Source organism: Stomoxys calcitrans, chromosome 3 (genome assembly GCF_963082655.1).
Source record: "Stomoxys calcitrans chromosome 3, idStoCalc2.1, whole genome shotgun sequence".
Taxonomy (NCBI): Eukaryota; Metazoa; Arthropoda; class Insecta; order Diptera; family Muscidae; genus Stomoxys; species Stomoxys calcitrans.
Genome location: NC_081554.1, coordinates 100,072,258 through 100,216,436, shown reverse-complemented (window position 1 = coordinate 100,216,436; position 144,179 = coordinate 100,072,258). Strand labels below are relative to the sequence as shown.

Here is a 144,179-nt window from a genome sequence, read left to right as displayed (position 1 = left end):
ACGTCTGCTGTCCGTGTTACCGAAACTGGCAGTCAGAAGGATTTCCCCTTTAGGTTCTCATTTCTTTGAGAACTTGGGATGTGAACATTCACAAGTTGTTGGTCTTTTTTAAGCGATCTAGATGGTTCGACGGTAGGTAGTAGAAGGCATCTTCCTTCTTCAGTTTCTGTGGTATCACAATGAACGAAAATGTCTAGTGAGTCTGTTGGCAGGCTGCCATTTTAACCTTGCCTAACGTTCACTAATAGCAAGTATTTGTGCAAAATTTCAAGTGCCTATCTAAACTCCTCCGAAAGTTCGCGTACTTTCGGAAGACAGACGGACGGACATGGCTAAATCGACTTACAATGTCAAGACGATCAAACATATAAATACTTTGTTAGCTCTCAGATCAATATTTCGATGAGTTTCAAACGGATTGACGAAATTTATACGGGTATAACAATTTCGTCATTCCGTTTGTAACACCTCGAAATACGCGTCTAAGACAAAATAAAATATATATATATTCTTGGTCGTCATAATCTAGCCATGTCCGTCCGTCTGTCCCTCCGTTCGTCCGTAAGTCTGTCTGTTGAAAGCACCCTAACTTTCGAAGTAGTAAAGCTAGGCTTAAAATTTTACACAAATACATCTTTTTAGTGTAGGTCGGTTGGGATTGTTAGTGGGCCAAATCGGTCCATGTTTTGATGTAGCAGCCACGTAAACCGATCTTGGGTCTTGACTTCTTGAGCTTCAAGAGGGCGCAATTATTATCCGATTTGGTTGAAATTTTGCATATGTCCTTTTGGTATGACTTCCAACAGCCGTGCCAAGTATGTTAACTGTAGATCGGTTAATAATCTGATATAGCTGCCATATAAATCGATCTCCCAATTTGACACACTAAGCCCATGGAGGGCGCTATTTTTAGTAGATTTGCCTGAAATTTTGGAGATGGTATATATCTATGACTTCTAACAGCTATGAAAGGTATGGTACATATCGGTCAATAACTGTATGTAGCTCAAAGTTATTCAAAGACTTTAACAAATGCGATTCATGGTGAAGGGTATATAAGATTCGGCCCGGCCGAAAGTATTTCTGTTCTATTCTGACTAATAATTCCTTTACTTGCTTTTGAGGTCACCGTAGTGCAGAGATAAGCATGCCCGCCTATGACGCTGAACGCCTGGGTTTGAATCCTGGCAAGAACATCAGAAAAATGGTCAGCGGTGGTTATCCTCTCCTAATGCTGGCAACATTTGTGAGGTACTTTGCCATGTAAAACTTCTCTCCAAAGAGGTGTCGCACTGCGTCTTGCCGTTCGGACGCGGCTATAAAAAGGAGCACCTTATCGTTGAGCTTAATACCTTAATGGATTGTTAATGGGCAAATTTGCATTAGAAATTACGTTTGAGTTTTTTCATATCAATACAATGTTAAAGCTTTCAATGTTTCAATAATTAATGCATTTTTGTATGTCACAATCTCACATTTAATTCTTTATATACAATAGCATATGTTATAAAATTTATTAAACCATGCTGCCATTTATAAGACTACTGTCTCGAACAAAAAGCATATAAAACAAGTAAAAGCCGGCCGGGCCGAATCTTATATACCCTCCACCATGAATCGCATTTGTCGAGCTCTTGCCACGGTATCTCTTTTTAGGCAAACAAAAGATAAAAGAAAAGAACTGAACATTGGAGACTATAGCACAAGTCATTGTGTAAAATTCCAGGCAAATCTAGTAAGACTTGCGCACTTTAGGGGCTGAAGAAGTAAAATAGGGAGATAGGTTTATAGGTGAGCTGTATTAGGCTATAAACCGATTCATGCCAGGGGCCGTTGTACCAAATTTCAGCTAAATCGGATAACACTTGCGCCCTTTAGTGGCTCAAGAAGTCAAGACCCCAGATCGGTTTATATGACAGCTATATCAGGTTATGAACCAATTTGAACCATTCTTAATACAGTTGTTGGAAGTCATAACAAAACACCTCATGCAAAATTTCAGCCAAATCGGATAATTATTGCGTCCTTTAGTGGCTCAAGAAGTCAAGACCCCAGATCGGTTTATATGGCAGCTATATCAGTAATATCATAATAAAACATCTCATGCTAAATTTCAGCCAAATCGGATAAAAATTGTGCCCTCTGGCGGCTCAAGAAGTCAAGATCCCAGATCGGTTTATATGACAGTTATATCAAAATGTGGACCGATATAGCCCATTTGCAATCCCAACCGACCTACACTAATAAGAAGTATTTGTGCAAAATTTCAAGAGACTAGCTTTAATCCTTCGAAAGTTACCGTGCTTTCGACAGACAGACGGACGAACGGCTAGTTCGACTTAAAATATCATGACGATCAATAATATATATACTTTATGGGGTCTTAGACGAATATTTCGAGGAGTTACAAACAGAATGACGAAATTAGTATACCCCCATCCTATGGTGGAGAGTATAAAAATAACATTGTCATAATATTTACCGAAGCTGTGTGGCACGGGACATTTACAACACAAAGGTCTCCCGAGTCCAAATCTCGAACCAGCTCATGATCTTGAAATGCCTTATTACATTGAAATTTTATTGAAATCAGAAAAGCTAGCTTACAATTGGTCCGTTTTATTTACCAATCTGGAGGATGCGCTGTCTTATGAACAAATAAAGCGCTCTTCCCTCTCAATGCTTTGAATTTTAACGTTGATAAACACAATAGGTACGTTCAGGTTAGTCAAATATTTGGCCCAACTTGATTTATTATTTTAGCCCAAAATATGTCAAATTCGAACATTTTTGATTTAATATTCACATTGGAAACATTTATTTAACATATTTAGTTTGTTCAACACAAATCAAATAGCGTTAAGCATTAGAACAAAAAAAGGGTTTTTATTTGCCTTATATTCAATTGTATGTTAAGTTGCGTGTGATACCTGCGCGAAAAAGAAGATGATGTAGGTACTCTCCGACCAGGTTCGGTTCACAGCTATCACAGAAATTGTGATTTAATGAACTTGCGTTCCTTAAGGTTTGTGTTACGGCTCATGCCTAATACGTAGGCCATCGACTTCAGGTTAATCTTAAACTACTTTTAATATACAGCTCAATTCTGAAAACTCCCTGGGAATAAACTCCCAGGGAATTAATTACTCCCTCGAATATAATCCTCCTATTGAATGGGGAGAAGAAAAATTTGGGAGAGGAAATTTTGAATTTTCGAAAACAGCTATTTTGCTCCAGCTGATTTATTTTGGCTAAACATTTGACTATTATTTTTTGGAAAAAAGTACATAAAACAGAAAAATAAGCAAAAAGAAGATATAAAGGTTGTTAAAAAAGTTTACAAACATGTTAAGTGTTGCTTTAGTAATGTTTGTTTTACTTTTTGTATTTTAATAGTGCACAATTATGTTGTGGTAACAACTTTCCGTCTTCATCCAACAATCGTTGGCTAAAATGAGATGCTTCCAGTGGTCTGGTTTGGTTTGTCATTTTCCCTAACCAATAGGAGTTTAGGTGGCTGAATCTACCGTATCGTTCTTGAGCAGAACTGCTTTAGTGGTCATGAATGATGTGGTGGTCTGGCTGATACGCTGCTTTATCTAAAGACCTACATTTATGCAGCTAGAACTTGAATATCTTATCGACATTTCCGAGCGGCGGCCCTTTTCTTGTTGGTTGGGGCGGCTGTTGGACATAGTGCTGCCGAAAAGTGAATTATGGATTTATTTAATATTTAAGAATAGTAAAATATGAACTACCTCTTTAGCTACATATGTATATCCCGTGGCAGTCGGTTGTACACTCGGGATTGACCCGATGAAGTCTTTCATCGGCAAGGGCCACTGCCTCTGTGTACAACACACTGCTACAACAACTACAACATACCTATGTACATTCACATAACAATTCTATAATTCACATCTTTTATTGTCAATAAATCTGAAAAACTTATACAAATCTTCTGTGGTAGGTACATGACATATTTAAGCCGGGATAACCTAAAAAAATGTGTAATTGGTTTTGATGATAAATGGAAAAATATATTCCGTACATAACAAATTGTTCGTTAACACTAAGAAGTGGTATCATTTTTTATAAAAACAATTACATTCATAATTTTTATACCCTCCACTATAGGATGGCAGTATACTAATTTCGTCATTCTGTTTGTAGCACCTCGAAATATGTGTCTGAGACCCCATAAAGTATATATATATTCTAGATCGCCATGTTATTTTAAGTCGATCTAGCCATGTTTGTCCGTCTGTCTGTCGAAAGCACGCTGACTTTCGTGCACCGCAAAGCTAGCCGCTTGAAATTTCGCACAAATACTCTTTATTAGTGCAAGTCGGTTGGGATTTTAAATGGGCCTAATTGGTCCATGTTTTGATATAGCTGCCATCTAAACCGATCTTGGGGCTTGAATTCTTGAGACTCTAGAGGGCGCAATTCACGTTCGATTTGACTAAAATTTTGCATGAGGTGTTTTGTTATGACTTCCCATATTATACTTAGAATGGCGCAAATCGGTACATAACCTGATATAGCTGCCATATAAACCGATCTGGGATCTTGACTTCTTGAGCCTCTAGAGGGCGCAATTCTCATCCGATTTGGCAACGGATTCTCTCATGACCTTTAACCGCGTCTAATATTGTCTGAATCGATCAATTGCTTGATACAGCTCCCATTTAAACCTATCTCCCAATATTGCTTCTTGAGCCCCTACAAGGTGCAATTCTTATCCGAATGAACTGAAATATTACACAATGACTTCTAAAATGTTCAGCATTCATTTATGATCTGTATCGGACTATAACTTGATATAGATCCAATAGCATAACAGTTCTTATTCAATATTCTTTGTTTGCCTGAAAAGAGAAACCGCGATACAAATGCGATCCATAATGGAGGGTATATAAGATTTGGCCCGGCCGAACTTAGCACGCTCTTACTTGTTTATACTCACTCCTTTCCATTTGTTTAGGGGAATTTTTCCCAAACTTTGTAGTCTCATTCTCCCTTTTATTTCGATTCAGAATACCCACTTTTTTCCCTGGGAGACATTTCCCTCTTTCGAAGTTTGTTTAAAATAAGGGAAAATGGAGTAGGAAAAAAAAAAACTCCCAGGGAATTGTTATTCAGAATTGGGCTGATAGATTTTGATTATTTTGTAATATGTGAGTACTTCAGATATCCATGATCAGATATCGACTGAATTAAGTCAATGGGGTTTGCATCGTTGGCATGTTAAAAATTTATTGGTAACCAAAGACTCAAATTTCTCCATGTGGCATTCAAAGAGCACCAAAACATTTTTAATAAATCAATTTAAGCCAAGACTGCTATGCATTTTCTATTAGCATTGATGGGAATTTGACTATTCCCAAATAACGAAACCTTTTGCGGGTTTATGTTATTAACATAATTGGATATGTAGTCGTGTACACATTCAAATGTATTGTGCTTAATATATTTACACATGCATACATAAATATGTACATATGTACATAATTAATTCAAAACAAAATAAATCTCTTATCGATTCCAATAAAATATGCTGAGAAAATGATTGTTAAATTGCCAAGACAATATTTTTATATCATTTGTCATACACAAACCACCGCTGCCGCCACCGCCACCGCCACCGTCGCACTCACATGCTTACATTTTTGGTTGTGCTATGTGCTTTTGGCCAAAAGCTGGAAAATATAAGCGATAAGTTTCGGTTGTGAGCTTTCGATCGAAACTATTTTTAATTAAATACATTCTTAATTAGTTTTCGTTTCGACACGATTGTCGTCGCCATCGTCGACGAACATAAAACACACACTGAAAAACACGAATCCCGCCATGTTTCCAATCATCAAAAGGTAGCGAAAACATGAAATTATTAATTAAGAAATGTCACATCAACCAAATTTTGGGAGAAGAAATCAAATTTAAAGATTCGATTTCCAGGCACGATGACAGCACGCACCATCTACATCGAGAAATTTGTACGTTTCACTGATAAGGCTCTTCGTCACCCTCTACCGCCTGGAAAGGAAACATCATCTACCCCCAGATAGATTGAGAGATTCGTCAACGGCGGTCTTAAGATCTCCGTCAATCGATTCAATAGATATCGGCAGCAAATGTAACAATACATAATTGAATGTTTTTGTTAATTGTCAGATACACCATATGATACTCTTCTCTCTTTCTCCCTCTCTCTCTCTTTGCGCAGCCTTATCGAATGTTTGGAAAAAGTAAACATTTTCAATTCAATTCGACATTGCACGGTGTATCGCCAATTCCCGATAGTGATGACAACAATGAACAAAAAACCACTATCGCTGTGGAAAGAAGCAAACTTCGATTTCTTATCATTTTATGCTTGATTTTATCTGATGGCAGCATCTGCAGAAGTGTGACATTATTTATAAATAGAATTTTTTCCATTCTGAATTATCATGATGCTGTTATTTTTTTGTACAGCTTCTTCTTTAACATTATTGATTCTTAGGTCTGGTGCATATCCTGGACTCGGATGTACTAAAGAGATTTTATTGATGGATTTGGAGCATCCCCTCCTCTAAGTCATTTCTTCTATATATTTTTGGTCATTTTGGGCATAATTTTTGTGCTTAAAATAGAGATTTTCGTCTCTTCCCGAGAATTCGCGCATTTTCCGTCCAATTTTTAATCCCGCTATCCCGATTCCAATCCCTTGAATTGCCGGAAAAAAATTAACTCAAAATTAAATCATACACACATACCCTTTTCCAAATCTCATAAAAATTTAATTCTCTAGAATTTATGAACTGACTACGTTAGGTCAGGTTTAAATGTCAGTTTGCCATCAGACTCAATTAGACGTTTACGTCGATTGTGATACCACAGGAACAGGTGAAGAAAGATGCCTTCTAGTTCCTACCGTTGAACCGTTCAGATCCCTTTAACGCTTTAAAAACCCAAAAACTTACCAATGTTCACATCCGCTAAAATCAGACAAGTTCTCAAAGTAATAATAACCTAAAGTGAGCTCTTTCTGACTACCAGTGCGAAGCACACAAAGAAAATGTTCTATAGTCTCTTCTTCCTCGACGTCCTCACAGCGAAAGTCGTTACTGACAACCTTCAGTCTGTCAGCATGTTTTCCTTTCAGACACAAAAACTGCGATTCAAGTGTAAATCTACCATTCGTTGCCCTTCGGGCCTAACCCTGAGACTCATATTACATGTCGCTGGAGTCATACCCACAGATTTCAGTCCCGTAGAATGTGAAAGGTAGTTTCTAATCTCACATGCTCGTCCGCATTACAATTCCCTGAGATATCTTTGTGGCCCAGCACCCGGAACAGGTGAAGTTTGCTCTATTCAGACATCACGTTGAGAGATCTGCAGCAGTCGAGGGCGGTTTTTGTGTTCAGAAATACGTTCTCCTGGGATTTAATGGCTGCCTGGCTGTCTGAGAAGATATTTATGCCAATTGTTGTTATGACATTATATCTTGGCCATTCCACCGCTTCTTTGATTGAAAGGATCTCCGCTCGATACACACTGCAGTGGTCGGGTAACATTTTCGATATGACCAGTTTTAGATCTTTAGAGTACACCCCAAAGTCCACCTGGTCGTCTAGTTTAGAACCATCAGTGCAGAAGTCTATGTAACTTCTATTATCAGGGATATCGTATTTAGTTCTAATCGAACTAATTGATTAAAAGGATCTCCGCTCGATACACACTGCAGTGGTCGGGTAACATTTTCGATATGACCAGTTTTAGATCTTTAGAGTACACCCCAAAGCCCACCTGGTCGTCTAGTTTAGAACCATCAGTGCAGAAGTCTATGTAACTTCTATTATCAGGGATATCGTATTTAGTTCTAATCGATTCTATCAGGAATAGTAGTACAGTACTTTTTATCAAAAATCGGCTCAGGAAGGGTGAAATTCACACTACCTGGAACATCGGGTATTGTATCAAGGATAACAGTGTCCGCAGCCGCCACATAGCCAATGAGAAAGCTCCTTTAACCTCACGGCATTGGTCGCTACAACTTGGGTAGCCACAATGTCCGGAGGCATAAGATGCATCATTAAATTCAGTGCATCAGATGGTGTCGTCTTCAGTGTGGGTGTGATGCACAAACAAGCCATCCTTTGGATCCGGTTGAGTAATGAGCAGTAGGTGGACTTTTGAAGCGCCGTCTACCAGACCACAACACCATATAACATTATAGGTCTGACAACTGCAGTATATAACCAGTGCATGACAACCCTCCTCAACTCTTGCCAGTGGATCCCTTTCAGGTGTAAAGGGATAGAATTGCCTTTCTTGTCCTCTCCAAAATGTTGCATTTTAAGTTTAATTTCCTGTACAATAAACCACACAGGTATTTTGCATTATCAGTAGATGGAACATTCTTTCTTACTTAGGAGACAGGTGCCACTGGGAAACTTTCCCCTAACTGTAAAAGCCACGTCATCAGCATACGTGACAACTTTTACACCTTTTTTCTCCAGAGACAATAATGTGTTATAAAGGCCATATTACAAAGTAGAGGGGACAGTACACCTCCCTGAGGTGTTCCTTTGTTGATCCATCTTTTAAGATCCACAGATTCCAAACTTGCCTTAATGCATCTTTTAGTAAGTTAGTTATTAATCAACTTTTTTATAGTAGTGTCGATGCTCCTCCAACTCCTTCATGATTGACGTCGGTTTAACATTACCATTGTATATTCCTTGACAGCGAGAGTACCCTCTATGTAGGCGACTCGGTCGTGATGGACTGTTTCAGTGGACTTGCCCTCACTATATGCATGTTGTTGCTGAGACACGCAGCAACAACCCTTCGTGTGGTAAGGTTTTCCTACTTTCGGAATGAAAATGACGTTCGTGTTCCTCCATCCCACAGGTATATATAACATTCTGATACATGCAAAGTATATTTCCCTAAGCCAGGGAACCAGTCAATCAGACACAGCTTGTAATTCAACCGGTGAACCAGTCAATCAGACACAGCTTGTAATTCAACCGGTGATACATCATCAGGGCCTGGCGACTTAAAGGAATCGAAACTTCTTATCGCCCAAGGGATTTTCGGTTCAGACACAATTTCCCTAATAGTCTCCGACGAATGCGTACCAGCGACAACCTCTTCTGGCGCCACGTTATCCGTTGGAGAATTTCCGGGAAATGTGTATCAACGAGCAGCTCTTGTATTTCCTTACTAGACATTGTCGATACATTCTCTGACTTCTGAATATACCCCACCGTAGTAGGTCTCGAGGACAGAATCTTCCTTTGTCTGGACCCCTCAGATGTATCCTCCACGGACCTGAAGAATTTTACCCAGGTTTTTTTCTGAGCCTTTCTCAGCTCGCCCTTAATTTTTTTTTAGCTCAGCCTTATAAATGTCCCAATCGTGTGGTGCTCTTGTGGCTTTTGCTCTGTTGAACAGTTTTCTACAGCCCTTCCTTAGACCAACCAGCTATGGGATCCACCATGGCGTCGCTGTTTGCCCCTTGGCTTGGCACTAGGACATGCTGACACAAGCAAGTCATTCAGGGCCTTCGTGATTCTGCTTGACCACTATGTCTATATCCTCCGTAGTTTCCATTTCCTTTCTGCAGAATTTGTGCCGAAATTTATCCCAATCCGCCTTTCTTCTGTTTAGCCGAGGGACCACTTCTGCAGTATTTTCTCCAATGCTGAAACTAATATAATGATGTAGTCATCCAACAAATCCCAGTCGAATATTGTTCCACTCACATCTTCTGATACAAAGGTAATATCTAATACCTCCTGCCTGTTTCCGGTAATAAAGGTCGGTTTATCCCCTTTATTACAAATCGCCAGATTGCTACTTATAATATATTGGCTTTCAGTCTCCTGAAAATCATTCTGCAATCATTCGCACCAAGCATCTCAATTAACCTGAGAGCTATGCGTCTTCTATTATTCCAACCTCCTAAAGAGCGTGTTGGTTTGCCGGGGAAGTCCGATGACCTAGGCAAATTATGGGCATGCGAAGAAAGAATAGGTTCGGCCTTGTCCTTAAGACTCGAACCAGGTGTCTTCGTCAAAAGCCCTGCTGACTAGTCATCTGTGGGCTAGTGGAGCCTGGAGCAGCCGCTCCACCAGTCGAGGTTTCAGTAGCTGACAACATGCTAAGGCCTGATACCACCACCGCATTTGTTGGGTCTTTTGAATCCATTCTAAAACTACTCCCGGGCTCAAGATCTGCCGCTGCACTGGAAACAGACGCAGATCATCAACCGCCTAATGGATACATCTATCGCAGCTTTCCTTGAGTAACTTAAAGTTTTCTTCCAAAAATAATGACCTATTACGAGTTACAGGAAAATTCTTGCGGAGTGAACTAACAATACATTCAAAGTTTCCAAATTAAGATTTTTCTGAATTTAATCAAGTCATTTCGATTTAATACCCACCACCCTATGATGGGCGTATACCAACCTAGACCTAGTAGTTTGTAACACTCCGTCTGTCAAGATCACGATGGTGGTCAAACGAATGGATATATCCGTTTGATATTTTGCACCTATACTTTTTATTGGTCTTGGTCGTTGGGAATTGCAAATGGGCCGATTTTGACTTCTTGAGTCATTAGAATCCCAAATTTTCATCCGATTTGTCTGATTCAGTATATAATCTGCTCTCATAGAAAAAAGTAAGCTGAAAATAACAAACACTGTCTGCTGCTATTTTAGCAGTATTTCTGCAATTGCAAAGCAGCAGGCCTACTGCTGAAAAGTCTGTTGTTTGCTGAAAATGACTGCTGCTTAATTATGAAGGGGATGTTAGAAGACTGTTAGACTGGACATTTTAAGTCGATTATGCATGTCCGTCCATGGAAATCACGATAGTGGTCGAACGAATAAAGTTATCCGCTTGAAATTCCGCACAACTACTTATTTTTGTTGTAGGTCGTTATAAATTGCAAATGGCTAAAATCGATTTGTATTTGGATATAGTTCCTATATACAATGCCTCTTCGGTTTGGTTTTTGAGACCGCTAGAAGTCGCAATTGTTCTCAGATTAGGCTGAATTTTTGCACATTGTGTTCAATTTCGACTTCGAAGAACCGGTCCAAATCGGTGAGAGCCGCAATTATTGTCCGCCTTTGCTGGAAATTTGCATGTGGTATTTGATTATAAATTCCAACAGCCGTGCCAAGTACAATCAAAATCGGTCTACAATGCGATTTCCCATATATCCCGATCTTTCAATTTTTGTATCTATAACTCGCATAACATTTAACTGAAATATCGGACGTTGTGATATGATGCAGAAAAAATTATTATAAATTTTGTGAGCTATCTCAAGCAGTTTTAAGATTAAAAATCGGCTCACATGTCTTCTCAAATCACAAAGTACGAGGACAGCCCCGGTAAAAAATTAAAAAAAAAACTATTTTGTAAGTCGAACAATTAAAGATATTTGCACAGAAAATCAAGTTTTTTATAGAAAGATTGGGGCCCAGTCTCTGTAGGGCCCTGAAATTTTGCATATCTTCTAAAAAGCACATCCGCTCTATACATTTAAAAATTCATAAAGTGTATCCTTTCATTCAAATATCGTAGACTGTTTTTTTTTTGTCTTCCGAATGTGGGATTTGTTGAGAATTTATATGAAAATAGTTAAGGTGTCCAATTTTTTGCGCATATTTTAAAATGGCTCTGCTGAAATCAAAATATTAAATGTGCCCGGATTGTTTAGAAAAGCCTAAATGAACCCCAAATGTACACTTGTGTGAAATTCTAATCGAGATATCATAAAACTAAAACCAATAAAGAAACCGTACTAGTTTTAAAATAAGTATAGATTTTTAAGGTTTGAGCTTTGCGTTGAGAACTCGAAGTACTCCAGGTTTTCGTAAAAACATGAACATTTTGACTTCCTAATATCTCCTATAAGAGTCAACACAACAATAAACCGCATCTTCATTAAGCCCTCTCTACAGTATAATAAACCAATTGAAAGTTTTAGGTCAAATTATCTTTATTGAGACGAAACAATGAAATTGCCATTTATGACCAAAAAATTTTACATTTTTTTGCAATTCGCATACCTTCGCATTCGGAGGCCACCGTAGCGCAGAGGTTAGCATGTCCGCCTTTGACGCTGCACGTCTGAGTTCGAATCCTGGCGAGAAATTCAGAATTTTTTTTTCAGCGGTGGTTATCCCCTTCTAATCCTGGTAACATTTGTAAGGTACTTTGCCATGTAAAGACTTCTCCTCAAAGAGGTGTCGCTCTGCGGCGCGCCATTCGGACTCGGCAATAAAAAGGAGGCCCCTTATTATTAAGCTTAAAATTGAATCATTGATATGTGAGAAGATTGCCCCTGTTCCATATAGAATGTCCATGGGCAAAATTGCGTTGCAATTCGCATACCTTTTGACTCAAGAATGGGACCTTGGCGAATATTGCAGCACCAATATATAAATCAAGATTTGTCAACCATCCAAAACATTTAAAACAAGTAAGAGCGTGCTAAGTTCGGCCGGGCCGAATCTTATATACCCTCCATCATTGATCGCATTTGTCGAGTTCTATGCGCGGTATCTCTTTTTAGACAAATAATAATAATTGAGTAAGAACTGTTATCCTATTGGAGCTATATCAAGTTATAGTCCGATTTGGACCATAATTGAATGCTGATTGACATGGTAGAAGTCATTGTGTAATATTTCAGTTCATTCGGATAAAAATTGCGCCTTGTAAGGGCTCAAGAAGCAAAATCGGGAGATAGGTTTATATGTGAGCTGTATCAAGCTATTGATCGATTCAGACCATACTAGACACGTATATTGAAGGTCATGAGAGAAGGCCTTGTACAAAATTTCAGCCAAATCGGATGAGAATTGCGCCCTCTAGATCGGTTTATATGGCAGCTATATCAGGTTCTATATCGATTTAAGCCATACTTAGCACAGTTATTGGAAGTCATAACAAAACACCTCATGCAAAATTTAAGCCAAATCGGATGAGAATTGCGCCATCACTTGGCTCAAGAAGTCAAGATCCAAGATCGGTTCATATGACAGCTATACCAGATTATGAACCGATGTGAATCATACATAGCATAGTTGTTGAAAGTAATACCAAAACACTACGTGCAAAATTTTAGTTAAATCGGACGATAATTGCGCCCTCTAGAGGCTCAAGAAGTCAAGACCCAAGATCGGTTTATATGACAGCTATACCAGATTATGAACCGATTTGAACCATACATGACAAAATTGTTGGATATCATAACAAAATACGTCGTGCAAAATTTCATTCCAATCGGATAAGATTTGCGCCTTCTAGAGGTTCAAGAAGTCAAGACCCAAGATCGGTTTATATGGCAGCTATATCAGGTTATGAACCGATTTATACCATACTTTGCACAATTGTTGAATATCATACCAAAACACGTCGTGCAAAATTTCATTCAAATCGAATAAGAATTGCGCACTCTAGAGGCTTAAGAAGTCAAGACCCAAGATCGGTTTATATGGCAGCTATATCAGGTTATGGACCGATTTGAACCATACTTGGCACAATTGTTGAATATCATAACAAAATACGTCGTGCAAAATTTCATTCAAATCGGATAAGAATTGCGCACTCTAGAGGCTCAAGAAGTCAAGACCCAAGATCGGTTTATATGGCAGCTATATCAGGTTATGGACCGATTAGAACCATACTTGGCACAATTGTTGGATATCATAACAAAATACGTCGTGCAAAATTTCATTCAAATCGGATAAGAATTGCGCACTCTAGAGGCTCAAGAAGTCAAGACCCAAGATCAGTTTATATGGCAACTATATCAAAACATGGACCGATATGGCCCATTTACAATACCAACTGACCTACACTAATAAGAAGTATTTGCGCAAAATTTCAAGCGGCTAGCTCTACTCCTTCGGAAGTTAGCGTGCTTTCGACAGACAGACGGACGGACATGGCTGGATCGACATAAAATTTTGCGACGATCAAGAATATATATACTTTATGGGGTCTCAGACGAATATTTCGAGTAGTTACAAACAGAATGACGAAATTAGTATACCCCCCATCCTATGGTGGAGGGTATAAAAATAAAATCAGAATTAGAAATGCCTTCGGAGACAATAAAACACGGACAAGCCTTAACGAAAATTAAACTAGATCGACATAAAATGTCTCGACGATCAAGAATATATATACTTTATGGGGTCTCAGACGAATATTTCGAGTAGTTACAAACAGAATGACGAAATTAGTATTCCCCCCATCTTATGGTGGAGGGTATAAAAAAAATCGAATCGAAACAATGAAATTGCCATTTATGACCAAAAAATTTTACATTTTTTTGCAATTCGCATTCGGAGGCCACCGTAGCGCAGAGGGTAGCATGTCCGCCTATGACGCTGAAGACCTGGGTTCGAATCCAGGCGACACCATCAGAAAAAATTGTCAGCGGTGGTTTTCCCCTCCTAATGCTGGCAACATTTGTGAGGTACTATGCCATGTAAAACTTCTCTCTAAAGAGGTGTCGCCCTGCGGCACGCCGTTCGGACTCGGCTACAAAAAGGAGGCCACTTATCATTGAGCTTTAACTTGAATTGGACTGCACTCATTGATATGTGAGAAGTGTGCTCCTGTTCCTTAGTGGAATGTTCATGGGCAAAATTAGCATTAACACACGTATGCATGGTTATTGTAAGGTTTTTTGCTTTCACTTTCCAGGAAATATACAATTTTGAAAATCGGACCATAAATGCGCTTTTGGTAGCCCGAACAAATCGTAGTAGGGCCCAAGCTGAGCAACTTTGAAGACCCACCAATAAGCCTCCGGGCCTTCTTGGGCCCTGGACTTTAGCACATAATCGGGTTAACACCTCTGCTATAACAAAAGAAAATACAGTTCTTTGCAACATAGCAGTTGGAGACCGAGAGTGAGTAGAAATAGCTCTTTGAATGGTTGTAGCTGAGGTGTTAACGAGTTTATGCGCAAAACTTGAATACCTTAGTTGGTGCAGGCACCTCTTGGCTAGCCCCTTAATCAAGTTTTCATATGTGATCCGTTTTTCAAATTTTCAATTTTCTGAAAACGAAAATTTTGCAGATAAAACTTTTAAAGGCAGTTTAAAATAAAAACTACCCGAATTTTTTACCAAAAATTCCCAAATATCCATTTCGGGCAAACAAACGGGCTGTGGTGGAGGCTATATATACAGTCTGCAAACAATTTTTAGGAAGCCTGCCTGGCTGTGGAGGAGGCTATATATACTGTCTGCAAACAATTTTTAGGAAGCCTGCATCGGCTAAAAATTAAAAAAAGAAGAGGTATTGTAGATATCAAGCGGACATTTTTTCTGGGATTTTTGAACTCTTTCCAGCAAAACCCAGAGAATAAATTAAGATTTTCTAGTCTGATAAATTTTTCGAAATGCAAATTTTGCACATAGTCCCGTTAACTAACTACCCGTTCTCAAACGGCATATTTCGTGCCTAGTTTTTTTGATTCCAACCCACTGTAAAGCATCACAATACTTAGGCATCCTAACGTTTTGCAATTTACTGGATACAGCAAATTGCGGATGGCATTTCTGTTTTTTTAGATTCTTATTGTTGTAGATCCTACTTTAACTTTGGATATAATATATCACTTTGTTTCAATAGATAACCTTCATTTTTATACCCACCGTTGTAGGATAGGGGGTATATTCATTTAGTCATTCCGTTTTCAACACAACGAAATATCAATGTGTATATATTTCGGATCGTCGTAAAATTCTAAGACGATTTAAGGATGTCTGTGTGTCTGTCCGTCTATCCGTCGGTCCGTCCGTCTGTTGTAATCACTATACAGCCTTCAAAAATTTTAATATTGAGCTGAAATTTGCCACAGATACGTCTTTTTGATGCACGCTGGTTAAGTTCTTAAATGGGCCAAATCGGACAATATTTGGATATAGCTGCTATATAGACCGATCTGCCGATAAAGGGTCTAATGCCCATAAATGCTTTTTTTTAAAACAGTGCGTAGTTTAGGGCCTCCCGACATCTGACCCCAATATGGTTCAAATCGAACTATATTTAGATACAGCTGCCATATAGACCGATCTGTCGAAAAAGGGTCTGAAGCCCATAAAAGCCGATTTCGCTGAAATTTTAAACAGTGGATTATTTTAAGCCTCCCGACATCTGACCTAAATATAGTTCAGATCGAACTATATTTGGATATAGCTGCCATATAGCCCGTTCTCCTGATTAAGGGTCTGAGGCCCATAAAAGTTTAATTTTTTATCCGATTACGATGAAATTTAATACAGTGACTAGTTGAGGGCTTCCCGACATTTGACCCAAATATGGTTCAGATTGGACTATATATAGATATAGCGGTCATATATACCGATCTGCCGATGAAGGGTCTGAAGCCCATAAAAGCTAAATTTGAAACAGTGAGTTATTTTATGCCTCTCGACATTTGACATTAATATGATTCAGATCGATTGTTGTTACAAGCATTTGACTTATCCGTTGGATAAGTTGGATTCCAATATGGAAATTAAGATTTGATTTGTTTTCTATTGCACTGGTGAATCAAGTCAAAGAATCAAAGAGCCCTGTTCAGATTCAGATATGTGCTTTACAATCTACTCTAGTTGGGATGGTTGTAAAGCACCATGATCCATTTGACATCGTCCGCTGATGGTATTTCTTGGTCGAAATTGAATTCGAGATACGAATAGCCAGTCAAATGCTTATAGCAACAACACACTTTTGTTGACTTTTAAATGTTGTTTGTTATACTATTCTTTGAACAGAAAGCATTAAACAATGGCCTAAAGCCGGACAATAGATTTTAAGACTGAAGAAAGAAAACGCAAAAAGACATTTTAAACTTATATTATTATAAATACCACTATTTTGTTTGTTTTTGAACACGCAAAACAAACACAAAGCATTGCATTTTTATCGTCACTCCTATGGGTGACCACCTTAAATAACGTATTACGGATGCTGACTGGGGAGGGATTTTTGTCGTGTCTTACGCAGACGGTGTAATAATTTTTCTAAGGGTAAGGATCCGAATCAGCTATGTATAAGGGCCAAAAGGGTCTTGCAGATGGCATACGACTGGGCTAGACCAGAGAAGACCGAAATTTGCCTGTTCACCAGGTCATACCATCACGGTATAATCGAGGCCACGATAGGAAATCTGGCAGGAATGAAAGAAGTTTCTAAAAAAGGCCTGCGTATGACCATTCATTTTTGCTGTCAAGACACACTAACAATCATAGAGTATTTCAAGAACTAAACTCTTCGTTAAACAAAACCACATTGTATGAGACAATTGAAAACTGAGTAAAACAGATAACAAGACACCAAGACCGCGAGATGAGTGAATGCAAAAATAGAGCACTTCAGCATAAAGAAAGATTGATTCAGATTTCAGCGAGTGCACATGTATTTGGGTACATTTTGCTTCGAATAAAGTATTTTTCTTGTCGTCTAATTTCGTAGTACGATATTCGTACGAAGGCAACGTGGCTGAATTGGCAAAAGCATGGGTAAACACGCACACACAAATAAACATGCCTAGTTTTATTTATATGAGAAAACGGACAGTTTGCAAACGTTTGTGTGATCACTTTATCTTTAAAAATTGGCAGCGAGACACTTTCATATGAGTCATTGTACAGCGAGTAGTTTCTCATATCTCACTGTAGCGGCAATATATTCGAGATAAAAATTCTCCCAAGCACTGAAAGGTGGTTGATTTTCAAAATTATCTACTCAACAGCAACTTACTCGTTGTACTCTATCTTCAGTGTGTCGCTCTTCAGTAATCTTGAAACATAACATCATGTGGGTTGAGCATTTACGAGTTCAGCTAAAACAGTCACCAATTAATGGTTTTTTGCCGGCCTATGGTTTCCAATCGGATATTGAGGGCGAGTGCGAGGCAATGCTGCCAGCGGCACAGCCTTGGATTGACGGAACTTTGGTATTGCCATATGTAAGCTCATTCCACATGGATCAAAGCTAGAGGACAAAGTGAACATAAAGGTTTATATTAAGAATCCAGGGACCAGGGATCTGTTTTCAAATGCCTGACCATAATACGGTACTGCAGGCAGAGATCCGGGCGATCACGGAATGCCTGAGGTGGTGTTGTGTTCACGCGAGGACTTCGAGTTTGATCATCTTTACGGACAGTTACTGACCATCAGAACAATAACAACAAGGACGGTATATTCAAGAACAGTCTTGGAGACAAAGAAAGAGACAAACGCTTTCTAGGTGGATGGCACGATCCTCTTTTTTTTTTTTTGGTGCGTGCTTTTATTGGAATAAGGGGGAATGAAAGAGCAGACGATTGGGCAGTCTATACAATCTTGCTGATTATGATCCAGCTTGAACTTGTAGATGAAGCTGAAATTTGGCTTGAACCATGTTCGGATATAATTAACTTATAGGCCTATTTCGCGGGGTGACCAAAACTCCGATGGAAAGATCAAGTGGTGAAAGACATCTCGAAACTTGGAGTCAGAGATTGGAGAAGGATCGCAAAGGATGGAGGCGCATGGAAGGCTATTCAGAGATCCGCTAATGAGACAAATGTTCTATCTTAGCCAATTAAAGTAAAGTAAGGCCGATTTATCGATTAATGTTTTTGGCTGCATAAAACTCGTATTTGTTACACAATTGCGCTGAAGTTTTGTTACAGTGAGTTGTATAGAACACCTCAACAAACGTGCCGAATATCATCTAGATTGAACGAAATCTGGATATAGCTGTCATATAGAATGATCTCTCTATGAAAGATCTTGAGGTGATAAAAGACGTATTTATTACCCGATTCTGATGAAATTTGGACCAGCGAGACCTCTCAACATACTTGCCCTATATGGTGGTAATACCCTCCTAATGCTTGCGATATTTGTGAGGTTCTATCAATGTAAATGGGTAGCAGTCATGTAAAAACTTCTATCCAAAATGGTGTTGCCGTTTAGATTCGGTTAAAAAGAAGGAGGTCCCTTATCATTGAGCTTAAGCTTGTGTCTGACAGAGTTTATTGCTATGTGATTTTTTCTCTGTTCCATGATAAAATGATCATGGGCAAATTTTCATTTTGGGTGTTCAAAAATAAAAATACATACATATATTTTTAAGCAGAAATTAAAAATTTCAACTAAAAATAATTGGCTTAAGTGTATTTTAGAAACAACCATGCAATATTTTGGGCAGGTCCGAATCTTATATTTTATGCCCTCCATCGCATAGTGGGATAGAATAAAAAATCTGCATCTTGAGGACTAGGTGAGATGTTATGGAGATCATGTGCAACATTTGAAGGCCTTACATAGTCCAAGCGCCCTTTGGCGGAGCCTTTAAGTTAGCCTTCTCGGCATTTTGAAAAATCGCTCGGGCTGCCGAATCTTCATTTGTGGTCCGATTTCCAAATCCCTACAAAACAGCTCTTCTTTCCCAATATGCATCGTGGACTTAAACCAGAAGTTTTCATGTAAACTTTTATCGTATTCGGAAGAGAAGTGTGCCCATTAAAAGTCAAATCAAGAGATTGGTTTCTTTAAGAGCTATATTAGCTTGTGAACTGATGGTGGTAGTCATAAAAAAACAAATTTGTAAGAAAAGGATAAGAGATGCCCATTGAGGGTCTTAAGGTGTTGTTGTATTTAAATGTAGACCTATTTGGCCTATTTATAATCCCAAATGATCGAAATTGAAATGAAGCGAAATTATTGATTTGGAACTTGCTCATTCGGTTCATAACTTTGCCCAGAACGATTTGAACCATTCTGCTCCAATCGTGATTACATCACAATCGTCAAGTTATTCAACACAGTCAACGTGTGTACTAAGAAGTAACTACTACTACTACTACGTTTCGTTTATATTATACTGTGTAGTTGCACTTCATAATCGTCGTAACTATATAATTAAATAATTAAAATTATATTGAATTTGAATTGGTGTCATAAATCAATTATCAAATGTCAATGTGCTATGCTTGCAGGCCATATCGAGAAAAATGAATAAATTTTCCTTTAATTAAAATCGTTGTTTTGTGTGTGTCTCAATATTAAGGTAAATTTTTTCTTAGGCCCTCCATCTGTTGCCGGCTGGCTACCATGTGTGTCTGTCTGTCTGTCGTCGTCAGTTGGTTCGCCAGTCAACACAGTCAGTCTAGTAGAGGTTCTCTCTTTAATTAGACACTAATAGAACTTAAATGAATATTACCAAACAACAAATCAACCGGTCAATACTCATTAATCATGTCGGTTGTAGCATTGAAACAATAACAACAGCGTTGAACGGTGGAAGCCTGCAGTAGCACACAGAAATGCTGCGATGGAGGTTTATCGCCTCTTGTCAGGTGGTCGCTGCAGCGATTGCCAAGTGATCGAATCATCTAACATGGGAAGCTCATTAAGACAGACATACATTTTAATATTGAATTTAAATCGCACATCATGCCTCGGGATCAGGCAAAAGGTGTTTGGTGATCAATTGTCCAAACTGACATATCCATTTGGATGTTTCAAAACTAAAACAGATTTCCAAAATAAATTGAGTAGTTGATGTGAGGGTCAGATTAACTTATTTTTTGTACTTCACATTCGAGCATGTTTATGCAAATCGATGCGATTCAATTTAAATCGAGATCGTATATAACATAGGTGATACAGATCGAATATGATTTCAGTCCGACGATAGTTACTATGTGATATGATAGCTTTATCCAAATAAGCACCGGTTTTGAGCTATTTGGCATATGCAAGTAACGAACTTCCATGCAACTCACTGTTATTAATTTCCACCCCACATAAGCTCAATAAGTTAAATCGGGAGGGATTCAGATGTCAGCTCGCATTCCACTTTCAAAGACATTTCCTTGAGACGCCCGTTGTTTAGATCGTCCACCATGTCCATTAAATATAACTAACGAATAAGAACGGACTAAAGTGGGACTAAGCCGACCTTTTGACACAAAACTTACTTGGAACAAGAAGATAAAATGAAAATCGAGAGATACCTTAAAAATTGAAATAATATCTGAAGGTCGGTTAACGCCTGTAGTTCGAATTCTGGGGAAACCATCGAAAAAAATTTCACCCGTGGCGACATTTGTTAGGTACTATGCCATATAAAAACAACTCTCCAAAGAGGTGTTACACTACGGCACGCCGTTCGGGCTCGGCTATAAAAGCAGGCCCTTATCATTGAGCTTAATCTTGAATCGGATAACTCGCATTGATATGTGAGAAGTTTGCCCCTGTTTCTTAATGGAATGTTAATGGGAAAATTTTGTAATGTCGTGAGAATTGGTTTACAAATGACCACATAGTTGAAATATTATGCCAAATCAAACGAATATAAATACGGGAGCTATGCATATCGAAATCTGAACCAATTTACTTCTAATTTCATTAGGCTTCGTCTGTAGTTCAAAAAGATGCCTGTACCAAATTTGAAGAAGATCGGACGAAAATTGTGACCTGTGCTTCGTTCAGATAGGAGGACTACTTACTCTTAGGCGTCCCTTCGTTTTACATTTCAAATAGGTATCTACCAGGAAGTAAGTGTGTGTTCACGCGGTTTCCTGTGCCTTATATGCAAGCATGGACAAAAAAACTTTCAAACATTTCGTCGTTCTCATTTATTCTTTTGCTCTTTATGTTCTCTTGTATTACTGGTTATGCCGAAGGTATGGCGGTGAACAAGTCATTATTTTTCAGCCACAGCTATTGCTGAGAGTAATGATGTATCTATTAATGGTAAAATTACAAATACATTCCAATTCCTCTATAACATTGCAGTTGGGGACCGACGAAATTCTATGTTGTAGAGAAACTGACAAAAATCAGGTTTTATTTGACCTACGTAGGCATTCTAACCACTTGAAATTTACCGGATACAGTAACTGGGGGGTGGCGTGTCTGTTTTTTTTTATAGTTCAGAGTAGCCGATATTTCAAATTCTGTGGCCAAATTCTACTTACTTAGGAGCATTCATCTACTCTGGATATAAAACGCGCTTTTATTCAATAGAAAACCCTTTGATAGATTTTGCCTTTTGTTTGTGCGGCCGCTTCAAATTTTGCACAGAGACTTCTAATTAATGTAGACTCATAGAAGTTTGTTAGTAAAAACAGCAAAAATGTTTTTACGTGAAACAGCAGAAAGTCTGATGAAAATGGGACAGCAGCAATTTGTTGCTAAAACTGCAAACATTTTCTGCTGTTTTCAAACTTCGGAAAGGTAAAAAAAAATTTTATTCCACCTTATTTTTAAATTTTACAAGTATACAACTTAAATTTTTTTTTAAATATCCACAACTTACTAATTTTCGATCGGATTTAAATAACATCAGACTAAATACCTACCACATTTAAATATATGCTTTTTAACAAAAAATTGTCCTCCAAAATTGCAAATTTTTTTTATTAATATATGACAAATTCCTCAATTGTTATTTTGAAGTTCAAAAATTTTGAATAGATTTATTCAAAAGTTTACAAATTTTAATTTAATATCAGCAGACAGTGTTTGCTGCAATCAGCAGACAGTGTTTGCTGATATCAACAAACTAATTTTTATGGATGTTGGTCATTGGAGATTGCAAATGGGTCCTAAATAGATTTGGATATACCTTCTATGTAGGGTGGTCCTTCAATTTTACATCTTGAGCTCCAAATATCCGAACATTTTATGCTATATGCACGTTGTATTTTGTTACGAATTCCAACAACCGTGCTAAGTATTGTCCAAATCAGACTATAATCTGATATGACTCCCATATAAACCGATCACCCGATTAGTCTTCTGCGGCACCTAGAAGCTTTATTTTGTACACATATATATGACCTTAAACTAGGTTTATTTGTGTAAATTTTAACCAGAATCCATAGTGATAGGTTCCCGAAGGTGGCCCGGCCGAACTTAGCACGTTTTTATTTGTTTTAATTTTTCAGTCTTCTGGCCACACACAAAGTAAGAACTACGCCTTGTTTGGTGTATGCGAGTCATTAGAAGTTTAACGTATTTTACCGCAATTTTTATTTTGTGGCTGCCTGTAAATCAACAATGAATGAATTTTTATACCTGATTCCGTTGGCAGCACATCGAAGTATCAATTTCCGAACCTACAAAGTATATATATTTCGGAACGTCGTTAAATTCTAAGACGATTTAACGATGTCTGTGTGACTGTCCGTCTGGTTAAGTTTTTGAAAGGGCCAAATCGGACCACATTTGGATATAGCTGCTATATAGACCGATCTGACGATAAGGGGTCTAATGCCCTTAAATGCTTTATTTTTTATTCGATTTCGCTGAAATTTGGATCAGAGAGTTTGAAGCCTCCTGACATCTGACATAAATATGGTCCAGATCTGACTATATTTAGATATAGTTGCCATATAGACCGATCTGCGGATAAAGGGTCTGAAGCCCATAAAAGCATTATTTTTTAACTGATTTCGCTGAAATGCTAATCAGTGAGTAGTTTTAATCCTCCCAACATAGGCCCCAAATATGGTTCAGATCGGACTATATATAGATACAGCTGCCATATAGACCGATCTGTCGATAGAGGGTCTAAAGCCCATAAGAGCTTAATTTTTAACCGATTTCGCTGAAATTTGAAACAGTGAGTAGTTTTAGGCCTCCCGACATTTGACCAAAATATGGATTAAATCGAACTATATTTAGATATAGCTGCCATATAGACCGATCTGCCGTTAAAAGGTCTAAAGCCCATAAAAGCTTTATTTTTTATCCGATTTCGCTGAAATTTGAAAAAGGAAGTAGTTTTAGGCCACCCGCCATCCAACCCAAACATGGTAAAGATCGGACTGTATTTAAATATGTCTGTCGTATAGACCGATATGCCGATTAGGGGTCTGAAGCTCATAAAAGCTTTTTTTCTTATCCGATTTTGTTGATTTGAAATACAAAATTCAACTGTGACTTATATATATTAGACCATTTAATGTTCGTGCCGAATTTGGGTGCATAAGTTATCCAATTTTCACCGGAATGTAACGAAAGGGGGTTTACATATATACCCGAGGTGGTGGGTATCCAAAGTTCGGCTCGGCCAAACTTAATGCCTTTTTACTTGTTTTTTGTTTCTATTTTTTATTTGAACTTCAATAAAAAACATGTTCGTCAAAAATTCGTTATAGGGTGTATAGAGAAGTATTCGTTATAGAGAAGTACGTTATGGAGAGGTTAAAATTGGCGCAAATGGCTGAAAAAATTGTGTTTACAATTTTTATTCGTTATAGAGAGCAATGTGCGTACTAAGTTTTTGCTGGGTGTGATTATTAAATAACAAGTAAGAGCGTGCTAAGTTCGGCCGGGCCGAATCTTATATACCCTCTACCATGGATCGCATCTGTCGAGTTCTTTGCGCAGTATCTCTTTTTAGGCAAACAAAGAATAATGAATAAGGACGGAGGAGGAGGAGCTATATCAAATTATAGTCTTGAGCACCACTCAAGAAGCAAATCGGGAGATAGGTTTATATGGGAGCTGTATCAAGCTATAGATCGATTCAGACCATATTGCACACGTATGTTGAAGCCCATGGAAGAAGCCAATGTACAAAATTTGTGCTACTTCGGATGTGAATTGCGCTCTCTAGAGGCTCAAGAAATCAAGATCCCAGATCGGATTATATTGCAGCTATATCAGTTTATGGACCGATTTGGACCATACTTCGCACAAATGTTTGGAAGTGATTATGTGGCAGCTATATCAGGTTATGAACCAATTTAAACCATACTTAGCGCAGTTGTTGGAATTGACATCAAAACACTACGTGCAGTCAAATCAGACGGGAATTGCCCTCTCTAGAGGCTCAAGAAGTTAAAACCCAAGATCGGTTTATATGGCAGCTATATCGAAACATGGACCGATTTGGCCCATTTACAATCCCAACCGACCTATTGGGTTGCCCAAAAAGTAATTGGGCAACGTTAGTCGAAAACGATCATGGTCCAAGCATGGTGAACCAGCTCAAACCACTTCAAAGGCTGATATCCACCTAAAGAAGGTTATGATGTCGAATTATGTTTTTATACCCACCATAGGATTGGGGTATACTAATTTCGTCATTCTGTTTGTAACACCTCGAAATATGCGTCTAAGACCCCATAAAGTATATATATACTTGATCGTCATGACATTTGAAGGTCGATCTAGCAATGTCCGTCCGTCCATCCGCCGTCTGTCTGTCGAAAGCACGCTTACTTTTGAAGGAGTAAAGCTAGCCGCGTGAAATTTTGCACAAATACTTCTTATTAGTGTATTGGGTTGCCTACAAAGTAATTGCGGATTTTTTAAAAGAAAGTAAATGCATTTTTAATAAAACTTAGAATGAACTTTAATCAAATATATAATTGCTATTTTGTTCGATAACCTTTAGCCATCTTCCTGGCAAATTTAGTATTCCACGCTCATAGAACTTCTGGCCTTTATCTGCAAAAAACTGAACCAAGTGCGATTTTATAGCGTCATCATTGCCGAAAGTTTTACCATTTAAGGAGTTCTGCAAAGATCGAAATAAATGGTAGTCTGATGGTGCAAGGTCAGGGCTATATGGTGGATGCATCAAAAGTTCCCAGTCAAGCTTACTTAGTTTTTGGCGAGTGACCAAAGATGTGTGCGGTCTAGCGTTGTCCTGGTGGAATATGACACCTTTACGATTGACCAATTCTGGTCGCTTCTCCTTGATGGCTGTATTCAATTTGTCCAATTGTTGACAGTAAACATCCGAATTAATCGTTTGGTTCCTTGGAAGCAGCTCAAAATATACCACACCCTTCCAATCCCACCAAACTGACAGCATAACCTTCTTTTGGTGGATATCAGCCTTTGAAGTGGTTTGAGCTGGTTCACTATGCTTGGACCATGATCGTTTTCGACTAACGTTGTTGTAAACAATCCATTTTTCATCTCCAGTTATGATTCGTTTTAAAAACGGATCGAATTCATTGCGTTTAAGGTGCATATCACAAGCGTAGATTCGGTTTGTTAAATGAATTTCTTTCAATACAAGTGGCACTCATATTAAAATTGACGCCAAACAAACAAATGTAAACAAAATTTCGCGCACTTTTTTTCTAAAGCAAGCTAAAAGTAACAACTGATAACTGACAGAAGAAAGAATGCAATTACAGAGTCACAAGCCGTTGAAAAAAATTATCAACGCCGACTATATTACTACCATATTACCGACAATTACTTTTTGGGCAACCCAATAGTTCAAAAACATTTCCAAATCTTTTAATGAGACCATTATATTACAATTGTCATGATAAATTATGGATGAACCTACTTGAAGACTTTTACACATTTAATAAAATGTGAAAACCTATTCAACAGTTCCATTTAATGTTGCGAAATATCCAATTCCTTAAAGAACTGTATAAATTTTTGAATTTATACAGTTAGAACCTTCCAAATAAGCCTAAAACTTTTTAATAATTTATATATTAATCTTTATTAGTTGTAGCCAAGAATCGTTCTTATATTCCTTTTTTCTACAAACAAACTTTTAATGATAATTTCTCTTATTTATAAAAATGGTTTAGAAAGAACAATTTAAATTAGAACATCAAAGAAACGGATTGTTACAAGAACCTGATTTATTTTTTTTTTAATTTGAACAACGTCAATTAAGAAACCGGTTATTAATTCGTCCACTCGTTGGTAAAAGAGTTTTTGTTTAATTTTTTATATGTTTCAAACCCTACAGAATCCATAAAAAATTGTTTCAAAATATCTCTTACGGTATTTTTAACTGATTTGGTCGTTTTAGTTAACAATTAAGACGAACAAATTGAAAACCCCGTTTTTCAAAACAGAATAGTTTTTTGCCCCTCGCCCATGTCATTTGCAATATTTATACAAAAATAGAAATGTGTTAAATTAATAATCGAACCGTAATATGGTGCAAGTAAGATGCAAAGTTGCACTGGATATCCCTTGAAATCATACAATGTAAGCCGATATATCGCTCTTTGCACTGCAAGTTAAATGAAAGATCTCCAAATGTTATCAAGAAAAGTTTAACATATTTGCATTTTAGTAAAATGTCCACCAGCAATATTTTATTTTTTCTCAATGGATGCAATCCTGCTTCTGGACACTTTGTGAAAGTCGTTACTTTTAGTTATTCCAGTTGTGGGTCATATAAATTAAAATTTTTGAAAATGGTAATTCTTACATTATATATGAAATGTAAATTCGATGAAATGTAAATTCTTTAATTAAGATTGTGGATGGTTACTTACCACTTCAAGAAAAATCCAGAGTTGTTAGCCACTTGGTTGGGTATCCACTTTAGTTTTGAAATAATTTGTTTTGTTTTTATTTTCTTGTTTTTTTTTTTTAAGGCAATCCGCCGACGGGCCTGTAAAAATTAAACAACAGCTTGACTCTCTTGAGCTGGTCTTGTGTTTTTTTGTGTGTTAGATCCAATTAGTTTGAGTATATTTGTTTGCACTTCTTTCCATTCTCACACTTGTTAATTTGTATTTTTATGTACTTGCTCTTTACACATCATAAATTGATTGCGGTCAGTGGAAGGATGGAGAACACTTTGAGTTTCATTAACACTCAATTGTTTGCCACGAATTCACAACAACGGCCAATTACCATCCAAAATATCGACCCCCACACAAATTTTATTTTTTCTTCCGATGAGATATTGGCAATAAATACAGAGCTGTGATTTGCGTCAACACCCGACAGACACGTTTCTTTTTTGTTTGTTTTTGTTATCGTGAAGGCAAAGCAGACGACAAACCCTCAAAAACAATCCCGTAATGTTGCGCTTAGTGTAACGGAACGAATTCGTTGTACACAACCGTGCTGAATAAACGTCAACAGCAAACTAGTCGGCGTCTGGTTATGTGAGGTAGCCAACGGTGTGGGTCTACCGGCGAACGGAGCACATGCATATTTCGTTAAACTCACAGACCGGTTAGAGTCAGCTCTTAACATTGAGCAATGCCACACTTCTCGCTCCAATGGAAATTAAGTTGCGAGCCACCAGGTGAGAATGAAAAGGTGCTAAAACTTGTCATGAGTAAGAAGCAAACAAGACGAAGAATTTTCTCTCTCTCTGTCTCTACGAGAAACAAACGATCATTCGCTTTTCTATGCATTGATTTGGCCAACGAGTGCTCGATCAACCGAAAGGTGAGCACCCAAACAAGTGCTCAGTCACCCACCTATTTGTCATGGCATAGGCCAAGCACATGCACACACACACACGCAACTTTGTAACTCATACGCGACAATGTGTACCAGTGTCACTAGAAACGAGTTTCTTTGCTTGTTTCGCTTTGTGGGAAACCACGCCCATTTCGGTCGATGTTACCACCATCATTAGAGTGAGGAGGTTGGTTTAGCACCTGCTCTCAGGCAATATGGCAGACAACACCACCAATTGCAATCCCGATTTAAAGCAATAGCGTGCTCACTCTCTCCAGGCACTAGCATATAAATATGGCGTTCACCATACACACACTCACCCTCATTGGATGTTGCTCGGCGTACGCTCGCAATGGAGTAGACTGGGTAGATCGTTGTGCATTGCTTTGTCCGGCTCGTTTCTTTGATTAGCGCTGCGTCAAGTAGCGGAGCAAATGGGGTCTGTTAGCGTTGATTTATGTTACAAGTGGGTAATTGAATAATGTTTTGAGTGGGGGACAATAAATTTCATTAGTGGAAGTTCGCACGTAAATTTGCTGCTTGTTTAATAAACTAACCCAAACTGTACACTGGCCTTGCGGAGTATTGGGAGGGAGGTAATTGTTACGGATGAGTGTTTCGCTTTGGGCAATGCAATTGAGTGGCAAAGTGAGTGTGTGCTTGTGTTAAGGGGAAAATGACTGTTGCCTGACAGTTGTTGTTCCTTTATTCGAGAAGCATTCTTCGTTGCTTCGTTTTGTGCATTTTCATTTGGTTTTAGCAACTTTTCAATATTAGCAGAGACATTTTATACAGCATTTTTCGGAATTAATGACATCTCCACCCAGCGGCCTTACAGACCTTACTTAAACATTTCTTTTTTCATTCTATTTAATTTAAGTAATCGCTATTGCTCCTAAACTTTTTTATGACAGGCACCATCCCGTATGTTAGGCTGAGTAGCGCAGAACTGTATGTACTACTAGCAATGAAACTTACTTGTAACCAAGCGTCTTGGCAGTTGCGTCGATAGCGGGCTCAGTCTACTAGTATAAGATTAGTCGGCTTACCACCCACCAGAGGCTTTTGTTTATGACTACTACGGTATCACAATCGACAAAAATTGTGTGAGTCTGATTTCAGACCGACTAACCTAACCAACTTGTAACCACAAGTGCTAATGTCTCTGGATTTCCTTTGATACCCTCCACAATAGGATGGGAGCATACTAACTTTGCCATTCCGTTTGTAATAATTCAAATATTTTTGGTCGCCATAACATTTAAAGACGATATAGTCATGTCCGTGCGTTTGTCCGTCTGTGCAAAGAACTTTAACTTTGGACGGAGTAAAGCTAGGCGCTTGAAATTTTACACAAATACTTCCTATTAGTGCAGGTCAGTTGCGATTGTAAATGGGCCATATCAGTCGATGTTTTGATATAGCTCCCATAAAACCCGATGTTCGGATTATACTTCTTGAACCTCTAATGAGCGCAATTCTTATCCGATTAGACTAAACATTTTTACTGTCACGTTTTCTATGACATTCAACGAAAGTGCCAAGTATGGTTCGAATCGGTTTAAAAACCGATCTGGCAATTATACTTATTGAGCCTCTAGTAGGCGCAATTCTTCTCCGTTGTGACTGAAATTTCTTACAACGTCTTTTCCTATGACCTTCAACATACCCGATTTTACATATTGAGCCTCTATAGGGCCTCCATAACCTGATATATCTCCAATAGCATACCAATTCTCATCCATTATACTTTGTTTGCCTTTAAAGAAATACCAGGCAAATAACTTGACAAATGCAATCACCAGCACTCTTTAACTTTTTATGCCCTCCACCATAGGATGGTGGTATATTAATTTCGTCATTCCTTTTTAAACTCCTCGAAATATTCATCGAGACCCAACAAAGTATTTCTTGATAGTCTTGACATTCTAAGTTGACCAATCCATGTCCGTCAGTCTGTTTGCAAAATCACTCTAACTCCCGTTTTTTTTTTCTTCTTGAGCCTTTAGAGGATGCAATTCTTATCCGATTCGGCTGAAATTTTGAACTGGTCGTTCTATTATGACTTGCAACAACTTTGACCTAATTGGTTCAAAACCTGATGTAGCTCACATCCAAACCGATATCCATCAACTGTGCCAGAAATGGTAAATTGGTTCATACCCTGATATAGGTACCATATAAACCGAACTCCGGATTTAACTTCCTGAGCCTCTAGAAGGCGCAATTCTTATCCGACTTGGCTGAAATTTTACACTGTGACATCCAATATCCATGCAATGTGTGGTCAGAATCGATCTATTACCTGATACGCAAATGCAAATTTTGCCCATGAACATTCCTCTAAGGAACAGGGGCAAACTTACCTGATATAGCTCCTATATAAACCTATATCTCAATTTGGTGCCTTAAGGGCCCAAAGGGGGCAATTCTTATCCAACCATTTAAGAAAAACCACAAGTCTCTGTCTAAGGAAACCGACAAGGAACTTTATACATGTGACCCATAGTAGCGGGTATTTTAGATTCGGCCTTACCAAATTTTGTCTTGTTTAACCTAGCAGTCAAATCTTGTAACTATATAAAGTAAGACTAATTCGGATCAAAGGTTATAGTGGCAGTATCAGATTCCGTCCCTTGTAATAAAGATTCATATCATGATTGGCAAGAAAGTTGAAGGGCGTAACAGAATACCACATGCAAACCTAAAGCCGAATCGAAATATAATTACGTCCCCTAGAGCTCCAGAAAAGACATAAATTAGGTGATCGAATTATATGAGAGCTATATTACATTTCAGCTTTGAATTACAACTTTAGTTTAGTTTGAAATAGATATCTATAAAACTAGGCATGCTGCATGCATGACTACAATCAAATGAAATAATAATTGTGCTCTCTAGTGGCTTTAGAAGTGAAATCGGAAGATCGGTTTATATGAGCAAAATCAGATTGTGGAGTGGTTGTTTTTCTTGAAAGTTCCAACAGAAGTCATCATACAAAAGATTATCCAAATCAAGGGACTCGAGAATTCAGACTGGAAAACCAATTTGTAATTGAGCTGTATTAGTTTCATGGACTGATTACAAAAGGACTTCACATGGATGTTGGAGGTCTTGCAACATTTTGCAAAATCGGAAAATGATTGTCTTTAATCAATATCTTAACATGTGCCTCCATCATCTTATTGTTGTTGCTTTAGCCACATTCGCTGTAGCTCTGGTTTTTTTAAGTAGATCTCTCTTACCGTCTGCAATGGGTAATCGTCGTCCGCCAAGAACTATATTCGGCTGGTATGATGAAGACCCATTGGCTACAATATCTTGGTGAATATTCAGTGGATCGAGGATGTGTTGTAGGATTCCATCTTAACAAACCTAGATATTCTTCCTGACATGTCCCGGAGGGGTTCTAGCTCAGTGAAATGAAAATCCGGGTGGCCTGCAGATGGCAGCTTAGGAAATATCATTTAGGCTATGAGTTAGTCAGTCCCAATACTTACACAGAAAAAAAGTTGCTTATTTGTAGGATTTTAGCAATAAAAACGAGCCGAAGATCCAAAACTTTAAAACATAGACATTCAGGCCTGTTCCGTTAATTGAAATCGCAAGAATTTTGGGAATTCAAATTCAATTTATGTTCCGGTTATCAAAAATTGCAAACATTTTCCTGTTTCAAATCGGCCAGACTTGCCTCTGATAATTGGGAATAAATGCACTGATTTCATTCTAAAGGGTGTTTTTTTAGCTATTATCTTTTTGGCAACACTAGTTTAAACAGCTCGACCACGTTTCCTGGTTTGTTTGTAGTTGTCAAACTTCTTGAGTTTGGTCGATAATTTAACCATGCTATTATCAAAATAGGTGGGAGAAGCTCTCGCGAGCTTCTTCCATTTTATGGTTAGAGCTCATTTTTGGCTAAAGAGCTACCAATGCATCCAGAAAGAGTCACAGTTTGGTACGGTTTATGGGCTAATGGCATCATTGGACCGTACATATCATAACGTAATTGTAAATGGTGAGAGCTAAAGTGAGATGATATCCATTTTTTTTGCCCAAAATGCAGTAGCTTGACTTGCGTGACATATGGTTTCAACAAGACGGTGCCACATGCCACACATCACGCATAACAATGGACTTAGTGAGAAGCGAGTTCGGTGAACATTTTATATCACTTTCGGGACCGGTCAATTGGCCGACTAGATCGTGCGATTTAACGCCTTTAGATTATTCTTTGTCGTTTAAAGCTCATGTCTATACGGACAATGGACACATTGAAGCATTTATTCTAGAGATGCCGGCCGAAATGTTAGAAAGAGTAAGCGAAAATTGGACTAAGCGGATGGACCATTTGAAGCGCAGTCACTGTCAACGTTTGCATGAAATAATATTCAAACATTAAATTAACTAGACCCAACTATCGATTCAAATAAAGATCTCATGCGTTTTTTTTACCCTCCGCCATAGGATGGGGGTATACGAATTTCGTCATTCTGTTTGTAACTCCTCGTAATATTCGTCTAAGACCCCATAAAGTATATAAATTCTTGATCGTCATGACATTTTATATCGATCTAGCCATGTCCGTCCGTCCGTCCGTCTGTCTGTCGAAAGCACGCTAACTTTCGAGGGAGTAAAGCTAGCCGTTTGAAAATTTCCACAAATACTTTTTATTAGTCCATGTTTTGATATAGCTGCCATATAAACCGATCTTGGGTCTTGACTTCTTGAGCCTCTAGAAAGCGCGTTTCTCGTCCGATTTGACTGAAATTTTGGACGTAGTGTTTTGGTATCACTTTCAACAACTGTGCTAAGTATGACTCAAATCGGCTCATAATCTGGTATCTGACATCTTGGATCTTGACTTCTTGAGCCAACAGTGCGCGTAATTCTCATCCGATTTGGAAGAAATTTTGTACAACGGCTCTCTCATGACTTTCAATATATGTGTCTAATATGGTCTGAATCGATCAGTAGCTTGATACAGCTCCCATATAAACCTATGTCCCGATTTTGCTTCTCGAGCCCCTACAAGGCGCAATTCTTATCCGAATGAACTGACTTACGCAATGACTTTTACAATGTTCAGCATTCAATTCATTAATGGTCCGAATCGGACTATGACTTTATGTAGCTCCAGAGCATAACAGCTCTTATTAATCATTCTTTGTTTGCCTAAAAAGAGATACCGTGCAAAGAACTCGACAAATGCGATCCATCGTGGAGTGTATACAAGATTCGGCCCGACCGAACTTAGCACGCTCTTACTTGTTATCTTTAAGAAGATCGTGCTTATTGAAAAAGACGCCAAGTTCAATTTAATATTGTAACCTAATTCAAACTCATTCTTTCACCAATTATAAACAGATCTAAGATGGTAATTCAACTCTTTCAGAGTTTATTTGGATTTATTCCGATGTTATCATACCGAATTATATTAAAACCCTTCCATGTTCGCACAACTCCATTATGGTTTTGTCTTTCGATCTGTTTTAGAGGGCGCAATTAAACGCGTTTTAGATTGTTTAAAATTTTGTGCTATAACGTTTTCCATGAAATACAATAGATTTGCCAAGTATGGTCCAAATCAACCTGATATATAAACCAAAACCTGTTATATAAACCGGTCTCCCGATTATTCTTCTTGACACATTCCATCTCCCATATAAATCGATTTCTTGAGCCCTACAGGGCTTCAATTTCCCCTCCTCATTAACTGTACATACATCGCATAAAGATTTTCACGCGCGCTGGGTACTCGCAAAAAAACTAAAAAGTTTGGGCCTTTTTTAAGACAAACAAAATATGTTTTCCACGAAATTTTTCTTTTATTGTAACCGAGTAACGTTTCGCTTCAAAATATCAATCGTTAGCTATAAAAGTAGCATTATTGAACGTAGCTAGCTTTGATTATTGTATAGGGTATTACGAAAATTTGTTGGAGCTGCCAAATGCAATTCCAATTTTTTTACTGCATAGGTATCAAAAATCCCTACAAAAAATGTCGGCTTGACGCCTAAAATATCTCCATTGATTTTGGGGATATTCGATTGTTAATTTTTTTTCAATTTAGACCGAGACCTGCTTTGTATTTTGCTATTTACGAAGGCAGTTGCAGATCAATTTTAATTTTGTTGGCATAATCTGGCTTTCTAAAACATTTATTAAAAAATGCCGATTTTGGAACAATTTTTGCCGAAAGGGCTTTCTTGGGAATTTTTGTAAAAAAATTCGGGCAGAATTTATTTTTTGTTATACCCTCCACCGTAGGATGGGGGGTATACTAATTTCGTCGTTCTGTTTGTAACTACTCGAAATATTCGTCTGAGACCCTATAAAGTATATATATTCTTGATCGTCGTGACATTTTATGTCGATCTAGCTATGTCCGTCCGTCCGTCTGACTGTCGAAAGGACGCTAACTTCCGAAGGAGTAAAGCTAGCCGTTTGAAATTTTGCACAAATACTTCTTATAAGTGTAGGTCGGTTGGTATTATAAATGGGTCATATCGGTCCATGTTTTGATATAGCTGCCATATAAACTGATCTTGGATCTTGACTTCTTGAGCCTCTAGAGTGTGCTATTCTTATCCGATTGGAATGAAATTTTGCACGACGTGTTTTATTATGATATCCAAAAACTGTGCTAAGTATAGTTCAAATCGGTTCGTAACTTCATATAGCTGTCATAGAAACCGATCTTGGGTCTTGACTTCTTGAGCCTCTAGAGTGTGCAATTCTTATCCGATTGGAATGAAATTTTGCACGACGTGTTTTGCTATGATATCCAACAACTGTGTCAAGTATGGTTCAAATCGGTCCATAACCTGATAAAGCTGCCATATTTACCGATCTTGGGTCTTGACTTCTTGAGCCTCTAGAGTGCGCAATTCTTATTCGATTGGAATGAAATTTCACACGACGTGTTTTATTATGATATCCAACAACTGTGCTAAGTATGGTTCAAATCGGTTCATAACCTGATATAGCTGTCATAGAAACCGATCTTGGGTCTAGACTTCTTGAGCCTCTAGAGTGTGCAATTCTTTTCCGATTGGAATGAAATTTTGCCCGACGTGTTTTGTTATGATATCCAACAACTATGCCAAGTATGGTTCAAATCGGTTCATAACTTGATATAGCTGTCATATAAACCGATCTGGGATCTTGACTTCTTGAGCCTGTAGAGGTCGCAATTATTATCCGATTTGCCTGAAATTTTGTACGACGGATTCTCTCATGACCATCAACATACGTGTTTATTATGGTCTGAATCGGTCTATAGCCCGATACAGCTCCCATATAAATCGATCACTCTATTTTACTTCTTGAGCTCCCAAAGTGCGCAATTCTTATTCGAATTGGCTAACATTTTACACAGGTCTCCAACATATAATTTAATTGTGGTCCAAACCGGACCATATCTTGATATCGCTCTAATAGCAGAGCAAATCTTTTCTTATATCCTGTTTTGCTCTCATATAGTACCCTAAACATAAAAATTTGGTATCCAAATTTCGGATGGGGTACCTAGGGGGGCTGCCCCACCCTTAAACCTACCAAACATATATTTAGACCAATCACGAGAATATGGGACTCAAATGAAACGTATTTAGGATAAGAAAAAGTATCTGGTATCCAATTGTCGGACCAAGTGTTAGGGGGACCACCCCAAGCCCCAAAACACCCTAAATCGGACATATTTACCTACCATCGCAATATGGGACTCAAATAAAAGGTATTTGCGAGTAGAATACGAATCTGATATCCAAATGTGGGACCACGTTTCTGGGGGTCCACCCCTTTCCCAAAACACCCCCCAAACAGGGCTTATTTATTGATTATGGGAATATGGGGCCTAAATAAAAAGTATTTGTAGAATACGAATCTGATATCCAAATATGGGACCAAGTGTTTGGGGGGCCATAGCAATATGGGGCTCAAATGAAAGGTCTTCGGGAGTAAAGCACGAATTTGATATCAATATTCGGGAAAAGTGTCTATAGGGCCACCCCACCCCCACAACACCACCCAAATAGTAAATATTTGCCGACAACTGCAATATAAGGCACAAATAAGAGGGTTTTTAAAGTGGAACATGAATCCTATATATATTTTCAAGGCCAACTCACTGAGTGGCCGCCCATTCCACAAAACACCCCCAAGCCACGTATCTGATATCAACATTAGGGGGCCAACTGTCTAGCGGACGTACCATTACCATAACAACCCCCAAATAGGACATATTTGCTCACCAAGACAATTTGGGTCTTAAAGAGAGTGGGGCTGAATATTCATAGTTTTAAGGGCCAATACCCCAAACCGGACATATTTGCTGACTTTTGCAATTAGGAGTTTAAATGAGATTAGAAAACGAATTTGATATCCAATTTTGAGGCCAATGGCAATATGGGGTTCAAATAAATGATATATAGATATATGAGAATAGAGCACGTTGCTGATATATTTTCCGGGCTTAGTGTTTGGAGGACCACCCCAATCCCCAAAACACCCCTAATTCTGGCATATTTACCGACCATGTCAATGTGGAGCTTACATGAAAGGAATTGGGGGGTAGAGCAAGAATTGATACCCATTTTCGGGATCAATTTTCTGGGAGTCAACCCCTTTCCCAAAATACCCCACAAACAGCAATTTTTTACTGACCATCGCAATATAGGGCTCAAATAAAGGTATTTGGGAGTAGAATACCAAGATCGGTTTCTATGGCAGCTATATCAAAACATGGACCGAAATGGCCCATTATAATCCCAGCCGACCTACACTGATAAGAAGTATTTGTACAAAACTTGAAGCGACTAGCGTTACTCCTTCGAAAGTTAGCGTGCTTTCGACAGACGGTCGGACGGGCAGACAGACGGACGGACATGGTTAGATCGACTTAAAATGTCATGACGATCAAGAATATATATACTTAATGGGGTCTTAGACGAATATTTAGAGGTGTTACAAATTGAATGACGAAATTAGTAAACCCTCATCCTATGATGGAGGGTACAAAAATCACAAAATAGTGTAAACTTATTCATAGCCAATTCGAATGAGTTAGACCTAGGGGCTCAATGTGAACCCAGAAAAGACCGAAATCTGCCTGTTCACTAGGAAGGTGTGTCCATTTAACGCACCACGTTTCGTCAATAGAACTATTTCGATATCTGACATTTAAGTGCATGGGCGACGAATGCGTATGTACCACTGTGGAAAAGCGAAAGGGTTGGCAAGACGATGGAAATCTTATGGAGAGATCCGGATCGTAAGAAGACGAGGCTATTACTGAAAGGAAGCAAGCAGGAGAACAGTAAAGCTTTCGGTATCATAACAGGACTCATAGGACTACGAGCTCACTTATGCAAAATCGGTGCGGCAAGTGATAGCATGTGTAGGGCATGCGAGGAAGATGATAAGACGTTGGAGAATTTCCTGTGTCATTGCCCGGCTTTGTCGGCTAGCAGATTTATTTTATTTTCGACTTTATTTTTTGAGAAAATTAAACCTTTTTGTGTTTTTTCGCTTCTTTTTATTTCGGTCACAAAATTAGTTCCAACAATAAAATGAAAAATAAACCTCCTATATTTTCATTCGCATTGCCAATGTGCTATGTATATAACTTCTGTTGTTGATAACTTTGGCATGCTGTTTTCCAATATAAGCCATAAAGCCATGTATAAGGTATCCATTGAGACATGTGTTCCGTCAGTTTATTAGTTGGCAACATGCAACCGACAATGTTTTGCACTTTATGTTGATGGGTGTCACAGGTGTTTGTTTTTTGAAACTTTGACGTTTGGCTAAATTGAATTACGTTTGTTTGTTTTCAAATCTAATTAAATTTTGAACTTGGAAAGTTGCATGCAATGAACGTGAGTGATGTATGGCTTTATCTAAACAAAATATTTACCATCAAAAGTAAACACTTTTTTTTTTGCATTCCAGCGACTTGGTTTCGCTTATAATTATTTGTGTGTTGCTGATAAAATATATATTATTATTTTGTGCAATTGTTTTGCAGCGCTAAGAAGGAGAAGTATACCGATCGAGTTGGAATCACTTCCTGATTCATGCCATGTCTGTATGGTACCCATGTATTCTGATTAATTTTCCATACATTTTTAATCTCTCTTTGAATGAAAATTTATTTAACTGACGAAAATTTATTGTTTTTTAAAAGAAAACTTAACCAAGCGCTCAATCAGGAACAAGTAAAAGCGTGCTAAGTTCGGCCGGGCCAAATCTTGGAACCACGGATTCTGCTAAAATATGGTTAGAGACCAAGATGGACCGCACTTCGCACAGTTGTTGAGAGTCATAACAGAACAGTATATGCAAAATTTCAGCCAAATCGGAGAAAAATCACGGCTTGTAAGGGCTCAAGAAATCAAAACGGGAGCTATATCATGTTCTCGACCGATTTGGACCGTACTTAGCACAGATGTTGCAAGTCATAACAGAACACTATGTGCAAAATTTCAGCCAAATCGGACAAAAAATGCGGCTTCCAGGGGCTAGGGAAGTCAAATCGGGAGATCCGTTTATATGAGAGCTATATCAGGTTATGAACCGATGTGAACCGTACTTGCCACCGTAGTTGAATTGAGGCTTCCAGGGCTCACGAAGACAAATCGGGAGGTCCGTTTATATGGGAGCTATATCAGGTTATACACAGATTTGGAAAGTGCTTGGCACAGTTTTTGAAAGTCATAACAGAACACCACATGCAAAATTTCAGCCAAATCGGACAAAAATTCTGGCTTCCAGGGGCTCAAGACGTAAAATCGGGAGGTCGGTTTATATGGGAGCTAGATCTAAATTTGAAACAATATGGCCCATTTGCAATCCCCAACGACCTCCATCAATATAAAGTATTTGTGCAAAATTTCAAGCGGCGTTCGACCGCTATCATGATTTAGACAGACGGACGGGCGGACATGACTAGTTCGACTCAGAATATCAAGACATTCAAGAATATATATATACTTTATGGGGTCCTAAATCAATATTTCGAGGTGTTACAAACGGAATGAGTAGATTAGTATACCCCCATTCTATGGTGGTGGAATAATAATTGTAAAATGTAAATAAATCTGAGTGAATGAAATTGAAATTGAAATTGTGTTTCCGATTCCTTAAAATTTCCATTTCATTGCGGGTGTAATTCAAATAATTTGAGCTCGTCTCCAAAGAGAAACAAACATAGATTATAAGATAATTAATAATGAAAAAGTACTTATTATTCTTTGGAAAAGTTTTTCAGACTAACAAGCAAATATTTCATTTATAGACACTTTTAAATATTTTTTCTATTTCTGATTTAAATAATAAATTGAGAATTAACAGAAAATACATATAGAATCAAGTCTTAGATTTTTTTTAATGTGTTTCTTTAAAAATATTTATTGAAATTTTCTATAGAAAATTTTTTTGGAAAATGTTGTTGGGGCAGGTGACTTTAAAAATAAGTTGGCTTTAAAAAATAATCTCGAGCTAAGGTTATCTTCAGAGAGAAATTTAATTAAAATTTAGTTTTTACTAAAAATTTCAATACAATTTTGTCCTTAAGTAAAATAATTTTAAGGCGGTCCAGTGCTCAGAAAAATTTTGTTTGGTAGACTATTACTAATATTAAATGATGTCATTTTAAATAATGTTCCCGAAATTTTTTGTTTAAAATAAATTTAATTTAAAGCCGAGGGGCTCCCCCCTGGCTACCATATATATGTTTGTCAGATTTTGTGTAATTTCCAATAATGTTGTCATTTATCTACCGTAGTTATTACATGTTGAAATTACTTGCTAATGAAAAACTTTGTTTATTAAAATAATATTTCCTATATGTAGGCTTTGCATTCATTGTAGAAAAAAAATATGTATGTATATTGAATATAATACAGATTTTTTCATTCTCTTCGTAAAGCCTATTCAATAAAGACGTGTTCAAATATTTTTGTATATTCTGCGTTTTTTTATCGATTCTTGGATATCCTAGGCGTTGTCATCAATCCTGTTAAGTATGAAAAGGTCGCAATTGAATTTGGTTAAAAATTGTCCAACTTCGAGAGACGCATGGCTAACATTGGAAAAGAAATTTCAACCCAAAGGACCAGCTAGAATGATATATCTATTCCGCAAGTTATTAGCGACAAAGATGACCGAAAATCAAACTATGGCGGAACATCAATCCAATTTCAATAATGTAGTCGAAAAATTAGCTGAAATTGAGGTGAATATAAGCCAAGAACTCTTGTCGATTATCCTATTGGATAGTTTGTCCGAAGATTATGAAAACTTCGTAATCGCAATGGAATCCAGGGATTCTTTGCCAACATTGGAGGCCCTGAAAAACAAGTTAATGGAGGAATATGAAAGAAGGGCAAGTAAAGTCTACACAGAAGGCCACAAAGAACAAGCTTTTTTAACAAAAGGGAAAAAGAAGAATTCGGAAAAACGAAAACCAGATTTCAAGTGCTACAATTGCGGTAAAAAAGGGCACATGGCTCGCGATTGTAAATCTGGACGTACTACCTCGAATGCAATGCTTAATGGAGTAAATTGTAAAAACTACCCTCGAAGTTGCTGGGTATTTGATAGCGGTTGCACCAGTCACATGAGTTGTGACAAGAAAGTTTTTCATGAGCTGAAAAAGCATCGGGAGAGAATCGAGTTAGCAGCTAATTTCTATATTTACTCTGAAGGAATCGGGCAAGTATATTTGAAAACAAATGATCAAAACGTATGTTTGCGTAACGTACTGTATGTACCAAAACTAAAGTTCAATTTTTTATCGGTGGCAAAATTGACGGAAGCAAAACTGTCTGTGAACTTCGAAACAGACGTTGTGATTGTTCAAGATGGGGACACCGATTTGCTGATTGGAAGAAAGCAAGATCAACTTTACATCTACCAAACTACGGATGAGTCTCAAATGTGTGCCAAATTACTAAATAACGATACCTCGCTTTGGCATAAACGTTATGGGCACTTAAATATACAAAGTTTGAAGGAACTGGTAAAACAAAATATGGTCTATGGCTTAAATCTGAAACAAGTATCTCCAAAATTAGAATGCACAGTCTGCTGTAAGGGTAAAATTCATGCGGAACCGTTTCCAAAAAAGGTCGGAAGAGCATCAAAAGATGTCCTTGAATTAGTGCATACAGACATATGTGGACCAATGAGTGTTACATCTGTTGGTGGTTCCCGATATTTTGCGTTGTTCATAGACGACTACTCGAGGATGATGTTTGTCTATTTTTTGAAGCACAAAGGAGATATCTATAACGCCTTTGTAAGTTTTTTATCAATGGCAGAACGACAAACCGGAAAAAAGTTAAAAGTAATCCGCAGTGACAATGGTCGTGAGTATTTGAGTACCAAATATTCAACATGTCTCGAGAAACTTGGAGTTCAACGACAGTTGACGGTCGAATATACGCCTCAACAGAATGGAGTGGCAGAAAGAGCCAATAGAACTGTGGTTGAGATGGCGCGATGTCTTCTTATAGAATCTGGATTGGATGAGTCTTTGTGGGCCGAAGCGATTGCTACATCAGTTTATTTAAGAAATCGAAGTCCAACTGTAGCCGTGGAAGGAATAACGCCTATGGAACGCTGGAGTAGTAAGAAACCTACCGTTGCTCATATTAAAACTTTTGGCTGTAAGGCAATCAGGTTGAATAAGAGACCTGGAAACACTAAATTTCGAGCAAAAGGGCTCGAATGCATACTTGTAGGGTACTGTTCTGAATCGAAAGCGTATCGTTTATTTGACCCAAAAACGAAGAATATGTACAAAAGCCGTGATGTTAAATTCTTCGAAGAGTCCCAGAAAAGTACAAAAGAAAAATGTGATGTATTTGAAACCCTTAAAACAACTGAAGAAGAAAATCTGCCCGTACTTATTGTATCTAATTCAAGTCAGCAAATCCAGGATAATTCAATTGAGGAAGCAAATGAAAGTCCAGAAACTGACCAAGTGGAGAGTGTTATAATGCATGAATCTGCTGTTGAGCCTGAAGACCAACCAATTGAAGAAACAAGAACTTGTGAAGCAAATGTAAAAGTTTTACGATCTGGAAGACGGATTGAAAATAACTTCATAAGAAATGAAAATGTTGAAATTCCGAAATCAGTTAATGAACTCGAACACCGAAATGACCGCGATCTATGGCTTGAATCAATGAAGGCGGAATATGATTCCATGATCCAAAAAGGCACCTGGAAACTTGTCGACAGGCCTGAAAATGAACCTGTTATCAAATGTAAGTGGGTATTTGCGCTAAAACATGATAAGAACGGGAATATAGAAAGATATAAATCAAGATTGGTCGCTAAAGGATGTAGTCAAAGATATGGAATAAACTACACTGAAACTTTTTCTCCTGTAACACGATACTCGACAGTTCGTTTATTACTGGCTTTAGCAGCAGAATTCAAGATGTACGTACATCAACTAGATGTTACAACGGCGTATTTAAACGGAGAAATTGATGTTGACATATATATGAACCAACCTGAAATGTTTGAAAATAACGAAGCTCCACATAAGGTATGCAAATTACAGAAAGCTCTGTATGGGCTTAAACAATCTGGAAGGAAGTGGAACGAAAAGCTTAATGAAGTTCTAAAGAACGTTGAGTTCGAACAGTGCACACTAGATCCTTGTGTTTATACTTTGAACAAAGGACCAAATATCGTGATTCTCGTTGTGTACGTAGATGATATTTTGCTTGCAAGTTCAAAGGAGGAAGAATTAGAAAAAATTAAATCAAAGATTGGGCACTATTTGGATATTAAGGATAAAGGACCCATAGACTACTTTCTGGGGATGGAAGTTAAGAGAAAGACGCCAACGGGACCTTTGGAAGTTTCGCAAAGAAAGATGATTTTAGAATTGCTGCAAGAAGCACGCATGGAAAATGTGAGAAAAGTTAGCACTCCTCTAGATCCTGGCCAACAATTCAAGAAATGCACAGATGGTTGTGGTAATTGTAAGAAGGTTGATGCAAAAATGTTTCAATCTCTTATAGGTTCTTTGATGTATATTGGACTTTGTACTAGACCAGATATACTTCATGCCGTTACTAAATTATCACAGTTCAACAATGATCCACATATCGAGCATTTGAATGGATGTCACCATGTCATGAGGTATTTAAATGCAACTTCCAATTTGAGCCTGCAATACAAGTGTAGTGGTAAACCATTGCATGGATTCGCTGATGCTGACTGGGCAGGAGGATCAGATGACAGGAAGTCTTTCACAGGTTTCGTCTTTATATTGGCCGGAGATGCTGTAATGTACGAATCTAAGAAACAGCAAACCGTTGCTCTGAGTAGCACTGAGGCAGAATATATGGCATTATCCTCAGCTGCTAAGGAAATAATCTATATCCGAAATCTTTTGACCGAAATCGGATTTTCAAGACTAGTAAAAAATGCAATTACACTATATGGAGATAATATTGGGTCCCAACAGCTTGTCAGAAATCCAGTCTATCATTCAAGAAGTAAGCATATTGACATCAAAGTGCATCACATAAGGGATGTTTATAAAGAAGGAAAGCTTGACTTAAAATATGTTTCATCCAATGAAAACACTGCCGATATTTTGACAAAATCACTAACAAAGGTGAAGAATCAAAATTTAAGTGGGAAGTTGGGATTGCAGTAAAAACATAAATATTTTTTCATTAAGGGGAAGTGTTGAAATTACTTGCTAATGAAAAACTTTGTTTATTAAAATAATATTTCCTATATGTAGGCTTTGCATTCATTGTAGAAAAAAAATATGTATGTATATTGAATATAATACAGATTTTTTCATTCTCTTCGTAAAGCCTATTCAATAAAGACGTGTTCAAATATTTTTGTATATTCTGCGTTTTTTATCGATTCTTGGATATCCTTAACATTACAGTATAAACATATTTGCTGGAAATGTGATACGGATTGTTTAATAATCATCTGAAAACATCCGTTCAGAATAAGAAACAAGTAAAAGCGTGCAAAGTTTGTCCGGGCCGAATCTTATATACCCTCCACCATGGATCGCATTTGTCGAGTTATTTTCACGGCATCTCTTCTTAGGCAAAAAAGGATATCAGAAAAGATTTGCTCTGCTATTAGAGCGATATCAAGATATGGTCCGGCTTGGACCACAATTAAATTATATGTTGGAGACCTGTGTAAAATGCCAGCTAATTCGAATAAGAATTGCGCCCTTTAGGTTATAAACCGATTCAAACCATACTTGGCACAGTTGTTGGATATCATAATAAAATACTTCGTGCAAGAATTCATTCCAATCGGATAAGAATTGCGCACGCTAGAAGCTCAAGAAGTCAAGACCCAAGATCGGCTTATATGACAGCTATATCAGGTTATGAACCGATTTGAACCATACTTAGCACAGTTGTTGGATATTATAACAAAATACGTCGTGCAAAATTTCATTCCAATCGGATAAGAATTGCGCACTCTAGAGGCTCAAGAATTCAAGACCCAAGATCGGTTTATATGACAGCTATATCAGGTTATGGACCGATTTGAACCATACTCAGCACAGTGGTTGAATATCATAACAAAACACGTCGTGCAAAATTGCATTCTAATCGGATAAGAATTGCGCACTCAAGAGGCTCAAGAAGTCAAGACCCAAGATCGGTTTATATGGCAGCTATATCAGGTTATAGACCGATTTAACCCATACTCGACAAATTTGTTGGATATCATAACAAAACACGTCGTGCAAAATTTCATTCCAATCGGATAAGAATTGCGCACTTTAGAGGCTCAAAACATGGACCGATATAGCCCATTAACAATCCCAACCGCCCTACACTAATAAGAAGTATTTGTGCAAAATTTCAAGCGGCTAGCTTTACTCCTTCGGAAGTTAGCATGCTTTCGACAGACAGACGGACGGACGGAAGGACAGACGGACGGAAGGACAGACGGACGGAAGGACAGACGGACGGACATGGCTTGATCGACATAAAATGTCGCAACGATCAAGAATATATATATACTTTATGGGGTCTCAGACGAATATTTCGAGTAGTTACAAACAGAATGACGAAATTAGTATTCCCCCCATCCTATGGTGGAGGGTATAAAAACATGATTCCGAATAAGAGATAGCTCCCACTTTGTACTTATAGGGTAGTTGTAGGTTATTAGTCAGTCGGCACCTCCTGACTTTTGCCTTTCCTTACTGGTTTTATAGCCCTGCCTACATTTATAGTTCTTTACTGATACCTGCCTCTTTTTATACCCACCACTGAAGGATGGAGGCATTTTCATTTTGTCATTCCGTTTGCAACACATCGAAATATCCCTTTCCGACCCTATAAGGTATATATATTCTAGATCAGCGTAAAAATCTAAGACGATCTAGCCATGTCCGTCCGTCTGTCCGATTATCTGTTGAAATTACGCTACAGTCCTTTAAAATAGAGATATTGAGCTGAAACTTTGCACAGATTGTTTCTTTGTCCATAAGCAGGTTAAGTTCGAAAATGGGCTATAGACCGATCCGCCGATTTAGGGTCTTAGGGCTATAAAAGCCACATTTGTTATCCGATTTTGCTGAAATTTGGGACAGTGAGTTGTGTTAGGCCAGTCGACATCCTTCTTTAATTTGGCCCAGATTGGTCCCGATTTGGATATAGCTGCCATATAGATCTATCTCTCGATTTAAGGTCATGGGCCCATAAAAGGCGCATTTATTGTTTGATGTGGCCGAAATTTGGGACAGTGAGTTGTGTTAGGCCCTTTGACATCCATCTTCTGTTAGGTCTAGATCGGTTAAAATTTGGATCTCTCGTTCTAAGGTTTTGGGCCCATAGAAGGCGCATTCATTGTCCGATGTCGCCGAATTTTGGGACAGTAGGTTTAGTAAGACCCCTCGACATCTTTCTGCAATATGGCACAGATCGGTTCACATTTCGATATAGCTGCCATATAGACTGATGTCTCGATTTAAGGTCTAGGGCCCATAAAAGCCGCGTTTATTGTCCGATGTCGCCAAATTTTCGGACAGTGAGTTGTGTTAGGCTCTTCAACATTCGTCTTCAATTTGGCTCAGATCGATCTAGATCTGGATATAGCTGTCTAGGGCTCATAAAAGGCGCATTTATGGTCCGTTTTCGCCGAAATTTGGAACAGTGAGTTGTGTTAGGCCTTTCAACATTCGTCTTCAATATGTTGCAGATCGGTCTCGATTTGGATATAGCTGCTATATAGACTGATCTCTCGATTTAAGGTTTTGGCCCCATAAAAGACACATTTATAATACGATTTAGGTAAAATTTGACACATACGTGTCGTATATGATTCAGATCGGTCTATATTTGGATATGGCTACCAAAAAGAACAAAATTAAACAATAACTCGTACTTATTAGACCATTCGATGTCCGTGTCGAAATTGGGCCAAATCGGATCAGTTTTCGGTATGGCTGCTATGGGGGCATAAATTATTAATTTTTCACCGGATTATGACGAAAGGTGGTTTACATATATACCCGAGGTGGTGGGTATCCAAATTCGGCCTGGCCGAACGCCATGTTACCATGGACTATAGTCTTCAAAAATTAAAAAAAAAAATTGTGCTAAAACTTAGCACAGCTAGGCAGGCAGGTTAAGTTCAAATCTATATGGGATTACAAATATTAATTTTTCATGGCATGTGGTGGGTGAAGGTTGGTAACATTTGGCTTGAGAACTCCATAATCTCAACTTGGAGTTTCCCACACCAGTGTTAGCAGAGGTATCGCAATGGACTAATGCACATCTGCAATAATACATGAGCAGTAATTTTTTAGAACATTATTGCAGTTTGTAGCACAAGATGCACATTTTTGTTGGTGATCGTTTATTTCCTTTATTGATAATAAGGAGTAGAAGATAATTGTAGGCAACGGTAATAATGACTATTTGTAATTCCCTCAAGAATGTTGAAGACCGATACCTAGCCGCCAAAACCTTCAATTTACTAATTGAACAATTGCTACTGTAAGGCTTCGAACTATCCTTTTTAATGATCATAGCGGTGGATTTTTATTTAATTTCTTTCGATTTGAAACCAACGTGCAACGTTGCGTGCAGTAAGTTCTATGGTTGCCAAAGATCGTACCTAATCGTTAACATCTAGTGGATAAAAAAATGTATGCACATCGTCGCCCCAACCAGACATATGAAATGAAAAACTGGAGGTGTGGCCAAATTTAATTTAAACAAATGATAATTTTATACACTTAGAAATCTGAATTTACGCGAAACGTACGAGAAAAACCAGCACGACAAAAAAAAACGTTTTAATTAATGAAAAATGAATAAAACCTTCTATAGTAAAATAAGACCACCACTCCACTCTAGTCCACATTCACATTTACACTGCCAGGCGGTATTTGTATAATAAATTTATTTTTTAATTTGTATGCAGACATAAGAATGGGTGGACAGCTGGTACTACATACAAACCTAATTATGTAAATTAAAATGTCTAGAAACAATCGTACAACAGACGCGAATCCCACATTGATTAAATGGTTATCTTGGATTTCCCTAATCAGATTTATTTAATAACCACTTTTGATATAAACTCTTAGAGGCAAAAAGTTCGATAGAAATGACACAAAGTTTTTACTGTGATTTCATTGCTCGGATTTAATTTGTAAAGGATAACAATATCTCCAGTGGCTTTACTCATTAAGCTTTTGCAAAACATCCTAGCAAAAACTTGGTAAGTACATGTCATTATATTTGGCATGTAAAATAATGGATAATTCATTATTCTTAGATTTACTAGATATAACGTGTTATCCTCAGGAACACCATCTGTGTTACCGGTAGTATAAATGTCATTACATACAACATTCGATGAAGCTCAAAAATAAGTACTTAATTGTAGTAATAGAAAAAAAATCATTATTATAACCTTGATATTGGTAAAACTGCCATTAAGAAACTGCGGAATGCTAAGGGGCCTCTATTTTATTGGCGAGTACGAATGGCTTGCTGCAAGGTCACACAACTTAGCAGCACTAGGAGGGAAATACTGTGTCGTTATTAGTATAAACCAGTAAGGAAAGGCAAAAGTCGGGCGGTGCCGACTTTATAATACCCTACATTTACCCTATAAAAACAAAAGGGGGCTATATCTAATTCTGAACCAATTTTGATGGACCTCGGAGGATGTATCCAGATAGATTAATTAAATTCGAGAAGACCAAATATGTTCAAAATGTAATAACTACTGTTGACAAATGACAACAAATTACCCAAAATCTGAGGAACATATACAGGGGAGCTATATCAAAATCTGAACCGATTTCGACCAAACTTTACGCATAATGTGGAAGTCTTCGAGGAAACCGTTGAACAAAATTTTAGGAAGATTGGTCAATAAATGCGCTTGCTGTGGGTGTAGGAGTGAAAATCGGGCGATATATATATATATATATATATATATATATATATAGAGTAATATCATGAGTCGTAAGAAAAATCTTCATTCCAGATTTCCAGAAAATCGTTTAACAAATGACCATTTTATTGCTGCACTGTATATATGGGGGCTATATCCAAATCTGAACCGATTTTTTCCAATTTCATTAGGTTTCGTCTCTAGGCCGAAGAACATGCCCGTACCTGTACTTTGTACACAAATTAACATGAACAGACGGACAGGCAGACGGACATAGCTAAATCAAAGTAGAAAGTGATTCTGAGTCGATCGGTATACTTATCAATGGCTCTATCTCTCTTCCTTTCGGGTGTTTCAAACAAATGCACTAAGTTATAATACCCAGTACCACAGTAGTGGTGTAGGGTATAAAAATATTTTTGATTTTTCTACCTCCCCACAAATCCTTTGATTGTTCCGAATGCTGAGGGCGTAATCTTAAGAATCATTTGGCTTGGCCGAGATTCGAACTCGGGACCTTTGTATTGTAAATCTTCTGATGTAGACGCTGTGCCAAAAAACTACTAATATCACTCCCATGTATTAGAATGTAGTGTCTATAAATAGAATATGTCAAACAATCTTCGATGAAATAGAATTAAAGTTTGCTTTTGTGTTAGCTAATATTCAAAGTAGAAAATAGCGTCTTATAAATACAAACAATAGTTATGTGGATGAATGCGTAGAGCACCTGCTTTGAAAACGGAAGGTTCTTGGTTCAACTCTCGGGTGCGATAAAGGTAAAGTTTCAATTTCATTTATAATTTGAATTATTCATATAAAAATTGTCTTCTTTAAAGAAACTGAGCATTGAGAACGTGGTGATGGGGAAAGGCGCGAACAAGTTGAGTTGTTTTTTAGCAACGTTCAACCAAGGTAATATGGCATTATTTCTTGACAACTTGTATGCTTAGGCATAAGTACTTATTTTTGAATTATTGGTATGCTTGTGCTGCAGGACTTTCCGCCTAGGACATCACCATGTAAAAGTTATTAGAAACGATGCCTAAAAATAAGTAGTTATTAGTTTTTGAATGAGCTTACCTTTCTTGTTATTTGGTAATGAGAGTTTTTGCCGGAATGTTGTATTATGTTGTACACGGTCGATCCCAGTTTCCTGGATGTAATTCGAAGACGTAAAGTTTTTAATTAGAAATCATATTAATGGTTTCAATGTCTAACTTAAAGAAAAAAATCTAAGAGTGTTAATATCAACTTCTAGCCACTTGAAGCAAGCTTTAAAAAGGACAGATCGTGGTGTTGAATTATCTAGAATCTTGTTAAATCAAGGAAACAATGTGCGCCAAATTTTGATAGTCATAACTCATGACAAGTAGTTATGAATTACATTTCCAGTCAATTCAAATATGAATTAATTGACAATTTCGTTTAACGAAGTTTCTAAAATAATATAGAAACTTGCCGTAGATGACTAAGAACAAAAATCTCTGCCTAACACCAAAGAAATAATTCATTAGCTATAAACGAAATTTTCGACAAGTAAACTTCTTTTGTAAATAAGTAACAAGTAAAAACGTGCGATGTTTGGCCAGACCGAATCTTATTTACCCTCCACCATGGATTGCATTTGTCAGGTTCTTTTTCATGTATATTGGAGACCATAGTAGAAGTCATTGTGCAAAATTTCAGCCAAATCAGATACGAATTGCTCATATGGCCACCGCGGGCATATTTGAATCTGCCAATATGTTGCCCCACTATTTCCTGTTCAAAGTTGGCTCTAAGTTTTTCCAACATCATCGGCTTGTTGGCATAGACCAATGACTTGACGTAGCCCCAAATAAAATAGATAGGGGCGTCAAAGCGCACGAACGAGACGGTCAATCGATGGGGCCATTTCTAGAGATAACACGCTCATCAAAGATGCTCTTCAATAAATCGATTGTAATATGTGCTGTAGGGCTTATGGCACCATATCTTTCATTTTATGCCAAAAATAAACAGTGAGCATGATGCGGTTACGTTGTCCACCCATGGTAACGAGACGGCATCGTCGACGAAGAAGAATGGGCTAATGACGCCCGGCATGCAAACCGCACCAAATTGTGGAACAGCGAAACGGTTGGTAGGACGGCGAAAATCGGTGCGGCAAGTATTAGCATGTGCAGGGCATGCGGGGAAGATGATGAAACTTTGGAGCATATCCTTTGTCATTTCCCGGCTTTCGCATCCAACAGATACCGGTACTTAGGTGGAGACACAATATCAGACATGAACCAACTTAGGGGAGTGGCATTGAAAACAATTAACGATTTTGTAAGTAGCACGGAATTCCTAACTTAAAATTTTCTTTTTAGAGGTTACTGTATAGTTTTTAGAGCGCACAACAAACCGATTACTGGCTTAGGAGTATGTCCATAGTGGCATGGGATGGATTAATATCTGCACCCTCTTTTCAACCTAAACCAACCTAAGTCAAGAATGAGCTTCGCCCACTTCCTTAAATCGGACTGCGTCGACCGAGAGATCGGTTTACATGGCAGCTCTATCAGGATATGGACTGATTCAGACCATACTTGACACAGTTGTTGAAAGTCATACCAAAACGATATGTGCAGAATTTCAAATCGTATAAGAATTGCGCCCTCTAGAAGCTCAAGACCCAAGATCGGTTTATACGGCAGCTAAATCAAAACATGGACCGTTATGGTCCATTTATATGGTCCCCAACTGACCTACACTTATAAGAAGCATTTGTGAAAAATTTCCAACTCCTAGCTTTACTTCTTCGAAAGTTAGCTTGCTTTCGACAGACGGGCGGACATGGTTAGATCGACTTAAAATGTGACGACGATCCAACTCCTAGCTTTACTTCTTCGAAAGTTAGCTTGCTTTCGACAGACGGGCGGACATGGTTAGATCGATTTAAAATGTGACGACGATCAAGAATATATATACTGTGGGGTGTCAGACGAATATTTCGAGGTATTACAAACGGAATGACGAAATTAGTATACCTCCATCTTATAGTAGAGGGTATAAAAAAATTAATTATATTAAATTAGATATAAATGAGTAAGGACGGGCAAAAGTCGGGCGGTGCCGACCTTATAATACCCTACACATACCCTATAAGTAGAAAGTGGGAGCTATATGTAATTCTTAACCAAATGTGATGGACCTCGGCAGATTTTTTCAGTTGGGTTATTATATGGGAGCTATATCTAAATTCACCAGCAATATTAAGAGTCATAAGAAAATCCTTCCTGCCAAATGAGCACTTTATTACAATATTTCTCTAAATCGGAAGAACATGTATATCGAAGCTATATTTAAATCTGAACCGATTTCAATAGGCTTCGTCTCTTGGCCGAAAAACATGACTGTACAAAATTTGAAGACGATCGGATTAAAATTTGTACACAAATTAACATGGAGAGACGGGCATAGCTAAATCGAATCAGAGAGTGAGTCGATCAGTATACTTTTGTGTGTTACAAATAAATACACTAAGTTAAATACCCTGCACCACAGTAGTGGTTTAGGGTATAAAAAGATTGTTATGGTGTGGGTACGCGAAAATAAACTGAAGTTGCTGCGAGGCGTCGTTTCGATTTTGGAAGTCTCTCTCTACATCCGAACTATGCGAACAAGCTCCTAAGAGGGATGTAAAAAGAGAATATACTCTTTAGAAATCATCCTACAATCCGTCTGAGCGAAAAAGGCCAAGGGAAGTTATAGTGAAATTTTCGCGAATGGGAAGAATCCCCCTACGGTTCGAGCTAGAGAACAAGCTCCATGGCAAGATGTAGGAAAACTATAAGGGCTACTCTTTCTATGTCCAGCTGTGTGAACGAGCTCAAAGGACAGGCGTAGAGATATAACTAGCCAATCATTTGAACGTAAACAAGATAATCAACAAAAACATATATTGTTCAATGTTCTAAGAACAAGTTTTTAATTTAAAACACAAGTTAATAAAACATAATTGTGATACATAACAAATCTATACATTTAAATACAAATAATATAAGAAAAGAAAAACAAACGAAAATTATTTAAAAATTTAAGATTATATTGTATTACAAATACAAATTATTAAAAAAAGAAAATTAGATTATTACATCGAAAAATGAATAATTAGTTTTTTCTCAAAATTTAACGCATTTATGAAGAACTGTCGCTCAAAAACACAATACGTCTTTGAAATAGACTACAATATAACCAGAAAATGGTTTTGAGTCGACCATTATTCTTGTGAATGGGTCAATCTCTCTTCAAACAAATGTACTAAGTTATAATATCCTATACACCAGTTGTACCAATACTGACTGTCGAACTGACCGACCATTACTCAGTGAAAAAAACCCAAAAATGTTAAAGATAACCACTTTTCTAACTTTTTGGGGAAACATTTCCTTTGGTGAACGATTTTTTATTTGACAATAAAGTTTTTTATCTTAAATGGTAGTTTAATAGATCCTTACTTTTGCGCCTTGTTAGTAAAGACATAAACCTTTTAATGAAAATAAAAATGCCGTTAGGTTAGGAAAATTACATTGGGAAAAGGCAATATTGTTCCTTAGTTAAAGGCATGGAATAGTCCCACATATAGGAGCGGCTTCAAATGTTGATTATTTTTAAGCAAAGCTACTAAGGATACTAGAAAAGCTATTACCAATCAAAAACCACATTTTCTGCCTAACTATATAAAAAGGGTTTTTTTTTCTATTTATAATAAAAACAGATTAACCTATGGTCTGCAGCCAGACAATACCCGATTGTATCAAAGATAACTAATTTTAAAAAAGAATTTTTCAAAAAAATAATAATTGGACTGTAGTCTCTGAAGTAAAATAATAATCAATCCGAGATCGGAATTCGAAACGGATGGATACACGTATAAATTTTTGTTATCGAAGATCGGCTTAAACGGACTATATCTCGATATAGTCCCATATGGGCCGATAAGCCGCTTTATATTCCCGGGCCCATAAAATTCATATATTTGATCCGGTTTTGATAAAATTGGGAACAGTGATTTTTATTAGTACTTAACCAAAATGGCCCAGATCGGTCTATATTCAGATATGGCAGGCATATACATCGATCTCCAGATTTACGTCATTGGGAACACAATCGTAGACTATGGGCGTACCAGCCAGATTTAGCATTGTCAGATTATACACGTGATTCAATTCGCCAGTGCCACTCCTGAACTTTTGTGCCAAAAATTAACTTTTCTATTTGGGCTAGTTTAGAGAACAAGTATGGAATCAGTATAAAACCTTTGAAGAATGCAACTGTACGGGGATGGGTCAAAATACGGGCATATTACATACCTGTAGCTTGCAATTTGTTTTGGCAAACTCAGCGCAATATTCAAGGTAAAACGTGATCATATCAAGCAAAAGTGAATTTAGTTTGAGATTTCATTTACTTCCCCGAAATTTTGTTTTACTCGTTCGAAAGTAAACGCTCTTTAAACAGCCAGACGAGCGGACACGTCTTCGTCGATTTCGGGTTTTAAGATGATCTGGAATATATACATATACTTTGTAAGGTCTGAGATGAATATTTTAATAAGTTACAAACGGAGTGGCGAAATAAGTATACCCCTCATCCTCATAGATATACTCATCATCAGCGAGCAGTTTAGAAAACATATGTCCTCGATAACTACGACCAACTACCTTCACCTGTGTATGTACACGCAAAAAAATAAAGTTTTTCTTTTATTGTAACCGTGTAACGATTCCCTTTAAAATATAAAACGGTAATCATAAACGTAGCATTTTCGAAGGTATCTAACTTTGTTTATGGTAAACCCTGCAGCAGCTTCGCCTACGGTTAAAAGAATTTCTTCTGTTGTAAAACCAAAAAAAAAAACTTGTTGATTGCAAGAGTGTTTCGTTAGCCGCAAATGATTATTCGTCTGCCGGACCAATTTTTATTCTTTTGTGTCTATCCTACTAGAGAGAAATGTTGAGTTTTTGAGCGTATAGACTAGTGATGGGCACATTCCTGTGTACATACACAAGAAAATAATCCCAAGCAAGGCCCAGAGCTTGCACATAACAGCAATTGTGTTCTCGTCACTAGTATAGACATATTTTCACAAACAACATTTTTTCCTTTTTTGTTTCGACTGAGCAAGAGTCAGTATATCAAGCAGCTCAGTCGAGTGCTGATTGCAAGTTCGGAAAGTGACAATTTTTAAAGTTTCGCCTTAGGAACAAATATGCTGGTATGTACAATGACTCAAACCATTAGATCAACAGGCACATGGCTGCTGGTGCAAGACAACTCCCAAAAGTAATTTTCCTTTTCTTTATATCATAACGACTACAACAGATCATAATACAAAACCATAATGGAATTTTGTAACTCAAACGACAACACAAATTCCAAACGATGCACAAGACCATGTGTATATCCTGGAAGAAAAGTTGTAGATATGTATTTAGACAAGAAATCCACGCTGCAATAAACAAATACACATCCACTGGAAAAGTGACACAGCCAGTAGGACAAAGTGTCGGGATTGGTTAGTGTTGTACGCATTTCACCGAGGTTCTTTCGCAATTTCTGCGAGATTAATACAACCTACCAATGTATGACCTTTCAAGTTTTAGTTCTTTGATTGGTTTTCATTGCTCAAATCCTACAAATAAGGAAAAACCTTAAATATTGGGCCAAATTTTTTTTTTGGGTACGAGTAACACCATCCTTACCCATTTTTCCATCGGTATTATACGACTCGTTTCCATTCTGCCATTGACTCTAGGAGTAAGTCATCCTTCACTAGTAAGTGATTTTGGCTTTGGAAAATCTAAGCCATTTCTTTTTCTCATGGCGATGCAGTTGCTATTCATTATTCTTTGTTTGCCTAAAAGGAAATACCGCGCAAAGAACTCGACAAATGCGATCCATGGTGGAGGGTATATAAGAATCGGCCAGGCCGAGCTTAGCACGCTCTTACTTGTTTAAACTTAATATCTAAACCTAAACAAGTAAGAGCATGCTAAGTTCGGCCGAGACGAATCTTATATACCCTCCACCATGGATCGCATTTGTCGAGTTCTTTGCGCGGTATCTCTTTTTAGGCAAACAAAGAATAATGAATAGCAACTGTTATGCTATTTTAGCTATATCAAGTTATAGTCCGATGCGGACCATATTGAATACAAACTTCTCATATATCAATGAGTGCAGTCCGATTCAAGTTTAAGCTCAATGATAGGTGGCCTCCTTTTTATAGCCGAGTCCGAACAGCGTGCCGCAGTGCGACACCTCTTTGGGGAGAAATTTTAATATGGCATAGTACCTCACAAATGTCGCCAGCATTAGGAGAGGGCGTTCAGCGTGATGAGGCGCTATGGTGGCCTCCATTTTCATTATTAGGCCAGACTTTTATCTACCAGCCTTGTATATATAGCAAGGGTCTTAGATCAAAACATATTTCGAAATTGAGTAAGCGACATAATGTGATTACCCCCCCCCCCCCCCCATCTTATTATACCCAGTATGAAAATTATTTATGTATGGGATCAAACCTTTGAAAAATTTAAAGAGAATACAACTAAGAACCAACAAACAGAATTGGTTTATACTTTGTACACTCATTGTTATACGCATGAATTGGAACATTAAAATGGCAGCCTGCCAACAATTAAAAATTTCATTTATTTGATAGATGCGTAGATGAGTATCTGCCGTTTTGTAATTACGGACATTAGAATAATGGTTTCGCCCCCCGTTCGCCTTCATTCCATAATTCTTCATTAAAAATGATTTTATCGCAGGAATGAATAAACAAACTAAAAACGAGGACACAATTGAACAAAATTAATTTTAAACCAAAAACAATTAACCTTATTCAAGAAATTAGATTTTAAGATAACTCCAATGGAGCAACAAGTGTATGTTATATGGACACATGCCCAATGCACATACATATGTCCGTCAAACTGATTGAACCTTCAAATCATCATCATATAGCGATTATGGACATACGAGTATGTACATACATTGTTTACAGCACCACGTGGACATGGTCAAAAGTCAGCAGAAATCCACGCTCAGGAGATAGGTATACTTGTGGCCGTCAATGTTGTACATCCACACAAACATGCCTAAATAGGAACAAATTGATAAGCTTATAGATTTCAATTAAACATTTAATGAAAATCACTTGAGTTTGATTTAATAACAGCCCTTACTATCGTCATAGCTACCAAACAAGTATCGCTTATCTACGAGGCAAAATTAAATGACATATTTTAACTGGATTATTTCTAATGATAAAGTGAAACGGCGGTAAAGTTCCAACATACCCTTGTTTGTGTTTTTGCCATGTTATAGATTAGGATGATTGCAATTTATTGAAAATAACTTAAAGGCATAACAAATATATTACACAAATATTGAACAACTCCATTTTATTTTTTTTAATTAAAACCTCAAAAATGAACTTGAATAACCTCGTCATATACTCTTTCGTTTGCAGATGACAGTCTGAATGTATTCGTAATTGTTCGAAAAGAGAACACATTGAATATCTGGAATCAATCAAGAAATTTGTTTGAACAGCTATAGTAATGTAATTTGAACATTTCTGCTATGTATTTCTTTCCTAGGGTAGGGGTTTACTACTTCTTCAGATTTTATTTGGGTTACCAATTATTTGTATTTTCAGATTATTCCATTAAACGTTTTTTGAAATTCAATTTCAACGATAAAACTTTTCAAGTCCTTTTTTTGTGTTTGATTGTAAGAAGGTAAAATGAAAAGCTTGGCGTATGGCATAGAATTTGTCACTCCTGTATCGATAAAAGTGATTGAGGGCCACTTATCCCTTCTACAGGGGTTTGCAAATAATTTGACAGTAGACTTACCGGTAAATTAAATAGTATAATGTTCCCCCTGACTAAAGTCGGCAGCAAAATTGTTTAGATGGAAACAATTTAAAGCGTATTAAGTTCAACCCTGGCGAATCTTATATACCCTCCTCCATAGATAGCATTTGTCCGAAATTTCTTAAAAAGCATCCTTGTCTCCTTTCTTGTGTAAGATATATATATATAAAGGGTGATTTTTTTGAGGTTAGGATTTTCATGCATTAGTATTTGACAGATCACGTGGGATTTCAGACATGGTGTCAAAGAGAAAGATGCTCAGTATGCTTTGACATTTCATCATCAATAGACTTACTAACGAGCAACGCTTGCAAATCATTGAATTTTATTACCAAAATCAGTGTTCGGTTCGAAATGTGTTCAAATTTTGACAAATTTTGTTCAGCGATGAGGCTCATTTCTGGTTGAATGGCTACGTAAATAAGCAAAATTGCCGCATTTGGAGTGAAGAGCAACCAGAAGCCGTTCAAGAACTGCCCATGCATCCCGAAAAATGCACTGTTTGGTGTGGTTTGTACGCTGGTGGAATCATTGGACCGTATTTTTTCAAAGATGCTGTTGGACGCAACGTTACGGTGAATGAACACATTTCGAACCGAACACTGATTTTGGTAATAAAATTCAATGATTTGCAAGCGTTGCTCGTTAGTAAGTCTATTCATGATGAAATGTCAAAGCATACTGAGCATCTTTCTCTTTGACACCATGTCTGAAATCCCACGTGATCTGTCAAATACTAATGCATGAAAATCCTAACCTCAAAAAAATCACCCTTTATATATATATGCGTTCTTTGCATACGGCTTTTCACTTTGTCGCCTCCAGGCTTATATTGTCCAGATGGCAACCCATCGGTTCCTGATACCTTGTTGCTCATCAATCGGGTCACTGTTACTAGGAACTCATTCTGACTTTCTGTAGTATCCTCGTCACCGCCAATATCAAATACTAATATATTAGTTGTTGTTGTTGTAGTAGTTTATTGTGTTCTATCTATCGTCTGCCTGATTCTGTTGAGTGTCGAGACCCAGGAACTCTGCGACTAAGATGGGGTGCGTCCACAGGGATCTGGGTCTGGCAGTTAAACAGGTGTCGTGTATTGTGCTGTCCCTGGTTACAATCGGGACATACATCTTGCTCATCGGCATCAATCCTTGCTCTGTAGGAGTTAAGGCGGTTGCATCTGCCGGAACGTAATTGAGCCAGAACTACTCTGGTTTGCCGGGGGAGGTCAATTTCTTCAGGTGCAATGGAAGGCGGTCGTTCTCCAAGTAGCCATTTACCGCATTTGCTACCGTGTCTGCATGAATGTTGCCAAGACCTGCTTGATATGCCGTTTGATCTAGAGGTTCTCTCTTGTAGCGCTGAACCTCACGATCCATATCATGTAGATCTTCCTTAAGGCTTCTGGGCGGTGAATATATATCCACAAGATGATGATTTGGATGGTCTCTGCGATAAGAGCCCCAAAAGGTATTGCTTAGACAGCATGTAGTTATGTCTTCGCACTGGTAGGATCTTTATCTCCCGATGGAGGTGGTCCACATGAGAACTGAGGAGACAGCCCGTCGTAGTCCAGAGCGCGGCATTCTGAGTGATCTGAATATTATTCCACTGCGTGTCACTAGTTGACGAGACCACACTGGCGCTGCATAACTTACCACAGACCGGCCAATTGCTTTGAACGAGGTCAACAAGGTTTCTTTTTCTGCACCCCAAGTGCTGCCAGCGAGTGACTTGAGCATCTTGTTTCTACTTTAGACTTTATCGCAAATTGCGGTGGCATGTGGGGAGAATGTGTAGGAGCTGTCAAATATGACTCCAAGTATTTTGGGACACTTGATGGTCGAAATCATTTCTCCATCGACCATCAAAGTCAGACCAGTATTCACCTAACGCGTATTTGTAGTGAACAATGGGGCTGAAGATTTGGTGGCAGATATCTTCAGATTTCTTGCAGCGAAATATGAGGCAAGTTCTTTGAGGTAGATGTTCAACCTATTGCAGATGTCAACAAAGGGTGGGGGCCCGATGCCATGTCCTCATATGATACGATCTCGATGCCGTCTGGAGGGGGTGGAATGGAGGATAGGTAGAGGTTAAATAGGGCTGGAGATATCACCCCACCTTGGAGAACTCCCTGTTTCATCTACGGTGCTTCGACTTCTTATCCCTAAATTCCTCAAATGACTGGCGACCACACAGATAATTCGCGACCCATCGTTTCAGGCCTGGCTGGAGGGACGTGTTGCCGATGTCCTCAAATAATTTGGCATGGCTGACCGTGTCGAATGCCTTAGATAGATCCAGTGCCATGAGGACCGTCCTATCACATAGCCTGGGCTGATCCATGTTGATGCTCGGCGAATGGAAATTCTCCTAAGAGGCTCGGGAGGAGTAATACCTCAAGCGTCTTTGCAATATATTGTTGCGCCCTAAAAATGATTGGCGAGATCTGGCCAGGCGCGGTTCTTGATTTAAGCCTTCTCGACCAATGGCATTTCTTGGAGGATTCCATTAGATCCCGAGTCCATACTTGGGAGACTAAGGAACTGCAATCTAAATATCTTAACCACTGACTGGAAGATTGGTAGATGCTGATGCTGACCGGAGACATGCAGTATTCATACTAAATTCCGATTGTTTCGCAGACCTGTAAAAGCCTAAATCCTACGGATTTAATAAGTTGAAATTGAAGGTGGTATAGAAGCGGTGAAGTCGAGGAATTAGGAGACGACTCAGTAGTTGTTACTGGACACTTTTCTGAAGAACTACCACATCTCTTAAGTTTGGCGGATTGCAGAAGACTGAAAATTTCCCTGTCAATATCACAACAGGAGACGAAGGCGTCGAAACGGGACCCGGGTAGCAGCAGCGGCTAGTGAAGCACCTAAGGAGGAATCGTCTACTCCGCAAGAGTCCAGTGTCCTGAGGGAAATTCATCATGATAATATCGAACGAAACCTGTGAGGATGAACTACTGGCGGACTCAGAAGACGGGGCTAATGCAAGAGTGGTGGAAATTCCGAATCCTCACTATGGTCCGGATTCTGCAGATATATCTCTACCATTGTAAAACGATTTCGTCCGTAACCATGGGTATATGGAGGAATGGCTTGAGGACTAAGAATTCCTGGATTAAAACTACTCAAGGGTACGGGGAATGGGAGACACAATGCCTGTATTCTTGGAAAGTGTAGTCTTGTGTATATAGTACTCAATTTCATATTACGAAATTGAGTAAGCGACATAATGTGATTACCCACCCCCATCTTATTATCCCCAGTATGAAAATAATTTATGTATGGGATCAAAACTTTGATAAATTTAAAGAGAATACAACTAAGAACCGAATAAAAGAATTGGTTTATACTTTGTACACTTATTGTTATACGCATGAATTGGAACACTAAAATGGCAGCTTGCCAACAATTAAAAATTTCATTTATTTGATAGATGAGGAGATGAGTATAAATATTTTTCTTCTTCCGTCGCTAAGCGCTGATGATTCAGTAGAAGCCAGCCTTGAAATTAATAGATCTCTTTACTGGCTGGCTTCCTAATATATGGCACACGATTCAGAGATGCCACCTTCAAGGGGAAACAGCGACCACCGTGGTGGATCCCAGAACTGGTTTGTCTAAGGAAGAGCTGCACAAAACTCTAGGGCGAAGGCCATAAGGTCAACACACGATTGGGACGCCTTTAAGGCTGAGCTTAGAAAATATAAGGGTGAGCTGAGAAAGTCTTAGAACAAATCCTGGGCGGATTTCTGCAGCCCCAAGGAGGATACATCTGAGGCCTCAAGGCTAAGGAAGATTCTGTCCTCGAGGCCTATTACGGTGGGTTATATTCAAATGTCTGAAAATGTATGGACACTATCAGTTGAGGAAACACTAAAACCACTTGTTGATACACATTTCCCGGGAAACTCTCCAACGAAGAAAGAGGCACCAGAAGAGGCTCTATCTGGTATGCATTCGCTGGATTATAAGCCCTGTACTACAATCTGGCTCCTTATCTTTGGGAGATATATTCTGCTTGCATCAACATGCCGTATATACCTGTGGGAAACCCTTTTCACATGAAGGCGAAAGATTTTCGTACTGTCAAAGATTCCTGGAGATGGCCTGCCTCGACAACAGCATGCATATAGTAAGGACAAGTCCACTGCAACAGCCCTTCAGGACTTAGTAGCCTATATACCTACATAGAGAGTTCTCTCGATGTTGAGAAATATATAATGGTAGAATTTCTTGACATTTAAGGTGCTTTCAATAATGGAAAACCGACGTCAATCATGAAGGAGATAGAGTTTTTAGGCATCAAAACTACCTTAAGAAAATTAAATTTCTTACTAAAAGATGCATTAAGGCAGGCCTGGGCTCTGTGGATCAAAACAGAAGGCTCAGCAGAAGAACAACTCAAGGAGGTGTACTGTCTCATCTATTTTGGAATATAGCCATTAACAATATATTATTGTCTCTGGAAGAAAAAGGTGTAAAAGTGGTGGCGTATGGCGTGGTTAGGGGAAAGTTTCCAAGCAGTTTTAGAGATATACTTCAGGAAGATCTACGATTCTTTTTTAGCCTATTTATTGTTTGGTTTGAATTTATTTTTGTAGTGTTTGATTTTATTTAATGGTGTTGACAATGGCTTAGAACAACTATGACACCGTACTTGTTCTGTAAAGATTGAACTGAAAATAAACAAATAAAAAGGCGTTAAGTTCGGCCGGGCCGAACTTTGGATAGCCTTCACCATGGATCTCATTTGTCGAGTTCTTTTTCCGGCATATCTTCTTAGGCAAAACAATTATGTTGATGGTCATGAGAGAATCCGTCGTACAAAATTTCAGGCAAATCGGATAATAATTGCGACCTCTAGAGGCTTAAGAAGTCAAGATCCCAGATTAGTTTATATGGCAGCTATATCAGGTTATGAAACGATTTGAACCTTATTTACACAGTTGTTGAAAGTAAGAATAAAATACGTCTTGCAAAATTTCAGCCAAATCGGATAGAAATTGCGCCATCTAGAAGCTCAAGAAGTCAAGTCTCCATATCTGTTTATATGACAGCTATATCAGGTTATGAACCGATTCAAACCATACTTGGCACAGTTGTTGGATATCGTAACAAAATACTACATGCAAAATTTCATTCCAATCGGAAAAGAATTGAGCACTCTAGAGGCTCAAGAAGTTAAGACCCAAGATCGGTTTATATGACAGCTATATCAGGTTATGAAGCGATTTGAACCATACTTGACACAGTCGTTGAATATCATAACAAAATACTACGTGCAAAATTTCATTGCAATCGGACAAGAATTGCGCACTCTAGAGGCTCAAGAAGTCAAGACCCAAGTTCGGTTTATATGGCAGCTATATCAAAACATGGACCGATATGGCCCATTTACAATACTCCTTCGGAAGTTAGCGTGCTTTCGACAGACAGACGAACGGACGGTCTAGATCGACATAAAATGTCGCGACGATCAAGAATATATATACTTTGTGGGGTCTCAGACGAATATTTTGAGTAGTTACAAACAGAATGACGAAATTAGTATACCCTATGGTGGAGGGTATAAAATGGGTCATTAAAGTAAACATTTTTCTTGGGCTTTTGGCGGACGCCCAATGCAAAAAATGGCACAAAGCCCAAAAACAATTTTTTTTTGAAGAAAAATTTGCAGGTGCATGATTAAATTGGATTAGCTTTTGTACAAAGGGGTCATAATTCCAAAAGGGCGTTCTGACCGTTTTTACATATGTCACAACGCTTAAAAACGTGTTGGACGTTTCGACCGCCTGAAGGTAGGTCATAACGCCCAAATAACTTTTTGAGCGCTATGTCTCCTGGGCGTTATGACTGGTCACTGTAAGAAACTTGATTGTTTTTATAGACTCATTTTGTTAAAAAGTTGTTTTGTTTGATAGTTTGTGTAAATAGTGAACTTCACTTTTCGAAATCAAAGAAGGCGGACCCTCCCTTTTATCCTAATTTTCAAAAACATTTTATTCCATAAATGGGTAAATGATTACCCAAAACACGAAACTGGTTCAAAATTTTGGGATAGCTCCCCATCTCTAAAATTATCATGTAATGCGATTGGGAAAATATGGGTGTCAAATGAAAGGTATGTGTACGAGTCTAGTATTAAAAATTTAACAAAGTGTCTGCCCGCACCATCCTCCAACAATCCCTTAACAATACATGTTAACCGATTGGGGAAATAGGGGAATCGTATGAAAGTAGAGTACAAATCTGATATAAAAAATTTGGACTCAAGTGTCTGAGGGCCGTTTAACTCCAAAAACATACATATGTGTATCTATATCGAACGATATTCAAAGAGACTCAAATAAAAGTTCTTGAGAGTAAACTGCGAATGTAGTATAAATATTTATGGCAAAGTATGTGACATGGGCAGGACACGTTATCCTTCTGGGACAATACCAGAATAAATTGAAATGTGATTGATAGTAAATTATAAATCTGATATTAATACTAAGGCAAATTATCTCTTCAACGGGCACGAAGACCCATTGCGAGGATATGGGATGGCAGTTGAAAAAAATTTTTATACCCTCCAACATAGGATGGTGGTATACCAATTTCGTCATTCTGTTTGTAACACCTCGAAATATTCGTCTAAGAGCCCATAAAGTATATATATTCTTGATCGTCGTGACATTTTAAGTCGAACTGGCCATGTCCGTCTGTCTGTCCATCCGTCCGTCTGTCTGTCGAAAGCACGCTAACATTTGAAGGAGTAGCGCTAGTCGCTTGAAATTTTGCACAAATACTTTTTATTAGTGTAGGTCGGTTGGGATTTTAAATGGGCCAAATCGGACTATTACCTGATATAGCTGCCGACCTGGGATCTTGACTTTTTAAGTTTCTAGAGAGCGCAATTCTCATCCGATTTGGCACAAATTGTTTATAATGGCTCCTCAAATGGCCTTCAACATACGCAATGTGGTCAGAATCGATCTATAGCATGATAAACCGGTCTCCCGATTTTGCTTCTTGAGTCCCGAATCGGACTATAACTTGATATAGCTCCTCCTCCGTCCTCCATCATTATTCATTATTCTTTGTTTGCCTAAAAACATATACTGCGCAAAGAACTCGACAGATGCGACCATGGTGGAGGGTATATAAGATTCGATCCGGCCGAACTTAGCACGCTCTTACTTGTTGTTTGTTTGTTTGTTCCGATTGACAAGGAAAACAACTATACTGATTTTCTAGAAAATTTTGTAGCTGGTGCAGGTTGGAAGGAGTGATAGACTATTTAATTCTCTAATATCGGAATGGGACACAATATGGGGCTCAAGAAAACGATATTTGGGAGGAGAACTCAAAGTATGTATCAAAATATGGGAACATGGGGCCATCCCGCCTAAAAAACCATCCCCACCATTTCAACCTATTGAGGCAATGTAGAAAGGTAATTGGGAGCAGAATACGAATTTGAAATTAAAATTTGCCGCCAAGTCAGAGTGCGGCCTCCAAACCCTATAAACCATTTCAAAAATCCCTTAAAAGTACATTTAGACCGATCGGGCCAATACTGACTTAAAATTAAATGTAATTTAGATTAGAACACGTCTCAGAAATGCCACTCGAATCTCTGGAAATAATATGAATTTGATATAAAAGTTTTAAACTGAATAACAGTGTCCGTGTCTTACGCAAAGGAAAGCTCCCTTAGCCGCATAAGTGTGGACGCAGCAATTTGTATACCCACAATATCCACAGGTATTAGGTGAAGATTTAAATTCAGAGCAGAAGATGATGTCGTCCTCAGTGCGGCTGAGGACGGCCAATCCCTTAGATCCGGCTGAGTATTGAACAGCAGGTGGACTTTTGAAGTGTCGTCCACCAGACCACAACACCATAGAGCATTATAGATCAGACAACTGCAGTATATACCCAGTGCATGCCCCTCGTTTTTAACCCCCAACTTTTGTCAATAGCACTCTTGGAGGTATATAGAGGAAGATTTGCCTTTCTTTCCAGCATAACACCCAGGTATTTTGAGCTTTCAGTAAATGGAACATTCTCTCCTCCCAAGAAGTCAAATGACACTGTAGGTAACTAAAAAAAACCAAATAAAATAGGAACGGCTTTTGTTAAATCCTTTTAGTACACAAACTGTTTTCTTTCAGTTTTGAAGATGACATACATTATTTTTTAGTTGACGAAAATAAATCAAATAAAATTTAAAACGCAATCAAAATTTGCAACAAAGAGATAAACATTTACATCTACAATAGCTTAAAAATTTTCCGCATTTCTGATGTTTAGTTCTACAAACTTTTCTTATTTTATCACAATAAATTATGAAAACTTTATAACATAAAACTTTATATAAAAACTTGTAAAAACATGATGCAAATCACAAGCATATTCGGACACCTTTTGCATTAAAAACGCATTATCGATCAATTTTAATAAACTTCGAAGGAGAGTTTAGCTCAGAACTTAAGTAGCATATATAAAGTTCTTCGTAAAAATTGGTAAAAATTTATATTTTTAAAATACTTATCAACCATAGTTGGTTAATATTTTCAACTTGTCTAAGTTAAATGTTAAGGAAATGAGAGTCATCTAAAATCTACACAAACAGTATTAATACTTAATTTCCCAAGAACATTCCATTTACAAATAGGGGCTACTTCTCTCATATCAAAGAGTGCAGTCCGATTAAAGTTTAAGCTCAATGATAAGGGGCTTCCTTTTCTATGCCGAGTCTGAACGGAGTGCCGCACAGCGACACCACGTGCTATAGAAGTTTCAACCAAGTAGCGACCACAATTTTCAATAAAAAATTTGAGATATCTTTATCAATTTCCAATAACAGAAGATTTTTTCCCTATTTTTCCATGTAAAAAAATGTGGGGTGCCCCCACCCAAAGAAATGCTAAATCCTCAATTTTTATGTTTTTCCCCATGGAAATCCCCATACACAAAATATAAAAAATTTTCCCCAAATCACGACTTCTTCTAATCTGACAACATTGTCTCCAGCAAATATTTGTAATTTATTTAATTTATTTATTGCCATTCAGAAACAAGCCTCCGATAAATTTTGGAAATGATTTTTTTACCTCTAGTAGATCTGGCGAAATCAATAAATCCATACAGATATTGTGGTGCCTGCGTGTAGATCAGTTTATGCAGGAAAGTAAGCGATCTTAGGAACAACAATTGCTATAAGGAGACGCCATACATAGATAAACAGTATTCAGAGATGGAATCGCGCCGTCTCAAGCCAAATACATAACGAGTAACGCTATTAAAAAAGGTGTTTAGCTAACGTCTACTTACCGAGTCGCAATTACCAAACAACTCACAGCCGTAGAGAATGCCAGGAACAAGATAAGTCTTTGCCAAGAGAGACCTAACCCGCAGCGGAGTAACCGACTGAGTGGCCCAGAGAGCACGCAATTTAGAATATCCCTGACCAACGACAGAGTCGATATGATTACTCCAAGTCAGAGTGCTGTTAATAACAACGCCCAAGTTCTTTGCATGAGGAACGATTTCCAGTCTAGAGTCGTTAATGTATATACCGACATCACATGAAAAACGAGACAGCCTGTTTCTGATAACCACACACTCGCCCACGTGCTGACTCTTGACAGATCATGATTAAGCAGATGTATGTTTTCAGCAATCTCATCCCTCGGACTGCCGATATATATTTGTACATCGTCAGCGTACATATGTACCTCACAATAAGACAATTGACCCGCCAAGTCGTTACTGTACAATGAAAAGAGAAGAGGACCCAGAATTGATCCCTGAGGAACACCTTTTGAAACAAGCAGAGGTGCCGATAGAGAAGACTTATAACTGACGGACTGAGTGCGGTGTGACAGGTACGACAAAATAAGACGAATGGACGTAGAGGAAAAATTGTAAAGATGTCTCATCTTATCACATAACAAGGAATGATCCACAGTGTCAAATGCCTTAGAATGGTCAAGAAGAACAAGGAAATTTATCTTGTCATTCTCCAAATTGACCCTGATCCTCTCAGTGACCTCTGCCAAGGCAGTTACGCAGCTGTGGTAAGGTCGAAATCCGGACTGTCTCACATATAACAAAGAGTTCTCGTTGACAAAAGACGACATTTGCAAATACAACAATTTCTCAAAGACCTTTGACAAGTAACAAAGAATCGCAATTGGTCTATATTCCTTGGAATTTTTAGGCAGTGGGATGACTTTGGCATGTTTCCACGCTAATGGAAAGTAACTCGTGGTCAAAATCCTATTGAAAACATAGGTTAACATGAGGAATAATAAGGGGGAGCAAGAGTCTTACAAATCTAGGATCAATGCCATCAGATCCGACAGCGTTAGACTTTACAGTCGCGACGCACTCAAGGACATCGGTGGGACCAATACAGCTGAAACCAAAACCAGAGTCGTCATCGAGGGAGGGGGAGACATTGAAGCCATAGAAATTGGGATCAACTGGGATCTGTGGGACATTAACAAAAGCATCGTTAAGCCCATTGATGTCCAAGTTTGTTGAACATCTATTAGTATCTTTCCCAATTCCTATGTCTCGAATAACCTTCCACGTTCTCTTGGAGCCTATTGCAGAAGTAAAGCGTCTGTAATAGTAGTCTTTCTTGGCTATCTTGATCAACTTATTGACATGGTCTCTTGCTAAGCGAAAGGCATCATGTAACTCAAGCGTCCTGAAATATGTGCAACCTCTTAAATTTACAAAATTCTCCAAAAGTTTTTCGCTCTCACACTCTCTCTTACTGCAAAACGAACGACTTTCCGAAAAAGTCTTGAGAACGTGAACACTCTAATTGCTGATTGATGCGTAATGTTTACCCTCGATAATAAGCTCTAGTTTTCGAATTTTAAAATATCCAACCTTATCTCGCACCTTTGTACCAAGAGTGACCTTCATGCTAAATTTCAAGTTTGTGGGTTCAACCATTTCGTCCGGACATTCGTCAGTCAGTAACACTACTCTTTTATATATATAGACTATCGTATATAGATAATATAATAATTTTAATAGAAATTACCTTGGGATACATATTTGCTGCAAAAAGCCATGGTGCTTGCTTGTCGTTTTAATTATATAAAGCAGAATTTTGAATTGCCACATAGAATGTCACAATATGAAGGAATACAAAAGGTTTCCGAACGGATACCTGAGACGAAACTTGAGGTCGAGTGCGAAGTACTGTGGCCAGCAGCACAGTCTTGGATTGACGGAACTCTTGTATTGCCATCTGGAAGATCATGCTACTAAGATGAATGAAAGCTAGAGGATGGGTGGACCCGGTGGTCTACATTGAGAACTCATGCGCTTAGATCTGCCTGACTATAATACGATCCTGCAGGCGGAGATCCGGACGATCACGGAATGCGTGAGGTGGTGGAACAGCGAAACGGTCGTTAGGGCTGCGAAAATTCAATGGGGAGATCCGGATCGTGAAAAGACGAGGCTATTACTGTATGGAAGTAAGAAGGAGGTCATTATAGCTTTCGGTATCATAACAAGATGATTTGGACTGGTGCGGAAAGTGGTAGCATGGGTGGGGAAAGTGGTAGCATGCGGGGAAGATGATGAGACGTTGGAGCATTTTCTGTGTCATTGCCCGGCTTTCGCAGCTAACAGACAGCGGCACTTAGGTGGAAATACAATACTAGACATGAACCAACATAGGGGCGTAGTATACACTTAACCAAATTTTTTATTCAACACAGCAGACATTTTTGGAAAGATAGACGTTTTTGTCTGCTGAAAATAGGAAAACAGACATTACTGCTGTTTCAGCAAACACAGGGCTGTTGTATAAGCAAACATTTCGGTCAGCTTAATCAGCAAAAAAAATCTGCTGTTTTAAGTACAAAAATCCGCTGAAAAAACGTTGGCTATTTTTTATATTTGCCTGTACTTGTTTTGATTACTGTAGGCATTTTTTTTAGAAATTTTGTTGGAAGAGATGATTTCAATTTGTTGAATATTATTGTAAATTATTGTTGAAAAGCTACCTGATCCATCAATTGGTATACATTTTGATATGTGGCTGAGCCCGCTCGCATTTTCTGTTTAAGCTCTACATGACTGGCATGGCCTTTTGTATCTAAATTTAAAGAAAACAGGTTATGGAACATATACATTCAGTGGTGATTAATTTAAACATCCACTGAGACACACATTTATATTTATGTTCTATTTTTTCTTCTAACATCCCCTTCATAATTAAGCAGCAGTCATTTTCAGCAAACAACAGACTTTTCAGCAGTAAGCCTGCTGCTCTGAAATTACAGAGTAACTGCTGTAATAGCAGAACTACTGCTACAATGGCAGCACAATAACTACTAGAATTCGGCAGATAGTAATTGCAATTTTAAGCAAACTTTTTTCTTTGAGTGTGCCATAGATTATCTTTTTCGAGGATACTGTTTAGTATTTAGAGCGTCCAACAAACCGATTACTGTCTATAGTGGCATGGGCGGGTTTATATCCGCATCCTCGTTTCAACCTAAATTAATCTTATCCAAAATACAACATGTTATTAAAGTAACAATAAAAAAATAAAAATACTTTTAAAAGAAATTTCCTAAAATAACGCTCGTTCGTCACTGACCACCTTCAATCTGTAAGCAAGTTTTTTTGGAGACAGTGACCTGTCATGACGGTCACAATGACTGAGATGTCTGTTCTAGTCAGTGACAGCAAGCGGTAGACCTCTTCATGTCTAAATTACGCCACATAGTTTTGAAATGCTCACAGCCCCCTCTCTGTGACCATCTATCATGCGGTGTCCTTAGGCCCTGGTCCTGAAAATTTAGCTTACTTATCGCAAGCATACTCACAGATTCCAGTTTCTCTGGAATGTGTTAGGTAGTTCCTAGTCGCACAAGTTCATCGGTTTTACAATTCCCTGGGATACCTCTGTGGCCCGGCATCCATAACAAGTGAATTTTGAACCGTTCAGCCGTCACATTGAGAGATCAGCGACTGTCGAGGGCGGTTTTCGTGTTCAGAAATACGTTATCCTGGGATTTAATGGCTGCCTGAGAAGATATGACACTTTATCTTAGTCCTTAATTGCAAGAATCTCTGCTTGATACACACTGCAGTGATCGGGTAACCTTTTCGATATGAGCAGTTCTAGATCTTAGAGTACACCCCTAAGCCCACATGGTCGTCTAGTTTGGAGCCATCTGTTCTATGTCACTTCTACTACTAGGGATATCGTATAGAAGTGATCAGGAATAGTGGTACAGTACTTTTTATCAAAAAGCGGCTCAGGAAGGGTGTAATTCACACTGCCTGGAACATTGGGCATTGTATCAAGGAGAACACAGTGTCCGTAGCCGCCACATAACCAAAGAGAAACCTCCCTTAACCTCACGGCAGTGGTCGCAGCAATTTGTCCAGCCACAATGTATAGAAGAATTATATGTAGCATTAAATTCAATGGTGTCGTCCACAGTGCGCACAAACAAGCCATCCTTGGATCCGGTTGACCTTTGCAACAGTTGGTGGACTTTTAAAGCGCCGTCCACCAGACCACAACACCATATAGCATTAAAGGTCTGACAACTCCAGTATATACCCAGTGCATGACGCGGGGTCTAAACCCGCAACTTCTTGAAATGGCTTTCATGCAGGTGTGTAGGGCAAGAATTGTCTTTCTTGCCCTTTCCAAAATGTTAGATTTGAGTTCAAATTCCTATCCAGCTAATCACCCATGTATTTTGCGATTTCTGTAAATGGAACATTCTCTGCTCCCAAGGAGACAGGTGCCACTGCAGGTAACTGGTCTCTCCTGCTAAACAGAACTACTTCTGTCTTGCACGGATTTTCGCCTAGACCACTTTCGGTGGACCACTTTGATGTTGCACGTAGAGCTTTCTGAGGTATATCTCTAAGAGTGCTGGGATAATTTCACCTAACCGCGGTTGACAGCATACGCGGCCACTTTTACACCTTTTTCTTCCAGAGACAACAATATATTGTTAATGGCTATATTCCAAAGTAGGGGAGACAGTACACCTCCTTGTGGTGTTCCTCTCCTGACCCATCATTTTAGATCCACAGATCCCAAGCCTGCCGTAATGCATCTTTTAGTAAGTAAGTTATTAACAAGTAAAAGCGTACTAAGTTCGGCCGGGCCGAATCTTATATACCCTCCACCATGGATCGCATTTGTCGAGTTCTTTTCACGGCATCTCTTCTTAGGCAAAAAAGGATATAAGAAAAGATTTGCTCTGCTATTAGAGCGATATCAAGATATGGTCCGGTTTGGACCTCAATTAAATTATATGTTGGAGACCTGTGTAAAATGTCAGTCAATTCGAATAAGAATTGCGCCCTTTGGGGGCTCAAGAAGTAAAATAGAGAGATCGATTTATATGGGAGCTGTATCGGGCTATAGACCGATTCAGACCATAATAAACACGTATGTTGACGGTCATGAGAGAATCCGTCGTACAATATTTCAGGCAAATCGTATAATAATTGCGACCTCCACTGGCTCAAGAAGTCAAGATCCCAGATCTGTTTATATGACAGCTATATCAGGTTATGAACCGATTTGAACCATTCTTGGCACAGATGTTGGATATCATGACAAAACACGTCGTGCGAAATTTCATTCAAATCGTATAAGAATTGCGCACTCTAGAGGCTCAAGAAGTCAAGACCCAAGATCGGTTTATATGACAGCTATATCAGGTTATGAACCGATTTGAACCATATTTGGCACAGTTGTTGGATATCATGACAAAACACGTCGGGCCAAAATTCATTCAAATCGGATAAGAATTGCGCCCTCCAGAGGCTCAAGAAGTCAAGACCCAAGATCGGTTTATATGGCAGCTATATCAGGTTATGAACCGATTTGAACCATTCTTGGCACAGATGTTGGATATCATAACAAAACACGTCGTGCGAAATTTCATTCCAATCGGATAAGAATTGCGCACTCTAGAGGCTCAAGAAGTCAAGAAGTCAAGACCCAAGATCAGTTTATATGACAGCTAAATCAAAACATGGACCGATATGGCCCATTTACAATACCGACCTACACTAATAAGAAGTATTTGTGCAAAATTTCAAGCGGCTAGCTTTACTCCTACGGAAGTTAGCGTGCTTTCGACAGACAGACGGACGGACGGACATGGCTAGATCGACATAAAATGTCACGACGATCAAGAATATATATACTTCATGAGGTCTCAGACGAATATTTCGAGTAGTTACAAACAGAATGACGAAATTAGTATACCCCCTATCTTATGGTGGAGGGTATAATAAACTTTCTTGTAGTAGAGTTGATGCCTAGAAACTCCAACTCCTTCATGATTGACGTCGGTTTTACATTATTGAAATCACTTTCAATGTCAAGAAATGCTACCATTGCATATTCCTTGACAGCGAGAGAACCCTATATGTAGCCAACTATGTCGTGAAGGGCTGTTTCAGTTGATTTGCCTTTACTACATGCATGCTGCTGCCGCGACAGGCGATCTGGTAGTATGTGAACGTGAGTTTAGTTTTTTTTAAACCAGTTATAGGAGAATTCCATACCCACTTTAAGTATATGAACTAATTGCAATTTCTTTGGTAATGGGATATGTTTCCGTAATTTAACTAATTTTCATAACAGAAAAGTAAATTTTCATAAAGCCTAATAAAATAACTTTGGCTAAATTTTTACTGCATAAAGCTGCGTGTTAAGTTCAGATTTCACAGTGAAACTTCAATTAAAAAAATAATGAAAAAATCTATTAAAATATTTTTATTTGCTGTACTAAGTTCTCCCATTGCGGTACTAATTTTTTCTTTCTTTGGGCTCCAAGGTGTAGTGAAGCGTAATATATAGATACTCCTACATAAATACATAAGTGTGAACCTCGCCGACTGGTAATGGAACCCGTTTTACGCCGATGAGGCTCCGGCGTCCGACTATTGACAGTATAACCAAAAAAGCGGTTCTTATGAAGAAATGTTTAGGAACCTACACCATTGATGGCAGTTTCGGAGGTCTACAGATGTGAAATATATATAAATATATTTGGACAGAAATTAGAGCTTGTAGGAGCTCCAAAAGTAAAAATTGTTCCTTTGTGCCTCGAGGTTGTTGTTGTTGTAGCCATATATCTGTATGTGGAGGTGGTGATCCTCGTCAAGCTCCGTAGATGAGCAAGTTCGTTCCGGAATCGCCGCGGGAACAAGATGGCCTTTGGTTATTTAAAGGCGCCAAAAACTCGCCTTGTCATATCGAGCATCATTAGCAGTCAGTATTTATGCAAGAGGCGGTCCCGTCCGGTTTCTCACTGAGACTCTTCACTCGATACCGCTAAAAGTCCGTGACAGTAGTTGGAGTTGTGTAGTTGCTGTAGACACTACATAGCTTGGAGCTCAAAGTTCCAGCCAATATATTTCAACACATCGAAGTATCAATTCCTGACCCTATAAGGTATATATATTCTTGATCAGCGTAAAAATCTAAGAAGATCTAGACATGTACGTCCGTCTGTCTGTTGAAATCACGCTACAGTCTTTACAAATAGAGATATTGAGCTGAAATTTTGCACAGATCCTTTTTTTGTCCATAAGCAGGTCAAGTTCGAAGATGAGCTATATCGGACTATATCTTCATATAGCCCCCATATAGAGCGATCCGCCGATTAAGGGTCTTAGGCCCATAAAAGCCACATTTATTATTCGATTTTGCTGAAATTTGGGACAGTGAAGCCCTTCGACGTCCTTCTTCAATTTGGCACAGATCGGTCCATATTTGGATATAACTGCCACATAGACCGATTTCTCGATTTAAGGTCTTGCGCCCATAAAAGGCGTATTTATTGTCCTATGTCGCCGTAATTTGGGACAGTGGGTTAGGTTAAGCCCCTCGACATACTTCTGCAATATGGCACAGATCGGTCCAGATTTGGATATAGCTGCCATATTGACCGATCTCTCGATTTAAGGTTTTGGGCCCATTAAAGGCACATTTATTGTCCGATGTCACCGAAATTGTTAGGCCCTTTGACTTCGTTTTTCAATTTGGCCCAGATCGGTCCAGATTTGAATATAGCTGCCATATAGACCGATCCGCCGATGTAGGGTTATAAGCCCATAAAACTCACATTTATTACCCGATTTCGCTGAAATGTTGGATGGTGAGTTGTGTTTAGCCTTTCGATATATTTCTTCAATTTGGCCCAAAGCGGTCCAGATTTGGATATAGCTGCCATATAGACTGATCTCTCAATTTAAGGTTTTGGGGCCATAAAAGGCGCATTTATTGTCCGATTTTGCCGATTTGGTCCAAATCGGAACATATTTCGATATAGCTGCTATGTGGCATTAGATTTGCATTTTTCACCGGATTTTGATGAAAGGTGATTTACATTTATACCTAAGGTTTATGTTTATAATGTATTGACATTGTGTATGTGAGTAAAATAAAATCACAACATAGTTGCACAATCGTACATACAAATTGGTAGTAGATTAGAGTACGTAAAAAAAACGCCCACATGTAAGGGGTGTTGGTATCGGCCTAAGAAATACAGCTTTTAAAACACTCGTGGATTGGAAGGCGATATCAGAGAGAATTATTGTCGCAAACTTTAGAACTAAAGGTGGAGTTACATACCATGCGCGCACAGTAAAAACGCATTAAAAATGCAACTCTGCAAACAAATCCCAGAAAATTGACGAGCAAAAGTTTAAGGCCTTAAAGAATGAGCGTTGTGCTTTGTTTTTGAGCATTGTGTTGAAAAATGCAACTCTTTGAAAAAATACTAAAATAGCAACGCCCAAAAGTTAAAGAATTTTCAACTTTTACGACTGAAATCGAGCGTCATTCTATGTTGCCGCACGTAATGAGAGTTTTAAAGCATCAAAGGAAAAAATTGTTTTACTTTGACGCGTAGCTTTTGTGAGATTTGTTTGCAGAGTTGCATTTTCCAACGCGACACCCTTAAACAAGCACAATGCTCTCATTCTGTTGTGGGCTTAAGAATTTTCAAATTTGACGATCAAACTCGTGCGTCATTCTGTGTTGCCATACGTAAAATAGTGTTTTTAGGCGTCAAAGTTAAAAACTCTATAACTTTTGCACATCGCTTTTGTGGGATTTGTTTGCAGAGTTGCATTTTTAGCGCGCGCGCAATGTATGTAGCTCCCCCTTAAATACAATAAATTAATTACAATTCAATGCTACGCTCTCACAGAGGAAAGCGAATTGGCCAATAAAGAAGCATTTTACAGCTAGTTAAGCGGCACACTAACCAAAGTACCTAGGAAGAATATTGTTCTACTTCTTGAAGACTTCAATGCCCACGTGGGTTCAAATAAGATTCGGAAAATGCGATTGGATGGCGCAATGTCAACGGTGAATTGTTAATAAAATTCTACTAGAATTTCGATCTTAAAATTGGTGGCTCTTTTTCCAACATAAACGATGCCACAAAACTAAGTGCAAGTCATCCGGAGGAAAATTCGAGAACCAATAGACCATATCTGTGTCTCAAGAAAATGGACCAGCAGATTATGCGATGTTCGAAACAAGTGGAGTGCAAAAATTGGTAGTGACCATCATCTCATTATAGCAGAGACAAAACTAAAATTATTTGCCAAGATAAATTGCCGCACTTTACAACTAAAGAGCAGCGCAATTAAACATGCATACTCTTATGAAGTGAGTAATATAAACATCAAAACAGGTGAACCTCTAGAAGGCAAGTGGAGGCTATTTAAAAATAGTGTCACAAATATTTGCAAAACTGTCCTTGGTTTCAAAGGGAACCAACAGCGCTTGGCCATCCAACTAATCCTGGGACCTTATTGAAAAATTGAAAGGCATCAAGCAGAAAATGTTCAACGAACAGAATACATCGTGAATATAAGCGCATGAGTAAATAAATAAGAAAGCAAATAAAGAGCGACAAAAATTATACTTCGAGAAACTCGGCAATTAAAAATGGATCAAGCACCACCGCACCAGTAGAAGATGAATCAGGATGCTTTATAACAGCGAAAGACGACAAAATAATGGTTTGGAGAAATCATTTTGAGAAAACTATGCATGTTAGCCATAGTCTTCGAAACATAAACAAATATCAACGATGCATCCAACGAACAGAAAACCCATCCTACGAAGAAATCAAATCCGCAATTGATACCTTGAAGAACGATAGTACAGCCGGAAAAGACTTTACACTGGCAGAAGGAGTCAATTATTGTAAAACTTCCCAAAGAGGAAATATGGCAAAATGTGTAATTGGAGGGGGAAATTGCTACTAGCAACAGTTATACAAATATTCCACAAGGTTCTATTAAATAAAATTTGATATTCAAAACAGTAAAAATGTTTGCTAACAGCAGTTTTTGCCTGCAGAAAATGGGAAAGCAGATATTACTTCTGTTTCAGCATACATAGGGCTGCTGTATTAGCAAACATTTCAGTCAGCTGTTTTAAGTACAGAAATGTGTTGAAAAAAAAAAAAAATTTATTCTATTATTTATGTTTGATGGTTACTTGTTATACCCACCACAATAGGATGGAGGTATACTAATCTAATCATTCCGTTAGTTCACCTCGAAATATTCGTCTAAGCCCCCATAAAGTATATATTTTTGATCATCTCGACATTCTGAGTCGATCTAGCTCTGTCCGTCCGTCTGTCGAAATCACGATAGCGGTTGAACGCCTAAAGCTAGCCACTTGAAACTTTGCACAGATACTAACTATTGAAGTAGGTTGTCGGGGATTGCACATGGGCTATATCGATTCAGATTTAGGTATAGCTCCCATATACACTGATCTCCCCATTTGAAGTATTCAGGCCCTGGAAGCCGCAATTTTCACATATAGTGTTCTGTTATAATATCCAACTACTGTGCTAAGTACGGTCCACATCGATCTATAACCTTTTATAGCTCCCATATAAAAAAATCTCCCGATTTGACTTCTTGAGCACTTACAAAACAATTTGGCTGAAATTTTGCATGTTTTGTTCTGTTTTGACTTCCAACAACTGTGCCAAGTACGGTCCAAATCGGTCTATAACCTGATATAGCTCCCACATAAACAGATCTCCTGATTTGACTTCTTGAGTCCTTACAAGCCGCAATTATTGTCCGATTTGGCTGACATTTTTGCATGCGGTGTTCTGTTAAGATTCCAACAACTGTGCCAAGAACGGTCCAAATCAGTTTTTAACCTGATGTTGCTCCCATTTAAGACGGTCCCTCGATTATCTTTGTTCGGTTCTTTAATTTTTGCTGATTTCATAGAATTTTGGTATGTATGGTAAAGTTACGCCCTTGAAATTGAATACATTTTAAGCAGAAGTTATGGTGGTGGGTTCCCAAGATTCGGACCTGACGAACTTAGCACCCTTTTACTTGTTTTACCCACTGCCATTGGATAGGTGTTTATTCATTTAGTCATTCCATTTGCAACACATCGAAATATCCCTTTCCGACCCTGCAAAGTATATATATTTCTGATCGTCAAAAAATTCTAAGACGATGTCCGTGTGTCTGTCCGTCAGTTTTAATCACTCTGTAGTCTTTAAAAATTGAGTAATTGAGTTGAAATATTGCACAGACTCGTATTTATTCCAAACGCAGGTTAAGTTCTTAGGAATGGGGCACATCGGACTATATGTCGATATAGCTGCCATATAGACCGATTTGGCGATTACGGGTCTTAAGCGCATAAAAGCTGAATTTTTTGTCCGATTTCGCTGAAATTTAACAGAGGAAGTTGTACTTAGGACCCAATACTCAAAACAAATATGGCCCATATCGGACCATATTTACATAAAGCTGCCATATAGACCGATATGCCGGTTTTGGGGCTTAAGCTCGTAACAGGCGCATTTATTATCTGATTTCGATAAAAATGGAAAACAGTGAGTTGCTTTAAACCTCCCGACATCCGACTTAAATATTTAGATATAGCTGTCATATGGACCGATCTGCTGATTTAGGGACTTAAGCCCATAAAGCCGTAATTATTATCCGATTTCGCAAAAATTTTAATCAGTAAGTTGTTTTAAGCCTCCCGACATTCGACTCAAATATGGCTCAGATCGGTCTTTATTCAAATATTGCTACCATATACAGCGGTCTGCCGATTGGGGATCTTGAGACCATACAAGCTGCATGTATTGTATAACCCAATTTCGGTGAGCTATTTTAGGCCTTCCGTCGTCACACCTAAATATTAGATATAGCTTACATATAGACCGATCTGTCAATTTAGGGTCTTAATCCCATAAAAAGCGGTTTTGTTGCGCGACTTTGCTGAAACTGTGATAGGAGTTCTCGGAACCTAAATGAAATATGATCCATACCAGTCCCCCTTTTGCATATTATTATGGATACGGCAGTAGAGTTGTTATAAAAGAGGGTGGTTAATTTATCCATGGTTTGGCATTTTTTTAGAAATTTAGTTTGATAAGATGATTTAAATTTGTGGTTAATTACTGTAAATAAGCTACCTGATCCATCCACTGATATACATTTCGAAATGTGGCAGACCTCGCTCGTTTTTTATTATTGCTTTCCTCATATGTATAGACAGAATTGTCTATTTTAAAGTGAAGATCAGCCCAGAAAAAGTCACAGTTTGGTGCGGTTTACGGGTTGGTGTCATCATTGGACCGTACTTCTTCAAAGATGATGCGAATCGTAAGTAACTGTATATTGTGAGCGCTATCGTGAGATGATATCCATCTTTTTTTTTAACCAAAATGCAAGAGCTTAACTTGCATGACACGTGGTTTCAACAAGACGGTGCCACATGCCACATGCCACACAGCACACGTAACAATGGACTTATTGAGAGGCGAGTTTGGTGAACATTTTATTTCACGTTCGGGGTAGGTCAATAGGCCACCTAGATCGTGCGATTTAACGCCTTTAGACTATTTTTTGTGGGGCTATGTTTATGCTTGTATCTATACAGACAAGCCCGCTTCAATTGAGGCATTGGAAGACAGCATTGAAGCATTTATTCGTGAGATAATGGCCATAATGTTGGAAAGAGTTTACCAAAATTGAACTAAGCGAATAGACCGTTTGAGGCGCAGTCACGGTCAACATTTGCATGAAATCATCTTTAACAGCAAATGATATGGCCCGTACTATCTGTTTTTTTTTTTTTGAAAAACTTTCCTATATCTCTTAAAACTCCCCTTTTAGAATATCTAAACCACTAAAAAGAACTCTACGCAGGAACCAGGCCGGTTTCCAAACGGGTAGATCAGGTATAGATCATATATGTATAACCAGAATTATTATACAGCAATCGATCGAATATAATACTAGTCTCTGCCATAAATAGAACCTACATATTGGATGTACTTTTAGCGAAAGGAACTCCACAAATAATTGTGTCGATAAACAAGAAGGATCCATACTTTCCCCGTTACTATCTATTACGGCCCTTGATACCGTGTTCGAAAAGCTGTATTAAGCTAGAGAATGTTCAACAAACTCGGTGATATTGCTTACGCCGTCGATGCAGTTCTTTAAACATCAACTTATTTCGATATGCAGCCAAACTACATAAGCTATCCGCTGAATCCCTTAAAGTTGGTCTACAGATAAATAAGAATAAAGCGAAAATTATGAGGATTGATTTGCGTCAACGAGCAGCTATTTAAAATCTATAACGATGAGGTTGACAACGTAGATCGCTCCGAATACCTTGTCAGCATCCTGGCAACAACTGGTGATACGGCGGAGGATGTAGAAAACCGAATAAAGAAGGCACAAGGAGCATTTGCGTCTCATGGAAATATATAGGCATCTGAAATTACTGAGCTTAGCACAAAAATGCATGTGAAAAATCGATCTTACTACACGGATCTGAAACTTGGCATATCACCAACTCCATAATCAATAAACTAAATCTGTTATAAACCGATGCCTTCGAAGAATATTGAAAATATGGTGGCCTCAAACAAACAATTATGGCATATGACTGGCCAACAAACAGTACGAGGCCACATAACTAAACGAAAGTATGGATGGCTGGTTCATACACTAAGAAAAAGAGAGGACGAAATTTCAAATGTGTAAATTTTTAACAGAATCCATAGTGGTGGGTTCCCCATATTTGGCCCGGCTGAACTTAGCACTTTCTTATTTATTATTAGTTCTGTATGCCGCATTCTTGGCATCAATATCATATCAGCACTGTTGGTCGTGGCATGGGTTTCTTGTGTAGGCTTTTGGTATGGGGGCAGTGATTTGTCATTTCACTATTATATCATCAGAATAAGGAGTGCTTTCTTAAAGGTTTGGAGCCAGTCCCGTGGGATATGCCGTTGTTACCTATTGTATTTGCAGCCTTCCGACTTGCAGCATACGTACAGTATAATATTTGGAGTATTTGCTGCAAAAAGTTAATTATCGAAATCGATGTTCGCTCCTCTGATCGGTAGTACAATATATATAAATATAACATATCCCGCGATTAGCCATCTTGAGCCACAACGAATCAATTTTCATACGATTCGGCTTCACTCTGGTAAGTGAAATACACTTGTGGCCTCCAACAATCATACTAAAAGCCATCCAGAAAGATCAAAAAATTCTATAGCTCCCATGATCGCTCCCGGTATGACACCTTGATTCCCTTCGCGCCTACTGTAAATTTTTTGAAAAAATCTATGGTGGTGGGCTCCCAAGTTTTGGATTTGCTTTTGTTTAAGCTGTAAACCTTTCCAAATCGATAGCGATAATGTGATCGATATGTAAACACTTCTTAAGCGATATTACTGAAAAACGTTCCATATGCCAAGAAGGAGTGGGCGTTTATCCAACACATTCCACTTATACTCTTTATGGTACACAACTACATATATAAATGGTTTCTTGGCCAGCTTGGTCGAACTGTGTAATAAAATTAGTTTTATTTAATTGTACAATTAAATAGTTTGATATGCTCAGTGTGCAGGTAGCACCACATATTGTACATGTTCTCCTCTGACATCTGGCAGTTGTTGTGTTTTGTGGCAGCGGCGGTGTCATGGGTTGGATTCGGACAACCGGAAATTCAATTGTTACCAAAGTCATTACGGCTGCAAACTCACATACAAATGTATCCCGTTTTAGTGTCTCTTTTATCTGTGTATGGTTATATGTGTGTGAGAGATTATATGCGCCTGCGCAAATTGGCAAGTAGAGAGAAAGAAACTTTTTATGTTTACCCATGCGATATTAGTGCCAGGATAGCCATGGACTGGATAATAGCTAACATTCATCAAGCACGGACTGCAATAATGCGCTCCACTAGTTGCCATTTCGTTGCACACCTTGCAGTACTTGTTCGCTACAGCGCACATTGGGATATTTATCGCCAAGAATTGTTGTTTGAGTAAAAATACAAGTGTGTGTAAAAAAAATCAACGCAATTTAAATGGGTTATATAAACTGTACATATGGTAGCTTGTATGTTGGTTTGCAGTATGATTGAATTATAAATAAAACTAAAATGTAGTTGCGTCGAAAGTCCGGTTTATATGGGAACTAAATAAGCTTACGAACAGATTCGGACCATACCTGGCAAAGACATTGAAACTCACAAAATACCACATGAAAAATGTCTGCAAGATTAGTTAAAATTTTTGCCATTTAGATGCTCAACACCGAAAGAAAAATTAATGCCGTATGATATTGATAGTAAAACAACATCTTGAATTAATATCAAAGCAACAAATTATGGTTGCTATAATGCCTTACATTATCGTTATTATACGGTATTGTTTTGATATTACTTTAGTATCAATAACGTTGGTACCAATTTTTCGTTCGGTGCAAAAATCAATCGGGATTATATGGCGCATATTTTACATTACTCCTTTTTTTTGCATTGAGATTTTCTTTTAAGGGTATCGATTGTATCGCCTTAAAAAAAATTTCACTTAAATCGGGTTTATGGGTGGCCATTACAATTTGATATTGTTGTAAATAAAACACTTAAAATTTAACTATGCAAAACATACACCACGGACAGAAAAATTGAAAAAAATATAAATATAAAAATATGAAAAAATGCAAATACATATTTGTCGATTAACGTTCCATTAGGTACCAGGGGCAAACTTCTCACATATCAATGAGTGTATGCTCAATCATAAGGGGCCTCCTTTTTATAGTCGAGTCCGAACGGCGTGCTGCAGTGCGACACCTATTTGGAGAGGAGTCTCACATGGAAAAGTACCTCATCGGCCATAATCATGTAAAATTTTATGAAGATATCTCTATCCGTTCCAAAATGGTATACTTATTTCCACTTATTTTTTCCCATCCCACTGTGTGCAGTCGTATAGCTCATATACAATAGTTAGTGGTATATGCAACGCCGATATTCTAAATCAATGCAGACTGGTCCATACATTTAACGAAGAATCTTTCTCCCAAAAACTACAAGCAGTACATCTTCTGTTTTCGCATATAGTGAAACAATTCAAGAAATAATTCAATAATTCATACACTTAGACATAGCTTAATCCACCAAGATTGTCACGACGATCAACAATATATACCATAAACTTCAAATTTATAATGCTGCACACAAAATTTTTGTCAGCAGATTTTTGTACTTAAACAGCAAATTTTGTTTGCTAATTTAGCTTACCGAAATGTTTGCTAATACAACACCCTTTGTTTGCTAAAACAGCAGTAATATCTGCTTTCTCATTGTCAGCAGACAAAAACTGATGTTATTGCAAATATTTTTGTTGTTTTGAATAACAAATTGAGTGTATGGTGGATGGTAAAGGGTGATTTTTTTGAGGTTAGGATTTTCATGCATTAGTATTTGACAGATCACGTGGGATTTCAGACATGGCGTCAAAGAGAAAGATGCTCAGTATGCTTTGACATTTCATCATGAATAGACTTACTAACGAGCAACGCTTGCAAATCATTGAATTTTATTACCAAAATCAGTGTTCGGTTCGAAATGTGTTCATTCACCGTAACGTTGCGTCCAACAGCATCTTTGAAAAATACGGTCCAATGATTCCACCAGCGTACAAACCACACCAAACAGTGCATTTTTCGGGATGCATGGGCAGTTCTTGAACGGTTCTGGCTTCTCCCTTTATATAGGAGCGCACTTAATTTGAGGGTAAAACTGTACTGTAATACCATACACCTTTTATTGGAGTCCTTTTTTGTCCCCAAAGGAACACAATTCCGTCTGTTGAGTTTTTTATTTGTGCTGGTCGTTCTACATGCCCCTTTTTTTTTTTTTTTGGGGGGGGGGGGGGGGGGGGTGTGGTTGGCGACTTCCTGACACTTTCCTTTGAGTACGCTTTCCTGTCGGCCTATATGAGCGTTTGGTGTTATTTTTTATTGGGACCCAAATAATAATATTAAATTTGTTCTTTTGTATCCAAAATCTTTTGCTCAATCCCAATCGGTCACACTTATTCCGTAATATCCATATCATATTTGCACTCTACTCTCTATGTCCTTTCATTTGATGTCTATTCTGAGCCATTTAATACACATGCCCGTTTTTGGGGTGGAGCGCCCCTAGATACCTAGGTCTAATTTTTATATCAGATTCTGGCGACATGACAGTGGACACCAAACAAAAACGAACCAAATTAAAATAGAAACTAGACCGCTAATTTGGGGTGCTTTTGCATTATGAAAAAAGACCCCAAAACAAAGTTATATATAGTATGGAAATGCACCCCAAAACTAAATGCTATTTGTGGCCCAATTTTATATCGGGGCCACATTTCGTGTCAAAATTTGGGGTGTATTTTCATAGCACAAATTCACCCTAAACATCAACATGCATAAAGACCTCAAAAATAATTTGTAGTGAAAGTTAACTGAAGTTAGAAAAGAATAAGTTGAAGGAAAAAATAGTAGGAGAAGGCAACTTACTTTTTTCAATAGTTAACATTTAAACTAGCCTATTTTCAAGACAGCATTATTTTTATGATAGAAAGGGTGGGAGCTATGCCTAATTCTGGAACAATTTTGATGGACCTCGCCGGATGTTTTCAGATGGGATGTTAAACAGTCATCACATCACGAGCAAAAATGCTCAAACTGTAATAACTACGGTTCAAAAATGACAACATTATTGCAAATTAACCAGAATATGACGAACATATATATGAGAGCTATATCTAATTCAAAACCGATTTCGAGCAAACTTCACAGATAATATGGTACTCGTCGAGAAAAAAGTTGTGCAAAATTTTGGCAAGATTGGTCAAAAAATGCGATTGCAATGGCTCTAGAAGCGAAAAAAATCTTAACCCCTTTTTTTTGCAATTTTAATAGGCTTCGTCTTTATGCAGAAAATCATGTCCATACCAAATTTGAAGACGATCGGATGAAAATTGGGACCTGTAGTTTGTACACAAATTAACATGGACAGACGGACATAGCTAAATCGAATCAGAAAGTGATTCTGAGTCGATCGGTATGCTTATCAATTGTTCTATCTCTCTTCCTTTTGGGTGTTACAAACAAATTCACTAAGTTATAATACCCTGTAGTGGTATAAAAAATACGCCTGAGGCGAAAAATATTTTCAAAAATCGCGCGACTTTTTTTTGAAAATATTTTGTTTGTTATGATTAATTGCCAAATAATGGTTTGTATCATGTCAATACTTATGCGTGCGTTTAAAACTTAATTTTATAATGAAAGCAATTGCCCATGCCTAAGTTAATTTCAGAAAATGTGTGCCAATGTGCAGTTTTTGTTGTAAAATGTATATATTTGAACCCCAAAAAAGTGAAATAAGGTTCCACAGTAAAATGAACTATACCCTAATGGTGGTATGAAATAAGGCTCAATTGCAATAAATTCTTAATCGGAAAATTAAATAAAGACCCAAACATGGCACGTTATTTCATAATGCAATAAGACACCAAAAGTAACAAGTAAAAAGGCGTTAAGTTCGGCCGGGCCGAACTTTGGATACCCACCACCTCGGGTATATATGTAAACCAAATATGTTCCTATTTGGACCATATACTAAAAAGTACAAGTCACTGTTCAATTGTTTATAACAAAATATTGATATTTTTAATTAGCTATATCCAAAAATAAACCGATTTGAACCATATACGACACGGATGTCGAAAAGCGTAACAAAATCGGATTATAAACGCGCCTTTTATGGGGCCAAGACTTAAAATCGAGATATCGGTCTATATGGCAGCTATATCCAAATTTGGACCGACAAGTTGCAGAAAAATTTCGAAGAGCTTAACACAACTTACTGTCCCAAATTTCGGCGAATTCGGACAATAAATGCGCCTTTTATGGCCCCAAAACTTTAACCGAGAGACCGGTCTATATGACAGCTATATCCAAATCTGGACCGATCTGAGCCAAATTAAAGAAGAATGTCAAGGGCCTAACACAACCTACTGTCTCACGACTTGAGACAATAAATACGCTTTTTATGGCCACAAAACCTTAAATCGAAAGGTCGGTCTATATGGCAGCTGTATCCAAATCTGGACCGATCTTGGACAAATTCAAGAAGGATGACGAAGGGCCTAACACAACTTACAGTCCCAAATTTCGGCGACATCGGAAAATAAATGAGTCTTTTATGGGCCCGACCCTTAATCGGCAGATCGGTCTATATGACAGCTATATCCAAATCTGGACCGATTTGGGCCAAGTTGAAAAAGGATGTCGAAGGGCCTAAACAACTCACTTTTCCAAATTTCAGCAAAATCGGATAATAAATGTGGACTTTATGGGCCTAAGACCCAAAATCGTACAATCGGTCTGTAAGGGGGCTATATCAAGATATAGTCCGATATAGCCCATCTTCCAACTTAACCTGCTTATGGACAAAAAAAGAATCTGTGCAAAGTTTCAGCTCAATATCCCTATTTTTAGAGACTGTAGAGTGATTTCAACAAACAGACGGTCAGACGGACGGGCATGGATAGGCCGTCTTAGATTTTTATGACGATCACGAACATATATACTTTATAGGGTCGGAAATGGATTTTTCGATGTGTTGCAAACGTAATGACAAAATGAATATACCCCCATTCTTCGGTGATGGGTATAAAAATTGGACCCGTGAAAGAGCTACGATATCAGGAAAATTTTGAACCCCCCTTTAACACTTATCGATATGGGTATCATATGAAAAATATTAGGCAGTAGATTATGAAAACGCAAAAACAAAATATTGCACTCACCTACTGCGCTTTTTTCCAATTTATATTTTTATCAAAAATTAAGGATGAAGAGGAAAAGGATGGTACGTATGTATACATCACATAATGGGTGTAAAGGGAGCCCACATTAGATATACTCCAATTCAAATATGATTGCCACACCCACGCATTTATTGTCCGATGTCACCGAAATTTCGACGGTGAGTTGTGTTAGGCCCCTCGACATCTATATGCAATTTGGTCCAGATCGGCCCAGGTTTGGATATAGTTGCTATATAGACCGATCTCACCGGGCCCAAGACTTTAGGCCCATAAAAGATGCATTTATTGTCCGATTTCGCCGAAATTCGGAAGAGTGAGTTGAGACAGGTTCTTCGACATATAGCTGCCATACAGACCGATCTCGCTATTTAAGGTTTTGGGCCCATAAAAGGCACATTTTTTGTCCGATGATCCGCCGAAATTTGGGACAGTGAGTTGTCTTAAACCCTGCGACAACTTAATGCAACTTAGCCCAGATCGGTTCAGATTTGGATATTGCTGCTATAATCACGACGATCACGACGGTCTATAGGGCAGCAATATCTAAATATAGTCCGATCTGAACCACACTTCACAGAAATGGCGTCTTTCAGAACTCACAGTGCCAAATTTCATCGAAATCGGATGATAAATTACGTATTAAATTTTTATTTTTCTTTATATTTTTTTTAAAGCAAAAATATACACTTACTTAAGATACTATCAAAAATCGCTCGATATTTTGAAAATATTTTTTAATTTTTGAAGAAAATCGAAAAGCGATGCTGGCGAAAAATGTTTTCAAAAAACGCCCAATTTTTAGTATAATAAAATTTTCTATAAGGCAGACAAATATTTTCAAAAGATTTTTGTATATATCAAAAAATAGATATTTGAAAATACATTTCCCATTGGAAGTATATTATAAAACACGTAGGCATTTTATAAAAAATTATTTATTTGTCAGGTTTAATTTTTTTGTTGATACGTCTTATTAAACTTTGAGAAAATGTACCCCAATGTTGCTTTTGTAGTAAAAAAAATAAATTTGAGACCCAAATGATGAAATAAGCCCCGAAATAAAATGAGAGTGTGCTCCAATTTTATCAAGTTGAGATTGACATGTGGAAAATCCCCAAAAATGTTGTCGTTGTTATCAATATATCTGTTTGAACATATTTTCATTTTGGATTTGGGGTGTAATTGTCTGGGGCCAAACTTCATACCGCCAATCTTGCTACATGTCAGTTTTTATGGGTAGGTGCTCCTTCTGGTTATTCGACCCCAAAGAAATATAACATTTCTTAAAATTGGCAAAAGAGAAAGGGTACCGCCACTTCGGAGGACCATACTTTACAATATGCTTTGAAATTTTCATAATAAACGGTTCAGCTCTTTTGGAGTCTACACGGAGCAGAAAACCAATTACAAACAATGCGCAACACTTTGGCATTTCTATATAAGATATTTTTGCAACCCAATAGCCCAATGTGCTACAATGAGGGTGAATACCGTCTAGAGCAGTTTGTTTTGACATATTCATTCATATAGGCCAATTTAGTGTTGTTGTTCTTTGCAAGTGTTCTAAATCTATTTTTATTTTCATCGCAAACATTTGGGTCTGTTGACCTTTATGTGAACCACGGATGCACAGTGCGCTCAAATTCTTATTGCCCAACTATTGCCGAAGCAGTCAATGTTGGTGAAGAGAGTTTACAAGGTTTCTGTAATGTCTAAAGGTAAACGCCACGTTTTCGATGATGCGTGAAATTGGCTCGTTTTGTATTGTTATTTATTAGTTCACTGGTTACGGTGTGAAATGTTATGGTCCAAACAAAATAAGAAAATAAGTAAAAGCGTGCTAAGTTCGACCGTGCCGAATCTTATATACCTTTCACCATGGATCGTATTTGTCAAATTTTTTATAGGCAAACCAAGGATAATGGATAAGAATTACTATGTTGTTGAAGCTATATCAAATGGACCAGTTCGGATCATACTTAGCTTGAATGTTGCAGAAAAAATTTTGCAAAATTTTAGAAAAATTAGACAATAACTGCGCCCTTAGAGGCTTAAAAAGTCCCATCGGGAAATCGGGAGCTATAGCAATTTTTAGACCGATTCAAACCGTACTTGCCACGTATATTGGAGGTGATAAGGAAAGCCATTGTGCAAAATTTCAACCAAATTAGGCAATAATTACGTACTCTAGAGGCTCAAGAAGTATATTTTGGAGATCGGCTTATATGAGAGCTATATCAAAACATGGACCGATATGACCCAATTACAATCTCATCCGACCTATATGAATATATAGCATTTGTGCCAAATTTTAAGCGCCTAGTTTTACTCCTTCGAAAGTTAGCATGCTTTCCACAGACAGATAGACGACGGACTGATGGACATGGTTAGATCGACTTGAAATGCCATGGCAATCAAGACTTTATGTGGTCTTAGATAAATATTTCGATGTGTTACAAACTGAATGATGGAGGTAGTTTACCCCCATCCTATGGTGAAGGGTATAACAAAGCGACAACGGCACAATAAAATGCAGACCAAATTACAATTCAAATATAAGAGGGTAATTTTTTTGTTAAATAAGTTCAATTTCCTATTAACACTTCAGTAATAAAGGAAGGCGAGACTGTTAAAAAAAGTGTTTAATGCGAGGGGCAATTGCTTTTATTGTCAATCAGCAAAGTGACAATTCGAGTATTACATTGACCATACGTTATGTAGTTTTGCATTATGAGAACGACATTCAAGACTCCTACTTACCGTCATCTTCATCTGTACGAATTTTGAGGAGGTGGGTTAATAAAGTCGCAAACAGTTTAGAAGTGAAAATCCCATAATATGTACATTGCAATGTCCCATAAAACCAAATTTTACTTTTTTCAACGCATACCATTTACTTTTTTTCCTGAAATATTATGGCGATCGGTTAAATATTATGGCGATCGGGATGCAGTACTTTCTATGTTAGAATGAAGCGACGTCTTTGTATTCGTCCATCTGCCCATTTGTTAAATAAAATGAGACTCAAATGAAAAGTCTTTAATGGTAGAGTACGAATCTGATATTATAATTGGGGACAACTCTTCACCCAATATGTCTCCAAACAAAAGGTATTTTGGTGTGGACTACGTATCTGATCTAAAAATCTGGAGGAAAATTTCTGCAGGTTACCTACTCCCCAAGAAATCAAAACGGTTAAAAAGCCCTATCGGGCCTTCAAAATCATGCCGTAAAGGCAAGTCTGTCATCCTTCATATGAAGACTCTAGAGAGGTCGATAGAAACGTATCATAGGGCGAAGATACCTGGAGATCGCCAGTCTCGGCAACAGGCTCTTTCGCTATCAAGAAATATAAAATGGGATGTTATGAGTGCTTTCAATAATGTAAAACAGACTTCAGTGATGAAGGACTTAGAATTTCTAGGAATCAACACCACCGTAAAAAATTTTATTAAAAACTTAGTAACTAAAAGATGCAAAACGGCAGGCATGAGATATGTAGACCTTCAAAAATGGGTTAGCAGAGGGACATCTCAAGGAGGTGTACTCCCTCCTGAACATTGGAATATGGCCATTAATAATAATTTATTGTCTCTGGAACAAAAAAGTGTAAAAGTGGTCGCTTATGCAGATGACGTAGCTATTGCGGTTAAGGGAATGTTTCCCAACACTCTAAGAGATATACTTCAGGAAACTCTACGTGCTATAGCGAGGTGAGCCACTGAAAGTTGTCTAGGCGTAAACCCGTCTAAGACGAAAGTAGTTTTTTTAGGCAGGAGATACAAGTTACCCACAGTGGCACCTGTCTTCTTGGGTAGAGAGAATGTTCCGTTTACTGACAGCGCAAAAAACCTAGGTGTTTTACTGGACAGGAAATTAAGTTTCAATCTAAATATTTCGGAAAGGGCAAGAAATGAAATTTTCGCCCCATACAGCTGCAAGTAGGCTTGCCAGATTGTCGGGATTATCCCGACATCCTATGTCAATCCCAGGTATTGGGAAAAAATATTGCAAAATCTCGACTTTTGAATCGTACTCAGTAGGTTGAGGCGATTAGTATGGAAGGAAAAAAGCATTTGAACGCTCTCTCAGGTAGTTTTGACTTGTGAAAGTGTAAATTTTTCTAGAAACAATTGGTAAATTACCATTTTCAGTTTTTCATAGTAACTTATCGAAATTTTCACGAAAAATTTGAATTTTCGCAAGGCCAAAACTGCCTGAAAGAGCGTTCCAATGCGTTTTCTTCACTATTGCCGTGGCTAAAATTTTTGTCCCAGTATTGGATTGAAAATCTGAGTAGTTTGATTGTTAAGTCTGGGAGAAAAATGATATGTCTGAGAAAAAAGTCAAAATCTGGAGGACATATGGTTCAGTGGACTTTTTGCTCAGTACAATCCCTAGAATCAGAAACGCGAAGATCCCCTTAAGATGTTCAAATCGCCCACCCTAGTACTCAGTAATCGAATGCAATTTCAGTATTAATGAGATTGCATATCTTCAACTGTCATATCAATACACATAAAGCTGCGCATTTTCCTTCGTGCAGTCAAATGTTTATGAGAAAATAGTACGCGTTTACACCAGAACTTCCAAGAATCTTACAAACACGAAATATTACGCAAAGACCTGCCTAGTGACTAAATATGGTCGTATTTCTTCAAAGTGATCTCTTTTTTGATTTTTTGAACATACATCTGTTCAAAATCATTTAAATTCAAAGCTTTCTATTCAAAAACAAGTATGGACGGGCTAAAGTCGGGCGAAGTCGACCTTTTGCTAAGTCGTTGAATTTAAAATTTGCTTAAATTTGATATGTAGAATTTCAATCAAAATCCGTACATATTGTAGGAGCCATAGAGAGTAAATCGTTCTGCAAATTTTTGAGAAGATCGATTGATAAATGGGATAGCAAAGGCTTTAAAAGTGAAAATGGGGAGATGCATATATATGGTAGCTATATGTTAAACTTTGTGAAGATCGGTTAACAAATTTCAAAATTATTGAGTTTTACGTAGATGTAGATATATTACATCTGAACCGAGATCTTTGAAATTCATCAATAATGTCGAGACTTATAACAAAACCCCTCGTGCAAAATTTCGTGAGAATCGGTGTGCAAATGATAATAAAAATGCAATTGTAGTCCAAATCGGACGAACATACATATGGGAGCTTTATCCAAATCCGAGCAGATTTGATCAGTATACTTATCAATGTGTCTATCTCCCTCCTTCTGGGTGTTACACATAAATTCTAGTTATAATCCCTTATACCACAGTAGTGGTGTAGGGTATGAAAAGTTCACCAAAAAACTTATTAAGAGTTCACATCTAAAAATAACGGTGTTATCATTAATTTAAACTTTCTGTCTACTAACGGACACTACCACTCGTTTCAAATTTTGATCGCTGATTGGTTCTTATTTCACTTCATAGACAACTGTCCAAAAATTATTCTTTTATAATTGTTTTTTTTTTTTTTAACCTAGCATTTTAACCTAAAAAATCTAAACATTTAAAGACGCTCCTATTGGTAAGATTATTTTGAGTCTTTAAATAAGGTTAACTATTGTATTGTCCCAAAGTCAATTTCCTAAACTTCAATGATATTTTAACCTTCATTTTAGGATTTTGTTTTTAACAACAAGACACAAAGTTACGGATTTCCTAACCTACCGTTTAAAATAAAAATCCTTAATATCTTTCACCAAAGGTAATGTTTCCTTAAAAAGTTGGAAAAGTGATCATCTTTAAATTAAGCTTGCGACTCTTTGGCTCGAACCTTAAAAATTAGGACAAATTTTTTTTCAATGTGTATGCTAAAGAAGGACATGAAATCTGCTACAGGCTTAATTAATAATAATATGAAAAATGAAAAAAAATAAAAATTTTTAGAAAAAAAAAATTAATTGAAGGGCGGACCTTCTTGTTTAGGCATTCTAGACAAACATGTGCTTTATGTTACGGTGCAGCTTATAAAGTATTATTCCGATAATTCGTATGTATTCTCTTTGACTCCAGATTCGATGAAAACGATTGCAGAGAGGCCATCGGTGGTCACAGCTGCCCATGCATTACTTGAAATGGAAAGTTACTGGCCTTTTGCAGACTCAAATTCCTGTACGTGCGCTCGGATAAGTATGCCCGATCATTTTTGAAGTACCTGGTCTATTAGGAAATTTTTCTCGGTAGAGAACACGATGTTTAGGAAATCACCACATTCGGGCAACTTGAATGTTTTTTTTACCAATTCACAGAAATTGTACAGGAAAACAGTAGTCATATTGAGAATAAGTGAAAGGATTATGGAATTTAGATTTTATTGCAACACTTCTGTCTTTTGAATCAATAAAAAATATTTCCACACAAAAATGATATGGTCGTTTGAATTGTCAGCTACCCTGTCTTCTTGCATGCAATGGCAAGTGTCTCCTCTCCTGAGTTGCCAAAAATGTATAGAACTCAAGACAATGTTAATGAGTTGAGTTCTATACATTTTTGTCAAAAATGCCTAAAAAAATAAGGTTCCGCCATTCAATTAATTTTCATACCCTCCACCATAAGATGGGGGGTATACAAATTTCGTCATTCTGTTTGTAACTACTCAAAATATTCGTCTGAGACCCCATAAAGTATATATATTCTTGATCGTCGCGAAATTTTATGTCGATCCAGCCATCCACGCTAACTTCCGAAGGAGTAGAGCTAGCCGCTTGAAATTTTGCACAAATACTTCTTATTAGTGTAGGTTGGTTGGTATTGTAAATGGGCCATATCGGTCCATGTTTTGATTTAGCTGCCATATAAACTGATCTTGGGTCTTGACTTCTTGAGCCTCTAGAGTGCGCAATTCTTATCCGATTTGAATGAAATTGCGCACGACGTGTTTTGACGTGATATCCAACATCTGTGCCAAGAATGGTTCAAATCGGTTCACAACCTGATATAGCTGCCATATAAACCGATCTTGGGTCTAGACTTCTTGAGCCTCTAGAGGGCGCAATTCTTATCCGATTTGAATGAATTTTGGCCCGACGTGTTGTGTTATGATATCCAACAACTGTGCCAAGTATGGTTCAAATCGGTTCATAACCTGATATAGCTGTCATATAAACCGATCTGGGATCTTGACTTCTTGAGCCAGTGGAGGTCGCAATTATTATACGATTTGCCTGAAATATTGTACGACGGATTCTCTCATGACCGTCAACATACGTGTTTATTGTGGTCTGAATCGGTCTATAGCCCGATACAGCTCCCATATAAATCGATCTCTCTATTTTACTTCTTGAGCCCCCAAAGGGCGCAATTCTTATTCGAATTGACTGACATTTTACACAGGTCTCCAACATATAATTTAATTGTGGCCCAAACCGGACCATATCTTGATATCGCTCTAATAGCAGAGCAAATCTTTTCTTATATCCTTTTTTGCCTAAGAAGAGATGCCGTGAAAAGAACTCGACAAATGCGATCCATGGTGGAGGGTATATAAGATTCGGCCCGGCCGAACTTAGCACGCTTTTACTTGTTTTTTCTAAAAATTTTTATTTTTTTTTTTTCATTCTAATAAAAACTGAATTTCGACTAAAATTTTGTTTTTTCGGAGAATCCCAACTAACAGTTTTTGATTTCCCGACCAAACCCCACCTGTCATTGGCAAAATATTTCTCATGCTCTGAAGTATACATCGGTTGTGAGACCTATAATGGTGCTTCAAAAGTCCACCTACTAATGAAAACTCAGGATCCAAAGGATGGACTCAGACAGCCAGGCAGTCATTAAATCTATGCCTGTCGCATATCTCTCAACGATATGGCTGAACAGTTCAAAATTAACCTGTTCTGGGTGCTTGACCACAGAGATATCCCAGGGAATTGTAGAGCATACGAGCTTGCGAAACTAGGAGCTGCCTTACACATTCCAGACAATGAGTTTTAATAGACCCCTTCTGGTGTGGTACCAAAACGCACGTACGTTTTTATGGACTCCAATACTCGGGAGTTTGGTCTATATGGCAGCTATATCCAAATATCGTCCGATCTAGACCACACAATGGGTAGGGTCTACAAAAACTCACAGTACCAAAACTTCGGATGAAAAATTACCAATGTATTGCCCCAAAACTATAAGTCTGGAGATCGTTCTATATAGCGGCTATATACAACAAAATTGCGATTTTATGAATTAGAAGGTGAGGTTTATATACAAAGAATACGAAATCATCAAAAATTGTTTGGGAAATGTTTTTATACCCAAGATATATGCAAAACAATAGGTACCCAGCTTTTGGGTGAAAATGAGTAAACTCCCAGGTTTTACCCAACTTACCGGTTAAAACCCTTTTGGCTATTTACCCATCGCCCATCTTTAGAAATGTGGGACGTATGGGTCTTTGAAATCTCCTTCCCTTTCTACTGTAGTGGACAAAATAGCCTTTAATTTAATTTACTTAATAGGGTGCTTAAGTAAATTAAATTAAAGGCTATTTTGTTTTTTTAAGATTCGATTAATGATTGAATCAACTAATTTTGTAATTGAAAATTTTGTAATTTTCAATTACGATTGAAAAAATTTCAGATTCAATTAAAAAATTAATTAAATCAGTTAATTATTTATTGCAAAAGGCTTAAGTTTCAATCACGACTGTAGTTGAAAAAAATCTATTTAAAAAATTATTGAATTATTTTATTTGTTTAACTGAAAACGATTTACTTTTCAATTAAATTTTTAATTGAAAATTTTTTTGCGATATTTTTTCTGTGTACATATGTCAGTGCAGTTCAAATTTTAGTACAAACTTCAATTATTGATTGAAAACTAAGGTGATTCTTTAGTCGGATTTGAACTTAGTGGTTCGTGTTAACATATGCACCGTTGTGACCCCTGCCACAAGTCTTCTCAGTGCTATGCAATATCCGCCATTGGTAAGGTATCAGAGCAGAATCGAAATTTCGAGATGTAGGATTTTTATTGGAATATACATTTTCTTTTGATACAACATACACTGCCAATAGTCCGTGTTACTGGCGATACTTCGTATATACACACATATGTATGTACTTATAAAGGGTGATTTTTTTGAGGTTAGGATTTTCATGCATTAGTATTTGACAGATCACGTGGGTGTCAAATGACAGACATGGTGTCAAAGAGAAAGATGCTCAGTATGCTTTGACATTTCATCATGAATAGACTTACTAACGAGCAACGCTTGCAAATCATTGAATTTTATTACCAAAATCAGTGTTCGGTTCGAAATGTGTTCAAATTTTGACAAATTTTGTTCAGCGATGAGGCTCATTTCTGGTTGAATGACTACGTAAATAAGCAAAATTGCCGCATTTGGAGTGAAGAGCAACCAGAAGCCGTTCAAGAACTGCCCATGCATCCCGAAAAATGCACTGTTTGGTGTGGTTTGTACGCTGGTGGAATCATTGGACCGTATTTTTTCAAAGATGCTGTTGGACGCAACGTTACGGTGAATGAACACATTTCGAACCGAACACTGATTTTGGTAATAAAATTCAATGATTTGCAAGCGTTGCTCGTTAGTAAGTCTATTCATGATGAAATGTCAAAGCATACTGAGCATCTTTCTCTTTGACACCATGTCTGAAATCCCACGTGATCTGTCAAATACTAATGCATGAAAATCCTAACCTCAAAAAAATCACCCTTTATTACTTTGGACGCAGTGAGTTCTGTCAAGTAAATTCGGCATAATCTTCCAATTATAAAAACAACAAAGGCGCTATACAAACATAGGCGGACAGGTAGGTATACAGATGTGCAAGTCAATGCTTCATGCACATGGCATCGACTGCACAGATATTGAGATGGCACTTGCCATTAATTCGTTCTGGTCGATAATGATGGCTTGTTCTCAGGAATAAGTTGGATACCCAAAGACTTTCTGTTGAGTGTGCTGCGCACACAACAGCACCGTTTTGCTGTAGCCGAGCGAAGAAAGGTCCTGGACACTGGCAAAACTCAACGTTCGATACTCGTCGTTATACACGAACAAATGACTTTAGATGGTTTCATTTATAATTTATTAATTAGAGGCCGGTATTTGTTTGTTGTTGATTTTAATTGCCTTTCGGCATTTGTTATTATTAACCACATGGCAGCATGATCAATTCAACTTCTATCTCTCCCCTCTCTTACTGTGAAAAGGTAAATCGAGATTGTTGAGGGTCTGGGCCATCTAAGCGCATGTCTGTCCGTCCGTGGGGTGATCAATTGTAATCTTGTGAGAATGTGTTCGTGTTTCCTGTATTGGTTTGCATCGTCCTTTGTTGGTCTTCGCACACATAAGAGAGAGAACACCCATGTGCCCTTCAAATTAAACGTTTTGATTATAACAAATTAGGAATGGTAGTAGCTCTGCTGATGTTGTCGCCTGTCCAGCGTCCCTTGCTTTTGATAATTCTAGTTTTATTAGTCGCCGTTAATTGCTTTCAAATTGATGGGCTGTTAGCTGTTAACCGTGTTCAGCTAATAAAAATTTTTTTGTAGATTCAGTCATCATCCTCGTTGTAATGATGTCTTAAAGGTCTCCTAAATAATCAATCTATGTGTGCGTGTGTGTTGGGGTTACTCTAGCAACTTGTATATGGCAAAGATCGTAAAATGGCAATTTGTCATCAGTTTAGCTAGGAAACCGAAAATAAACTTTGAGCTGCTTATATTACATATGCATAAGAGACTAGCAAGGAAAAAGGATGATATACTATAGTTGAGAACTTTGGCGATTTTCCAATATAAATATTGGGTAACTCAATTTAAAAAATGTGTGTATGCAGCACTCTGCTATTATCGAGAAATAATTATAATTTTTCTTTGATTCTTTCTCAAAAATAAAGCCTCATGTGTAGAGATGGGCAATGGGTAAATACCCAAAAGGTATTTATTATATGTGAGGAATTACGTAAAAGTGGCGCCCAACATGTGAGAAATAACAGCAGAAGACATAACTTTAAAACAAATTCATACACGAAGAGAAAAGTTGATACCAAACGTGCTCATTTCAGTACCTTACGGTATTGAATGTAAATCAACACCGTACTAATCGTTTTTATTTTTCATCCATACCATCTGGTATTGTGTTTATACCATACACAATACCAGATGGTATGGATGAAAAATAAAAACGATTAGTACCGATTGGTACCAGCCGTATTACTGAACTGATATTGGTTCAAATACCAATCTGTTGTTGGTTTTAGCACCAGACCATTATTGGCTTTATTACCAAACAGTTATTGACTATTCTACAATTATGGGGTGAACCGTATGGTATAAAAACATCCATATATCCATACCATCTGGTATTGTGTTTATACCATACACAATACCAGATGGTATGGATGAAAAATAAAAACGATTAGTACCGATTGGTACCAGCCGTATTACTGAACTGATATTGGTTCAAATACCAATCTGTTGTTGGTTTTAGCACCAGACCATTATTGGCTTTATTACCAAACAGTTATTGACTATTCTACCATTATGGGGTGAACCGTATGGTATAAAAACAATACCAGATGGTATGGATGAAACATAAAATAATTACTACCGTTTGGTACTAGCCTTATTACGGAACGGGTATTGGTTTTAATACCAATCAGTTATTGGTTTTAGCACAAGACCGTTATTGGTTTAAATACCAGTCTGTTATTGGTTTTACCACCAGACCGTTATTGGTTTTAGTTCCAAACAGTTATTGATTATTCCACCATTAATGGTAAATTGGGTAAATACTCGTTTATTTACACTTTTATACCCAAAAGCTGGGTGTTTATAATTTGGCAGATATTGTGGGTATAAAAATATTTTGCCAACAATTTTTGATGATTTCGTAATCTTTGTATATAAAGCTGATCTTCTGATCACATAACATCGGATTTTAGTTATATGTATATAGCCGCTACATAAACCGAACTCCAGATTTTAAGTCTTGAGGCAATAAATTGGTAATTTTCATCCGAATTCGTTGAAATTTGGCACAGTGAGTTCTGGAAGACCCCTTCTCTTTTCTATGAAGTGTGGTTCAGATCGGACCATATTTGGATATAGCTGCCATACAGGCCGATCTCCCGATATAGTGTAATAAGCCAAAAAACGGAGCATTTTTCATCCTATTTCCACGAAATTTGACACAGCTAGTTCTGGTACCTCCCTAAACCATTTTATAGAATAACATACGGACCACATTTGGATATAGCTGCCATATACACCGATTTCCCCATATAGTGTAATGAGCCAATAAAAGGGGAAGTTTTCATCCTATTTCGATGAAATTTGGAACTACGTGTTCTGGTACCCCTCTAAACCCTTTTTGTTGCATATCGTACAGATCGGACCATATTTGGATATAGCTGCCATATAGACCATTATCCCGATATAGAGTATTGAACTCGAAACAGTGCGTTTTGGTACCCCTCTAAATCCTTTGTTGAATATCGCCCAGATTGGGTCATATAGGTAGTGTGGATTAGAATGGACTATTAGATACTCAGTACAAAAAAGTCGAATTTATCATCTGATTGCTACGAAATTTGCAGCAGTAAGATTTGGAAGACACCTACACATTACTGGCAAATGTGGTGCAGATATGAACATATTTCAATTTAGCCCCAGGTTCAGCCGTTAAAGGCAAATATCAATCAAACTAATTGCATATTTTATCCAATAATCAACCATTAACAACTATATCCACACAGTAAATATTTAGTAACCTCAAGAATTGCCATCGTAAAATCGACACGGTCCAAATCGGATGTGAAATGCTCCATTTATGGGCTCAATACTCTATATCGAGTGGTCCGATCTGGACGACATTCGACACAAAGGTGTAGAGGTCAATCGAAACGCACTGCTTCAAATTTCATCCAAATCGGATGAAAAATGCTCCTTTTATGGGCTCAATACTATACATCGAGAGTTCAGTCATTATGGCAGCTATATCCAAACATGGTCCGATCCGGACGATGTACGACACAAAGTGTTGAGGTCTATCAAAACGCACTGTTTCAAATTTCATTAAAATCGGATGAAAAATGCTGGGCCACATTTGACAGGAATGGATAGGGGTCTACCAGAAAAGACTGTGCTAAATTTCATCGACTTCGGGTAATAAATGGATCTGTATGGCCTCAATACCCCATATCGGGAGATCGGGCGATCTGAACCACACTCCACAGAAATGGGTTGGGGTCTACCAGAACTCACTGTGCCGAAATTGGATCGAAATTGGATGAAAAAGACCAATTTATTGACCCAAATCTTTAAGTCTGGAGATCGGTCTACAAAGCGGCTATATATGACTAAAATCCGATTTTATGAAGAAGGTCGGAATCATCAAAAATTGTTGGCAAAATGTTTTTATACCCAAGATATCTACAAAATTAATAATATCCAAATAAATTCCCAAAAAAGGTATTTTATATGTATTTACCCAATAAATACCCAAGCGTTGGGTATTAACCCGGTAGAAACCCATCTCTACTCATGTGTTGTTTAAGCTTACAGCTGGTAAGTTGGTAGTCAGCAGTGCACGTGTTCAGTTAACAGCTTTTATCGCGAGAGCGAAGTTGACAAATTCGTTTTCCAAAAACCGTTGTTTTATAAAAGTGTTAAAAAACATAGTATAATTAATTCATCCTAAAACCAAGTTCAATAACTTAATTAAGATAGGTAAATGAGCTGTTAAAAAAAGCCCGGCGTGAAAAAAAACTTTTAGTTCGCCTGTAATAATTTTGTAAATGTAGTGTTGCGTATATGCAACATTGGTCAATTGAGGTAATTTTCGAAAAATAAAAACTTACGAAAAATAAAATCTTTTTTATAGAGGGCTCATTTCTTATCCGATGTGGCTGACATTTTGCATGAGGTATTTAGTTTTGTTATCCAATAAAAAACAGTTCATAACCTGATATAGCTGCCATATAAACCGATATCGACGCGATTCTTATCCGACTTGCTCTTACTTCCACAGGCGTGCCAAGTATGGTCCAAATTGTTTTATAACATGGCACTTCTCCCATATAAACCGATCGCCTGATTTGACGCAATTATTTAGGTGAAATTCTAAATGTGGTATTTTTTTTTTTTTTTTTGACTTCTTATAATGTGACAAATACAGTCCATCTGAATATGTAGATGTATCTCAAAGAAAGTGTCAAATGCGATCCAAGGTGGAGGGTATATAAGATTCGGCCCGGCCGATCTTAACTCGCTTTTACTTGTTTTCTGATGTTCTTGCCAGGATTCGAACTTAGGTGTTCAGCGTAATAGGCGGACCTCTGCACTATGGTGCCCTCCACAGTGCCCATAGTGTGCCCATCCTGTAGCTCTTGAACTAGGATGGGCACAGTTAGTTCTTGCAGTTAGTATTAAGATTAATTTAATCTCATATGTTTTAATTCGGGCATGAGTGGGTAATCAGCGGTGGTTTTTCACTCCTAATGCTGGTAATATTTGTGAGGTACTATGTCATGTAAAACTTTTCTCCAAGGATGTGTCGCACTGCGGCACGCCGTTCGGACTCGGCTATAAAGAGGAGGCCCCATATCATTGACCTTATATTTGAATCGGACTGCACTCATTGACATGTGAGAAGTTTGGCCACGTTCCTTAGTGAAATGTTCATGGGCAAAAAAAAATTGCTTTTGATAGGAAACCTGGCTGGGAAGGAAGAGGTTTCCAATCGGATACATGTGACGACACTTGAGGTCTAGTGCGAGGCACTGCTGCCAGTGGCACAGTCTTGGATTGACGGAACCGTAGTATTGCCATCATGTAACACGGATGGATGAAAGCTAGAGGACAGAGTGGACCTGGAGGTCTACATTTAGAACCCAGGGACTGAGATCTGTTTTAGACTGCCTGACCATAAGGCGGTCCTACAGACGGAGATCTGGGCGATCATGGAATGCGTGAGGTGGTGTGGTGATAACGCGAGAACGTCGAGTGTGAACATCTTTACGGACAGTGAAATTGCCTTAATGGCAATAACAACCAGGACGGTAAGATCACGAACAATCTTGAAATGTAAGAAGGTGATAAGAGCCTTCTTTGTGGATGGCAAAATCCGCATCGTTTGGGTGCCGGGTCATAATGGAGTAAAGGGGAATAAAATGGCAGTCGATTTGGCGATGAAGGACAGAGGACTGCCTCCAATAAACTTGGTTAACCCGGAGTCTTTCGGGTCGACGCAGTCCGAGCTAAGGGCGTGGGCGACGAATGCGCATGCAACATTGTGGAACAGCGATATTGGTATCATATCGGGACACATAGGACTACGAGCTCACTTATGTAAAATCGGTGCGGCAAGTGATAGCATGTGTAGGGCATGCATGGAAGATGATGAGACGTTGGAGCATTTCCTTTGTCATTGCCCGGCTTTCGCGTCTAACAGATACCAGCACTTTGGTGGGGACACAATTTCTGACATGATCCAACTTAGGGGCATTGCATGGAAATCAATTAAGGATTTTGTAAGTAGCACTGAATTCTTAATTTAGATTTTCTTTTTCGGGGTTAATTTTTAGTTTTTACAGTGCACAACAAGCCGATTACTGGCTTTGGTGTATGTCTATAGTTGCATGGGGTAGAAGAATATCTGCACCCTCTTTTCAACCTAACCTTACCTTAGCTATCATTGAACGGTAGCGATTCCCAATAACAGTAACTTGACGGTCTTGATCATCACGAAAGAAGTACGGCCCAATGAAGCCGCCGGCCCATAAAAACCACCAAACCGCAAATGTTTCGGGATACAATGATGACTGATGACTCATGGACTACGTGTGGATTGCTGTCTGACCAATAATGCATATTTTTTTCTTATTGACGAAGCCATTGAGACAGAAATGAACCTCATCCATGAAGATGCATTTCAAATGAAAAAAACTCCGAATTGCGGTAGTAAATTTTAATAATTTCGATTCTTTGTTGGCTCGTATATCTTTCCGTCATGAAATGGCAAACCTTACTGAAGAGAAATGTCAAAAGAGTCCCTATCGGTCTACTTTTGTAGCGTCTCTGAAAAAAAGCCCGGAATATTATAATACTTAAAGTTTGCATTTACAAAGACATGTTTGCACCTTGACATATTTTGTAAAGAACACGTTTTGAATGGTCCTAGTTTAGGTAAGAGTGGCAGTCCTTTACAGACTAACTTAGACAATTTTTAGTCCATTTTGATTGAGTTTCTAAATATTGTATATTTTGTATGAAGACACACACGACATATGAGGATATTTCGGTCCATTCTTGGTATATAGATATGGACTTGGATATAGACCGATATTACAGCTTTTCTTCTAAGGTTTATTTTTATCCGAATCCGAAGATGTTTAGAACAGGAAGTTGTATTGGAGCTTCTAAATAAGCATTTGAATTGCCTGTTCGAGACAAAACCTGTAATTTTAAGGCTGAACAAATGAAAATATCGTTTCGGTCTAATACGCTTCTTCTCCGAATTGAAAAACCATGATTTAATTTATGTTGATCCAACATAAAAGTTTCAACCTTTGCAGCACTGTCACTGAGTACACCAGCTTCCATTTCATAAACTTTACTTTACTTTAGTTGGCAATGACAGAACATTTGTATCATAAGCCAAACGTAGAACAGAGTTCCAAGCGCCTCGATATTCTGCGCTCGTTCTAAAATCTCTGACACCAAGTTTCGAGGCGTATTCCACCACTTGATCTTTCCATCTGGCGTTTGGTCATCTCCGTTTGCGTGTACCACTGATAACGCCTTCAAAAACTTCTTTGCTAAAGCTTATTCATCCATTCTGACAATATGGCCTAGCCAACGCAATCGTTGTATTTCGATACGTGCAACTATGCTACCGTCGTCATAAAGCTCGTGATTCATACAACGGCTATATTCTCCATTAACGCAAACTGGTCCACATATATTTTCCGGAGAATCATATTACCATGCCGCAGAACCATATTACAACACGGGTAGTATGAGTGTCTTCCTTGTTTCTAAATCACTTAGTCCAAAGTGGCATTTATTTGCCAGTACTATTCTTCACTTAATTTCAAAACTGGTGTTATTCATTTCGGTAACCGTGGTGCCGAAGAAGTTAAATTTGCTGACGATCTCAAAATTGTGGTTCCCAACTTTCTCTGTTTTCTTTATCTGCTCCCTTGCACAAGGCGTTTTGTGATCTCACTGATCACTTTTGAAGCTTTAATAGGCTGCAGTTAGTATTTGCGGTGATCGACCCATGATATCGATGTCGTCAGCATAGGCGAGTAACACGTGTTGTCTTGTGAGAAGTGTATCAGCAAGTGTTATCCTGCAGAGTCTTATTAACTTTGCAGGGATACCAAACTCAGTCATGGCTTGAAATACCTCTGAACGTATGGGTCCATCGAAAGTGGCTTTGTAGTCAACAAAGAGGTGGTAGGTGTTGATTTGTCTTTCTTGGGACTTTTCCAGGATTTGGCGCAGTGTGAATATCTAGTCTATGGTAAATTTACCAGGTCCAAAGCCGCATTGATAGGGCCCAATTATCTCATTGACTTTAGGTTTTAATCTTTCACACAGAACAGTCGAGAGTAACTTGTATGCGATTGGGAGGAGACTTATTCCTCTGTGGTTAGCACATTCCTTCTTGTCTCCTTTCTTGTGTACGGGACATAGTATGCTGAGGTTCCATTCATCGGTTATGCGTTCTTCTAGCCAGATTGCGCAGATAAGCAGATGCATACGCCTTATCAGCGTGTCGCCTCCGGTCTTAAATATTTCAGCGGCTAACCCGTCGGCTCCTGCTGCCTTGTTGTTCTTTAGTCGGGTCACTGCTACTTGGACCTCATTCTGACTAAGAGGTAAACGTTCTGTATCATCATCATTGATTGGTTCTGCGGTATCCTCTTCACCGCCATCGTCGAACACTAGCAGTTGGGTAAAATGTTCTTTCCATATCCTCAGCACACTATCTGTGTCAGTTATCAGATTTCCTTCTTTTTTTTGCAGGAGGATGTGCTTGCACCAAAGCCATCGGTTTGATGTTTAATTTTGTGGTCGAATTTCCGGACTTCATTCTGACTCTTGGACATCTTAATTCGCTCACACTCACGTCCATTTCCTTTTTCTTTCTGCGGAATAGACGTTTCTTCTCTTTCCTTTTCTCCCTGCGTTGCTACTGATTGCACGGTTGCTACTGAAAGCTTTGTATGCCGCATTCTTGGCTTCAGCAGCATTTTGACACTCTTGGTCGTACCATGGGATTTTTGGGAGAGGCCTCCTGTACCCAAGTACGAAAAGTAGTGCTTTCATCAGTAGTGCTGTTGTGTTTGCAGCTTTTCAACGTGCAGTGGCGCAACACTCGCCACACTTAGACGTGTGCGAACCTTTTATGCAGCAAGGTAATGATCCGAACTGATGTTCGCCCCTCGGGACGATCGTCCTCCATCTATCAAAACGTGATCTATTCGGTTTCTCGTGTTTTGATCGGGTGAATCCTTCAATGTTCTAGTTTCTTCGTGTAGGCTAAATTTTCAGACTGTTGGTCCAAAGATATTTTTAATCCATATTTTCGCATTAAAATCTCACAGAACGACTTTAAAATCACAGGCGGGTAGGCGGTCATATTCCCCTCCTAGGTGCTCGTAGAAAATATCCTTGGTCTGTTCGCCCTTGTGTTCCGTTGGGGATGTGCGCAAATAAGGCTATTGTTGAAGAATTTGGCCTTTATGTGGATTGTAGCTAGCCTCTCATCCATCGGAGTAAACCTGGAGACAAGGTGTTTCGCTCTCCGATTTACCACAGATCCACAAAGAAATTCATGCCTCGTTTCAGGGCTACAATAATATAGGGCGTCACCACTCGGTGTTGTTGTGAAACCCTTCTCGAACCATCCCTCTTCCTGTATGGCATTGATGTCTGCCCTGCACTTCTACAATAAATCCGCCAGTGCGTACACTGCACCCTCTCTATAAAGAGTGCGGACATTCTAGGTGCATATACGCAAATCATGGTCTTTAAAACGCTTGCGGCGGTCATCAACATAGGGGGATCCATTTTTATTATTCTTCTTTTTTTCCAAGTAATTTCTTCAGGTAAATTCCCAGGTGAGGCCCCGGGGAGGTTTGTGTCCAAATTTGAGACGAAGGAAGTCCTAAATAGGCCTGGATTTTGCCAAGTCAAAACCAAGCATAGTATATTTTGACCAATATTATACAAAATTTGGCACTAACGGGATGACCAACCTTCACCAACTAATGCCAAAAACCTGGCATACTTTTGGAAAATGCTTTTGCATTCATTCCTAAGAAATTTCGATAAAAAGTGATTTTTTGAGAGTAATTTTTTTGGGGTGACAGCACTATTTGGTAATTATGTCCAAACGTCATCTGTGAAAGTGAAAAATTTTCATTATACTCTGCCATTTCATCATGGAGAAACTCACAAACGAGCAGCGACTCCAAATCGTTGAAACTCTTATCTAAATGGAAATTATTGGCAGTGGAAATCCAATGTATTCAGCGATGAAGCTCTTTTCTGGCTAAATGGATACGTAAACAAACAAAACGGTCGCATCTGGGCTGAAGAACGGCCACATGCCGTACAAGAGTTATAGATGCATCCCGAGAAACAATAGTTTGGTGTTCTTTAAGGGCTGGTGGTACGCAGCGAACTGTTTTGCTCCTTTTAATGGCTGCCGCAAAGGATGTTCTGCAAATTTAGCACTATAGGAAGCTAAAGTAAAGTAGTTTTGTTTTTTTAATAAAAAAACTTTGTATTGCTTCCTATTATAACTTTTGACCATTAAAGTGGATAATTTCACCCATAGTTTAATGGCTGTGAAAGCTAACGCCTTAACTTTGATTTCAACTTTGCAGTTGTTCGAATAACTGATATGTTCATGGATCGTTGGTATCGTTTCCTTGAATCTTTTGGAATTTAGAACTTTTTGCTTTAACCCTGACAACAAATGTGGGCAGCTCCTTTCATTGTAGTTAAAATTCGTTATCGTAATGACGACGTTCTTCTCTTGGGCAACGCAAACTAAAATCAGTAGCTGTAATTGTTCGCTTCCTACCACCTGAAGTAAAAACTGCGAGGCTCAACATTTCAGCTGCATATTAAATTTACATTCATTACGCTGTAATTAATCTTCTCCTCCTCAGAGTGGCCAACTGGCCCTCCCATGAGCTGGGCCGCCCAGATCACTCAGACAGACAATAGAGGAAACTGTGTAAGCAACGTTGCTGGGATCTCTTTACTCTGGTTACCAAATACGATCAATGTGTAGTAACTGAAGGCTATCACATAAAACATTGTAAGCAGCAGTCAGCCAGACATCTTGACGAATGGGAAAAATAGTAATGCCATTTTGTTGCCACATTTCTGTTGACTTGTTGTGTATTTCTCCTCTCCTTTTACTAATTACAAAACGTAATTAATTTCATACTCTCCGAGTTTCTGGTTTTCCCAGTTTCTTTTTCGACTTCCATCGAACTAAAGTCGAAGAGGAAAACAAAAACTTTGAGAAATACAGAAGCTAATTTGGCATTTATGACGACCATCAGCCGAAACTCAATGATAAATGGCTAAAACTATTAAGTTGGTAGTTTGTTTAATTCCGATTTTAACGAACTTTGTGTGCGGCGGGAGCTACGTTAACTGGCACCTTCGTAACAACAAAAGCATATGCTGGCAGTATATGTATATCCAATTTTTTCTTATTTGCTCGTTCATTAGTTGAAACCATCATTTGCATAAATGTCTTTGATTAGGACGGCGCTAGAGATGTATATCAATCGATTTGCTAGTCATCTCAGCAAACGTTGTTTACGACGAATGACAAGTCGCCTCATTAAATTGTCATACCATTAACTCTGATTTTCCTTAAATTTATTCACTGTCTGTTATTTTGACAAACTACTATTATTGAGTTATCATAAAAGGTGAGGTGTAAAAGTCTAATGCTAGAAATTTTCTGTTCCGAAAACTTCCCAATAAAGGACAAACGAGATTGGTTTTCTGTGGAGTATATGCAGTGTCACATCCAGGCGTCTACATAGAAGAATAACAGATGTTGTCACCTATATTGAAAAAGTTGTCCCAATTTTAAAGATTCGAGCCAAAAATAAGCAAACATTATTTAAAGATGATATTAAGGATTTTTTATTTTAAATGGTAGTAGTAAAGACACACATCTAAAATGGAGAACAAAATATCGCTGAAAGTTTGGAAAATTAATTTTGAAGAAGACAACAGTGTACGTAAGCTAAAGACGCAAAATAGCCTCAGAAATAGGGGCGTCTTTAAATGCTTAGTTTTTTAAGCTAAAATGCTAAGTTCAAAAAGGAATTTTCATACTAATTGGACAATCATCTATGAAGTAACATAAGAATCAATCAGCGATTGAAATTTGAAATGGACGGTCGTGTCCTTTAGTAAATAGGAAATTAAATTTAAAGATGACATCTTTGTTTTGGTTCTTCAGCTCGTTTTCATTGCTAAAATCCTTCGAATAAAATAACAAGTAAAAGCGTGCTAAGTTGTTTGTTGTTGTTTGTCAAGTTCTTTTCACGGCATCTTATCTTAGGCAAAAAGGATATCAGAAAAGATTTGCTCTGCTATTAGAGCGATATCAAGATATGGTCCGGTTTGGACCACAATTAAATTATATGCAGGAGACCTGTGTAAAATGTCAGCCAATTCTAATAAGAATTGCGCCCTTTGGGGGCTCAAGAAGTAAAATAGAGGGATCGATTTATATGGGAGCTGTATCGGGCTATAGACCGATTCAGACCATAATAAACACGTATGTTGATGGTCATGAGAGAATCCGTCGTACAAAATTTCAGGCAAATCGGATAATAATTGCGACCTCTAGAGGCTCAAGAAGTCAAGATCCCAGATCGGTTTATATGAAAGCTATATCAGGTTATAGACCGATTTGAACCATACTTAGCACAGTTGTTGGAGATCATAACCAAACACGTCGAGCAAAATTTCATTCCAATCGGATAAGAATTGCGCACTCTATAGGCTCAAGAAGTCAAGACCCAAGATCGGTTTATATGGCAGCTATATCAAAACATGGACCGATATGGCCCATTTACAATACCAACCGACATACACCAATAAGAAGTACTGTGCAAAATTTCAAGTGGCTAGCTTAACACCTTCGGAAGTAAGCGTGCTTTCGACAGACAGACGGACGGACGGAGATCGCTAGATCGACATAAAATGTCGCGACGATCAAGAATATATATACTTTATAGGGTCTCAGACGAATATTTCGAGTAGTTACAAACAGAATGACGAAATTAGTATACCCCCCATCCTATGATGGAGGGTATAAAAATCTCAAATTTGCGGCCAACTTTTTTTCTGTATATGAAGACGGATCGTAGAATAGTAATTAACTCAATATTAACTTCTGGACGAGGTTTTGAGTCGGATTTCTGACAGAACACTAAAGGTGGGACTCTGATATTGCCAAGCGTTCAAGCTTCACGGATGGATAAACTTGAGGATCCAACGAGTTAATTCTGTTTCCAGCTAACCATAAAATCCTCACCCCTTTTTCGACCTGACCTAACCAAAGAAAATCAATGAAAATTTGCTAACCGATGCGAAAAACACGGAGTGACAGAGGGCCGGGCCGATCCTTGGGTTATACTTATATTTGTATACCCTCCATCATAGGAAGGGGGTATACTAATTTCGTCATTCTGTTTGTAACACCTCTAAGTATGCGTCTGGGACCCCATGAAGTATATATATTTTTGATCGTCATGTCATTTTAAGTCGATCTAGCCATGTCCGTCCGTCTGTCTGTCGAAAGCACGCTAACTTTCGAAGGAATATAGCTCGCCGCTTAAAATTTTGCACAAATACTTTTTACGGTTGGGATTGTAAATGGACCAAATGGTTCCATGTTTTGTTATAGCTGCCATATAAACCGATCTTGGGTCTTGACTTCTTGAGGCTCTATAGGGCGCAATTCTCGTCCTATTTGACTGACATTTTGCACGTGATGTTTCGGAATCACTTCCAACAACTGTGCTAAGTATTGTTGAAATCAGTCCATGTTTTGATATAGCTGCCATATAAACCGATCTTGGGTCTTAACATCTTGAGCCTTTAAAGGGCGCAATTCTCGTCCGATTTGACTGAAATTTTTCACATAGTGTTTTGGAATCACTTCCAACAACTGTAAGTATGATTCAAATTGGCTCATAATCTGGTATAGCTGTCATATAAACCGATCTTGGATATTGAATTCTTGAGTCAATAGAGCGCGCAATTCTCATCCGATTTGGCTAAAATTTTGTACAACGGCTTCTCTTCATGACCTTCAACATATGGTCTGAATCGATCAAAACCTTGATATAGCTCCCATATAAACCTATCTCCCGATTGTGCTTCTTGAGCCCCTACAAGACGCAATTCTTATCCGAATGAACTGACTTACGCAATGACTTCTACAATGTTCAGCATTCCTTTATGGTCCGAATCGGACTATAACTTGATAAAGCTCTAATATCATAACAGTTCTTATCTAATATTCTTTGTTTGCGCATATAACTCAACAAATTCGATCCATAGTGGAGGGTATATAAGATAAGAACTTAGCACGCATTTTCTTAGAATGTCATGCTAAACGAATTTTAATTCTTTTTTTATCCATACAAAATAAACTCGCTCTACCGGACATACTGCTAAGTACGTATAACCGATGTTTTATAGAAGGTGTTTTCCCAGAACGCCGGAAAGAACAGTACTTAAATGCGACGGAAGGGACGATGGGCTAGCAACTTTGTCCTATAGACCTCTTTGCATATTTGGCATAGCCCGTAAATTAATCGAGAGAATCATAAAACAGAGACTGGAATACCAGGTTCTTTCTTTCTTCTTTAATTGGCTATGACAGAATATTTGTTCCATTAGCAGAACGTAGAATAGCGTTCCAAGCGTCTCGATCTTCTGCGCTCATTCCAAAATCTCTGACACCAAGTTTCGTGGTGTCTCCCACAAATTGATCTTTCCATCGGGCTTTTGATCTTCCCGGTTTGGGTGTACCACCGCGTTTGACTTCTTTGCTGGAACTTCTTCCTCCATTCTGACAACATGACCTAACCACCGCAGCCGTTGTATTTTGGTGCATGTAACTATGCTATCGTCGTCATACAGCTCATACAGCTCGTGGTTCATACGTCGCCTATATTCTCCGTTAGCGCAAACTGGTCCATATATTTTACGAAGAATCTTTCTCTCAAATACTCCAAGCACTGCCTCATCTGCTTTCACAAGTACCCATGCTTCAGAACCACATAACAGCACGGGAAGTATCAGTGTCTTGTATAGTGAAATCTTCGTCTGTCGAGAGGTGGTCTTGTTTCTAAACTGCTTACTTAGTCCAAACTAGCATCTGTTTGCCGGTATTATTCTTCGCTTAATCTCAAAACTGGTGTCATTGGTTTCGGTTACGGCTGTGCCGAGGTATATAAAATTACTGACTGTCTCAAAGAGATCACACGATAGGCTGTCTCCTTGTCTGAAACCTCGTTTGGTATTAAATGGTTCGGAGAGATTCTTTCCTATTCTTACTGAGGAACGCGTATCAGCAAGTGTCATCCTGCAGAGTCTTATTAATTTTGCAGGGATACCAAACTCAGTCATGGCTTGAAATACCTTTGAACGTAAGGGAGTATCGAAGGCGGCTTTGTAGTCAACAAAGAGATGGTAGGTGTTGATTTGTCCTTCTCGGGTCTTTTCCAGGATTTGGCGCAGTGTGAATATCTGGTCTAGGGTGGATGTACCAGGTCTAATGCCGCATTGATAGGGCCCAATTATCTCATTGACTTTAGGTTATAATCTTTCACACATTACGCTCGAGAGTATCTTGTATGCGATGGGGAGGAGACTTATTCCTCTGTAGTTGGCACATTCCGTCTTGTCTCCTTTCTTGTGTACGGGACATAGTATGCTGAGATTCCAATCATGGGGTATGCGTTCTTCTAGCCCGATTGCGCAGATAAGCTGATGAATACGCCTTATCAGCGTGTCGCCTTCGGTCTTAAATAGTTCAGCGGGTAAACCGTCGGCTCCTGCTGCCTTGTTGTTTTTTAGTCGGGTCACTGCTACTTGGACCTTATTCTGACAAGGAGGTAAACATTCTATACCATCTTCAGGGATTGGTTCTGCGGTATCCTCTTCGCCGCCAACATCGGACACTAGCAGTTGGGTAAAATGTTCTTTCCATATCCTCAGCATGTTGTCTGTGTCAGTTACCAGATTTCTTTCTTTGTTTCTGGAGGAAGATGTGCCTGCACCAAAGCCATCGGTTTCATGTTTAGTTCTTGGGTAGAATTTCCGGACTTTATTCTGACTCCTGTACATCTCAATTCGCTCACACTCACGTCTTTCCATTTCCTTTTTCTTTCTGCGGAATAGACGATTCTCCTCTCTCCTTTTCTCCCGATACCTCTCCTTCATCTGTCACTTTGCCACCGATTGCAGGGTTGCTCTATATGCCGCATTCTTGGCTTCAGTAGCATCTCGACACTCTTGGCCGTACCATGGGCTTCTTGGAGGAGGCTTCCGGTACCCAAGTACGGATTTCGCGGCATTTTCCATGGAGTGGGCAATAGTTTGCCACTGCGCCATTATATCATCGGAACAAGGAGTGCTTTCATCAAGCAGTTGGGTTAGTCGAGTGGAGTATGTCGCTGCCACTTTTTGTGTTTGCAGTTTATCAATGTCCAGCTTCCGTGCAGTGTCAGATCGCACTTTCCTCGCGATGTTCAAACGGGTGCGAACCTTTGCTGCAACGAGGTAATGATCCGAATTTATATTCGCTTCACGGATCGATCGTACATCTAACACGCTGGATGAATGCCTTCCATCTATCACAACGTGATCAATTTGGTTTCTCTTGTTTTGATCGGGTGACAGCCATGTGGCTTTGTGAATATTTTTATGTTATGCTCGTAGAAAATATCATTGGTCTGCTCGTCTTTGTCTTTCGTCGGGTCAAGGGCACAATTAAGGCTGATGTTGAAGAATTTGGCCTTTATGCAGATTGTGCCTAGCCTCCCATCCACCGGAGTAAAGCTGGAGACAAGGTGTTTCAGTCTCCGACTAACCACAAATCCACAGCCAAATTCATGCCTCGTGTTATGGCAGCTATAGTATAGTTCGCCCCGTTTGGTGTTGTAGCGACGCCATTCCCAGTCCATCGCACTTCCTGTAAGGCGGTAATATCTGCCCTGTACTTCTCTAATACATCCGCCAGCGCGTATACTGCACCTTCTCTATAAAGAGTGCGGACATTCCAGGTGCAGATCCGCAAATCATGGTCCTTTTTTTTTCGTTTGCGTGGGTCGTCGACGTTAGGGGGGTCCGTTTTTACTATTCCTTTGTTTCTCATAGTAGTTATCAGCTTTCCGGGGGTGGGTTGGGCCCAGCGCCCCAACCGCATGGGTTTTGTGGGATTGCACATGTATCCCTCGTTGTGGCGAGCCGCTTGCTCCAAGATCCGACGCTCGCCGCCAGCCGCCCCTAACCTGGGAACAGACGCTGATGTTGGCCATTGCTTATTTAAAGGCGCCGATAACTCACCTTGTCATCTCGAGTATCATTGGCACTCAGTATTTAATTAAGAGCCAGTGCCATCTGACTCCTCACTGAGACTCTCCTCTCGAAAATCGCTGACTGCCCTCTGCCGCATTTGCAGCTACTCCGCATAAAAACGGAGCTTTCCACCATCCGCAACCTGTGGACGAGCCCGGTAGCTTCCAGCTAAGCTTCCCGTGATAACGATGGGCACCACACAAGTCGGAGCTCAAAGTTCCAGCCTGGCGCCCCAACGGCATGGATTTTGTAAGATTGCACACGTATCCCTCGTTGTGGCGAGCCGCTTGCTCCAAGATCCGACGCTCGCCGCCAGCCGCCCCTAACCTGGGAACAGACGCTGATGTTGGCCATTGGTTATTTATAGGCGCCGATAACTCGCTTTGTCATATCGAGTATCATTGGCACTCAGTATTTAATTAAGAGCCAGTGCCACCTGACTCCTCACTGAGACTCTCCTCTCGAAAATCGCTGACTGCCCGCGGCCGCATTTGCAGCTACTCCGCATAAAAACGGAGCTTTCCACCATCCGCAACCTGTGGACGCGGCCGGTAGCTTTCAGCTAAGCTTCCCGTGATAACGATGGGCACCACACAAGTCGGAGCTCAAAATTCCAGCCTGTGTGGTGCTCATAGTTATCCCGTATCGGCCGGGGGAATACCGTGCTACCTTTTGATAACAATAAGAAGCTACCAGATATACCCCAAGCGTAATGTGTTGTTATTAATTCCATAAATACATCCATATTCGGCAATAATTGTTCCCTCACTTGGAAATATAAAACTAACATATTTTCTTTTCTTATTCATTATTGAGCAGCCGTAATTTTAAACTTAGTAAAATTAATTTAATAAAATTAGCCCGCCCTTGTAGGATATTCAGCAAGCGTAATGCGTTGTTATTATTTACCTAAATACATCCATATTTGCCAATAATAGTTCCACCACTTGGAAAAATAAAAAAAAATTTCAATAAAATCAATAATTTCATTCATCTGCGAGTCCATAGTCAATAAGAGTGCTAAAGAGGAAATCCCTGTTTTTGAAATAATTAACCTTAATTATTCACTCGTGCTATATTTGACCAACAACATAAGACCATAAATCCACTAATTGGCCTCTACTTCAACTACTATTCAATGAAATCCATTTGTTTTGAGGGAAAAGAGATTCAATGGCCACCTCGTGGCAAAACAAAATGTTGATGAAGATGGACAATTAAATAAATGTTGGCTCCAATAAACCCTAATCACTAATTGCATGCATTAATAATCATTTATTTGCTGCCGCAATCAATCACCTCCAATCGCGCTTATTACCTCAATTAAGTTATGTGAACTTCACAACGTTGACTATTAGCCACAATGAGCTTCGTGGTTTATTTATGGCCATACGAGAAGTTGATTTTGCGGACTCAATTTGAATCAAACGGCTAAATATGATTTTCAGTGATTGGACATCAAAACATAATTATTTAGGTCGACTCTAGTGTTGCAATCAGGAAGCATCCGACAATTCATTATCATTCATCACAATATCCCAATTGAGCTTTATTTCTAAGAAGGCTGCTGACTACAGGGCAGCCATTACAATGTTGGACATATGTTTGCCTCGCAATTACTTACTGAAAGGATTTAGGTATATCTGCTCGTGTAGTGTTGTAATCAAATTTGCTTCAAGTTTATCGGCTCGACTAAAATGTAACACAAGGTAAGGTTTCCTAATTTAATACTTACTTATTTTAGGTTTGAGTGGCAGTCTATTTTCTAAACAGACTCACTTCGACTACTTTTTCCATTGTGATACCGCAGTAGCGCCAGATCAGGTACCCACAATCCCTGCACTGGTAAACTGAGCAGTCTACCAACACGGCTCCCGGAGAGGACAATGCCAAGAGGATTGTTCTGGTATACGAACTCAGTACATGTACCCAAGCAGCTTCTGCTCTCCTTCTGCAATTTTCGACACCTACTTTCCACATGCCTTTCTCTTCATGATATTTCCTCAGTCATTCAGATTACATGACCAGCCAATGTCATTGTTTGACTATGTCAATGTCTTCATGCAGCTCACGGTTTCTACGATGCCGATATTTTCCATCATGTATTAGTGCCTGCACAAATATTAGTTAGTTTATCAAATTTGATCTACAAAATTTGCCATGAACATTCGACTATGGATGGGACAAGGGATTCTTCATTTTTTAATTAGATCAATTAAAAATTTAATTGAAAATTTACAAATTATATATAAATATATTAGCGGAAAGCGCGCTGTATAAGGCGCACCCTCGATTTGGATGCAACATGGTTCACATATGCAAAACTCCTGAAACACAAATTTGAGGTTTATGTTTGGGTTCACTATGACTTCTTAGAAACAAACACTTTCGGGCGTTTTTTCCAAAACTGCCGCGGAAAATATTGTTGCCCGAATTATAAAAGAAAGAGTAGCGAGGCAGGTTTAGTGCTAGCTACCGACATAGACGAGAAAATAAAAAAAGGTACTCGAAAGACTGTTTGTGGAGGAGTTTTATCTTTACACAGAAAAAAATATCACGTACATTTTTATACCCTCCACCGTAGGATGGGGGTATACTAATTTCGTCATTATGTTTGTAACTACTCGAAATATTCGTCTGAGAATCCATAAAGTATATATATTCTTGATCGTCGTAACATTTTATGTCGATCTAGCCATGTCCGTACTTCCGTCTGTTGAAAGCACGCAAACTTTCGAAGGAGTAAATCTAGCCGCTTGGAATTTTGCGCAATTCCTTCTTATTAGTGTAGGTCGGTTGAGATTGTAAATGGGCCAGACGCAATTCTTATTTTATTTACAATAAAATCAAAACTAGCTGACCGGGCCCGCTCCGCTGCGCCTTCTTTTACTTTATATGGAACAATAGTTTCCTTGTCTTGATCATGATCTTTTTTGGTCTACGAATTTAAGTTCGGATGTAAGGTATACTCCATTCTTAAATACTTCATTTCAGCTCGTTATTCTCATAATGTCTGATTTAGGGGTGTTTTAGGGGTGAGGTGGTCCCCCAGACACTTGGCCCTGAAAAAATATCAGCATCGTGCTCTTCTTTCAAATACCATTTATTTAAGCCCCATATTGTCATTGGTTTAGGGGAGTTTACACGAAGAGGCGTCTCCCAAACACATGGCCCCAAAATAGGTTATCAAATTCGTTTTCTAATTGGTGGTGTTTTGGGGAAGGGGTGATGCCTAAATACATGGTCCTAAATTTGGATATCAAATTCTACTCCCAAATACCTTTATTTGAGCCCCATATTGCGATGGTCACTAAAAATTGCTGTTTGTGGGGTATTTTGGGAAAGGGGTAGACCCCCAGAAAATTGGTCCCGAAAGTGGGTATCAACTCTTGCTCTACCTTTCTCTACTCTCCTCTTTCATTTTAGCTCCACATTAACATGGTCGGTAAATATGCCCGATTTATGGGTGTTTTGGGGATTGGGGTGGTCCCCCAAACACTAAGCACGGAAAATATATCAGCAACGTGCTCTATTCTCATAAATCTATATATCATTTATTTGAACCCCATATTGCCATTGGCCTCAAAATTGGATATCAAATTCGTTTTCTAATCTCATTTTAACTCCTTATTGCAAAATTCAGCAAATATGTCCGGTTTGGGTTATTGGCCCTAAAAATAATAAATATTAACTTGCACTCTCTTTAAGACCCTTGTCTTGTCTTGGTGAGCAAATACATCCTATTTGGTGGTTGTTATGGTGGTGGGGCGTCCCCTAGACAGTTGTTCCCTAATGTTGATATCAGATACGTGGTCTACTCCCACATACCTTTAATTTGAGCCCCATATTTCCATAGTCGGCAAACATGACCAGCTTGGGGGGTGTTTTGGGGGATGGGCTGCCACTCAGATTCGTGTTCCACCCTAAAAACCCCCTTATTTGAGCCTCATATTGCAGTAGTCAGCAAATACTTACTATTTGGGTGGTGTAGTGGGGGCGGGGTGGCCCCATAGACACTTTTCTCTAATATTGATATCAGATTCTTGCTTCACTCCCAAAGACCTTTCAATTGAGCCCCATATTGCTATATTCGTAAATTTGTCCCCTTTAGGAGATGTTTTTGGGCAGTGGCGGCCCCCCAAACACTTGGTCTCATATTTGGATATCTAATTCGAATTCTACACTCAAATATCTTTTATATAAGCCCCATATTCCCATGGTCAGTAAATAAGTCCTGTTTAGGGGGTGTTTTGGGGAAGGGGTGGACCCCCAGAAACGTGGTCCAACATTTGGATATCAGATTCGTATTCTCTTCGCAAATACCTATACATATAACTGTGTTGCATCGAAATTGAGGATGGTCCCTATATATCTAACTTAAATATATATCTAACTTAAACATAGTTCAAATCGGACTGTATCTAAATATAGCTGCCATATAGACCGAACTCCCGATTAAAGGTCTGAAGCCCATAAAAGCTTTATTTTTCAACCGATTTCGCTGAAATTTGTAACAGTGAGTAGCCTCTCAACGTAGGACCCAAATATAGTTTCGATCGGAATATATTTAGATATAGCTGCAATATAGACCGATCTGCCGATAAAGGTTCTAAAGCCCATAAAAGATTTATGTATTACCCGATTTCGCTGAAATTTGAAACAATGAGTTGTATAAAGCCTCCTGATATCCGAGCTTAATATGGTTCAGATCGGACTTTATCTAGATATAGCTTCCATTTAGACCGATCTCCCGACTAAGGGTCTGAAGCCCTTAAAAACTTCATCTTTTACCCGATTTCGCTGAAATTTGAAAGAGTGATTAGGTATAGGCCACCTGCCATCTGACTAAAATATGGTAAAGATCGGAATGTATTTAGATATAGCTGTCATATAGACCGATATGGCGATTAATTGTCTGAAGCTCATAAAAGCTTCATTTATTACCGATTTTGTTGAAATTTTAAATACAAAATTCAATAGTGACTTAGTCTACTAAATGACCACTCGACCCGAATTTGGGTGCATAAGTTATCCAATTTTCACCGGATTGTGACGAAAGGGCGTTTACATATATACCCAAGGTGTTGCGTATCCAAAGTTCGGCCTGGCCGAAATTAATGCCTTTATACTTGTTTTAATTCGGTCAATTAAAAAATAAATTGAAATTTTAAAATACGAATTATTTTTTTTTTATTGGGATCAATTAAAAAATAAATTAGAAATTTCACAAATTTTCAATTATTTTTTAATTGAATATTAATTTTCTTTTGTAATTGAAAATTTTTGACATCATCCTTTTCAAAAACTGTGATCGATATTATCATTTTCGTGATTGAAGCAGTTTCAATCAAACATTTCAATCGCGAATATGATTATAAAAAAAATCTTATTCAACTAAAAAATGATTGAATCAATTAATTGAAAACAATTTTATTTTTAATTAAATTTTAGTTGAAAAATTTTTGGCTATTTTTTTTTTTTTTGTATGAGCGAAATAGCTTTAACCCGGTGTTATGACTTAGAAAGCAATAAAGTTTTATAAATTACATTTTAAAAACAAACTTCGTGTTTTTATGACAAATGAATCGTAATTTGGGACAATACCCAAAATCTAGCTTTTGTTAATTCGGGAATTCGGCCCACCAATTAAGGTACAGAACCAACGGGACCTTTTGTTGTAGCCACTATATAAATCGCATATATACGCATATAAACCCTTAAGTTTTGGAATCGTCGTTTTGGTTGTCAGGTATTTCCGCAAAGGCATCAAATTTACGTTAAGAAAAAAAAAATCCAAAAAAATCAAATAGTACGACTCCACTCCCCTTATTTCAATTGCTTACAGATCAAAAGATGTTTTGGCTCTGATTTTAGAATCCCTTCATATATAAATAGTTTAGAAAATATCCTTATGGTATTAATTTTGGGAAACTACAAGGAATATGCAAATTTTGGTCATGAACATTCCACTAAGGAACAGGGGCAAACTTCTCACATATCAATGAGTGCAGTCCGAGTTTAAGCTCAACGATAAGGGGCCTCCTTTTTGTAGCCGAGTCCGAATGGCGAGCCGCAGTGCGACACCTCTTTGGAGAGAAGTTTTACATGGCATAGTACCTCACAAATGTCGCCAGCATTAGGAGGGGAAAACCACCGGTGAAAATTTTTCTGATGGTCTCGCCAGGATTCGAACCCAGACGTTCAGCGTCATAGGGGGATATGCTAACCTCTGCGCTACGATGGCCTCCGCCTCCTACGAGGAATATATTCATCTTAAAACTAATGCATTTAGTTCTGTTTGTATTCCACATAATTTTATAATACGTATGTATGTATCTGTTATGTTTGCTATGAATACCTTCGACATTATTGGAACAAAAACATGCAGTGTCAAACGCCGAGTTTAATTGCCGTAATGATTTTATTTTCTAATTCTTGTTAGGGCTCTTTTTCCTTTTGGGGCTCCGTGCGGGTGTTTATTCATTTTGTTTGCTCTTTGTTGGCTGTTATCGAAAACAAGATCTCGTTTTGTTGCACAAACCTCAATTCGGGTAATAACGCTCATCCACCTAATGTAATTTGTAATTCACGACATACCAAACGACAACGACGACCGAAATACGAAAGAGAGTCAAAAGGTGATTGTCGATTGTTCCGTGCGTGAGGGATGATAAAGTGTATAATTTGGTACTATTTGAATCACGAATGTAACTTGTACCAATTTTCAACATTCAGAGTTTGGTGAATTTTATAAGGCCGGAAGTCATCGTGGCGTATAGGTTTGCTTGTCCGACTATGACGCCGAACACCTGGGTTCAAATTCTGGCGTGAAATATTTTTTGCTGTATTTATCCCCTTGATAATGCTGGCTACATTTGTGAGGTATCCAGCCAAAAATACGATTTTTGTTATTAATATAGGCAAAAAAGGATTTTCATTAATTCTTCTAGTTTTTATGTTGGAATTACACGCCTCTCGATTTGTATCATTTTAAAAGAACAGGGATATCTCTTCTATCTTTCGCTTTCTATTTTCGTTTACCGTTATGAGTTTGAAAATTTTGAATAGTGAGGTTAGGTTGAAGAGGAGTATTTTGATAATAATCATCTCCATGCCTCTATGGACATATGCCTAAACCAGCAATCGACTGAATGAATCTGACTGAAGCAATCGCACTGAATAACGAAAAGTAACTCCGATTTATCAACGTCAGAAACTCAGTGCTGCCCACAAAATCCCTAATCGTTTCCCATTTCATGCCCCGAATTTAGTCCAAGTCTGGCATCATATCCGCACCTAAGAACCGACTCATGCGCTATATACGCAGTCACTTGTCACACCTATCTATTCTGCGTAAGTGAGCCTTTAGTACTATATATTCCGTAATGGTACTGAAGGCTATAACGAACTCCCTCCTACCTCCCTCCAGTAATAGCCCCTTCATCCTCAGACCATTTCCCTGCCCTCTGATACGCCGAAACTCCGCTATGGCCCAACACCCAAACGATATGGATCGTGTCATCCTTAGAGAAGGCGTTAATTTCGTATATTTAGGTCGACATGTAGAACCATCTCCAGTTGTTCGGCTGAATAAAGTTGAAAAGAGATTGCGGATATTATCAGCCCCATACCACTAAGGACATACAACTAAGCAAGTAATCAGCTTATTATATGCTCTGAAAACCAAAAATAACCTCTATAAATCTAAGTCAGAAATTCGGTGGAACTCATAAAATCACTAATTGTTCTGCATTCTACATCTCTATGTCGGTTCAAGCCTGGTATTATGTTCCTATCTAAGTGCCGATGTCTGTTAGACGCGAAATCAGGACAATATCATAGGCAATGCTCTTATCATCTTCTCCAGATGCCTGCATAAGACTGCTCGAAGTCCCATGTGCCCCGTTATGATACCCAAAGCTATACTGATCTCCTTCATATTTCCTTTCAGCAATAGCTTCGTTTTCTAACTATACCGATCTACTTATAAGATTTCCGTAGTGCTCATGCGTTCGACGTCCTTAACTCGGACAGCGTCACCCCTGAGAGGCTTAGGGTTAACCAAGTTTATTGTCGGCAGTTCCCTAGCCTTCACGCTCAAATCGTCTGCTCTTTCATTCCCCCTTACACCACTATGGCCCGGCATATAAAGAATGCGGATCGTGCCATTTCCAGAGAAGAAGTTAAACTCCATTTTATACTCCATGACTGTTCGTGACCTTACCGTCCTGGTTGTTATTGCCCTGATGACCACCTCCGGCATTCCGTGATAGCCCGGGTCTCCGCCTGCAGGACCGTATTATAGCACTCGATGCACATGGGTCGGATGTTTTGAATAGTTCCCAGTGTATTAATGGGCGTGGTTCTCTTCGCCCCGCCTATGCCAAGACAACATGTTCTCTGAACCTCTTGTATTTTTCTTATGTTGTACTTTTTCTCCATCGCAGTCCACCAAACTACTGAGGCGCAAGGAAGTATTAGTGTAATCACGCTCTACCATGTCTTGATATAGGCATGCTGTTTGTATTTGAGCAGTTCGCTGGATGTCCAACTCTTTATCATGATATCCACAATACGTTCCATGGTTTTGAGTAGAAAGGACGTAAAGTTTATAGGTCTATAGGACTTTGGTGTCGCATAACTTGTCTTGCCGGTCTTAGATGTAAATACCACCCTTGCCGGGTGACTTAAATGATTTGAAACTCCTCAAGGCTTCCTTTACCATAAATTCTGTGATAATAAGTATTCGATCAGCCTCATTGTTCCGAGACTTTGAAACTGGTGGCGAAAATCAAAATTTTCATGTGCGCCTACGGCATTTTTAAAAAACCTATCTTATGTAAAACATTTCACCGATTTCAAAAATGTTACCCACAAAAATGTCAGTTGTTTAGTTAGAAGACACGGCCGTTCAAAGTTTACCTTTTTCGATTTTCAGAAACCACGATTTTTACGTACTTTGGTCCGATTTCTGGTGATATATCTCAAAAACTAGTTAAGGGATTGTCATTTTAAATTTTGTTTACGGAAGGATATACGCAATAAGTGCAGGATTATCAAAAAAATGATTTCTTTGAGCTTCTCCAGATAAATCACTATTTAAAAAGAACAGTTTTTTTTTTACTATTTTTCGACTTTGATGGAAAATATAAAAAATATACACAAAATAACCCTCGCTATATTTTCAAAATACGCTTTTCGAATGCCCCTTAACATAATTCGAAAAAGTTTGGCTGCCCGTAGTAGCCCCAATTTTTTTAGAGGCAAAAAATATAAAAAAGACTTGGTTCAAGAAGTGCTTGGAGGACACGTCCCACAGTCAAAAAATCCTTGGGCTATTCTATAACATTCAAACTGATAAGAATATCTACGCTTGACTTAGTGAATGTGGAGATGGTTTCCAATAATTATGCAAAATTTGGAGATCCTAGTGGGTCCAGGGGCATTTATAGGCCGATCGTCATGATTTTTGTTTTATTGCAGAAGATAGAGCTCTTCAAATCCTACAAAAAAATAGGAGTATATGTTTGGCGTATCAATAAGTTTTTATGATATATTGGAGTAAAAAATTTTGTTTTCATGATTTTAGTCAAGGTAAAGAAATAGTTCCACAATTCCAAAAATTTCGACGATTTTTGGAATTGTGGAACTATTTCTTTACCAATTGCAAAACTGATTATACCATTGGAAGGTATTTATTATTCTCCGAATAATAAAGAAAATATGATAATAACTGCCCTTTCCGTGGCCGTGTTACACATCTTGGCAAACTGTTTGTATCAAAGATTTTTCGAGCAGTCTTCTTCCCAAACCTCCCAAAAAAAAACTTGTAAAAATTTTGATTTGGTACCATCTCAAACACTGTATTTACCATCCCTAATATGAACCACATAAACTTGTACCACCCAAAGCCCTTTACACAATTAAGAGGGACAGAATCAACTGAAAATTGTCACACAATAAAAGAAAATGGTCTCACATTACCAGACCAACCGACCATGACAGTAACGGTAGAGAACCACCCACAAATGCACACAACGACACTATTTCACCCGTTTCAACACGACCAATTACACAATTGTTTAACATTCAACGACATTAAATTACAATGTTTGCGTTCATTCATTTGGGTTGTTTTATTTACCAGTCTATCGTATTTGCTAGCTTATGGATAGATTAAACACTGTACTTCAACGTTGGCATCACAGACTCACATCCGAAATAATCAGATATCAAGAAAATAAGTAATTTTAATTCTAAATAAATGTTTCTCGCAGTTCATAAATGTGATTTAATTAAAATCCTAAGCAATTTTATCATTCTAAAACGTTTAATCATTGAATAAATATGTTGGGTTCTTCCTTTTTCAAGTTTGTCCTCCAAATTGAATGAAGACACCATATCTTTTAGTAAACGGCGGTAAGATTAGCCGCTTAGCTAATCGGGGATAGAATTTTTCTCTATAAAAACTAAGTGAAAAAAACCGCTTAGTGGGCAAATAAAACAGCCTTATTAATTCTTTCATTCATGGTGTTATGACAGTGGGTACAGCAACATTGGACTGTTGCACTGTGGGATAGAATCACAAAAAAAAACTAGTAAACAATCTGCCGTATGAGAACGGACAGAAGTACATCTCTCTCATTTAAATGGTTAGAGCTTAGATGTTAACGAGATCATATGCAAGTAGCCCTAGGTGGTCCGGGCGCCTCTTCATTTGTGGTGGGAATTCCAAAATTCTTTTTTGCTGGATAATGCTCAAAAATCACAACAAACATTGCGCTCTCTGGGATCTACAATATCTTTTGCTGGTTTTTGGGGATATTAATCTTTTAATTTTTATTTATCGTATTTTGCGATTTACATAGGCATTTTTGTATCGATTTTCATTTTGATGAATGATTTGAATGTATTTGGGGGACATATGAAGTAACAAAAAAACATAAACTACAGGCCCAACCCTTGGACTTTTGCGAACTCGGAACAATTTTCGATGGTTTTTGATAAAAAGTTGCCTATTTTGTAGCACATATAACACCTACAACACTTAAAACGTGCAAAACATTTAGATATCAAACAATATTTGTAGCCTCCACAGCCAATTTACTAAATAATGCCGATTTGAACTCATTCGTGCTTGAAATTGGTATTTTGGGGTTTTTTGTAAAAAATGTGGTCAAAATGTATTTTTAGTTTTTAAGGACACTTTAAGCCGCCATTTTAATACTGTTTGCTCATTGTTTAGTCTCTATTTAAAAAGTTGCTTAAATACCTTTACCTTTTCTATTTGTCTTGTACAGAGTGCACTTTTATTTGCAAAATCCGAACTATTAAGATATCTCTATAAGTTTTTTTCTTACGGTTTTTTCGACCTGAATTTTCGATTTCAGAAAATTTCAGTTTTTCCTTGTTTTTACTCATCATTCATTTATGGCTCTGACATTCCTTCAACAAATAGAGAAAACATTAATTTTTCTGAAAATGAAAATTGAAAACAATGCTAACAAAAAAAAAAAAAGTAAGGAAAGACAAAAGTCGGGCGGTGCCGACTACATAATACCCTACACCACCTAGTGCATGCAGTGCCTTTTATATGTAGAGCTAATCTCGAAATCTAGTCAGACTTTAATTTGGATACCAATTGAAATAGCAATTTAGAACCTTGTTAGATTTTCCTACCATAGGACAAAAGATTTGGATTTCCACATCTTTAAAAGGCCATATCGGATAAAAGGTTATATGGGAGTTATATTGATGGTGGTTTTTACTGACTTAAAAGTCCATATCGGATGAAATATACACATTGGAGCTACATATATCTAAATTAGGACTGATTTTAATGAAATTTTGCGCACGTATTGGAACGTCACTTTAAACGTCTACCGCCTTAAAAGGCCATATCGGATGAAAGATATATATGGTAGCTATATCTAAATCTAAACCGATTTTTATGAAATATTGGACATATATTGAGGCTTCACAAAAACGACTCCACGCCAAATTTTGTTAAGGATCGGCCAAAATTGTGCCTTCTACAGCTTTAATAGTTCAAATCGGATGAAAGAGCTATAGCTATATCCAAATCTGAACCGATTTTTATGAAATTTTTCAGATATATTAAGTGCAGTAAAAAAACAGTCAGTGCCTAATTATGTGCAGATCGGTTGAAAATCGTAGCTACTACGGCCATTTAAATGCAAATCGGGTGATACATATATATGTTAGCTATATCTAAATCTGGACCGATTTTTATGAAAATTTGCGCACATATGGAGACGTCAAATAAAACACCCCATGTCAAATTTTGTAAAGATCGGTAAAAAATTGTGGCTTCTACAGCCTTAAACGGCCATATCGGATGAAAGATATATATGGGAGCTATATATAAATATGGACCGATTTTCCTGAAATTTTCTACACATATTATACCCTGTACCACAGTGGTGATGCAAACTACAGGTCGCAATTTTTATCCGATCGAATTCAAATTTGGTACAGGCATGTTTTTAGACATAGAGACGAAGCCTATTGAAATCGTAAAAAACTGTTCCGATTTGTATATAGCCCCCATCTATATGTTCGTCCCATTTGCAGTAATAATACAATAAAATGGTAATTTATTAACCAATTCTCTTGAAATTTGGTAGGAAGGATTTTCTTATGACTCTCGACTGACTAAGACTTACATATAGCTCTCATATATATATATCGCCCGATTATCACTCCTAGAGCCACTGCAAGTGCATTTATAAACCAATCTTCCCAAAACTCGACGACTTCTACAATATCTACAGAAAGGATTTTCGTATGACTTTTCTGATGAATTTGATATATAGCACGATTTTCACTTCTAGAGCAACTGCAAACGCATTTATTGACCAATCTTGTCCATCAAAATTGGTGCAGAACTAGATATAGCTCCCCCGACTTTTGCCTTTCCTTACTATTTTTTATTTTAATTTTGCAGAAAAAAGTGGTTTTAAAAACTAAAAATAAATTCTGCTCGAATTTTTGCACACAAATTCCCAAAAAAACCCATTCAGAGCAAAGATGATATCCAAATCGGCATTTTTGGTAAATGGCTGAGGAGGCTTCAAATATTGTTTGGTGCAAAACATATGAAATGAAAACATAAACTCGAATAGGGTGTCTGGGTTTTGTGTTTTTATGTGCAACAACCGCGGCAGAGAGGTTAGAATGTGCGCCTATGACGCTGTACGCCTGGGTTCAAATCCCGATGAGAACATCGGAAAATTTTTCAGCGGTGGTTTTCTCCTTACTAATGCTGGTTACATTTGTGAGGTATCCTGCTGCCGTTCCGATGAGCAATTAAAAGTAGGGCCCCTTATCATTAAGCTTAAACATTAATCGAACAGCACTCATTGATATGAGAGAACCATCCACTGTTGCTTAATGGAATGTTCATGGGAAATTGAGAAGTAGTATAAAAACCGCTTTACTTGACATATTTTTCTCAAATTGTACTTAAAACTCATCTTCTACATGCCTACAAAAGTAGAAAGAAAATATAAGGTATAATTTGGACACGATTTTGATAACACCTTAGATTTAACCATTTTAAGATTCAAAGAGATATCTCTATAGGCCGCGAACCCCCCGCTCTAAAGTTATTTTGTCTAGTGTTGCCAAAAAGACTATAGCTAAAAAATCCTTGGAAATTAATTTTTCAATATTTAAAGCCAAATCGGATAAGAATTGCGCTCCATAGGAGCACAAGAAGTAATATCGGGAGATCGATTTATATGAAAGTTATATCAGATTATAGACCGATTCAGACCATATATGGCTCATATGTTGAAGGTCATTGCAGAAGTGATTGCACAAAATTTCAGCCAAATTGGATAAGAATTGCACCCTCTAGTGCCTCATTTTATATGACATCTACATCAGGTTATAAACCGATTTGGACCATTCTTAGCACAGTAGTTGGAACTCATAATAAAACACCTCATGCAAAATTTCAGCCAAATACGACCTCTGGTGGCTCAAGAAATCAGGATCCAAGGTATAGGCCATTTACAATTCCAACCGATCTACACTGATAGGAAGCATTTGTACAAAATTTCAAGCACCTAGCTCTATTCCTTCGAAAGTTCGCGTGCTTTCCACAGGCGGACAGGTGGACGAGCAAGACATTAAATGTTATGGGGATCAAGAATATATATCGATGTGTTACAAACAGAATAGAGAAGTTAGTATACACATATCCTATAGTGGAGGATATAACCAAAACAAACCCCATAGGTGTAATCTGGACTCAATTCCAATAACAAAACGAAATGTTTTCTATGTAAAGATAAAACTTTACAAAATTTAATACTTGACAAATTCTAATATTTATTTTCAAAATATCAATTAAATTTTTTTAAAGATTAAATTTAAATTTCCGCTTTACCAGGTTTTTGGGAATATTTGAAAATAATTTTCCTTTTGAAAATGATAATTGAGGTGAAATTATTCATTAGTTGAGGAAAATAAATCAAATAAAATTTAAAACGCAAAAAATATTGGCAAAGAAAGTTTACAACTGCAATAACGTAGAAATCCCTTCGTATTTCTAATTTTATACCCTCCACCATTAGATGGGGGGATACTAATTTCGTCATTTCATTTGTATCACCTCAAATATTCGCCTAAGATCCCATAAAGTATATATATTCTTGATCGTTATAGCATTTTAAGTCGATCTAGTCATGTCCGTCAGTCTAACCGTTCGTCTGTCAGTTGAAAGCATGCTAACTTTTAAAAGAGTAAGCTAGGTATTTGAAATTTTGCACAAATTCTTCATTTTAGTGTAGGTCGGTTGGGATTGTAAATGGGCCATATCGGTCCATACTATAAACCGATCTTGGATCTTGACTTCTTGAGCCAATAGAAAGCACAATTTTTATCGTGCTAAAATTGTGCTAGGAATGGTCCAAATCGGTTTATAACCTGATGTAGCTGTCATATAAACCGATCTTGCATCCTGATTTCTCGAACCGCTAAAGGGTGCAATTACTATCCGATTGGGCTAAAATTTAGCATGAAGCGTTTTGTTATGACTTCCTACAACTGTGCCAAGTATGGTATAAATCGCTCCATAACCTCATGTAGTTCCCATACAAGTCGACCTCCCGATTATTCTTCTTGAGCCTATAAAGCTTTGGTCTCCAACAGCCAAACCAATTATGGCCTCAATTGAGTTATAACTTGGTATAGCTCCAATAGCATAGCAATTCTTATCCATTACCATTTGTTTCCTTATAAGTAGATATGGGGCAAAGAACTTGACAAATGCGATCAATGGTGAAGGGTATATAATATTCGGCCCGGCCGAACTTAGCACGCTTTTACTATCAAAATATGGAAGTTGATTCGCCGAAACGATCACTATCACAAAGTCAATATCTCAATTTTAAAGACTATAGTGTGATACAAAGATATGCGGTATTTTGAAGTGTTGCAAAGGGGAAAACAAAATGAAGAGCTTATGCTGCCGCTGCTAGAGTAAGAGTCTAGCGTCACATAGTGGGGTGGGGAAAAAAAAGTGATAATTAGTCTGGCATTTTGGAACGGATAAAGATATCTTCATGAAATTGTACATGGTTATAGCTGAGGTGTTATCCATTTTATATGCAATAATAGATTATTTTATTGGTTTTCCAAGTCAGTTAAAAAATTTTAAATCGGTTCAGAAATGCTTTCACAAGCAACAAAATAAGAGACCAGAATCTGCGAAAATTTCAAAAAAAAAAAAATATTGTTGGTTAAATTTCTTGGACACTATAAAAGATATTCCGCACATTTAGGCCTTTTTTTGTAAAGCTTTTTTAAGCACTTTCCAGCAAATAAATTTTGAAAATCGGATTATAAATGCGGTTGTGACAGCGCGAACAAAATTTTGTAGGGCCGAGATGACCACCTTTGAAGGCAAACCAATGGGACCCCGGGACTTCTAGGGCCCGGAAATTTTGCATATAAACTGGATAACACCATTTTTTCACTTATTTTTCCCCATCCCACTGTGCGTTGCGACGCTGAAAAGGGTTCTTTTCTATTTTGGTAGCGATGCTCACAATGTTCTCTACTCTCATCACATTTTCGTTACGTTGCTAACAATTTTCAAAGAATTTTACTAAAAGTTTACAAACTGCTGATGTTTGTGTGTTAAATTTACAAAAAATATCCAAATTATTTTAAGTGATAGATTTGCAATTCAGTTTAAATGCATTTTCGTATACTTTGGAGTTATTAAGACGTGTAAGAACTATAGTAGTTAAATAAAATCTTTATCATCAGTTTCGCTGTTTATCATTCATCCCTGAAGTTTGACTCCAGTCTCAGCGTCTTTTATATGGTTTCGCCGCTAGCGATTTCTTCCGATTCTGAGTCCTGGCCCTTTGGTTAGGTTTAGACTCTTATACAGTGTTAATGAAGGATAAACATTTGGTCTGGATCAATCCCTTCATCGCCGACATCTTCGTTTGAAAAACTTTCGAAAATTGTAATGTTTTTCTAATTTTCTTTGGTATGAACCGAATAATTTATAAATAAATAATTGTGAGAGTATTGCCGTGAGTTTTAGTTGCCGCATCGAGCCCCTTAATTCATCAGAGGAAACCAGCCCATGTAAATTACTGCGCCCACATTGCCAGAGCCGCATGATTGAGGTTGAGCCGAGTCCGTATAACCTCCTCCCTGTACACAATTTGTTGGGAGATTGTTTGTGGGTTGCAATGAGAGCCTGCTTATCTTCTTAATTTCATCGCAAATTTGTCAGTAACCTTAACTAATTGTAGGTAATTAAATATAATTTGGTATCACTTTCCTCCATGTAGTTGCCGTCGTTGTCGTTTTGGTAAATTTGGGAAAATTCTATTTTACGATCATAGCGATAAGGAAAGTCATGGCGTTTCCGCACAAAGCTGGTTTTATGTTTAACTACATTATTCTATACGAGTACATAATGACCAAGTACATAAACACACGCATACGCACGCAACTAAACTATTACATATACAATCTCCATTCCCAGCACCCACACAATCACTGGCATAAATGTCAATTAGGGAAAATTATGTTCATTGACTTTTGGTATGAGCTCTGAGTTGTGGTTTCATCATGGAAATAACTGCTCTCTGCTTTTTTGCTATCGACGTGTCGTTATGAGTTTTGTTAATTATTTCCCATTTAATAGCGGACCATCGTTCAAATTCAATTTAGCCATTTTGTTATTCCCCGCTACACCACAATCATCAACATCATCATCAGAAGCAATTGCATGCAATTAAATTTATTTAAATTATAAAATTCAATTTCCAGCCATTATCTTTTAGGTCTCCCCCCACCCACCGCACTCATTACATCAGGTTCAATTATTCGCTCTTCATACATACGAATTGATATAGAAAAACCAAGCCAAATCTGTTGTCGAGCGTCCCTTAATCCATTTTCGATGGATTCATTTGTTTTTGGGTTTATGTATAGTGTAGAAAATGGCACGAGCCTCAGTGGAGTGTATAATTTGTGTCAAATATGCTTTTATATCGAATAAGAAAAATTAGTTTTGGAAATTATTTTACCATTTCCATTAGGTTTGCTTCAATTATAGAATTTCGTAAGCGTAATCAAAATTCAATTGTATATTGAATAAATTTGACCCTCGAGCCAGTCACAATATCCCAATTAAGAATAATTCGGAGGACTTTGATCGAAGAGTGTTTTCAGTTCATTGATTGCTTATTTCTTTAGTTCAGAGCATAGCCTAATCGTCGCACAGTGGCGCGGACAGAGGAAACAGGTGGCAAAAATCAAAATCATTCATGTGCGCCTACGAAATTTTGAAAGAACTTATCTTATGTAAAACTTTCTAGACTTATATTTAATTAGATATGACCGTTCAAAGTTGAGCAATTTTCGATTTTTATATTTTTTAAGTAATTTGGTCCTATTTCAAGTGTAAAATCTCGAAAACTAGATGAGGGATTGCCATTTTTTTCTTTGAGGAATAAATATATTGGGTTGCCCAAAAAGTAATTGCGGATTTTTCATATAGTCGGCGTTGACAAATTTTTTCACAGCTTGTGACTCTGTAATTGCATTCTTTCTTCTGTCAGTTATCAGCTGTTACTTTTAGCTTGCTTTAGAAAAAAAGTGTAAAAATCAAATATACTTTTTTTACACTTTTTTTTCTAAAGCAAGCTAAAAGTAACAGCTGATAACTGACAGAAGAAAGAATGCAATTACAGAGTCACAAGCTGTGAAAAAATTTGTCAACGCCGACTATATGAAAAATCCGCAATTACTCTTTGGGCAACCCAATATTATCAAAAAAAAATATTTCTTTGAGCTTCTCTAGATTAATCCATATTTAAAGAGTACCCATTTTTCATAAATTTTCAATTTAGCTGGAAAACAAAAAAATACGCTGTTTGATTGTCCTTTGACATAATTAGTTGCCCTTACTTGCCCCCTTTTCGTTTAAGGGCAAAAATGTAAATCAGACATGGTTCAAGAATTGTACTGAAAACATGTACCACAGTCGAAAATCCTTGGAATAACTCTCTAACATTTGGACGAAGCAGGATATCTAGACGAATGAGACGGTTTCCAATAATTATGCAAAATTTGGAGAACCTAATAGGTCCAGGGGCTGATTTGGTGGGTGAATGTGGGTCATCTTTAGCATTTCAAATTTTTAAGTCCCGCCAAATAGGCGTTTATAGACCAATCGTCATCATTCTATTTGCAAAAGATATAACTCGTAAAATCGTGCAAAAAATGCAGAGATTTCTGGAATAAATATAACGGTTTATGAGATATTGGAGTTGCAAAAAATTAGTTTTAAAGATTTGTGGGACTATTTCTTTACCAATTGTAAATCTGGAGAGGTTGTAAAATTCTCCGAATAACAAAACAATTATGATAAAGATTGTCCTCTCCTGCTAAAAGTTATACATTTCACAATATAAAATTCCCGAAAAAACCAAATTACGAATTTTGTCGAAAATTTTACAGAAAATTTAAAAAATTTATTTAATTTATTTTTTTTTCGATATTTATACCCTCCATAATAGGATGGGTGTATACTAATTTCGTCGTTCTGTTTGTAACTCCTCGAAATATTCGTCTAAGACCCCATAAAGTATATATATTCTTGATCGTCATGACACTTTAAGTCGAACTAGCCATGTCCGTCCAATAACATAACAATTCTTTTCTTTTATCCTTTGTTTGCCTTAAAGGAGATACCGTGGCAAGAGCTCGACAAATGCGATTCATGGTGGAGGGTATATAAGATTCAGCCGGGCGGAACTTAGCACTCTTTTACGTGTTGTTAATAATTTTAAAATATTAAAGCCTTCAAAAAGAAAAAAAATCTAAAATTAAAAAAATAATTTTGTCTTTGATAAGCCATAACTTAGCACCTAAAAGGCGTAGCACCTTTTTTAAACATTAATTTCATAAGCTAAACACTTATTTATCATATTATTCTTCAATTATCTTATTCGGTTCAAAAGATATGATTTTTGCAACGAAAAAATCAAACCGCGCCACTGTGCGGATCAATAACTAAACAGTGCAACAACAAAACTGAGAATGAAATGGGACCAATGTTTATACCTATTTCTAATTACTTTTTTCCTGGAAAGTTGTGGTACTTTACTATTGTTGAGGTTGAGCAATTCACAATGGATATTTATTTATACCTACAACTGACGCTAAATCGTCGGCCTAATGCCATCTTGTTTCATACGCCATTTTGTGCAATCGAGAAAAACGCACTTTAAAATGGACCAATTACTCAAAACTGGGCCTTTAACGGTGGTTGTTTTTATACCCACCACCATAGGGGGGTATATTAATCTAGTCATTCCGTTTGTAAAACCTCAAAATATACGTCTAAGACCCCATTAAGTATATATATTCTTGACCATCTCAACGTTATGAGTCCGTCATGTGCGTCCGACCGCCCGTCTGTCGAAATCACAATAGCGGTCGAACGCATAAAGCTAGCCGCTTGAAATTTTGCATATATACTTAATATAGATGTAGCACGAAAGCACGTAATCTTTTCGGGAAAAGCAGACTGATTATGAAGAATGGTTAGCTTCGAAATCGCGATCTCTGTAGCCTGCCTAATGCATTAATCGCAACCGTATTTTGCCTAAAACTTTTTAAAAAGGGTTTTTATTTTGCTTTCTATTTTAAATAGAAACGAAAAGAACCCCTATACTGGTTTCAGCGAGACAAATAAATCCAACAGCAAAATTTTAAATATTTTCATTTTAATGTTCATGGCCAAAAGCATTAAATCGGGAGATATGTCCTAATATATGCGAGTTGTATACTTTTATTTGCGGAAAAACTTTGGCTAAAAAAAAAGACGTTTGGTGTGGTTTGGAATTATAACTTTCTTTCTTTATTTTTCACTAGGCTTATATACTAAAATTTTGTTTATTGCTGCATTTTCGTTGTTGGAAATGCAGCTGAAAAGAAAATACAGTTTAAAGCTAATATTAATATTTAAGTAAACAATTCTTTGGAAATTTGTCTGGAATAAAATGTAGAACAATTCTTATTGTTGCAATTTTGTTTATTGCTGCATTTGGAAATGCAGCTGGAAAGAAAATACAGTTTAAAGCTAATATTAATATTTAAGTAAACAATTCTTTCGAAATTTGTTTGAAATAATAAAATGTGGAACGATTCTTATCAAGGAAATAATGGGAGACACTATCGTTGAGGGGAACTAGTAGGTGATACTATAACACCCCCACCGCTAGTTTGAGGCTCCGACGAAACTATATTATTCTTATTCCATTGTTTATAATATTTTCATCTTTTAATTGTACTCTTGTTACGTATGTGTTCTTATTCTTAATGACGTATATAAAAATAACTAAGGTACAAATTGATACAATAATAGAGACATCGATGCCAAAACTTATAATTTTTGTGTTCTTATCTTTATACAATGCTTGTTTCAATGTTTCTTCATATTCTATTTGTTTTAAATATAATGATTCAATTTTTATGTCGGCTAGAGTTGTGTTACTATTTTCTTTAATTTTTGTTATAAGGTTTGGTAGGATAAATTTATCGTGTATTGATGGTTGCATTTTACAATTAGCTTCCTCGAATTTTAGTATGTTGTTCAAGCAATTGTCTTCGATTTTAATTAGGTTTCTTTTCAGGTTATCTTTAATGTAAGTACTATAAACGTTACTTTCTAGATCTATTAGTACGTCAGAATAATTAAGCTGTATGGATCTGTTATTCTTATCAGGGATTGGTACGAATGTTACCGTGGATAGAGGATCTTTTGAAAAATGTGGAATGGAAAGAATTATGATAACGTTGTTATCGTGGAGTGCTATGGTTACTTTAATGTTGGTGTAACTGTCAAAGTCTGTAATTAGGTTAAGTTCGGTTTGAGTAAGAATATCTGTAGGAATTATTCCTAGTTTGCTGGAAAAGATAATTTGTCCGATGTCATCCACATGTTGCCGTAAAAGTGAGATATCGTTGTTGATCTGGTATACATATGTGTTCTATAAAGGTTATTTCTTCTTCCATGGTTGAGATTTTATTCCCTATAATATTTTTGAGTTTCGTTAAGTAGTTTCCAATAATGTTCTGCTGGTAGTTTATGTGATTGGTTATATTCTGGATTTGAGAGTTCATTATATTGCTTATATACGTTAAGTTATTAATTTTGTCTGTTAAATTGTTATCGTTCGCTCGCAGCAGCTGAAGGGTCTCATTAATTTGTTTTTCGTCGTCGCTGTCCATTGTGCCAGCAATAATTTTTAAGCCTTTGCCTAGGATATTTAAGAGAGCCCGTTTCTTTCGAAAATGTGGGTTGAGGTTTTCTATTTTTGCCTTTAATAGCATAAAATTTTTGTTTACTGTATCTAGTAACCTTTTTGATTCGGTATTTGATGTTTTTAAAATGCCAATATTAGTTTTGATTATTTCTAATGTTCGTTCGTATTCTGTGGTGTTTATTATATGTAATATCTTGGTATAGTGTTCAATGGTTTTGGTTTCTCCTGTCTTGATTGGTATGTATCCGTTATTGGTTGATAGGTCTTGTATGTCGAGGGTTTGGGCCTTGGTTGCTGTAGTAAATGCAACCATTATTATGATCCAGTTAATCATCTGAAAGGGGATGGTAATTATCTAGATTTTGCTTTAATTTTAGGGTTATTCTTGTCTTAGTATTTCTTTTGAGGTCTTATATGTGCTTTGTAATATTTATGCCCTGTTTTTGTGTTTTCAATATGATCTTCATCGACTTTCTTAGATTCTATCTTTCTGTACCTCCTATGATTTTTACCCCCTCGGATTTCTCTTATATAGTTAGTACCTTCCTCTATCACTATATCGGTTTTATTTTTGTTAAGTTTATTAATATAGTTATGTTTCTTCTTTAACATTAGATCATGTATTTCGGGATATTTATCCTCATGTACTTTGCCATTTAAAAGTCTATTGGTTTGATTTGTGTGGTGCTATGAATCGTATTATTATAAAATCCAATGATACGTGATATTTTTTCCTCTGTCGTTTCGTCTTTGGATTGCTCGTCATGTCGTAGTAATCTTAAGTGTTCGTTCAATGTATTGTGAAGTCGTTCGATATCTGCGTTGGATGTATGGTTACTGTTTGATGTGTAGTGTATATTAATGTTCTCTTTCCTTAAATATTCTTGAATCGGAATAGCTTTAAATCCTAACTCATTGTCAACAACTATTTTGTCTATTCTTCCAAATGTGCTGGTATATTGCATTAATTTTGATTTAAACTCTATCCATGATCTTCCATTAATTTTGTATGCTGTGGCGTGTTTTGAAAATTTGTCGATTATAGTTAAGTAAAGTTGTTTCTCTAGTGTATAGAAAACGTCTAAGTGTAATATTTCCCTGGGTTTTGTGGGTGTTTCCGTTAGTTTGTAAGGTAGTCTAGGTGGTCTTCTGTCATACTTTTCCAATGTGCATATTTCGCAATTGTTAATAAACTGGGTTATCCTTAATTTAAGTTTGGGGTTATAAATTTTTGTTTTTAGTTCCTCGAACACTACCTGAATGCCTCTGTGATTTTTGCTTAGATGTTCTTCCTCAATTATGTTTGTTAGTTGGAGTTCGTCTTCTATATCGTCTAGTTTTTTAAAAGTCCTGATTGATTTGAATCCGTTATTATTTGAAAAGAATTCCCTACAAGTGTCTCTGAAAGTGTCGTAAAATTCATTGTCTATCAGAACTGCATTTATTTGTGTTGGGTAACAGTGGGTTTTTAAAATCATAATTGCATATTCTTTATCTACATAGTTCTTTTATTGTTACGGTTTTTCTAATATTCTGAAAGATGTTTTCGGTTTTTATCCGTGCTGATCCGGAATGAATTTTTTTTACGATGAGTTGGTTTTTAAATAAATTTATAGGTGAATCGCTCTCTTTAAAAATGGGTTGGATGTTTTCTAATGAATTGATCTCGACAATTTCCTTTTCGATCCTTGATAATGCATCTGCATTACTGTTTTTTGTTCCCTTTTTGTATTTAATCTCATAATCGAATTCTGACAGCTTGAGCCTCCATCTGACTAGTTTTGAGTTGGGTTCTTTAATTGAAAAGAGCCATGTTAGCGGTTTGTGATCTGTCTCGATTATGAATTTGCGTCCGAAAAGGTATGGGCGAAAGTATTTTGTGGCCCAAATAATTGCTAGAAGTTCTTTTTCTATCGTACTGTAATTGATCTCCTGTTCATTTAGGGTACGACTAGCATAGCAAATCGGGTGGTTTTCTTGAGATAGTATCGCTCCAAGGGCAAAGTTACTAGCGTCCGTTGTTAGGGTGAATTTCTTAGTAAAGTCGGGGTAAGCGAGGATTGGATCGTGTATTAGTAAGTTTCTTAGCGTATTAAAGCTTTCCTGATATTCTGGATTGGATGTGTTTATTTTGGCATCCTTTTTAAGACACTTTGTCATGGGTTTAGCTATTAGCGAATAATCTTTTATAAATTTACGATAATAACCAGTCAAACCTAGGAATTGTTTAATTTGTTTAGGTGATTTGGGGATGGGGAAGTTAACTATGCACTCGATTTTTTTTGGGTTAGGTTTTATACCTTCTAATGTCACGACATGGCCAAGGAATTCAGTTTCCCTTTTTAAAAATTCCGACTTGTCCAATTGGACCTTGAGGTTGGCTTCTTGCAAACGGTTAAAAACAAGTTTTATTGAATTTATGTGTTCCTGCAGTGAAGTAGAAAATATTATCACATCGTCTAGATGTCAGACAAAACACATCGTCTAGATGCCGTTTGGGCTGTCTTTAGCCCAAACGGCATTCGTAAAAACTCGTAATGGCCTCCTTCCACACTGAAGGCAGTTTTATGGATGTCCTCCTCTTCGATTTCAATCTGATGAAATCCTTTTGCGAGGTCAAGTGTTGTAAAATACTGGCATCTTCCCAGTTTGTCGAGTATTTCGTCAATGTTAGGTATGGGGTACTTATCATCGATTGTGTCCTCATTTAATTTACGGTAATCAATGACAAGTCTCCATTTGTTCTTCCCACTTGCATCGGCTTTTTTTGGCACAATCCAAATAGGGGCAGAATAAGGCGAATTGCTATGCCTTATTATATTATTTTGCAACATTTCTTGTATCTGTCCTTCGACTTCTTCTTTATGTATGTAAGGATATCTATAGGATTTACTAATTATTGGAACATTGTTTCTTGTCCGAATTTTATGCTTTATAACGTTGGTAAAACTCAATCGAGTATTTTCTTGGAAGAAGATTGAAGAGTATTTTTTTATTAGCTGTAAGAGACATCTTTTCTCTTCAGAATTAAGGTGTTGTGTCCTAATTTGTTGTTCCAAGCCATGATATTGCTTCATATCCCTGGTATCATCGCCTACCTTCTGCGTGGGCATGATTTTACTTAAATTTTTGTTATATTGTTCTTCAAAAAATATTGGTTTGTCATTTGTTTCTTCTCTATTTTCGCTATTCTTATTGTCAAAAAGTATTGGTATGTCCTGTCCGTTTATTTGTATGGAATTGTTTTTATAATTTATGCAAGTATTGTATGTTTTAAGTATATCGTTGCCTAGTAACCCATCATAGTGATTGTGAAATTTTAAAACATAAAACTCTAACGCATTACTAGTTATATTAAATTCTTGAAATGCTGGAATTACTGCCTTTTCTGTTATGGTCACTTGCTGTTGGAGAGTTTTAATAACAAGAGGTTTTATTTGGTGTATCCATTTCGAATGACAAATTCCTGGATTAATAATTGAATTAGTGGCTCCAGTATCCACTATCAGTCTCAAGTGACCTAACTTGGTTTTTACCATTATATATGGTAATTGCCTGTCGAGGCTCTGTCCTGAAAATTTTCGGCTGTGCCTATTTCCATGGGTTCAGGCTGATTTCTAGTGTTTTGTCTGTTTTCATGGAAAGGGTTTTGGAAATTTCGTTCGTGGTTTGGGAATGGTCGTTGGTAATTTCTTCCTTGGTTTGCGAATGGTGGTTGGTGATTTCTTCCTTGATTTGTAAATGGTTGTTGGTAATTTCCTCCTTGGTTTACGAATGGTGGTTGGTAATCTCTTCCTTGATTTGGGGATGGTTGTTGATGGTTTCTTCCGTGATTTGGGAATGGTTGTTGATGGTTTCTTCCGTGATTTGGGAATGGTTGTTGGTAGTTTTTTCGTTTACTAGATTGTGCGTTGGGCTGTGCTCTATTTTCATTGTTTCCGGTGTATGCGTAGCCGGCTTGAAATAATATGTCCATGGCCTGTTCCAAGTCTCCTGGGTTCCTACAGAACAGAATGGATTTCATAGGCTCTGGAATTTTGCTTTTGAAAATGTTTAAAGCGGTGTGTTTATTATTAATCGCACTTTGCCTAGTTGCTTCACCTTCTCCTAGTATAACTACCAGTTTGTTGTTTAGTCTGTGCAATTTGTCCTTTACGTCATTATAGAAGTCTAGTGTGTTCGTCCTGAAAGTCACACTCCTTAATTCGTCGAAAAGTTCTTCACTAGAACGTCTGTCCCCAAAATTGTTTTGCAACATGTTTCTTATGTCAGCCCATGAAATCGCGTGGCAGTTTATCCCATTAGCCTGCCTAGCTTTACCTTTGAGTTTGGACTTTATAATGTCGGAGAAAAGTAATTGGGACAATTCGTCGTATGTGCGTAAGTGTGGGTAAATTCGGTCAACGAGGGTAGAAAAAGTCTGTAAGTTTTTTGAATCCCCATAGAACTCCGGTAAGTTGTTTAAGTATTTTAGTGGGTCTATGGTTAGTCTGTTAATCTGATTTTCGGCCTGTTCTGCCATTTTAGTTATTGATTTTCCTTTATATTTTGGGCTATAGTCCTGTTTTGTTTTTTTTGTTTTGTTTAATTACGTCTAAAATATTGTCTGAGTTTCTTTCTCAAAATGCGTCTGTTTCTGTTACTTCCTATGTTACGAATGTAATGTTCTGTTCTTTCGTCAGTCAGGTATCCATCATTCGATTCAATCCCTGAGTCAAGTTCTAATGCTGTCGACCCGTTATTAGGGCTTCTTGGTATGTATTCAAAGTCTGATGGGTACTCTGATAATGAGTCACTATCGCTCATAGAAGATGGAAAAAAAAATTTCGACAATTGCTTGTGGGGAATTATTTTCCTACACGATTTTTTCACAAAGGTATATTAAATATTTTCTTATAAAATATACAAATTATTCTTAATTATAGATTTCTAGAGATAGTCTTACTTTGAAATTTGGTTGTTGGTGCTAAGGATTGCGGGTTCACTTTCTTCTTAGTAGTAGGGTCTTCCACGGTGCAGTTCTCGGCATGAACTGTTCTTTAACTTATTAGCTTGTTGGTACTGTTATTTCTCAGTTTTTTATTTTGTTCCGTTTGGTTTTTAGTTATGTTTAAGGATATATTTTATAGTTTTTTTATTTTTGATTTTAACTTTGTTAAATTTTGAGTCCGTAAAATTGTAAATTATGTTGTACGGATATTTATATCGTTTCTTTGAAGTTTATAATTCACTATAGTGTTCGAAGGAATATCCTTTTTTTTCACTAGGTTTTCTTCTGACACAAGGATGTTCACCAAAAGGATAGATCTTTATATCCTTTCTGGTTCCACTAATTTGTACGTCGCAAGTGTTTGAAAGAATAAATCTTTTTATCCTCTCTCTTTTCACTAATATTTTTCAGTCACAGGGATATTTCTTAATATCCTTTATACTTTTTCCTTCATGAAAATTTGTGTATCCTTTAATCTTATAAAGGATATTTCGAATACCGCACTAAGGATTAAAATCCTAGTTCTATCACGCACAATAAAATCTGTTTTATTATTGTTATATTACCGACTGCGCCACTTTTATTTGCGGAAAAACTTTGGCTAAAAAAAAGACGTTTGGTGTGGTTTGGAATTATAACTTTTTTTCTTTATTTTTCACTAGGCTTATATGTATACTAAAATTTTGTTTATTGCTGCATTTTCGTTGTTGGAAATGCAGCTGAAAAGAAAATACAATTTAAAGCTAATATTAATATTTAAGTAAACAATTCTTTGGAAATTTGTCTGGAATAAAATGTAGAACAATTCTTATTGTTGCAATTTTGTTTATTGCTGCATTTGGAAATGCAGCTGGAAAGAAAATACAGTTTAAAGCTAATATTAATATTTAAGTAAACAATTCTTTGGAAATTTGTTTGAAATAATAAAATGTGGAACGATTCTTATCAAGGGAATAATGGGAGACACTATCGTTGAGTGGAACTAGTAGGTGATACTATAACATTGTATCCTAATATGTCCCGATACAGATCATTTGCGGCAAGGGTATCCATGTGCGAAATCGTGTGACAAATAAACCTTTAATGGGTGAATAATCTTTAATCCATAAATCTATCAATATGACAGCAATATCCAACTATGTTGTAACCTGGGCCATATTTGGCACAGCAACCGAGAGGTCAAATTGCGGCAAAACTGCGAAATTGAAGTATATTCAGCATGATGGTCAAGGGGTTTATTACAACTCACATTTCCACATATCATAGCAATCAGGTGACAAATACGCCTTTTATGGGCTCGAGACCCTAAATCGGGAGATCGGAGTATTCGGCCACTACATCCATTGAACTGGACCATATTCAACAAGAATGTCGACGAGTCTATTACAACCTGAGTATGGAAAAAATATGAATTTGTGGCAAATTTCAGCTCAATATCTCAATTTTTAAATGTTATTGGGATGGATATTTCGATGTGTTGGTGGGTATAAAAAAATAAAGCAATTCATCTGCAAGTTTTATACAATTCATTTGGAAGAGGTTTTAAAATCTTTTGATTTGATTTCAGTAATAGAAAGCCTTCTCTTGGTAGATCTATCTTTGATAACAACTCAATAAGATGATGTGATCAATTATCTCCAAATATGTTGAATGTTTGTCGATAACTACATGCATGCAGTCGAACTCTTCTATATTATAGAATGGTCAGGCTCAAAAAATTTCTGAATGAATTCTAACATTTTTAAGAGAGACTACAGAAGTATTTGATTGCGGTACTGGTTTTTTAATTGCAATTTTATGGTACATACGAATGCATGATGAAATACTGCATTAGTTTCGCCACACTTTGGATTCGGTAAATCCAGTAACAACCATTCTGTGGGACTTTTTATACCCACCACCGAAGGATATAGGGGGGGTATATTCATTTTGTCATTCCGTTTGCAACACATCGATATATTTATTTCCGACCCTATAAAGAATATATATTCTTGATCTGCGTAAAAATTTAAGACAATCTAGACATGTCCGTCCGTCTGTCTGTTGAAATCACGTTACAGTCTTTGAAAATAGAGATATTGAGCTGAAATTTTGCACAGATTCTTTTTTTTGTCCATAAGCAGGTTAAGTTCGAAGATGGGCTATATCGGACTATATCTTGATATAGCCCCCATATAGACCGATCCTCCGATTTAGGGTCTTAGGCCCATAAAAGCCCCATTTATTATCCGATTTTGCTGAAATTTGGGACAGTAAGTTTTCTTAGGCGCTTCGACACCTTTCTTCAATTTTGCCCTGATCGGTTCAGATTTGGATGTAGCTATCATATAGACCGATATCTCGGTTTTAGGTTTTGGGCCCATAAATGGCGCATTTATTGTCCGATTGTGCTGAAATTTGGAATAGTGAGTTGTGTAATGTCCTTCAAGATTCTTCCATAATTTGACTCAAATCTTTCCAGATTTAGATATAGCTGCCATATATTGTCCGATTTCGCCGAAATTTGGGAAGTAAGTTGTGTTAGGAAGTTCGACATCCTTCTTCAATTTGGCCTGGGCCGATCTGAATGGGTTCAGATTTGGATATAGCTGTCATATAGACCGATATCTGAATTTAAAGTCTTGGCCCCATAAAAGGTGCATTTATAATCCGATTTCACTGAAATTCAACACAGTGACTTAAGTTAGGCTTTTCGACATCCATGTCGTATATGGTTCAGATCGTTTTTTTTTTTTAAATATAGCTACTAAAAATATCAAAATTTTGTTATACACAATTGAACAATGACTGCTATGGGGCATAAGGTATGCATTTTTCACCGGATTTTGAAAAGAGGTGGTTTACGTATATACCCGAGGTGGTGGGTATCCGAAATTTCGGCCTGGCCGAACATAACGCCTTTTTATTTGTTCTAGAATCAAAACTATGTTATGTCCCATTTTCATTTAATTTTCAAAACGGTATGGAATGTCTCAAATTATGAATTTAGGAATTTAAGAGCCTTCTGCCATTATCTAGTTATATTTTTAAATAAGTTGAGTAAAACTGGAGCACGTGAAATATGTTGGAACTATCAATTTGATTTGTCGAAAATTTATGTAATTTTTCTCCACGTGAAAGTTTATACCTTAAAACCGCCATAAGTGATCCTAACACCAAAAAGCCGAAGATGGCGTATAGAACAAGATAAACGTAGGCCGTCGAAATGGCGCTGTCATACAAAAACAACTTTCTATTTAAAAATACAGTCAGAGCCCGGCCCACACGGGATAGCTATCGGCACCACACAGGCTGGAATTTGAAGCTCCGACTTGTGTGGAGCCATCGTTATCACTGGGGGCTTAGCTGAAAGCTAATAGTGGAAAGCTTCGTTTTTATGCGGAGAAGCTGCAAATGCGGGCACGGAGCAGTCAGCAATTTCGAGAGGAGAATCTCAGTGAAGGGTCAGGTGGCACTAACTCTTACTTGAATACTGAGTGCCAATAATACTCGAGATAAGAAGGCTAGTTATTGGCGTCTTCAAATAACCAATGACCAATTCTTCAACATGAGTCTTATTTGTGCCCATTCCCCGACGGAAGAAAAGGACGAGAAGAGGTAGGATATTTTCTACGAAGAAAACATCTACCGCCCAACAGTCGGAAAATTTAGCTGCCCCGCGATAACGTCTGAGAACAGTACGATCTGATACTGCAAGGGAGCTGGAAATTAAAAAGCTATAAACACAAAAGATGGTTACGGCAAGCATATCCTCCTGCAGAGGCAAAGAAGGAAATCTGGTAACTGATACAGATATGGAAAGGACATTTTACATAGTTGCTAGTGTCCGAGGATGGCGGCGAAGAGGATAC

General features: G+C 37.8%; 1 long non-coding RNA gene across 1 annotated transcript; it reads right to left on the bottom strand.

Annotated features, from left to right (window-relative positions):
• Positions 1 to 53,764: 53,764 nt before the first annotated feature.
• Positions 53,765 to 124,880, bottom strand: LOC106095563 (uncharacterized). Its single transcript, XR_001222757.1, has 3 exons — positions 124,784 to 124,880; positions 54,034 to 54,227; positions 53,765 to 53,943 (listed from the first exon to the last, which is right to left on the bottom strand). It is a non-coding gene; the product is annotated as an uncharacterized LOC106095563 (long non-coding RNA).
• Positions 124,881 to 144,179: the final 19,299 nt, after the last annotated feature.